This window comes from Limanda limanda, chromosome 17, assembly GCF_963576545.1.
Source record: "Limanda limanda chromosome 17, fLimLim1.1, whole genome shotgun sequence".
NCBI classification, from domain to species: domain Eukaryota; kingdom Metazoa; phylum Chordata; class Actinopteri; order Pleuronectiformes; family Pleuronectidae; genus Limanda; species Limanda limanda.
In genome coordinates, this window is record NC_083652.1 from 17,435,616 (window position 1) to 17,556,989 (window position 121,374).

The window sequence follows — 121,374 nt, forward strand, 5'->3', positions numbered from 1 at the left end:
AGACTCCAGCAGCAGCATCAACAGCAACTTGTAGCTTTGTTGGCATGAGCCTTTTTCCATGTGCCCTTTTTGAAATTTGATCACCTGCACCTCTAAAGGTCAATGGACAGCCCTGTGTGTGTGTGTGTGTGTGTGTGTGTGTGTGTATGTGCGTGTGCGTGTGCGTGTGTGTGTGTGTGTGTGTGCATGTGTGATTTTAAGGTGTGCAAAATTAACCAAAGGCATATAGAGGTGAACAAAGCAGATTTACTTAATCGTAACCAATCATGTGAGGATACATTTGTACACACACTTTTGAGAATTTAATCAAATAGTAAATTGCACTACTTACACATGCTTTTTATTCACTTGATGCACAGAGTTTCAAAGTGCAAAGTTTCTACAGAGAAAATCTACGACTTGGAAATTGCAAACTGAGGAGAATTCTTTAAAAAGAGAAATAACCAACGAGTGTGTGGATTGCAATTGAACTCTGAAGAAACACTGCATCTGATCTGCCTCAAATAAGATTTTTGTACTGACCCTTTACTGGGATACACTGGGATCTAACAACTTTCATTTTCTTTTTCAGCAACCTGAAAAACCTATGTACAGTCTATGCCTGCACCAAGGACATAGCACATCCTGGTGGTGGACACAGGACGATCCAAATATTGTGTTTCAAGGTTATGACAGTTAAGTGATATTGAACCAAAACCAAACAAAAAGTGAATAAGTCTAACAATCATCAACATCATTATTAAAAAGTTGTTATTAAGCATTTTGTATGACTTCAACATCACATCAAGTACTTTCTGCATGTAACGTTGTTGGACTGAAACCTGGAGTCCCAATTCTTTCAATGCTTGACCTTTTAATTTTTACATGTAATTATGTCTCATTTAAAACCAGTTAGCCTTGACAAAAATAAAACTCTTTGAAATTGCACTGAAACATCACAAAGAGAGTTTTGATTTCACCTTGTTTCCTTGCAAATAATCCTCCTAGATTAAAACTAGCACCAGAAAAGAAAGATTTTACCTTTTCTTTTTACCAAAGCAAATGATATGAAAACAATGTAGAAATAACAACAGTTTAAATCTGCAATGCTGCAAACAGCACGGAAGCTAGCTTACAAACCTTTTAAGTCCTTTGTTTAAAAGTTAATCATTTACAGTATACATTACTGGATAGAAATAATTGGCCAAAAATATACATGGCCATTTTTGATTCGTAATATATCAATGTTGTAGAGCAAGTCAAACCACAAATAAGCCACTGCATGAGTGGGTTCTGAGTCCTTCTCTTATTCATAGTCAGGATAGTTTCACATTCACTATAAGTAGATGACTCTGTGGCAGGATGGACAGCGATGCTCCACATCTTTGCAGGAATCAATGCAGAATGGGAAGCAGCAGCACAGAAACATCTATCTTGTATTTAAACACATGCTTTTGCTTTATGTTGGGATCATTTCTGTTGGTACTCCTCACTGCACTGACTCAACAAGACCAGCAGAGGCTGTACAACAACTGTAATTTAAACAGGGGATCGTCGTCTGTATATGGATGAGTGCTCTGTTTTTCCATTAGCTTTACTTTGTGAGGACTCTACTGAGTCATCCAACTGGGCCATATAGTGTTTTATACTGTGATTCAGATTGGGGAAAATAATAATTTGTCATGTGTGGAGTTCATTGGAAACAGACACCCTCCAAATGGGACTGTGCACATACAGAACACTGAAATGGTTTGGTGTTGAGCTACAATTGGACTAATCTTCAGATCAGTTTGGTCGGAAGCCAAGGATTTCACCCTCTGACTTCACCTCACTGGTTTGTTTTGTCATAGATGTGAGTTCACACGTGTCCATGAACCTTTAATACAAGCATATGTGTCATAGTCTGTATGTAAATAGATGAATGTGCATTCACATGTGCTGGGAAATGGACAGGCATCTATACTGTGTTTTACATATGCACGCATCTCCTCACCTGTGTATTCTGCTGGGTCTGCTCGTAGTGAACAGGCCCAGTCAGTCCCTGTGTCTCGTCATCAATTCATCCTAAATCCATTAGAGCCACATGAGCCACATGCATTCTCATTCACCACAGTGTTCGTGCTTCGACATGTTTTGTTTTGACAGTGAGGATGAAAAATACAGTGTCATCAATATCATAAGATATATTCTATAGTACAAATGCTTTTTCTCATAAAAACATCTATATCCAGACATCTGTTCGACAGTGGTCGAATATATAATTTTAACTGGGTGTATGACTATGCCTCCCTCACACAAACTAATAACTTTAACAAATAAGCAACAGCATTTCACATATATAGCTTCAAATGTATTCAGTAAGCTTTACTGTACCTACATGTGACTTTCCACTAACAAGAAGGTCTCTTCTGGAGCTGCCTGGTCCTGACTGATGCAGGAAGAACGAGAGTAAAACTGAGAGTGTTCCAGAAGAAGACATTTATTGAGGACAGTACAGAAAAATAATTAGAGCATGATTGCCGCACTGATTGAAAACTAAGTAGAGAAAAGGATAACTGTTAAGCTGTGTCTTCTCAGTAAATTTTTTTTTTTTGCACAGAGTATATTTTTTATATTTTTGCTTCATTACTTCCCACCACCAGGAACTCACGATACATGATACAAAGCCCACAATAACGATATAATCAATCAACTTATATTGCAAGACAATCATATAACAGTACATCACAATATTGGTCAAACTGAAAAAGAATACAAAGAGTCCCCAGAGAGGTCAAGCACAGGATTGAGATGATTATATTAAACAGAATATATCATATTTGTCTCTTTGTCTCTTAAGCAAAATCATTTGTTTGTCTGATTTTTATGTGTTTTTTTAAGATAAACAAAATGAAGCAGAGCTAAAGCAAGGAATGCAGAATTAATTTGTTAGAGCAGGTGTTGTATTACAGTTTTTCTCCATTGCTTTGGCTCATTTCATGAAACAGAAATGACACTCAGAGCTCTAAGTGCAATTGGCAAAATAGCCTATATGGTTCAGCACAACTACATAGATCACCTTCAAAAGGGCATATCTCACCCAAAACAGTTAACTCAAGCTTCAAAACCAAATAATTTTCTCATATAAATAGTCAGTGCCCCCAAAATGAAAAGTTCCTTTGGCATTGTTTAAACACTACAGGTCAAAATGTTTAGATGTTTTGTCAGTATGGCAGTGGACCATAGAAATATCCTTCATGTGCACATTTCAATCTTGGCTCAGTCCTTTGACACTGAATGGTTACAGTAGATGATTTCTTTCCAGAATACTAAGTGTATCAAACAGAAAAAAGATTAATTCAAGGTTTCACATAAAATACTTTATTACACTCATATTGCCATGGAAATTGTTACAGTAATTGCCATAAATCGTGGTTACAGTAACAGAAAATGTGTACAGCACAATATACTGTCAAACAATAAGCACATCAAAACTAAAATTATGTATAGCCTACACTAACACAAACAGTAAGAAAGTAAAGCAAAGCTGCGCACCACTGCTTTACCTGTACATACTGGTAGCGCAGCTCCTTGGTTCTCTCAGAGTTCCTTTCAAATGGTACGCTGTACAGTTGCTTCATACTCATCTGATGTTTAGACAGGATCCTGTCAATTGTCGAGATGCTGACAGCGTTTACGTTCTGGAAGATGCCAGCCTTGTCCTCTAGGATTGTGGTCCTCTAGGATTGTGTGTTTCTCTCAGTGTGATAGCATTGTTGGACACTACAATATTGCAGATTTCTTGTTCTTTGCTGCAAATTGCTCTTCTGCCACCCGCACCAGGTTGTCGTCCAATCCTAGACATTAGAATTCACAAATAGACACTATTACCATTTGTATTTAGTTGTTTTACTTTGACTTTAGTTCAATAAATTGGAATACTACAGTTAACTCTACCGTTAATAATTCCATAGTTGACTGACCACATACCTGTTTTCCCTGCGGAATGTTTGTATGATAGGACACTGTAGAGCGTGGCACATTACGCTGAACTCCACGACCTGCCTCTGCCGTTGTGAGGCCATGGTTGACCACATGGTCCACAACAAGTGTAACCCAAATTTCATCTGGCACAGCTTGTTGTCTTCGTCCTTCTTCGGCCTCTTCCCCCTTCTCCACCACCACGCACCCTTGCTCCTCTTCCTCTTCTTCTTCCTCCTCGAGCAGGCAGTTGCCCTTGGTCGTTTCCCTGGCCAGGTGCTTCCATGTTCATAAATTGTACTGAGCTTGGTCAAGCTCTAGATATTTGATGGAAGCATTTATACTCCTGGATAGCACCTGTCAGCTAACTAAACTTACTGTGTGATTGGTGATTGGATGTGTGAAACTCCCCCTTGATTAGTAAAGTTCTAGTTGCACCGGAAAATTACACCTATGATCCAAGAGATCCATATTACAGTATATACAATGACCTTTTTCATGGTATTATGTGCCTGGAAGATTTTGATAGTGGAGTGAACTATTGTGCAGGTGATGATGTACACAAGGCAATTATGCCAACATGTTCTGCAGAGAACAACCACTTGACTGAGAAGCAACAGTCAGTTTAGACCAGCAAGATATATTCAATTGGTAATTGGGCTAACTGAAGGCAATTGCACCTAACCGTTTGAAAAGGTGTCCTAAATCATTTGAAATTTGTGCAAGCTGTAGGCAATTGTACTTGTCATGTGCAAGGATGTGCTAATACAATTGCAATCTGATTGTGATGGCCGCACCAGCAACCACACATGCTGAGACTCAGTAGCATGGTGGTAACTTCCTAATTTGCTTAGTTCTTTTTACACACACACCCACCGTTCATTTATTAAATAACTGGACACATTCTGATTTCATACAACATACTTTTATTTATTAAATATTTTCTTTCTGTGATAATTAATTACATTTTCTTTGAGTTACCAGTTCCTGGGGGTTGTGGCTGGAGTCATCTGGCCATTCAGCAAAAGGAGGCCCAGCTGCAGCAGGCAACCTTAAATAGGGTTGCGTACTAATTGGACTGCACCATGTATCGTGTTATCATGGGGAAGGACATCATTTCATTATCTTGATTTGTGTTGTTAAATCCTTGATTATTGTTTGATATTTATATTTAGGTAATTTCCCTTAGTTAATATTATATGGTCTTGTACTGGGGGTTATGTTGTGGCTGTAGTTTGTTTTCAATGTTAGTATGTTTAAGTCTATCCCCCTCTTTGATTTTGAGTGGCTTGACCAGCCACCATATATGTTCCCTCATCTCAGTTGAGTGAGGTCTTTCTTTTTTGTGATGCTGTTAACGCCAGCAGTTACAGGAGGAGGCTAGTGTAAGAAATTGAAGATTTGTGAAATTGATCTTTTTGGCACTTTGTTATGGAAACCAAATTAAAAAAATACTTCTTTTTCAAGAAACCCTCTGGCTCTCTAGTCTTCCTGCTCGGTCCCTGACACTGATTAAAGGAATGAGATATTCCAATCGGTTGTGAACAAGTGCCCAGTTGTTTGGAGGTTTGCACGTGTTTTGAGTGTCATTTCTGTTTCGTGAAACGAGCCAAAGCAATGGAGAAAAACTGTAAATACTGGGAGTCAACAATAAAAATGAAAGCTTTTGAATCACTCCTTTCCCGGCGGCACTTGAAGGCACCATCACAACAGTTGAGTTGTTGACCAAATCATGTGATGACGTCACACCAAGCTAACGACGTAATGACAGAGCATTGTCCTGCTATTGTGCAAAGTCTCAATGAGAGAAATGATATAAAGACAGTAGGACCTAATTTAATACCTGAAAATGTATTGATTAATAGTTAATATGTTCCAACTTCATTGATCAACAAATCCTTTGTGGTTAGGAAGCAGCATTAAGGAATGAAACAATTGATGTTGAGGAACATTGTAACACATTTTCTATGAACAAGATTTTGATGGAAATGAATAAAAATAACCTTAAATGAACTTGGTCATTGTAACAGGAAGTTTATCTTAAGAAAAAAACTGCAGGATTATTTTACCCTTCAAAGCATATATACTGTAACTTCAATTAGATTTTATTTGTCCTTGACCTTAGAAACCCAAAGTTCCCACTGTAGCTGTGTAACTTAACTGTAACTGAACATGTCGTGTATTTTTTCACATGATTATTTATTTCACAAGAAGTTTTTTTATTTATATGTCTGTACTTTCGCATGCAGAGTGTAGTGCGCATTATTTCAACTTTTTATGCAAACCATGGTTAATGCTTCAATCGTCTAATTGCAGTAGAAGATTTGTTAATGTTTACATGGAGGGTGTATATGTGGAATTTTGCCTGCAAGACAATAAAAATTGGCTGAATATTTCCTCATTCCCCTTCAAATCGTCTATTATGTTTTTGCCTCATAAGTTTTCAATTTTCCAGGAAGTCTTCTCCAAAGCAAAGCATCTGTCTCAGTGCACACAGTATCGCAGCGTTCATTCCAGCATTTGACTCAATTTCTTCACAGTGATTCTTCACAAGGAAGATGCAGTCCATTGAAATGCCCAGCAGCTGGTGGAATACTTCAACCTAAGTCACAGTAACGACATTTATGTTGATCAGTAATCGTACAGCGATGAACAAACATGACATATATACTGAACAATGACATTGTACAATAACTCCAAAATGTACCTTTTCCTTCAGGTACTTGCTCTTATAGATATTGGTTGTGTCCTCTTTAACCTCAGGACAGGCTTCATCAACTCTGGTGAGAATAGCCAGTTGGGGAATTCCTGTCGATAAAGAAACCTGATCAATATTTCAAACGTTTGTTTACTGGTATTTTGACTCATACATTCCAATGTGACACTATTAGTCCTAGCAGAGAAACAACTGCTTTGCACTCACCCAGTTCACTGGCTGCAAGTCTGACCTCTCTCATCTTCTTCAGCATCTGATCACCTAACATAGACACTTTGTCCGCAGGAACAACACACCAGAACGTGAACTTTGTCTTCCAAAGTGGGATCGGAGTTGTAGCCCAAATCACCCTCCTTCAATGCACTTTTAGGGTTGAACTAGAAATGAATCAAATACAATCAGATCATGTTTAATGTGACTTAAGTTTTTCGGTTTTTCACCTCATTTGTTTGTCTCGTGCACATGCACACATGCACGCTCATATTGTTAATGTGAGACACATTCCTGACGTTATTCACAACATTTAACTGATATACATGTGGCTGCCATGTGCCCCAAACTAAGCAATTTGTAAAAAAGAAAAGTTAGATTTTTGAAAAAGAAATGTAAAAAAAATTGGCTGTTTTTTGAGACTGGAAATGTGCACATCACATTTGACAAATTTCAATAAACATTTTGATAACTAAGATAAATATAAAACAAAACAAAAAATTGTAAGTTAATATTAGACTTTAATTAATGTCAAAGTTCACACTGTTCACAGTACCTTGTAACCGTCTTTCATGTGTCCTCTCAGGGCCAGTTTGACGTCTTCCACAGAGACTCCACTGTCAGAATCTTGCTCAAAGCCCATGATGTCATTGAAAACAAAAGGGTATTTGGCCCCAGGATATTTGGTAAAATTGAAGGTCTTGTACTGTAAGGCAGAAGGTGCAATTATTTACATCAATGAATCAAAGAAAATATCAGCAGCTGTCTCGGGGCCGATCAGGAATGTGTGGGGAGGCTGGAGAAACTGCCTGAGAACCCAAGGAAACTTGAACTTGGTGAGGACAGGTGATTTGTATCAAGTTCAAGAACTTCTTAAGTTGAAATGGGTGGAAAGCTAAAGTCAAAAACATTAAATACTCAGATGATCAACAGACAGATTTAGAAAGATTTAATGTTTCATTTCATTTGTTTTGTGCGGACTAGAATTTATTGCTCTGAAACATAAAGACAACATTTGTACAAAACATTCAATATAAATCTTCTGTTTTGACATTTTAATATAAGTAGAAGTTTCTCTGTAATTTCATCAGTGAACTACTATTGAAAATTAATTCCTGTGGTTTGTTACCCTGAATGGAGTTTTATCCTTTCCTGTTGTTCATACCTGTTTGGTGTAGCTGCTCCCAGCATAGCTTGCATCTGTCTGAGCTCGATTAGCAGGTCTGCCTTTTAAAACGCTGTCGACAGAGTTGATGAAGCACGACTTTCCGGCACCAACTGGTCCATGAAGCAGAATCCTGAGATGTTTGACATCTTTGTTTTGAGGATGGTAATATTTCATAAAATCAAGATTCTCCTTCCTGTAAATTACAAAAAATTAAAAAACAATCAGAATAAAGTGCTGTATTTATTAATGATTGCACAACGTTGCAATTGTGATTTTTTTTTTGTCACACACAACGAGCTGTTTAAGTAATGTGTTGAGCAGCACAAACACTGAGGGCACAATGGAAACACACTGACTGAATGTTCATACTCACTCTGACACCTTCCTCCATGGCTGCTCTAAGAGTGCTGAAGGAGCTAAAAAGAACCATAAAGTGATTATTTTAGAATGTTTTTTGTTATTGTTCATTGGTTTATTGAAGCTGAAAATGTAACAGGACTTACCTCCTCCCATTGCTGTAAAGTGGACATTCAGACTACATGTTAATGCAGGAATTCAACGCAGAGGAGGAAGATGCATTAATATTGTTTGTTTTTTCAGACTGGACAAACGAAACTCCTTTTGGGTTTGGACCTGTGGTAACTGAAGGCTGCCACAGGTTTTCTTTCATGTTGAAAGGGAAGGTAACAGGTGTTCAGCTGCAACATGCAAGTTCACCAATAGATGTCACTACATTCTACAACCTGAACCTTTAAGCATAACTGCCAATACCACAATACAAATTCTAATTTTATATGAGTAAGAATTCTTCTTGTCAAATTCCTATTGAACTACTTATTACCACCAGCATGTACTGGATTTTGTTATGTGATAAAAATGACCTCATGGGGTTTTGCTGTTTATTGACTTGATGAAGTAAAGAAATTAGCTTTGGCTAGACAGTCACAGTCACAGTAACAATGATATATTTAATCATAACTTGGCACTTCTATAAAAAAGGTTACAAAGTGCTTCACTAAAGTCCATGGCAAAGAATTAATGAACTAAATTAAAAGGTATTCCATTCAGTTCAATAGTTGTAACAAACAGATTGAAGTCCTTACCTTTGCTTGTGTGGCTCTGGACAGAGTGACTCTGGAACAAGGAGGAGAAGATGCTTTGTAAGGTAACACTTTCATTTTCAGGTTCAGTTTGAAGTCAACAATGTGACCTGAAAAAAGTCCCGACCTTTTCTTTGTTCGGACACCCACTCACTCGCTGGCAGGGACCCAGGTCAAACCAAATCAAACCAAACTAATTAACTATAGAGCATCTGAAACTCATAATCATAACTCTTAATCAATAATTTCCAGGATCTGGTACCTCATTTGTCATTATAATATCTTAAATAAATGTAGTGTAATTCTATTCAAAATTGTCTGCCACTGTTTTGCTTTTCTTTGACTTTAGTTTGGCTTATGTTTTAGGACCATGGACAGAAAGGTTACTTAAAGAGGAGGTTGATTAAAAGACAGAACATATGTCATCATCATAAACAAAGTATTATTTATGGGTTCGTTTCAATATATTAATCATTACACTACATTGAAATAACACTTACACTTGAGGTTATAATAGCATGAGGAAAACTTACCCAATAGAAAAAAATAACTTGATCCTTTATGGTAACTTAAATGTTTCCCCTTCAGTCCTTTCCTTTGAGTGTGTGGCTCTGGACACTTCCTTTTATAGGACATGAGTAACTTTCACTTTCGTTCTCTCTCATGGTTTAAAGCACCTGGCATCAGCTACATTATCACTGGCTCACTGGCCTCTGCATGGTGGGTGGGACCTTGTTTTCTGTTTCAATGTTAGGTTGTGTCTAGGTTTATGTTTAATTTTTCATTTTACAGCCTGTAATGAAAGACAAGACATGTACCAATTGTTCACAATGCAGTAAAATTGTTAGACAGCAACAATAATGAATGTATTCTATCATAATTTAAGGAGGGTCTTTTATTGATTATTTGCTAAATTAGATGATTATGGTTTTGATTAATGTTGCGACAGTAAATTGGGACTTGTCCCCACTTGCTTTCTGCAGATGGAAAGCAGCTGGGAAGTTATTGGTCGGATGAGGAGATGGGGAAACAGCAAGGAGAGAATGAGGGAGACATTGTGCCACAGCCCAGAGAGAGAGTGCAGGAGAACTTGTTTAATCAGCGAATATCTCTCCCATGTTTTGTTTTCTTTCTAGAGTCTCAGATCAATACAGCCCTCCAGCAGCAGCATCAACAGCAACTTGTAGCTTTGTTGGCATGAGCCTTTTTCCATGTGCCCTTTTTGAAATTTGATCACCTGCACCTCTAAAGGTCAATGGACAGCCCTGTGTGTGTGTGTGTGTGTGTGTGTATGTGTGCGTGTGCGTGTGCGTGTGTGCGTGTGCGTGTGCGTGTGCGTGTGTGTGTGTGTGTGTGCATGTGTGATTTTAAGGTGTGCAAAATGAACCAAAGGCATATAGAGGTGAACAAAGCAGATTTACTTAATCGTAACCAATCATGTGAGGATACATTTGTACACACACTTTTGAGAATTTAATCAAATAGTAAATTGCACTACTTACACATGCTTTTTATTCACTTGATGCACAGAGTTTCAAAGTGCAAAGCTTCTACAGAGAAAATCTACGACTTGGAAATTGCGAACTGAGGAGAATTCTTTAAAAAGAGAAATAACCAACGAGTGTGTGGATTGCAATTGAACTCTGAAGAAACACTGCATCTGATCTGCCTCAAATAAGATTTTTGTACTGACCCTTTACTGGGATACACTGGGATCTAACAACTTTCATTTTCTTTTTCAGCAACCTGAAAAACATATGTACAGTCTATGCCTGCACCAAGGACATAGCACACCCTGTTGGTGGACACAGGACGATCCAAATATTGTGTTTCAAGGTTATGACAGTTAAGTGATATTGAACCAAAACCAAACAAAAAGTGAATTAGTCTAACAATAACATCATTATTAAAGAGTTGTTATTAAGCATTTTGTAATACTTCAACATCACATCAAGTAGTTTCTGCATGTAACGTTGTTGGACTGAAACCTGGAGTCCCAATTCTTTCAATGCTTGACCTTTTTATTTTCCATGTAATTATGTCTCATTTAAAACCAGTTAGCCTTGACAAAAATAAAACTCTTTGAAATTGCACTGAAACATCACAAAGAGAGTTTTGATTTCACCTTGTTTCCTTGCAAATAATCCTCCTAGATTAAAACTAGCACCAGAAAAGAAAGATTTTACCTTTTCTTTTTACCAAAGCAAATGATATGAAAACAATGTAGAAATAACAACAGTTTAAATCTGCATGCTGCAAACAGCACGGAAGCTAGCTTACAAACTAAGAGTTTTAAGTCCTTTGTTTAAAAGTCAAACATTTACTGTATACATTACTGGATAGAAATAATTGGCCAAATATATACATGGCCATTTTTGATTCGTAATATATCAATGTTGTAGATCAAGTCAAACCAGAAAATAAGCCACTGCATGAGTGGGTTCTGAGTCCTTCTCTTATTCACAGTCAGGATAGTTTCACATTCACTATAAGTAGATGACTCTGTGGCAGGATGGACAGCGATGCTCCACATCTTTGCAGGAATCAATGCAGAATGGGAAGCAGCAGCATAGAAAACATCTATCTTGTTTTTAAACACATGCTTTTGCTTTATGCTGGGATCATTTCTGTTGGTACTCCTCACTGCACTGACTCAACATGACCAGCAGAGGCTGCACAACAACTTTAATTTGATCAGGGGATCGTCGTCTGTATAGTGATGAGTGCTCTGTTTTTCCATTAGCTTTACTTTGTGAGGACTCTACTGAGTCATCCAACTGGGCCATATAGTGCTTTATACTGTGTGATTCAGATTGGGAAAATAATAATTTGTCATGTGTGGAGTTCATTGGAAACAGACACCCTCCAAATGGGACTGTGCACATACAGAACTCTGAACAATGGTTTGTTGTTGAGCTACAATTGGACTAATCTTCAGATCAGTTTGGTCGGAAGCCAAGGATTTCACCCTCTGACTTTGCCTCACTGGTTTGTTTTGTCATAGATGTGAGTTCACACGTGTCCATGAACCTTTAATATAAGCATATGTGTCATAGTCTGCATGTAAATAGATGAATGTGCATTCACATGTGCTGGGAAATGGACAGGCATCTATACTGTGTTTTACATACGCACGCATCTCCTCACCTGTGTATTCTGCTGGGTCTGCTCGTGGTGAGCAGGCCCAGTCAGTCCCTGTGTCTCGTCATCAATCCATCCTAAATCCATTAGAGCCACATGAGCCACATGCATTCTCATTCACCACAGTGTTCGTTCCTCGACATGTTTTGTTCTGACAGTGAGGATGAAAAATACAATGTCATCAATATCATAAGATATATTCTATAGTACAAATGCTTTTTCTCATAAAAACATCTATATCCAGACAACATCTGTTCGACAGTGGTGGAATATATCATTTGAACTGGGTGTATGACTATGCCTCCCTCACACAAACTAATAACTTTAACAAATAAGCAACAGCATTTCACATATATAGCTTCAAATGTATTCAGTAAGCTTTACTGTACCTACATGTGACTTTCCACTAATAAGAAGGTCTCTTCTGGAGCTGCCTGGTCCTGACTGATGCAGAAAGAACGAGAGTAAAACTGAGAGTGTCCCGGAAGAAGACATTTATTGAGGACAGTACAGAAAAATAATTAGAGCATGATTGCCGCACTGATTGAAAACTAAGTACAGAAAGGGATAACTGTTAAGCTGTGTCTTCTCAGTAAAGACTTACATTTTTTTGCACAGAGTATATTTTTTATATTTTTGCTTCATTACTTCCCACCACCAGGAACTCACAATACATGATACAAAGCCCACAATAACAATATAATTAATCAACTTATATTACAAGACAATCATATAACAGTACATCACAATATTGGTCAAACTGAAAAAGAATACAAAGAATCTCCAGAGAGGTCAAGCGCAGGATTGAGATAATTATATTAAACAGAATATATCATATTTGTCTGTTCCTCTCTTAAGCAAAATCATTTGTTTGTCTAATTTTTATGTGTTTTTTTAAGATAAACAAAATGAAGCACAGACCAAGCAAGGAATGTAGAATTAATTTGTTAAAGCAGGTGATGTATTAAATACTGGGAGTCAACATAAAGACGAGAGCTTTTGAATCACTCCTTTCAGGCGGCACGTGAACGCACCATCACAACAGCTGAGTTGTTGACCAGATCACGTGATGACGTCACACCAAGCTAACAACGTAATGACAAAGCATTGTCCTGCTATTGTGCAAAGTCTCAATGAGAGAAAGGATATAAAGACTTTAGGACCTAATTTGAATGCATTTTTATATTCATATAAAATGCATTCAAATTATATCATCATCATAAACATATTATTATTTATGGGTTTGTTTTAACATATTAATCATTACACTACACTGAAATAACACTTACACTTTAGTATATAATAGCATGAGGAGAACTTACCCAATAGAGAAAAATAACTTGATCCTTGATGGACACTTAAATGTTTCCCCTTCAGTCCTTTCTTTTGGGTGTGTGTCTCTAGACACTTCCTTTTATAGGACATGAGTTACTTTCTCTTTCATTCTCTCTCATGGTTTATCAGAAAGCACGTGACTTCAGATACTTTATTACTGGCTCACTGATCTCTGCCTGTTGGGTGGCACTTTGTTTTCTGTTTGGATATTAGTTAACTAGTAAAAACTCAGTGTCTAGTTTTTTGTGTCATTTGAGACTTTCATTACTGCCTGTAATGAAAGACAAGACATGTATGTTCACAATGCAGTAAAATTGTTAGACAGCAACAATAATGAATGTATTCTATCATAATTTAAGGTGGGTTTTTTATTGATTATTTGCTAAATTAGATGATTATGGTTTTGATTAATGTTGCAATAGTAAATTGGGACTTGTTCCCACTTGCTTTCTGCAGATGGAAAGCAGCTGGGAAGTGATGGGTCAGATGAGGAGATGGGGAAACAGCAAGGAGAGAATGAGGGAGATATTGTGCCGCAGCCCATGGAAAGAGCAAGCAGAACTTGTTTAAACAGCGAATATCTCTCCCATGTTTTGTTTAATCTCTAGAGTCTCAAATCAATACAGACTCCAGCAGCAGCATCAAAGAGCAACTTGTAGCTTTGTCGGCATATGAGCCTTTTTTCATGTGCCCTTTTTGAAATTTGAGCACCTGCACCTCTAAAGGTCAATGGACAGCCCTGTGTGTGTGTGTGTATGTGTGTGTGTGTGTGTGTGTGTGTGTGTGTGTGTGTGTGTGTGTGTGTGTGTGTGTGTGTGTGTGTGTGTGTGTGTGTGTGTGTGTGTGTGTGTGTGTGTGTGTGTGTGTGTGTGTGCGTGTGTGTGTGGGTGTGGGTGCGTGTCTGTGTTCGCGTTTGTGCGTGTGTGATTTTAATGTGTGAAAAATGAACCAATGGCAATTTGTAGTGAACAAAGCAGATTAATTTGATCTAAACCAAACATATGACAATACTTTGTACACACACTTTTGAGCATTTAATCAAATAGAAAATTGCACTTCTTAAATATGCTTTTTTATCACTTGATGCAATGGTCGTTATGTCAAAGTAAGAAATCAGCTTTAGCTTGACAGTCACAGCTGTAGTAAGAGACAGATGTAAGTCCTCATAAGCCTTATGAGGGAGAGACTCTGCAAACAATAACAGGAGAAATTGCTTTTATAGGAAACACTTTGCTAAGAAACATCGAGATCTCACCGCTTAAAGCATGAGCTAAGAACATAAAGTAACATGTTTCCTTGTGTTCACTTTCACTTTCTTTTTCTGCAACCGGAAAAACCTATGTAGAGTCTATGCCTGCACCAAGGACCTAGCACACCCTGGTGGTGGACACAGGAAGATCCAAATCGTGTGTTTCATGGTTATGAAAGTTAACTGATGTTGAACCAAAACAAAACAAAAAGTTAATTCACTAACAATAACATAATTATTAAAAAGTTGTTATTAAGCATTTTGTATGACTTCAACATCACCTTGTGTAGTTTCTGCATGTAACATTGTTGGACTGAAACCAGGAGTCCAAATTCTTTCAATGCTTGACTTTTTATTTTCCACGTCATTATGTCTCATTTAAAACCAGTTAGCCTTGACAAAAATAAAACTCTGTGAAATTGCACTGAAACATCACAAAGAGAGTTTTGATTTCACCTTGTTTCCTTGTAAATAATCCTCCTAGATTAAAACCAGCACAAAAAAAGAAAGATTTTACCTTTTCTTTTTACCAAAGCAAATGATATGAAAACAATATAGAAATAACAACAGTTTAAATCTGCAATGCTGCAAACAGCACGGAAGCTAGCTTACCAACTAAGAGTTTTAAGTCCTTTGTTTAAAAGTCAAACATTTACTGTTTATATTACTGGATAGAAATAATTGGCCAAAAATATACATGGCCATTTTTGATTCGCAATATATCAATGTTGTAGAGCAAGTCAAACCACTAATACGCCACTGCATGAGTGGGTTCTGAAACCTTCTCTTATTCACAGTCAGGTTAGTTTCACATTCACTATAAGTAGATGCCTCTGTGGCAGGATGGACAGCGATGCTCCACATCTTTGCAGGAATCTATGCAGAATGGGATGCAGCAGCGTAGAAAACATCTGTCTTGTATTTAAACACATGCTTTTGCTTTATGTTGGGATCATTTCGTTTGGTACTCCTCACTGCTCCTCACTGCACTGACTTAACAAGACCAGCAGAGGCTGCACAACAACTGTAATTTAAACAGGGGATCGTCGCCTGTATGAGTACTCTGGTTTTTCTATCAGCTTACTTTGTGAGGACTCTACTGAGTCATCCAACTCGGCCATATAGTGCTTTATACTGTGTGATTCAGATTGGGAAAATATTAATTTGTCATGTGTGGAGTTCATTGGAAACAGACACCCTCAAAATTGGACTGTGCACATAAAGAACACTGAACAATGGTTTGTTGTTGAGTTACAATTGAACTTATCTTCAGATCAGTTTGGTCGGAAGCTGAGGATTTCACCCTCTGACTTCGCCTCACTGGTCTGTCTTGTTACAGATGTGAGTTCACATGTGTCCATGAACCCTTTAATACAAGCATATGTGTCATAGTCTGTATATAAAGAGATGAATATGCATTAACATGTGCTGGGAAATGGACAGGCATCTATACAGTGTCATACATACGCACGCATCTCCTCACCATGTATTCTGCTGGGTCTGCTCATGGTGAACAGGCCCAGTCAATCCCTGTGTCTCGTCATCAATCCATCCTAAATCCATTAGAGCAACATGAGCCAGCGAGGCTGGAAAATACAACGTCATGAATATCATAAGATATATTCTATAGAGCAAATGCTTTTGACATAAAAACATATATATATCCAGACAACATATGTTCCACAGTACGGGAATACATCATTTGAACTGGGTGTATGACTATGCCTCCCTCACACAAACTAATAACTTTAACAAAATAGCTACAGAATGGAATCGTTATATAGCTTCAAATGTGTTCAAAAAGCTTTACTGTACCTACCTGTGACTTTCCACTAACAAGAAGGTCTCTTCTGGAGCTGCCTGGTCCTGCCTGATGCAGGAAGAACGAGAGTTAAACTGAGAGTGTTCCAGAAGAAGACATTTATTGAGGTCAGTACAGAAACATAATTAGCGCATGATTGCCGCACTGATTGAAAAATAAGTACAGAAAGGGATATCTGTAAAGCTGTGTCTTCTCAGTAAAGATTTTAAAAAATTTGCACAGAGTATATTTTTTATATTTTTGCTTCATTACTTCCCACCACCAGGAACTCACGATACATAATACAAAGCCCACAATAACAATATAATTAATCAACTTATATTGCAAGACAATCATATAATAGTACATAAAAATATTGGTCAAACTGAAAAAGAATACAAAGAGTCCCCAGAGAGGTAAAGCGCAGGATTGAGATGATTATATTAAACAGAATATATCATATTTGTCTGTTCGTCTCTTAAGCAAAATCATTTGTTTGTCTGATTTTTCTGTGTTTTTTTAAGATAAACAACATGCAGCACAGACCAAGCAAAGAATGTAGAATTTATTTGTTAGAGCAGGTGATGTATTAAATACTGGGAGTGAACATAAAGACGAGAGCTTTTGAATCATTGCTTTCCGGTTGCACATGAAGGCACCATCACAACATCTGAATTGTTGACCAGATCACTTGATGATGTCACACCAAGCTAACGACGTAATGACAGAGCATTGTCCTGCTATTGTGCAAAGTCTCAATGAGAGAAATTATATAAAGACTTTAGGACCTAATTTGAATGCATTTTTATTCCATAATTCATGCTTAAAGCTTGCCTGCTTGCAAAGAGCGTAAAAATTGGCTGAATATTTCTTCTTTCCCCTACAAATCACCTACTGTGTTTTTGCCTCAGGGGTATTCATGTTTACTGGTCGTTGAGGTAGTCTTCTCCATACATAACCATCTGTTTCAGTGCACACACTATTGCAGCGCTCACTTCGTCATTTGACTCAATTTCATGACTGTAGTTCTTCAGAAGGAAGATGCAGTTCAGTGGAAGGCCCAGCCGCTGGTGGAATCCTTCAACCTAAGTCAAAGTAAGAACATTTATGTTGATCAGCAATCGTACAGTGATGAACAAACATGACTTGTATGCAGAAAAATTACATTGTGCAAAAACTCCAAAACGTACCTTTTCCTTCAGGTACTTGCTCTTATAGATATCGCAATTGTCCTTTTTAACCTCAGGACAGGCTTCATCAACTTTGGTGATAATAGCCATTTGGGGAATTCCTGTCGATGAAGAAACTTGATCAGTATTTCAAAGATTTGTGTCCTTGTATTTTGATTCATACAATCCAATGTGACACTATCAGTCCACAAAGTGAAACAAGTGTTGTGCACTCACCCAGTTCACTGGCTGCAAGTCTGACCTCTCTTATCTTCTTCACCATCTCATCACTTATCCTGGACACTGCGTCCGCAGGAACAACACCCACCAGAACATGAACTTTGTCTTCCAAAGTGGGATCGGAGTTGTAGCCATAATCACCCTCCATCAGTGCACTTTTAGAGTTGAACTAGAAATTAATCAAATACAATCAGATAATGTTTAATGTACCTTAAAGTTTTTCTGTGTTTGACCTAATTTGTTTGTCTTCTGCACATACACACATGCAAGCTTATGTTGTTAAAGTGACACACATTTCTGACGTTGATCACATTATTTAACTGATATACATGTGGCTGCCATGTGCCCCAAACTCAGCAATTTGCCAATAGAAAATGTTGATATTTGAAAAAAAAAAGTAAGAACATTTCACTATGTTTAATGAGACAGGAAATGTGTACATCACATTTGTCAAATTTCAATAATCATTTTGATAACTAGCATAAATATAAAACAAAGATTTTTTGTGTTCGTTAAAAGGAGACTTGTTGTACCTTGTAACCTTCTCTCACGTGTCCTCTCAGGGCCAGTTTGAGGTCAGTCGCAGAGACTCCATTGTCAGATCCTTCCTCAAGGCCCATGATGTCATTGAAAACAAAAGAGTATTTGGCCCCTGGACTTTTGGTAAAGTCGAAGGTCTTGTACTGTAAGGCAGAAGGTGCAATTATTTACATCAATGAATCCAAGTAAATATCAGCAGTTGTCTGTGGGCCGATCAGGAATGTGTGGGGAGGCTGGAGAAAGGTGATTTGTATGAACATCCACAGTGGCATCAGATTAAAACTCTTGGCCTCTAGTTCACATATTAACCTGAAATTTAAATGGGTCGAAAGCTATAAGAAGTAAAAAACAATAGGTACTCAGATGATCAACAGACAAATTTAGAAAGATTTAATGTTTCATTTTATTTATTTTGTGCTGACTAGAATTTATTGCTCTGAAACATAAAGACAACATTTGTAAAAAAACATTCGATATAAATCTTCTGTTTTGACATTTTAATATTGGTAGAAGTTTCTCTGTTTTTCATCAGTGACCTACTATTGAAAATGAATTCCTGTGGTTTGTTGCCCTCAATGGAGTTTTATCCTTTCCTGTTGTTCATACCTTCAAGGTGTGGCTGCTCCCAGAGATTGCATCTGTCGGAGCTCGACCAGCAAGTCTGCCTCTTAAAACAGTGTCGACAGAGTTGATGAAGCTCGACTTTCCAGCACCAACTGGTCCATGAAGCAGAATCCTGAGATGTTTGACCTGTTCGTTTTCAGGCTGGTAAGATTTCACAAACTCAAGATTGTCCTTGTACTTCCTGTAAATTACAGTAAATAAAAAACAATCAGATTAAAGTGCTGTATTACTTTGATTAATGATTGTACAACATTGCAATTTTTATCTCTTTTTTTGTCACACACACAACAACGGGCTGTTTAAGTCATGTGTTGAGCAGCAGAAGCACAAACACTGAGGACACAATGGACACACTGACTGAATGTTAGATCATATTACTCACTCTGACACCTTCCTCCATGGCTGCTCTAAGAGTGGTGGAGGACGTGTCACCACTCTCCGTGGCTCCTCACAACGTGTTGGAGGAGCTAATAAGAACCAAACTCTGATTATTGAGAATGTTTTTTGTGATTGTTCATTTGTTTATTCGAGTATTAAGATTGTGTTACAAGAATCTGAAAAATGTAACAGGACTTACCTGACACAGTAGTAGCTTTAGACCCACTTGATCCCATTGCTGTAAAGTAGGACATTCAGACTACATGTTAATGCAGGAATTCACCCCAGTGGAGGAAGATGCAATCAGATTGTTTACTTAAAGGTCCAGTGTGTAAAATGATGGTGAAAGGGATCCATTGCCAGAAACTGGTTATAAAATACTCCTATTGAAGTTTTCACTTATGTGTTTAATCTCAATTGAAAGAAATTATTGTGTATTTACCCTTGAGGGGTTCCTGTCAATTTAAATACTTTAAATTTACAAAAGGAGCGGGTCCTCTCTTCGGAGGCAGCCATGTTTTTTACAGTAGCCCAAACTGGACAAACTAAACTCATTTTTAGTTTAAACCTGTGGTAACTGAAGGCTGCCACCGGTCTCCACTCATGTTGAAAGGGGAAGTAAGGGGTGTTCAGCTGCAACATGCAAGGTCACCACTAGATGTCACTACATTCTACACCCTGAACCGTTAAGCATAACTGCTAATACAACAATACAAAATCTAATTTTATATGAGTAAGAATTCTTCTTGTCAAATTCCTATTGGACTTCTTATTACCAGCAGCATATACTGGTTAGAGATAAAAATGACCCCATGGGATTTTGCTGTTTATTGACTTGATGAAGTAAATAAATTAGCTTAAGCTTGACAGTCACAGTAATAACAATAACTTTAATCATAACTTTATTTATTTACCACTTCTATAAACAAGGTTACAAAGGGCTTCACAAAAATTCACGGCAAAAAATGAATGAACTAAAATAAAAGGTATTCCATTCAGTTCAATAGTAGTAACAGACAGATGGAAGTTCTTACCTTTGCTTGTGTGGCGCTGGACAGAGTGACTCTGGAACAAGGAGGAGAAGATGCTTTTATAGGCAACACTTTGACTTTCATTTTCAGGTTCAGTCTGAAGTCAACAATGTGACCTGAACAAAGTCGAGACCTTTTCTTTGTTCAGACACCCACTCACTCGCTGGCAGGGACCCAGGTCAAACCAAATCAAACCAAACTAATTTAAATGATCGTAACCCTATAGAGCGTCTGAAACTCAGAATCATAACTCTTAATCAATCATTTCCAGGTTGGATCTGGTACCTCATTTTTCATTATAATTAGGGCTGGGCAAGTTAACTCGTTTCAATCGAGTTAACTCAAGTGATGAGTTAACTCGATTAATTATTTTATCTCGCATTAACTCAGGTTTGATTATTTATTGTTTTATTGTGAAAGTCAGGCTTTTATTTTGTGAAGGTCTGTAGCTGACTGCTGCAGAACAGGAAAAAAGAAAATAATTGGCGGATAAACAATCGAGTTAACTCATCACTTGAGTTAACTCGATTAAAACGAGTTAACTTGCCCAGCCCTAATTATAATATCTTTAAATAAATGTTGTGTTATTCTTTTCAAAAAGGCTGTTCTTCCACTGTTTTGCTTTTCTTTGACTTTAGTGTGGCTTCTGTTTTATGACCATGGACAGAAAGGTTAATTAAAGAGGAGGTTGATTAAAAGACAGAACATATATCATCATCATAAACATATTATTATTTATGGGTTTGTTTTAACATATTAATCATTACACTACACTGAAATAACACTTACACTTTAGTATATAATAGCATGAGGAGAACTTACCCAATAGAGAAAAATAACTTGATCCTTGATGGACACTTAAATGTTTCCCCTTCAGTCCTTTCCTTTGGGTGTGTGTCTCTAGACACTTCCTTTTATAGGACATGAGTTACTTTCTCTTTCATTCTCTCTCATGGTTTATCAGAAAGCACGTGACTTCAGATACTTTATTACTGGCTCACTGATCTCTGCCTGTTGGGTGGGACTTTGTTTTCTGTTTGGATATTAGTTAACTAGTAAAAACTCAATGTCTAGTTTTTTGTGTCATTTGAGACTTTCATTACTGCCTGTAATGAAAGACAAGACATGTATGTTCACAATGCAGTAAAATTGTTAGACAGCAACAATAATGAATGTATTCTATCATAATTTAAGGTGGGTCTTTTATTGATTATTTGCTAAATTAGATGATTATGGTTTTGATTAATGTTGCAATAGTAAATTGGGACTTGTTCCCACTTGCTTTCTGCAGATGGAAAGCAGCTGGGAAGTGATGGGTCAGATGAGGAGATGGGGAAACAGCAAGGAGAGAATGAGGGAGATATTGTGCCGCAGCCCATGGAAAGAGCAAGCAGAACTTGTTTAAACAGCGAATATCTCTCCCATGTTTTGTTTAATCTCTAGAGTCTCAAATCAATACAGACTCCAGCAGCAGCATCAAAGAGCAACTTGTAGCTTTGTCGGCATATGAGCCTTTTTTCATGTGCCCTTTTTTAAATTTGAGCACCTGCACCTCTAAAGGTCAATGGACAGCCCTGTGTGTGTGTGTGTATGTGTGTGTGTGTGTGTGTGTGTGTGTGTGTGTGTGTGTGTGTGTGTGTGTGTGTGTGTGTGTGTGTGTGTGTGTGTGTGTGTGTGTGTGTGTGTGTGTGTGTGTGTGTGTGTGTGTGTGCGTGGGTGTGCGTGTGTGTGTGGGTGTGGGTGCGTGTCTGTGTTCGCGTTTGTGCGTGTGTGATTTTAATGTGTGAAAAATGAACCAATGGCAATTTGTAGTGAACAAAGCAGATTAATTTGATCTAAACCAAACATATGACAATACTTTGTACACACACTTTTGAGCATTTAATCAAATAGAAAATTGCACTTCTTATATATGCTTTTTTATCACTTGATGCAATGGTCGTTATGTCAAAGTAAGAAATCAGCTTTAGCTTGACAGTCACAGCTGTAGTAAGAGACAGATGTAAGTCCTCATAAGCCTTATGAGGGAGAGACTCTGCAAACAATAACAGGAGAAATTGCTTTTATAGGAAACACTTTGCTAAGAAACATCGAGATCTCACCGCTTAAAGCATGAGCTAAGAACATAAAGTAACATGTTTCCTTGTGTTCACTTTCACTTTCTTTTTCTGCAACCGGAAAAACCTATGTAGAGTCTATGCCTGCACCAAGGACCTAGCACACCCTGGTGGTGGACACAGGAAGATCCAAATCGTGTGTTTCATGGTTATGAAAGTTAACTGATGTTGAACCAAAACAAAACAAAAAGTTAATTCACTAACAATAACATAATTATTAAAAAGTTGTTATTAAGCATTTTGTATGACTTCAACATCACCTTGTGTAGTTTCTGCATGTAACATTGTTGGACTGAAACCAGGAGTCCAAATTCTTTCAATGCTTGACTTTTTATTTTCCACGTCATTATGTCTCATTTAAAACCAGTTAGCCTTGACAAAAATAAAACTCTGTGAAATTGCACTGAAACATCACAAAGAGAGTTTTGATTTCACCTTGTTTCCTTGTAAATAATCCTCCTAGATTAAAACCAGCACAAAAAAAGAAAGATTTTACCTTTTCTTTTTACCAAAGCAAATGATATGAAAACAATATAGAAATAACAACAGTTTAAATCTGCAATGCTGCAAACAGCACGGAAGCTAGCTTACCAACTAAGAGTTTTAAGTCCTTTGTTTAAAAGTCAAACATTTACTGTTTATATTACTGGATAGAAATAATTGGCCAAAAATATACATGGCCATTTTTGATTCGTAATATATCAATGTTGTAGAGCAAGTCAAACCACTAATACGCCACTGCATGAGTGGGTTCTGAAACCTTCTCTTATTCACAGTCAGGTTAGTTTCACATTCACTATAAGTAGATGCCTCTGTGGCAGGATGGACAGCGATGCTCCACATCTTTGCAGGAATCTATGCAGAATGGGATGCAGCAGCGTAGAAAACATCTGTCTTGTATTTAAACACATGCTTTTGCTTTATGTTGGGATCATTTCGTTTGGTACTCCTCACTGCTCCTCACTGCACTGACTTAACAAGACCAGCAGAGGCTGCACAACAACTGTAATTTAAACAGGGGATCGTCGCCTGTATGAGTACTCTGGTTTTTCTATCAGCTTACTTTGTGAGGACTCTACTGAGTCATCCAACTCGGCCATATAGTGCTTTATACTGTGTGATTCAGATTGGGAAAATATTAATTTGTCATGTGTGGAGTTCATTGGAAACAGACACCCTCAAAATTGGACTGTGCACATAAAGAACACTGAACAATGGTTTGTTGTTGAGTTACAATTGAACTTATCTTCAGATCAGTTTGGTCGGAAGCTGAGGATTTCACCCTCTGACTTCGCCTCACTGGTCTGTCTTGTTACAGATGTGAGTTCACATGTGTCCATGAACCCTTTAATACAAGCATATGTGTCATAGTCTGTATATAAAGAGATGAATATGCATTAACATGTGCTGGGAAATGGACAGGCATCTATACAGTGTCATACATACGCACGCATCTCCTCACCATGTATTCTGCTGGGTCTGCTCATGGTGAACAGGCCCAGTCAATCCCTGTGTCTCGTCATCAATCCATCCTAAATCCATTAGAGCAACATGAGCCAGCGAGGCTGGAAAATACAACGTCATGAATATCATAAGATATATTCTATAGAGCAAATGCTTTTGACATAAAAACATATATATATCCAGACAACATATGTTCCACAGTACGGGAATACATCATTTGAACTGGGTGTATGACTATGCCTCCCTCACACAAACTAATAACTTTAACAAAATAGCTACAGAATGGAATCGTTATATAGCTTCAAATGTGTTCAAAAAGCTTTACTGTACCTACCTGTGACTTTCCACTAACAAGAAGGTCTCTTCTGGAGCTGCCTGGTCCTGCCTGATGCAGGAAGAACGAGAGTTAAACTGAGAGTGTTCCAGAAGAAGACATTTATTGAGGTCAGTACAGAAACATAATTAGCGCATGATTGCCGCACTGATTGAAAAATAAGTACAGAAAGGGATATCTGTAAAGCTGTGTCTTCTTAGTAAAGATTTTAAAAAATTTGCACAGAGTATATTTTTTATATTTTTGCTTCATTACTTCCCACCACCAGGAACTCACGATACATAATACAAAGCCCACAATAACAATATAATTAATCAACTTATATTGCAAGACAATCATATAACAGTACATAAAAATATTGGTCAAACTGAAAAAGAATACAAAGAGTCCCGAGAGAGGTAAAGCGCAGGATTGAGATGATTATATTAAACAGAATATATCATATTTGTCTGTTCGTCTCTTAAGCAAAATCATTTGTTTGTCTGATTTTTCTGTGTTTTTTTAAGATAAACAACATGCAGCACAGACCAAGCAAAGAATGTAGAATTTATTTGTTAGAGCAGGTGATGTATTAAATACTGGGAGTGAACATAAAGACGAGAGCTTTTGAATCATTGCTTTCCGGTTGCACATGAAGGCACCATCACAACATCTGAATTGTTGACCAGATCACTTGATGATGTCACACCAAGCTAACGACGTAATGACAGAGCATTGTCCTGCTATTGTGCAAAGTCTCAATGAGAGAAATTATATAAAGACTTTAGGACCTAATTTGAATGCATTTTTATTCCATAATTCATGCTTAAAGCTTGCCTGCTTGCAAAGAGCGTAAAAATTGGCTGAATATTTCTTCTTTCCCCTACAAATCACCTACTGTGTTTTTGCCTCAGGGGTATTCATGTTTACTGGTCGTTGAGGTAGTCTTCTCCATACATAACCATCTGTTTCAGTGCACACACTATTGCAGCGCTCACTTCGTCATTTGACTCAATTTCATGACTGTAGTTCTTCAGAAGGAAGATGCAGTTCAGTGGAAGGCCCAGCCGCTGGTGGAATCCTTCAACCTAAGTCAAAGTAAGAACATTTATGTTGATCAGCAATCGTACAGTGATGAACAAACATGACTTGTATGCAGAAAAATTACATTGTGCAAAAACTCCAAAACGTACCTTTTCCTTCAGGTACTTGCTCTTATAGATATCGCAATTGTCCTTTTTAACCTCAGGACAGGCTTCATCAACTTTGGTGATAATAGCCATTTGGGGAATTCCTGTCGATGAAGAAACTTGATCAGTATTTCAAAGATTTGTGTCCTTGTATTTTGATTCATACAATCCAATGTGACACTATCAGTCCACAAAGTGAAACAAGTGTTGTGCACTCACCCAGTTCACTGGCTGCAAGTCTGACCTCTCTTATCTTCTTCACCATCTCATCACTTATCCTGGACACTGCGTCCGCAGGAACAACACCCACCAGAACATGAACTTTGTCTTCCAAAGTGGGATCGGAGTTGTAGCCATAATCACCCTCCATCAGTGCACTTTTAGAGTTGAACTAGAAATTAATCAAATACAATCAGATAATGTTTAATGTACCTTAAAGTTTTTCTGTGTTTGACCTAATTTGTTTGTCTTCTGCACATACACACATGCAAGCTTATGTTGTTAAAGTGACACACATTTCTGACGTTGATCACATTATTTAACTGATATACATGTGGCTGCCATGTGCCCCAAACTCAGCAATTTGCCAATAGAAAATGTTGATATTTGAAAAAAAAAAGTAAGAACATTTCACTATGTTTAATGAGACAGGAAATGTGTACATCACATTTGTCAAATTTCAATAATCATTTTGATAACTAGCATAAATATAAAACAAAGATTTTTTGTGTTCGTTAAAAGGAGACTTGTTGTACCTTGTAACCTTCTCTCACGTGTCCTCTCAGGGCCAGTTTGAGGTCAGTCGCAGAGACTCCATTGTCAGATCCTTCCTCAAGGCCCATGATGTCATTGAAAACAAAAGAGTATTTGGCCCCTGGACTTTTGGTAAAGTCGAAGGTCTTGTACTGTAAGGCAGAAGGTGCAATTATTTACATCAATGAATCCAAGTAAATATCAGCAGTTGTCTGTGGGCCGATCAGGAATGTGTGGGGAGGCTGGAGAAAGGTGATTTGTATGAACATCCACAGTGGCATCAGATTAAAACTCTTGGCCTCTAGTTCACATATTAACTTGAAATTTAAATGGGTGAAAGCTATAAGAAGTAAAAAACAATAGGTACTCAGATGATCAACAGACAAATTTAGAAAGATTTAATGTTTCATTTCATTTATTTTGTGCTGACTAGAATTTATTGCTCTGAAACATAAAGACAACATTTGTAAAAAAACATTCGATATAAATCTTCTGTTTTGACATTTTAATATTGGTAGAAGTTTCTCTGTTTTTCATCAGTGACCTACTATTGAAAATGAATTCCTGTGGTTTGTTGCCCTCAATGGAGTTTTATCCTTTCCTGTTGTTCATACCTTCAAGGTGTGGCTGCTCCCAGAGATTGCATCTGTCGGAGCTCGACCAGCAAGTCTGCCTCTTAAAACAGTGTCGACAGAGTTGATGAAGCTCGACTTTCCAGCACCAACTGGTCCATGAAGCAGAATCCTGAGATGTTTGACCTGTTCGTTTTCAGGCTGGTAAGATTTCACAAACTCAAGATTGTCCTTGTACTTCCTGTAAATTACAGTAAATAAAAAACAATCAGATTAAAGTGCTGTATTACTTTGATTAATGATTGTACAACATTGCAATTTTTATCTCTTTTTTTGTCACACACACAACAACGGGCTGTTTAAGTCATGTGTTGAGCAGCAGAAGCACAAACACTGAGGACACAATGGACACACTGACTGAATGTTAGATCATATTACTCACTCTGACACCTCCCTCCATGGCTGCTCCAAGAGTGCTGAAGGAGATGTCACCTCTCTCCGTTGCTCCTCAGAACGTGCTGGAGGAGCAAATAAGAACCAAACTCTGATTATTTTTTGTGATTGTTCATTTGTTTATTAAGATTGTATTACAATAATCTGAAAATGTAAAAGGACTTACCTGACACAGTAGTAGCTTTAGACTCACTTGATCCCATTGCTGTAAAGTAGGATATTCAGACTACATGTTAATGCAGGAATTCCCCCCAGTGGAGGAAGATGCAATCAGATTGTTTACTTAAAGGTCCAGTGTATAAGATGATGGCGAAAGGGATCCATTGCCAGTAACTGATTAAAAACTACTCCTATTGATGTTTTCACTTGTGTGCTTCATCTAAATTGAACAAATTATTGTGTATTAACCCTTGAGGGGTTCCTTTCAATTTAAATGCTTTAAATTTACATGAGGAGCGGGTCCTCTCTACGGAGGCAGCCATGTTTTTTACAATAGCCCAGACTGGACAAACTAAACTCATTTTGAGTTTGGACCTGTGGTAACTGAAGGCCGCCACATGTTTTCTTTCATGTTTGGAAGGGGAGGTTAAGGGTGTATAGCTGCAACATGTAAGTTCACCACTAGATGTCACTACATTCTACACCCTTAACCGTTAAGCATAACTGCTAATACAACAATACAAAATCTAATTTTATATGAGAAAGAATTCTTCTTGTCAAATTCCTATTGAACTACTTATTACCAGCAGCATATACTGGTTACGTGATAAAAATGACCCCATGGGGTTTGCTGTTTATTGACTTGATGAAGTAAATAAATTAGCTTTAGCTTGACAGTCACAGTAATAATAATAACTTTAATCATAACTTTATTTGTTCAGCACTTCTATATACAAGGTTACAAGGGGATTCACAAATATCCATGACAAAAAATGAATGAAGTAAAATAAAAGGTCTTCCATTCAGTTCAGTAGTATTTAACAGACAGATTGAAGTTCTTACCTTTGCTTGTGTGGCGCTGGACAGAGTGACTCTGGAACAAGGAGGAGAAGATGCTTTTATAGGCAACACTTTGACTTTCATTTTCAGGTTCAGTCTGAAGTCAACAATGTGACCTGAACAAAGTCCTGACCTTTTCTTTGTTCAGACACCCACTCACTCGCTGGCAGGGACCCAGGTCAAACCAAATCAACCCAAACTAATTAAAATGATCGTAACCCTATAGAGCGTCTGAAACTCAGAATCATAACTCTTAATCAATAATTTCCAGGTTGGATCTGGCACCTCATTTTGTCATTATAATATCTTTAAATAAATGTTGTGTAATTATATTCAAAATTGTCTGTTCTTCCACTGTTTTGATTTTCCTTGACTGTAGTGTGGCTTCTGTTTTAGGACCATGGACAGAAAGGTTAATTAAAGAGGAGGTTGATAAACAGACAGAACATATATCATCATAAACAAAGTATTATTTATGGGTTCGTTTCAACATATTAATCATTACACTAGACTGAAATAACACTTAACGTTATAATAGCATGAGGAGAACTTACCCAATAGAAAAAATGAATTGATTCCTTTATACTAACTTAAATGTTTCCCCTTCAGTCCCTTCCTTTGTGTTTGTGGCTCTGGACAATTCCTTTTATAGGAAATGAGCAACTTTCATTTTCTTTCTCTTACATGGTTTAAAGCACGTGACATCAGATACTTTAATGATGACTCACTGGCCTCTGAATGGTGGGTGGGTCTTTGTTTTCGGTTTGGATATTAGACAACTATTAACAACTCGGTGTCTAGTTTTTTCTCTCATTTGATACTTTCATTACCCCGTAATGAAAGACAAGACATGTACCAGGTTTTCAAAATGCAGTGTGTGTTTGTGTGTGTGTGTGTGTGTGTGTGTGTGTGTGTGTGTGTGTGTGTGTGTGTGTGTGTGTGGGTGTGTGTTTGTGTGTGTGTGTTTCTAAGGTGTGCAAAATGAACCAAAGGCATTTAGAGGTGAACACAGCAGATAAACCTGATCTAATCCAAACATATGAGGATACATTTGTATACACCCTTTTGAGAATTTAATCAAGTAGTAAATTGCACTTACGAGAAAAACACATAACAAAAGGCTGCAGTGAAAAGGGGAGAAGAAAGGGAAGAGAGGGGACTTTCCTTAGAATATAATTACATTTGTTCTATACCAGAGATGAGTTCAGTACAATCTGATGGGATATCTGACTGTCTGAACTGTTGACAGCTTATCCGAATCAAATAATTATTATGTTTGGTTAAAGCCAAGTATTCTTTCCGTTTAAGTGAACATTTTTTTGTATAAATATGAGGGCTGTAAAACAATTAAAATTTTGAATCAAATTAATCAAAGGGTAGCTATGATTAATCGCGATTAATCACCATTTCTAAATGCCCGAAAAAATCCCCATTTTCTATGTATATTGTTATGGGAATAGAAAAATAAATGACAGAAGCCGGAAATATACATTTAACTTAATTTTTTTTATTGATAAGTCCAAATGATAATTATTAAGATTGAAAAATGTAATATAATTAAACTAAAATTTGTTTAAATGTAGCCTCATAAACTCTGGAGAGAATCAAACAAACACTAAGTTACTTCATGTACTCATCAGGTCCTGATAACTAGTGATGAGTGTTTATTAGTTCCAGTGAGAGCAGAGGGAGGAGAAAACAGAAACTCCAGCTCGGTACAAACCAGCTGCAGCTACTGCTCTGATGATGACACAGCTGGTCACTGAGCAGCTGAGACTAGAGAAACTCTGTGTTTGACTTTTCTTCTATAAAGTCACTGACTGGCTGCTTAACGTGAAAACGCTCTGATTTCACTGCATGTGTCGCTATGAGTGACTGAGTGGGGTCGGATATGGGGACAGAGAGCGGGTCATACTTCGTTACTTCCACAAATTAATCATCCCTCGTTAACGTGTAAATTTGACAGCCCTGATGAATATTAAATATTTTATTTAAGTAAGAATTCCTCTGTCAAATTCCTATTGAACAACACCAGCTGCATATACAGTATATATATAAAGTCATCAGTATTAGCTTTAGAGTTTGAGCGAGTATAACTAAGATGATAGAAGGGTCTTGGTCAGTTCTCCTACAACAGGTTGAAGACCCCTCCTCAGCCTACAAGCAAAAGAACGGAGAAAGCAGACACTTCTCAACTTAGAGAAAGTTTCTACAGAGAAATTCTACGACTTGGAAAATGCGCACTGAGGAGAAATTCTATAAAAATGGAGAAATAACCAATGAGAGTGTGGATTGAATTGAGCTCTGAATAAACGCTGCATCCGACCTGCCAACATGGGAAGATTTTTGGACTTTGTACTGACCCTGTACACTGGGATCTAACAACTTTCACTTTCTTTTTCAGGTAACGCAGCCTGAAAAACCTGTACGGAGTCTATGCCTGCACAACCAACCCCTGATAGGTATTCATGTTTCCAGGTTGTTGAGTAAGTACAATGATCAGTGCACACGGTGTTGCAGCGTTCATTCCGTCATTTGCTCTTATAGATATTGCTTGTGTCCTCTGCGACCTTGGCACAAGCTACATCAACTTTGGTAAGAATAGCCATTTGGGGAATTCCTGTCGATAGAGAAAGTTGATCAGTATTTCAAACATTTGTGTACTGGTATTTTGACTCATTCATTCCAATTTGACACTTTTAGTCCACGAAGAGAAACAATTGTTGTGCACTCACCCAGTTCACTGGCTGCCAGTCTGACCTTTCTAATCTTCTTCACTTAACCTAGACACTGTGTCCGCAGGAACAACACCCAACAGAACGTGAACTTTGTCTTCCAAAGTGGGATCGGAGTTGTAGCCATCAACACCCTCCATCAGTTCTTGGTCAGGGTTGAACTAGAAATCAATCAAACACAATCAGATAATGTTTAATATAACGTAAAGTTTCTCTGTGTTTTACCTAATTTGTTTGTCTTGTGCACATTTACACATGCACGCTCATATTGTTAATGTGACACACATTCCTGACGTTCACAAGATTTAACCAAGTTACCTGTGGCTGCCATGTGCCCCAAGCTCAGCAATTTTACAATAAACATGTTTGATATTTGAAAAAAGAAATGTGAGAAAAACTAATGAAGCTTTTGAGACAATAAATATGCACATCACGTTTGTCAAATTTCATTACAAATTTTGATAACTAATGCAAATATATATCAAATATTGTCTTTTTGGTTAAAATTAGACTTTCATTAATGTCAAAGTTCACAGTGTTGTACCTTGTAACCTTCTTTCACGTATCCTTCCTCAAAGCCCATGATGTCATTGAAAACAAAAGAGCGTTTGGCCTCTGGTTTTCTGCAGAATTTGAAGGTCCGGTACTGTAAGGCAGAAGGTGCAATTATTTACATCAATGAATCAAAGTAAATATCAGCAGTTGTCTGTGGGCCGATCAGGAATGTGTGGGGAGGCTGGAGAAACTGCCTGAGAACCCAAGGAAACTTAAACTTAGTGAGGTCCGGTGATTTGTATCAAGTTCTAGAAGTACTTAACCTTAAATCTAAATGGGTGTGTGTCAGTTGACCATGCCACAGTGCTCTCACCACAGAAGCCAGAGACAAACCATTCATGTTTTAACATCTTTTATTTACTCAAACACACTTGAACAAACATAAATAAACTTAGAGCGACGAGCTTTACAGCTCACTCCTGTGGAGTCTCTCGGTCCTGAGTGTCTGAGTTCTCCTCTCCTCCTGACGCCGGGTTCACACCGGACGCGTAAGCGTCGCGTAAGCGCAGCGCCATGCCTTAAATAACAGCTGACTCCCATCCACTCCCATGTTAATCCCTTGTGCCGGCCCCACCGGAGGCTGAAGTGCAGCGCTGCGCCAAAGCTGCCTTGCGTCGTGCAGCGATCGTTTCGGCGTCGTGTCTATTTTTAGCGCTTTACGCGAGCGTATCACTCCGGGAAACACAGTGAAAAATGATTTTAAACGATATTGATGACATATTTGATATGATATAAATGATAAAATATGCATCCCATAGTTTGTATTCCCCTTCTGTTGTCCTGGAGTTTTAATTTTACCAATTTTACCAATCACATTATTAAATGTCCCCCTCTGCCCCCACCACAGCCACACAAGCAGTCATAAAGATATAAAGAGAGAGGGGGGGGGGGGGTCTACGTACTCTCCCCATAGGCTTGAGTGGATAATACGTAATTTACCCTCGACACCCGACATTGAACGGAGCAAACAGCGGAGAAGTTCTTGAAGATGGATGACATTAAATTAATAATTGAAGTGGAGAAGTAGTACAGTGAGCTGTATGATCCTCCGCACATGTTGTATAAAGACAACATTAAAAAGGACAAATGCTGGGACGCCGTTGCAGTTACTGACAAATATCAGCTGTATGTGTGATCACGGAGAGGAATCGCAGGATGACCGCCGTAGAGTTTAAAGAGTGTCCGGACCAGCGCTTACGCGACGCTTACGCGTCCGGTGTGACCAGCCTAGTGCCGGCGCGCTAGGGATTAGCGCTTACGCGTCCGGTGTGAACCCGGCGTGAGGTAGGTCAGACGCTGCCTTTCAAGCATGAGGATCGATCAGCTAACATCTCTCACCTGTGCTGATTGATCATCTGTGGTGCAGGTGAAGGAGCTCTCCCAACCCCCTCACCTCCAAAGTGTGCAAAGCTATAAGGAGTAAGAAACATAAAGTAATAGATGATCATGAGACAGATTTAGAAAGATAAAGACAAGATTTGTACAAAATCATTTAAAGGAAAGCTTCTGTGATAACATTTCAATATAAGTAAAGGTTTCTCTGTATTTTTATCAGTGAACTACTTTTTAAAATGAATTCCTGTGGCTTGTTACGCTCAATGGAGTTTTATCTTTTCCTGTTGTTCATCTTTCTGGTAAATGTGTTCCAATTGTTTGCATTTGTCATGCAGGTCTGCCTTTTAAAACGCTGTTGACAGGGTTGATGAAGCTCAACTTTCCAGCAATCCATGAAGCAGAATCCTGAGAGGATTGACTTAAGTTCACAAACTTAAGATTGTCCTTGTACTTCCTGTAAATTACAGAAAATCAAAAACAATCAGAATAAAGTGCTGCATTACTTCTATTAATAATTGTACAACATTGCAATTGTAATCTATGTTTTGTCGCACACACAACAAAGAGATGCTAAATTCATGTGTTGAGCAGCAGAAGCACTAACACTGAGGGCACAATGGAAACACACTGACTGAATGTACGATCATACTCACTATGACACCTCCCTCCATGGCTGCTCAAAGAGTGCTGAGGGAGCTAAATAAAAAAACAGTAAGACAGACACTTATGGTTATAATAGCATAAGGGGATATTTCCCAATAGACAAAATTAACTTAAAGGCCCCATATTTTATTCCTTTCTGGTATTTAATTTGAGGTATCGGTCCCCGAAGATGATATATCATTGGTTTTATATTGAAAAAAATGCTCAATGTGTATTTCAATGTCCTCTCTTCGGCCTCTTCTCTGGAGCTGCAGACAGAACAGGCTGTTTTTGCTCGCTTCTTGAGGCCTCCTCTGATTGGCTGACTGTACTTTGAGTGAAACACGACCAGGCCTATAACTGGTGTCATTTTGGCACATTTGACGATGTCTGGCTGTAAACACAGCTGAGAGTCACGCTGAACGGTAAGTTACACCGGGCTCATGTTTGTCCAAGTTTTAGCAGGACAGTCTGCCAATGTACGAGTAACGTCCCGAGTTAAAGTACAGAGTTTCACAATGGAGTTTCAACACAGAGTAACGAGTAACATCTAGGTTACTCCGTACTGAGCACAGCGACACGTCATGTCAGCTGAAATAAAGCCTAACTGCTGGTCCCGAACAGTAACAGTAATTCCTAAGAGGGATGTGCATGGACCCATTCTCTTCCTTGCATCCCGCGCTGCAGTGTTTCTTCAGTGTTGTTTGTTGTGGTTAGCCTGTGGTAGCTAACAAGCTGCTAGCTCAGCAATAAGTCTGCTTGGTGTCGAGTTCGGTTGGGAGCGGGGGTGGTGGGGTTGGAGGCTGGACTGGTACTGGCTGGTAGTGGCTGAGAGACGACTGTGATTTGGTATGACTTATACGGGGGAGGAAGTACAAAACGAGACGATTCGATAACATATTTCTTCGAATGGACTGAGTGAAAAAGTCCGCAGAATGACTGTTTTCAAACTTTGAGGGTCTATACTGACCCCCCTCAAGTCATTACAGAGAGTAAAAGCCCTCCAAAAGGCAACGACACGAGAACTTCAGCACAAGAGCTGCATTGTGTGTGTGTGTGTGTGTGTGTGTGTGTGTGTGTGTGTGTGTGTGTGTGTGTCTCTGTGGGTGGGGGTGGTTTTAAGGTGTGCAAAACGAACCAAAGGCATTTAGAGGTGAACAAAGCAGATAAACCTGATCTAAACCAAACATATGAGGATACATTTGTACACACCCTTTTGAGAATTTAATTAAGTAGTAAACTGCACTTACGAGAAAAACACATAACAAAAGGCTGCAGTGAAAAGGGGAGAAAAACTGGAAGAGAGGGGCCTATCCTTGGATTATAATTACATTTGTTTATTGCAAATGTAATTATGTGATTATTAGTGTTTATCAGTCCAGTGAGAGCAGAAGGAGGAGGAAACAGAAACTCCAGCTCGGTACAAACATGCTGCAGCTTTTGCTCTGATCATGATGCAGCTGCTCACTGGGCAGCTGTGACCAGAGAAACTCTGTGTTTCACTGATCTTCTATGAAGTCACTGACCGGCTCCTTAAAACCCCTTGTAGACGATTGTCGCAAATTCGCATCAAACTGCTTCCGGTCTTAATGCCGCCAAAGTGGCGTTTGTATCTCACTAATGCCTGTTGATGCAAAGATTTCACATACCAAGGAAGGTATTGGAGGCACTCTGCTGCCATCTAGTTTTCGGAGTGGAAAATACATCCGGTGGATGTATCCAAATTTGAGGTAGTTGTGCTAAGATACAAGATACATACCAGCTTATTGGTTGCTTCTAATGCTAATATATATCGGATTACTACATGTGATGAAAATTTAAGATGTAATTAGCAGATTTCGGCTTGTAGCGTTTTCGCGACATGAGGCCGTAGTGGCTGCAAATGTATAAAATCTTATTATGTGCAATATCATATAAAATCGAATTCCTGTTCATATACTTCAAATGTTTTGAAGTATATAAGTATAAGTATCCTTATAGGATTGTAAATCTGACGTTTGGTTCATTGAATACATAATATATATATATTAATGTATAATACCCAGGGACTACAGATGAAAATTAGATTATAGCGGACTCTGTTACTGCTAAGGAGCTGTGCATTGTCCCTATCAAATAAAATAAAAACTACGCAGAAATACAGACTATGTACAACTGTATGTGCAGAGTAAGTGTGCAACATTGAATTATGTGCAAAACAGAATAAAAATATAATGCAGGGATATAAATGCAATTTCTGCCCTTTATTGTTTGGCAAAACTAAATGAACGCGTCAACTTTCTACAGGAAGTGGGCTGGTGGACTTCAAACCAGGGTTCCATCAGTCAAAAGTGATGACAGCTGTCTGAGTGAAAATAGCGATTAATTATGCCTAATGTCGCTAATTTGCCTCATACCTATATTTATATCTATTGTAGGTGCTATATTGAAATTAATAATCTTCACTTAATTTGGCATTTGCATGACAGAAAAAAAACACAAATAATGATATTTTTATATAATTGTACATAAATTCAGTCAAATTTTTAAATCAAAAGATTTTTGTACTGACCCTTGACTGGGTCAAGGGTCAGTACCTTTTCTTTTTCCGCAACCTGAAAACCTATACAGTCTCCGCCTGCACCAAGGATATAGCACACCCTGGTGGTGGACACAGGAAGATCCAAATAGTGTGTTTCAAGGTTATGACAGTTAACTGATATTGAACCAAAACAAGACAAAAAGTTAATTAGTCTAACATTATTATTAAAAAGTTGTTATTAAGCATTTTGTATGACTTCAACATCACCTCAAGTACTTTCTACAAGAAACATTGTTGGACTGAAACCAGGAGTCCCAATTCGTTCAATGCTTGACCTTTTATTTTACACGTAATTATGTCTCATTTAAATCCAGTAAGCCTTGACAAAATAAAACTCTTTGAAATTGCACTGAAACATCACAAAGACAGTTTTGATTTCACTTTGTTGCCTTGCAAATCATTCTCTTAAAATAAAACTTGCACCGGAAAAGAAAGATTTTACCTTTTCTTTTTACCAAAGCAAATGATATGAAAACAATATAGAAATAACAAAAGTGTGAATCTGCAATGCGGCAAACAGCACGGAAGACAAACATTTACAGTATCCATTACTGGATAGAAATAATTGGCCAAAAATATACATGGCCATTTTTGATTCTTAATAGATCAACGTTGTAGAGCAAGTCAAACCACTAATAAGCCACTGCATGACTAGATTCTGACTCCTTCTCTTATTCACAGTCAGGATAGTTTCACATTCGCTTGTATAAGTAGATGACTCTGTGGCAGGATGGACAGCGATGCTCCACATCTTTGCAGGAATCAATGCAGAACGGGATGCAGCAGCATAGAAAACATCTATGAAGAAAACAAAGGGAGTTAGGACTTAACGACCATTTTATCCCTACAACAATAACTTCTAAAACAGAATCTTTGGTATCTTCACTTTTTCTCAGCCTGAGTTGACACAATTTTAGATTATATTTGAATACGTCTCCCTTTGTTTTCCATCAGATATCATCCACTTGAAACTATGTGCAGCTAGTTTTAATCAAAACTATCACTTCTACCCAAAGATGGTGAGGACGCCACAGACGGCCCACGTCAGGAGGCCTGCTTGGTGCTCCGTGGTGGTGACCACAGTCTGGTGGCAATTAGGACACAGCATTTGTCCTGGGGCGTCCTGCAGTGCAGGTGTCACGATCACATGAGTGACTGAGGATGAGAAATGCAAAGCACGTTTAAATGAACACAAAAAAATGTACACTGCGTCCCTTTTCAAGACCAACTTCTGAACTGCTGTGTATGATCCAACGCATTACACACAACGCAAACAGTAGAAGTTCTGTTGTGTTTGTGTATTTGTTTTGTTCTTGTATTTAAACACATGCTTTTGCTTTATGCTGGGATCATTTCTGTTGGTACTCCACACTGCACTGACTCAACAAGACCAGCAGAGGCTGCACAACAACTGTAGTTTGAACAGGGGATCGTTGTCTGAATGAGCGCTCTGTTTTTCCATCAGCTTTACTTTGTGAGGACTCTACTGAGTCATCCAACTGGGCCATATAGTGTTTTATACTGTGTGATTCAGATTGGGAAAATATTAGTTCGTCATGTGTGGAGTGCATTGGAAACAGACACCCTCAAAATGGGACTGTGCACATACAGAACACTGAACAATGGTTTGTTGTTGAGCTACAATTAGACTAATCTTCAGATCAGTTTGGCGGAAGCCGAGGATTTCACCCTCTGACTTCGCTGCACTAGTCTTTCTTGTTACAGATGTGAGTTCACACGTGTCCATGAACCTTTAATACAAGCATATGTGTCATAGACTGTATGATCAGGCATCTCCTCACCTGAGGTCATTGGGAGTGGAGCAGAAGGAGCATGTGGTCAGGAAAGAAAGGTTTACAACTGATATTTAGATTAATCCCCGATCAAAACATTATAGCAATTGCATATATCAACTACCATTTAACTTGCTAAACATAATAATAATATATAAAGCAGTATAGTAGTGTATATAAGTTGCTTACACACTATACAAACAGTTGAGGTTTTTTCAAATGTGTGAAATGAAGAAGGAAAAGTAACATCATCTTAAGCAGTGACCTCAGACACAGACCTCCTTGATAAACAACAGGTGGAGGTGCACACGGTGAGAATCCCGGCTGAGGGTACATTTCTTGCGGATGTACCATACCCCCGTAGTTCATGGGTGGTCCAGGGTATGGTGGAGCTGAGACCTGTGGTGGGTATCCTTTCTCCATCCTCAGATTTCCTGACTGGATGAAAGGAAATTGTCAAATTCATTGTTAAATGAACAAGTATGAATTGATTCAATTCAATTCAATATATATTTGATGACGTGTACAGGAAACACATTCTGCCTCAAAGTTCAACGAAATTCTTAATTTGCGAAACCTCTCAGCAACGTCAAACATCACTAAACATTGTTGACACAATAGGTTGTAAATGTACACCAGTAACACTGTTGACAGCAGCAGGGTTAGCTCTGCTGTATCTGAATGTTCAACAATGGTTTTATTGACTATATACTCATTTCATTAGATTGATCTAATATATTGTTGCCAGAACAAATACATACAGGAAAAGGTACTGACGGTATATGCTGTACATAAACTGACACTCACAATCACAGTGCATTTTAAAGTAAACACATTTTGAGTTTGTTTTATAACTGAAGGCTACCACAGGTTCTCTTTTCAGAACCATCAAAATTTCTGAGGGATTTAGACTTTCACATGTCTCTTTTTTTCTTTCTAGTTCACATACTTGTGAGCATTTACAGACAATAATGTATATCATACATTAAAGAGCTGTGGGAGAACCTAGAAAGGTGCAGTATTGAGCTGAGGCGGTGGACTAGTGGCAGAAACTTGGACTATGGGCAGAAAAGGTCTCTGGTTCGTCTCTGGTTCGACTCCACGGAGAAACAACAAAAAGACGAACCTGGACTGATCTGTCCAAAAATCCAAAAGGATTTCTCCCTACCCTGTCTAGTGAGCAAGGCACCTTACTCCCCCAACATCTGCTCCCCGGGCGCCGTACATGGCTGCCCACTGCTCTGTGTGTCCTGCACAGATGGGTTAAAAGCAGAGGTTAAATTTCCCTCCTTGCATGAGTGTGCTTGTGCATGTCTATGCATGTGTTTGGGACAAATAAATGTATCTTAATCTTAATCTTATCTAAATGTATAAAATAGTTTCTGTGGGTATTGTACTTTTTTGTTATATTACATTTTATTTCATTATAACTTTCCTTGAGTAAGCAGCATTTTAGTTGGTCAAGATGAGGCTAATTTAAACAGTTTTATTGTAAGTATTACTTTAATCCAGGGGTTTTCAACCGGGGGTCCGCGGCCCCCTGGTGGTCCGCGACGGTATTGCAGGGGGTTTGCGAAATTCGCTTTGATATTTCAACACATTTCCAGATTACTCTTGAATATCGTGAAAAATATCTAAAATAAGAAAAATACATCTAAAATAATATAAAGGTGATAAGGGGAACCTTGAAACCGGCTTGTGGCTAGAAACTGCCAGTAGTTTGCCCCTGTGCATGCGTTTTAAAGGTAGATGTAGAAGAGCGGTTGAGCTAGGTAGAAAAACTCTCAGGAAGTCTTGGAGAGTGTGTTCGATGAGTATTGTTATTTTCCCAAAAAGAAGGTCCAAAGGGGCAGAATTAATAATGAAAATATTGATTAAAGCAAAAGAGCAAAAAACAAATACTTTGTAATAAGATTGATAGGTTTCCCCTCTATCCAATCACACAAACAGATGTACTACTCACACAGGTGGGATTTGCTGCTGGTGATCATGAGGTTAAACTTAAGTAGGCCTCAATTGTTTGTGTGATATTGTATGATTATCATTTGTGACATATTCTGCATTACTTTGTCATCTTCCCTCTTCAGTTGTAGCCCCAGTTTATGTTGATTGTTATTGATCACTTTAGTAGCTGACTTTTACATGTCAGCTACATTTCTGTACATTTAAGTCATAAACATTATATATTGATGTACAAATGGTTCTGAGATGCACTACAACTAAAAACTGCATTTTTATTTAGTTTTCAATTCTTACACTGAAAATCAACCGTTTTTGTTGTTTTTTACACAAATTGTTCTAGATTGTACCAACATGGAAAACCAAATGTTAAAACTTCTTTCTATCCACATGCACGCACGCACACACACACACACACACACGTAGGCACGCGCGCGCGTTCACATCAGTGGGCCGCGCATTACTTTCTAGTCAGAATGGTGGTCCCTGGGACAAAACCAGTTGAAAACCCCTGCTTTAATCCATGAAGGTATTTTCTAAGCACTGTTTTATTGCTACTTTAAATCTTACTAAAGGTGTCAAATTGATGGAGTGTCGTTAAATGTCATGATGTAGAAATACAAAGTGAACTATATGCACCTATACCTCGACATTGAACTCAAGAACAATAACTTTAACGTTGAAGAAAAGTCGGTCTCCCTCCGGCCGGATGTGAGCGGTTTACAACAGCAAGTGATTTTATGAGTCATTTCCTTTGTGGGCAACAGAGCCCTGAAGCACATTGATGTGACAGTAGAAGCCAAGACCTGCTCAGATACTTCTTCAGTGATACAACCAGTATTATTAGTGTATCGGTGCTTCTTTAGTGTGTATTCTGATCATACAGAAGAATGCAGTGCCACAGTGTATTTTGCTCAGTCTGCTCGTGGTGAACAGGCCCAGTCAGTCCCTGTGTCTCGTCATCAATCCATCCTAAATCCATTAGAGCCACATGAGCCACATGCATTTTCATTCACCACAGTATTTGTACCTCGCCATGTTTTGTTTGAACAGTGAGGCTGGAAAATACAAAGTAATGAATATCATAAGATATATTCTATAGTACAAATGCATTTTTCATAAAAACATATATCCAGACATCTATTCCACAGTGGTGGAATATATCATTCTAACTGGGTGTATGATTATGCCTCCCTCACACAAACTAATAACTTTAACAAAAAGGCCACAGCATGTAATCGTCATATAGCTTCAAATGTATTCAATAAGCTTTACTGTACCTAACTGTGACTTTTCACTAACAAGAAGGTCTCTTCTGGAGCTGCTCGGTCTTGACTGATGTAGGATGATGGAGAGTAAAACTGAAAGAGAACTGGCAGAAGAAATATAAGGACAGTACAGACAAATTGTTAGAGCATGATTGTCACACTGATTGAAAACTAAATAGAGGAAGCGATGTCTGTTTCCTCAAGAGAGTTGTATTATGCCGCCTCCTCTTTTCGCCTCCTATATCCCACGTGACTGAAGCTGGATTGGTCAGAAGAGAATTATCAGCATAGTGTTTGTTGAATTGTTGCTCAAATATTGACCAGTGTTATAATAAGAGCATTAAAGGCAGAACTTAGTGGGAGAGAGATGTGGGTTTTGTTTGCAAAGATCAAAGATTTCTTTGTTTAGCCGACATGATTCCTGTTAACACTGATCGCTGAGTGAGTGTCAGTCAGCAATCCCAGAGAAATCACTGCAACTCACTGGAGAATTCACACACTACGCTACATTCATGATGTACTGGAGTATCACTGAGTACTGCGACTCTAGTTGTCACACATGTCACATATCCACCGAGAAACACGAGGGAACAAATCTAATGACACAGAGTGAAGGGAAAACTGACACTTGAATTCCTTAGTGAGGGTGAGACACAGAATATAATCAGGGCGGAGCAAACAGCTCCCAGATATGAACGTTGCCATCTTGTGCATGTTGAGCTGCAGCAGCATGGTACTGACCGATCTACACACTTGACCAATCGTGAGTCAGTCTGAGCTGTCGATACGAACGTTTTAATCTTTACTTTATGTAAAGTTAAATGACTTCCCTGAACAATGAGCACTTGAACATACATGGATGTGATTAGAACTACCTACAATGCTAGAAACCACCTTTGAGAAAAAATTATTTGACATGCACTTTGACTTTTTAATTTGGTCTACTAACACAGGAGGAGGTGATTTTTACTGCAGCCAACCACTAAGTGGCGCCTTCTGTCCTTCCCTCAGAGTCCGGAGCACCGTCCAATCCCATGCTCAGTTTGTGGTGTAAATTCTTGGTGAGAGAAACAGAAAATAAGAATTCTCAGATCAAACTGTCTTTTTCTGAATTTATTGTAGCAGGAAATACAACAGAGGATATATCAAAGAATAATCAATCAATCAATCAATCAAATTTTATTTGTATAGCCCACATTCACAAATAACAATTCGTCTCATGGGGCTTTAACATTGTGTGACATCCTCTGTCCTTAACCCTCAACAAGAGTAAGGAAAAACTACTAAAAACCCTTTTCACAGGTAAAAATATGTAGAAACCTCAGAGAGAGCCACATGTGAGGGATCCCTCTCTCAGGACGGACAGAAGTGCAATAGATGTCAGGTGTAAGAAAACATCATCAGGATTTCTAGCAGCATCCATGAGGCTAAACATTTTTCAATACTATGTGTCAGGCAGTCCCGCTGCAATCACAGTCTCTGGCCAGCAGCCAGCAAGACCACGATCCAGCATCAGGATGAGATCCACTGTAATCCACAGTCATTGTCCACCGCCGCCAGTTAGAATCCATTATCAGCTGCCGCCTCGGTCATGGTCCCTCATCATCCGATGCCAACGCGACAAAGGATCCTCCATTACATTGACGATCAGCTGGCACGATACAGAATCCACCGAACTGGATCCACCATTGCGACCTCCGACACGCGATCCACAATCATAATCCATGGTGCGGCCACAGCTGTGGCCCTGCATCCGCGGGCGCTAAGGCACAGAAACTCCGGGAAAAGGGGTCAAGTTAGTAACATGTACTGATCAGATAAGAATTATCTTGATGTGATAAATATGGAGAAAAAGGAAGGAAGGAGAAGCAGGAAAGAGAAGCTCCGTGTGTCTTGTGTCATAAATTCCCTGTGCGTCTTAGCATCATCAGGGGTTTTTGCCATTTAATCAAATTTGGAACATCGCACTAATTAGCTCTAACTATAAGCTTTATAAAAAAGGAAGGTTTTGAGTCTACTTTTAAACGAACAGAGCGTGTCTGCTTCCCTAACTGAAAGTGAGAGATTATTCCACAGCAGTGGGGCTTGATGGCTAAAAGCTCTGGCTCCTACTCTACTTTTAGAGACTTTAGGGACAACAAGTAAACCTGAGTTCTGGGATCGGAGTGCTCTAGTAGGTTGATATGGTACTAACATCTCTTTAAGGTAAAGAGGTGCCATATCATTAAGGGCCTTGAAGGTGAGGAGGAGAATTTTAAATTCGATTCTAGATTTAACAGGAAGCCAGTGTAGCGATGCTAATACTGGAGAAATGTGCTCTCTTTTCTTAGTTCTCGTCAGGACACGTGCTGCGGCATTTTGGACCAGCTGCAGAGTCTTTAACGACTTGCTGCTGGAGCCTGATAATAATGAATTACAATAGTCCAGTCTCGATGTAACAAAGGCGTGGACTAGTTTTTCTGCATCTTTTTGCGAAAGGACATGTCTGATTTTTGAGATATTACGCAAGTGGAAAAACGCGGTCCTAGAAATTACTTTTAAGTGACTATTAAAGGACAAATCAGGATCGAAGATCACTCCCAAGTTCCTGACTGTGTCATTGGAAGCAAGGGCAATGTCATCTAGCGCAGCTATATCATTAGATAATGTATCTCTAAGGTGTTTAGGGTCGAGTATTATAACCTCTGTTTTATCTGAGTTTAACAAGAGAAAATTGCGGGTCATCCAGGTTTTTATGTCCTTGAGACATGCTCGAAGTTTAGTTAATTGATTACTTTGATCAGGTTTTATTGACAAATATAACTGGGTGTCATCCGCATAACAGTGAAAATTTACCGAGTGTGTCCTGATAATGTTTCCTAGTGGAAGCATATATAATGAGAATAAAATTGGGCCGAGCACAGACCCCTGTGGGACACCATGGTTAACTTTGGTGCGCACCGATGACTCATCATTGATTTGAACGAATTGGGAGCGATCAGCAAAATAAGATTTAAACCAGTTTAAGGCCGTTCCTTTAATGTTAATTAACTGTTTTAGTCTCTCTAATAAAATTTGATGGTCAATTGTGTCGAATCTTGCACTGAGATCTAACAGAACGAGGACAGACACAAGTCCCTGATCTGAAGCTATTAGAAGGTCATTAGTGACTTTTGCCAGGGCTGTCTCTGTGCTATGATTGGTTCTAAACCCAGACTGAAAGTCTTCATATATATTATTTTCCTGGAGAAACTCACACAGCTGATTGGCTACAACTTTTTCTAAGATTTTAGATAGGAAGGGGAGATTAGATATTGGCCTGTAATTTGCTAAAACCTCTGGGTCTAGGGTGGGTTTTTTGAGTAGGGGTTTGATTACAGCCATTTTAAAAGACTGTGGTACATAACCTGATGATAATGACAGATTGATTGTGTTAAGTAACGAATTATCTATTAGGGGCAGAATTTCTTTAAGTAATTTAGTTGGAATCGGATCTAAAATACAGGTTGTTGGTTTAGAACCTGAGACTATTTTGGTAAACTGATCACGGGTGATCAGAGAGAAGCTGTCTAAATAATGGGAAGGATTCTCAGCCGTTTCTGAGATCTCTATTGTTGGGAGGGTATTAGTGCCAATTGAGGGCAGGAGATGATTGATTTTATTTCTAATAGTTAGAATTTTATCATTAAAAAAGGTCATAAAGATATTGCTATTTAGGGATCGAGGAATACTGGGTTCGGTGGAGGTGTGACTCTCTGTCAGCCTGGCTACAGTGCTGAAGAGAAACCTGGGGTTGTTTTTATTCTCTTCTATTAGTTTTGAATAATAGGCAGCTCTTGCTTTGTGGAGAGCCTTTTTATATTCTGTAACACTACTCTTCCAGTCTAGGAGATTTTCAACACTGTTGCTGGAGCGCCACTTCCTTTCTAGTTTTCTTGATATTTGTTTCAACTCATGTGTCTTGGAATTATACCACGGAGCTAATTTACTATGTTTGACACATTTCTTTTTTAGAGGCGCTATTGAGTCTAATGTTAATCGTAATGAGTCTGCAGAGCAATCTATGAGGTGGTCAATCTCAATAGAGCTCGGGTTTTTAAAGAATTTGTTGTTTATGTCGACGGATAATACGGGTTTAAATGTAATCGGAATTATTTCCTTAAATTTAGCTACAGCACTATCAGGTAGACATCTAGAAAATGAGTTTTTTATTAGGGGCATATATTCAGATAGTGAAAAATCGAAGGTTATTAAATTATGATCTGATAGTACTGGATTGCGCGGAAGTACTGTTAAATGTTCAATTTTGACACCGTATGATAACACAAGGTCAAGTGTGTGGTTACAACAATGAGTAGGTTGAGTAATAACAAAAGAGTATCTCAGAAAATGATCAAGAATCTATCAGAATATATCAGAGTCTATATTCAGCTGGACAGAGTTCCCAACATCACAGTGTGATGCAGGAGTTTGACAAAGAAGAAGTTCCCTCCTTTGGATATGTATAATGTTCTGGTCATATCACTATCGTCAGACAGAGGTAAACCTTGAACACAGCGTTCTCTCTGCCCACGCAATCAGTCCTCCACACTGCCCAATCAGCACTGGATCTGCGCCAGTGCCATCGGTTTGAAAGTACTGAAAGTGTCTCACTGTTCACCCTCACCACACTGTGCCTCTGATCCTTCACTCCCAAACACAAGTGAGTGTGATGCTCCTCCTCTGAGCACATGACTTTGACACGAGAAGGCCCGATGAGTCTTAGGAAAATGAGAGGTCACAGAACGATCACAAGAACATTACCAATTTCATCAGGAATCCAACCGTCACACTGATAAGACAAGCAGACGTGGGAAGATTCTGCCCTGAGCTCAAAAGCAGAGAATGTGATTTTCCCTTTTTCATTCTGTTTTTTTTATTGTGTTTAGTTTTTTGTGAAAAAAATGTCTGACCCTATTTAGCTGTTCACATGACATGCATGAATAAAACAATAGTGATACATGAATCGGAATAAGTATGTTTAAGATTAAGATTAAGATTAAGATTTTAATCTTAATGACTTTATTGTGTTGAACTACTGATTGACACGGTAAATATTTAATTTCCTGCTTGAATATTTGGGTATTTGCATAGAACAAAAATTTCCATGAAGCATGCTGCATGTGGAACAAACATCCATAAATCAACATTACAGTTTTTCTCAATTGGTTTGGCTCATTTCACGAAACAGAAATGACATTCTCATAACTACACGTGCAAACCTCCAAACCAGTGGGCACTTGTTCACAACAGATTGGAATATCTCATTCCTTTAATCAAATTGCAAATGTATTTGCACATCCTTGCACATGTCAAGTACAATTGCCTACAGCTTGCACAAATTTCAAATGATCAATTGGTCGTTGAGTTCAGCCTAATGTGCCACACTCTACATTGTCCTCTATCATCCAAACATTCCGCAGGGAAAACAGGTATGTGGTCAGTCAACTATGGAATTATTGACGGCAAAGCGTACCATTTGAAAGGAACTCTGAGAGAACCAAGGAGCTGCGCTACCAGTATGTACAGGTAAAGCAGTGGTGCACAGCTTTGCTTTACTTTCTTACTGTATGTGTTGTTAGTGTAGGCTATACCTAATTTTAGTTTTGATGTGCTTATTGTTTGACAGTATATTGTGCTGTACACTTTTTGTTACTGTAACCACGATTTATGGCAATTACTGTAACAATTTCCATGGCATTATGAGTGCAATAAAGTATTTTATGTGAAACCTTGAATTAATCTTTTTTCTGTTTGATTCACATAGTATTCTACTGTATCACATAGCATCTACTGTAACCATTCAGTGTCAAAGGACTGAGCCAAGATTGAAATGTGCACATGAGGGATATTTCTATGGTCCACTGCCATACTGACAAAACATCTAAACATTTTGACCTGTAGTGTTTACACAATGCCAAAGGGACTTTTCATTTTGGGGCATTGACTATTTGTATAAGAAAATAGTCTAGTTTTGACAGATGAGTTGTCTGTTTTGGGAGAGATATGACCTTTTGCAGGTGTGCCATGGAGTTTTTCTGAACCATCTAGGTTATTTTGGCAAATGTATTTAAAGCTTTGAGAATGTCCTTTTTTCCCCGAGAGATGAGCCACAGCAATTGAGAAGGAACTTTTCATTTTGGGGGCACTGACTATTTATATGAGAAAATGATTTGGTTTTGAAGCTTGAGTTAACTGTTTTGGGTGAGATATGACCTTTTGAAGATGATCTTTGTAGTTGTACTGAACCATATAGGCAGTGTTGGGAAGGATACTTTCAAAACGTATTCCGTTACAGAATACATGCCCAAAAATGTAATCTGTAACGTATTCCATTACATGAACTAATCTGAGTAACGTATTCTGAATACTTGGAATACTTCCGGTTTGTATTGTATTTTTTAAGTGTATGATTGCGGCGTTGTTATAGTCAGTGGAGCAGCAGCAGTTTAAACTCTCTCTCCGCCAATGCCGCGGGCCAGCTGGATGTCCGGCTCCCATCCACTCCCACCTCTGTGCCGGTCCCACCGGAGGCTGAAGCCCCCCCTGCGCCAAGGCTGCCTCGCGCCGTGCAGCGATCGTTTCGGCGTCGAGTCTATTTTTGTTTGCGCTTGACAGGAGCGTATCGCGCCAGGAAACACACTGAAAAATTATTTTAAACGATATTGATGACATATTTTATACGATATAAATTATGCATCCCATAGTTTGTATTCCCCTTCTGTTGTCCTGGAGTTTTAATTTTACCAATTACATTATTAAATGCCCCCCTCTGCCCATCCATACAGACACACAAGTAGTCAAAAAGATAAAAAAAGAGGGGGGGGGGCTCCCCATTGGCTTGAGTGGAGAATACGTAATTTACCCTCGACACCCGACATTGAACGGAGCAAACAGCGGAGAAGTTCTTGAAGATGGATGACATTAAATTGGGACGCTGTTTCAGTTAATGTTGGAGCAACAAGTGACCATATGCTTTTATACTACTGGGTCAACGGGTGATATTATTAGCGCTGCCCGGCGCTTCAGCGTCGCTTCAGCGTCGCTTCAGCGTCCGGTGTGAACCCGGCGTGCCTCGCTGGCCTCCTGCAGAGCTGTAAAAGCGGAGCTCTGGAAGCGCAGGTCGGTCTTCTCTCACCAGGCGCTGGAAGGGCAGCTTGCGGATCAGCAGCTCCGTAGATTTCTGGTAGCGACGGAACTCTCTCAGAGCCTCGGTCCCGGGCCTGTAACGGTCCCGAGCCGGCAGCGGTGAGGTTTCTTCACGCCGCCGGGGGCCCGGGCGCTCTTACGGCAGCCCTGGTCTCCAGCTGCTTCCTGGGGGCTTTGCCTCCGGTGGATTTACGAGAGTGAATAAACTCGTGAAACAGAGAAGTACCGTCATGTAATCCACTGATTTCAACAATGTAACTGTATTCTGAATACCATCTATTTAATTTGTAACTGTAACGGAATACAGTTACTCATAATTTGTATTCTAAATACGTAACGCCGTTACATGTATTCCGTTACTCCTTTACACTGCATATAGGCTATTTTGCCAATTGCACTTAGAGCTCTGAGAATGTCATTTCTGTTTCGTGAAATGAGCCAAAGCAATGGAGAAAAACTGTAATTCATGTGATTATTTTGCAGGGCGCATTATTTGAACTTTTTATGCAAACCATGATTTATGCTTCAATCGTCTATTTACAGTAGGGGATTTGTTAATTTTTTTACATGTAGGGGTTTATGTGGATTCTTGCCTGAAAGACATTAAAAATTGGCTGAATATTTCCTCATTCCCCTGCAAATCACCTACTGTGTTTTTGCCTCAGGGGTATTCATGTTTCCTGGTCGATGAGGAAGTCTTCTCCATACGTAAGCATCTGTTTCAGTGCACACAGTATCGCAGCGCTCACTCCGTCATTTGACTCAATTTCCTGATTGTTGTTCTTCACAAGGAAGATGCAGTTCAGTGGAAGGCCCAGCAGCTGGTGGAATATTTTAACCTAAGTCAAAGTAACAACATTTATGTTGATCAACGATGAACACTAAAAAATTACATTGTGCAATAACTCCAAAATGTACCTTTTCCTCCAGGTACTTGCTCTTATAGATATTGTTTGTGTCCTTTATAACCTCGGGACAGGCTTCATCCACTTTGGTGATAATAGCCAGTTGGGGAATTCCTGTCGATAAAGAAACTTGATCAGTATTTGAAACATTGGTTTACTAGTATTTTAATTCATACAATCTAATGTGACACTATTAGTCCATGCAGAGAAGCAATTGTTTTGCACTCACCCAGTTCACTGGCTGCAAGTCTGACATCTCTAATCTTCTTCACCATCTCATCACTTAACCTAGACACTAAGTCCACAGGAATAACACACACCAGAATGTGAACTTTGTCTTCCAAAGTTGGATCGGGGTTGTAGCCATCATCACCCTTCATCAGTACTTTTTTAGGGTTGAACTAGAAATGAATCAAATACAATCAGATAATATTTAATGTAACACAACGTTTCTCTGTGTTTGACCTAATTTGTTTGTCTCGTGCAAATACACACATGCAAGCTCATGTTTTTAATGTAACACACATTTCTGACGTTGATCACAAGATTTAACTGATGTACATGTGGCTGCCATGTGCCCCAAACTCGCAATTTGCCAATAGAAACATTTGATATTGGAAAAAGAAATGAAAGAACAATTCACTTTGTTTGATGAGTAAGGAAATGTGCGCATCACATTTGTCAAATTTCAATAATAATTTCTATAACTAAGATAACTATAAAACAAAGATTGTTTTTGTTATTTAAAAGGAGACTTTAAATTATGTCAAAGTTCACAGTGTTTTACCGTGTAACCGTCTTTCACGTGTCCTCTCAGGGCCAGTTTGACGTCTTCCACAAGGACTCCACGGTCAGATCCTTGCTCAAAGCCCATGATGTCATTGAAAACAAAAGAGTAAGTGGCCCCTGGACTTTTGGTTAATTTGAAGGTATTGTACTGTAAGGCAGAAGGTTCAATTATTTACATCATTGAATCAAAGTAAATATAAGCAGTTGTCTGTGGGCCGATCAGGAATGTGTGGGGAGGCTGGAGAAAGGGACTTTGTATTAACATTCACAGCGGCATCAAATTAAAACTCTGGGCCTCTAGTTCACACATTAACCTGAAATTAAAATGTGTGCAAAGCTATAAGATGTAAAACACATTAAGTACTCAGATGATCAAGAAACAGATTTAGAAAGATGTAATGTTTCATTTCATTTATTTTGTGCTGACTAGAATTTATTGCTCTGAAACATAAAGACAACATTTGTCATCAAGGAACTACTATTGAAAATTAATTTCTGTGGTTTGTTACCCTCAATGTAGTTTTACCCTTTCCTGTTGTTCATACCTTTCTGGTGAAGCTGCTCCCAAAGATTGCATCTGCCGCAGCTCGACTGGAAGGTCTGCCTTTTAAAACGGTGTCGACAGAGTTGATGAAGCTCGACTTTCCGGCACCAACTGGTCCATGAAGCAGAATCCTGAGATGTGTGACCTGTTTGTTTTCAGGCTGGTAAGAATTCACAAACACAAGATTGCTCTGGTACTCCCTGTAAATTACAGAAAATAAAAAAAAATCAGATTAAAGTGCTGTATTACTTTTATATACGATTGCACAACATTGCAATTATGATCTTTTTTTTGTCACACACACAACAACGAGATGTTTAAGATCATGTGTTGAGCAGCAGAAGCACAAACATTGAGGGGACAATTGAAACACACTGACTTAATGTTATAACATACTCACTCTGACACCTTTCTCCATGGCTCCTCTAAGAGTGGTGAAGGAGGTGGCACCTCCCTCCATAGCATCTTAAAGAGTACTGAAGGAGTTAAAAAGGACCAAATAGTGATCATTTGAGAATGTATTTTGTTATTGTTCATTTGTTTATTGAAGCTGGAAATGTAACAGCACTCACTTGATCCCATTGCTGTAAAGTAGGACATTCAGACTACATGTTAATGCAGGAATTCACCCCAGAGGAGGAAGATGCAATCAGATTGTAACTTAAAGGTCCAGTGTGTAAGATGATGGTTAGAGGGAGCTATCGGCAGAAACTGATTATAAAATAATCCTAGTGATGTTTTCACTAGTGTGCTTCATCTAAATTTTACAAATTATTGTGTATTTACCCTTGAATGGTTCCTTTCAATTTCAATACTTTAAATTTACATAAGGAGTGGGTCCTCTGTACGGAGGCCGCCATGTTTTTTTACAGTAGCCCAGACTGGACAAACTAAACTAATTTTGAGTTTGAACTTGTGATAATTGAACACTGCCCCAGGTTTTCTTTCATGTTGAAAGGGGAGGTAACAGGTGTTCAGCTGCAACATGCAAGTTCACCACTAGATGTCACTACACCCTGAACCTTTAAGCATAACTGCCAATACAACAATACAAAATATAATTTTATACGAGTAAGACTTCTTCTTGTCAAATTCCTATTGAACTACTTATTACCAGCAGCATGTACTGCATTTTGTTATGTGAGAAATGAACCCATGGGGTTTTGCTGTATATTCACTTGATTGAGTAAAGAATTTAGCTTTAGTTTGACAATCACAGTAATAATAATAATAATAAATGTAATCATAACTTTATTTGTATAGCACTTCTATAAACAAGGTTACAAAGTTCTTTACAAAAATTCATGGCAAAAATGAATGAACTAAAATAAAAGGTATTCCATTCAGTTCAATAGTAGAAACAGACAGATTGAAGTCCATACCTTTGCGTATGTGGCTATGTGGACAGAGTGACTCTGGAACAAGGAGGAGAAGATGATTTTATAGGCAACATTTGCACTCTCATTTTCAGGTTCAGTCTGAAGTCAACAATGTGACCTGAACAAAGTCCCGACCTTTTCTTTGTTCAGACACCCACTCACTCGCTGGCAGGGACCCAGGTCAAACCAAATTAAACCAAACTAAAACAAATGATCGTAACCCTATCGAGCGTCTGAAACTCATAACCATAACCAGTGTTGGGCAAGTTACTGAAAATGAGTACTTAGTTACAGTTACTAGTTACTTATTTTAAAAATTGAATTACGTCACCAGTTACTGTATATCAAAAGTAATTAGTTAATAGGGACAGTAACTTTTAAGTTACTTTGTCACGGACATCCTTTGATGATGACAACGGCGCTACGGAAAAGGTTTATGTTTTTAGCGACCTTCCGAAGAAGCACAATTTCTTACGGTGTCCACGGTTGTTTTAAGGTGTTTCTAAGTTGTTCAAAGTTGTATTAGGTGTACGGTGTTACAAGGACGGCTCAAATAAACGACCAGAACATCAGTTTAAGTCTCAACCATCTTTCGGGGGATCTGCTTCACTTGTCTTCTTCTCTGCAAGTGTTCATTTTTAACAAAAGAGAGTAACGCGAGTAACAAACTCATTTATATTTCAGTAATTGTAACTGCGTTACTTGATTTAAAAAAATACTTTGTTACATGCTTGTTACCGCTAAAAGTAGTGGAATTACAGTAACGCTTTACTTTGTAGCGCGTTACTCCCAACACTGATCATAACCATGAATTAAAAATTTGCAGGTTGGATCTGGCACCTTTTCATTATATCTTTGTGTAACTCCATTCAAAATTGTCTGTTTTGCCACCGTTTTGCTTTTCTTTGACCATCGTGTCGTTTCATTTTAGGACCATGGACAGAAAGGTTACTTAAAGAGGAGGTTGATAAACAGACAGAACATATATCATCATCATTAACAAAGTATTATTTATGGGTTTGTTTCAACATATTAATCATTGCACTACACTGAAATAACACTTAACGTTATAATAGCATGAGGAGAACTTACCCAATAGAAAAAATGAAGTTGATCCTTTATACTTACTGAAATGATTCCCCTTCAGTCCCTTCCTTTGAGTTTGTGGCTGTGGACACTTCCTAAATGAGCAACTTTTACTTTCTTTTTTCTGACATGGTTTAAAGCATGTGACATCAGATACTTTGATGACTCACTGGCCTCTGAATGGTGGGTGGGTCTTTGTTTTCGGTTTGGATATTAGACAACTATTATAAAACTCGGTGTCTAGTTTTTTCTCTCATTTGAGACTTTCATTACTGCCTGTAATGAAAGACAAGACATGTACCAGGTTTTCAAAATGCAGTGTGTGTGTGTAGGTGTGTAGGTTTGTGTGTGTGTGTTTCTAAGGTGTGCAAAATGAAGCAAAGGCATTTAGAGGTGAACAGAGCAGATAAACCTGATCTAAACCAAACATATGAGGATACATTTGTACACACCCTTTTGAGAATTTAATCAAGTAGTAAATTGCACTTACGAGAAACACATAACAAAAGGCTGCAGTGAAAAGGGAATAAGAAGGGGAAGAGAGGGGACTTTCCCTAGAATATAATTACATTTGTTCTTTACCAGAGATGAGTTCAGTACCATCTGATTGGGATATCTGACTGTCTGAACTGTTGACAGCTTATCCGAATCAAATAATTATTATGTTTGGTTAAAGCCAAGTATTCTTTCCGTTTAAGTGAATATTTTTTGGATAAATATGAGGGCTGTAAAACAATTAAAATTTTTAATCAGATTAATCAAAGGGTAGCTGTGATTAATCGCGATTAATCACCATTTCTAAATGCCCAAAAAATCCCCATTTTCTATGTTTATTGTTATGGGGATAGAAAAAATAAATGACAGAAGCCGGAAATATACATTTAACTTAATTTTTTTTATTGATAAGTCCAAATGATAATTATTAAGATTGAAAAATGTAATATAATTAAACTAAAAGATGTTTACATTTAGCCTCATAAACTCTGGAGACAAACAAACACTAAATTACTTCATGTACTCATCAGGTCCTGATAACTAGTGATGAGTTTTTATTAGTTCCAGTGAGAGCAGAGGGAGGAGAAAACAGAAACTCCAGCTCGGTACAAACCAGCTGCAGCTTCTGCTCTGACCATGACACAGCTGGTCACTGAGCAGCTGAGACCAGAGAAACTCTGTGTTTCACTTTTCTTCTATAAAGTCACTGACTGGCTGCTTAACGTGAAAACGCTCTGATTTCACTGCGTGTGTCGCTATGAGTGACTGAGTGGGGTCGGATATGGGGACAGAGAGCGGGTCATACTGCGTTACTTCCACAAATTAATCATCCCTCGTTAACGCGTAAATTTGACAGCCCAGCCATCAGTATTAGCTTTAGAGTTTGAGAGAGTATAACTAAGATGAGAGAAGGGTCTTGGTCAGTTCTCCTACACAACAGGTTGAAGACCCCTCCTCAGCCTACAAGCAAAAGAACGGAGAAAGCAGACACTTCTCAACTAAGAGAAAGTTTCTACAGAGAAAAACTACGACTTGGAAAATGCGCACTGAGGAGAAATTCTATAAAATGGAGAAATAACCAATGAGAGTGTGGATTGAATTGAGCCCTGAAGAAACGCTGCATCCGACCTGCCAACATGGGAAGATTTTTGGACTTTGTACTGACCCTGTACTTTGGGATCTAACAACTTTCACTTTCTTTTTCAGGTAACGCAGCTTGAAAAACCTGTACGGAGTCTATGCCTGCACAACCAACCCCTGAGAGGTATTCATGTTTCCAGGTCGTTGAGTAAGTACAATGAAACAGATTCTTTTGTATGGAGTAGACTCTACTCCAGCATCTGTTTCAGTGCACACAGTATCGCAGCGTTCATTCCGTCATTTGCTCTTACTGTTAGGCTTTCTCAGTATAAGGACCCAATCGCAGACCAAATGCAAAAATACTAGTTTATTTTTTTCAAAAATGGCAAAAACAAGGATCCAAAAAGTCAAAACAGAATTCCAAAAAATGTAAAAACAAAGAGGTTCAAAAATCAGCAATCCAAATAACATACCAGGTAACAGACCTCAAAAAACTGGCATGGCTTCTCACAGGGAACAAACGAGACAAAATGACAGGGGACAACAGAAAGACTGAGCTTATGTAGGAGGAGGAACAAAGGCAAGACACAGGTGAACAAATGAGGCAAACACTCAGGGTGATGATAGGGAACAGGTGAGGAGGACAAAGAGCGGGAAGCAGCAGAGGGCGGAGTCTCCGGACAATAATAGAAAACACATGGCCTGACAACATAAACACAACAAGCACATGACAACATACATAAACAGGGGGAAACACATGGAATAACAAAACACATGCAGGAGGCCCAAAGTAAAAAGTCTTAGATCACCGTGATCTTGAACAGTACCTCCCCCCTAACGAACGCCTCCAGGCGTTTTCTTGGGTGGAATGGGGTGCTGGCGGTGAAAGTCCTTGCGGAGGTTTGGGCATAGGATGAAGCGAGATGGGACCCAGGATCTCTCCTCGATGCAATAGCCCTCCCAGTCAACGAGGTACTGGACTCCCCGGCCACGGCGGCGAACATCCAGCAATCGACGCACCGTGTGCGCCTCTGAACCAACGATGAGACGTGGGGGTGGGGGGGTTTGCAGGGTGCAAGGGGCTACAAATATATGGCTTGATTCGGGAAACGTGGAAGGTGGGGTGGATGCGGCGAAGGGGTCCAGGGCAGTGGCGGCTGGTGACGTGCTCCTCCGGGGACGGTCCCGGAGGAGCACGTCCCCATGCACGTTAACATGTGGTTAAAAATTTCAGCTGATTATTACTGATCGATAAAACTACACACACGACACAGTAAACAACAATGATTCTATCTGTCCACTGTCTGTCCTCTACCTGTCTCACTCAGTGCTCCGGGACCGGAGCTGCACCTCCGTGCAGATTAAAAGTATCTGCTAACTATGCAGCTCCTGTAGATCAGTGATAAGGTCTCTGATTGGACAGTCCTGTCAGCATGATGTATAAGAAACCCTTTCATTGGCTGTAGGCGCAAGTGAAGTGCGCCCATGGCTCGAACTGTCATCCGCCATTGAGAAGCTGTCCTTGCTCAAATGTTCCTGCCCCTTTTGTTGGCTTCCATAGACTTCCACTTGCCCGGCGCCCACAGGGAGGAGTGGTTTCTCTCTCAGTGATAATGAATGGCAAATATATTACAAAATATAATATATTAAGTGGTTTTTGACAGGGGCTTACGGTCTCTGGCACACATTTAACGCTTTAAAACAGTACATTTCTTATTAAATTATTTGATATATAATGTTTTTTGACATGTCATTTTTTTTTTTTTTTTTTTTTTTCCATCTCAAAATTGTAGGGTGGGCGGCGCCCCAGCGCCCTGTATGACGAACCGCCACTGGTCCAGGGAGGTTGAGACGAACAGCAGTGGGACTGATGACTCCGGCGATGGGAAAGGGTCTGATGAAGCGGGGAGAGAGCTTATGGGACTCAGTCTTGAGGGGGAGGTCTTGGGTCGAGAGCCACACCTTCTGCCCCTGGCGATAAGGGGGGGGTTGGGAGCGGTGTTTGTCTGCTTGGACCTTCATCCTGGCAGAGGAGAGCAGGAGTGCCGAGCGTGTGCGTTTCCATGTCCGGCGGCAGCGACGGATGTATGCCTCAGCAGAAGGAACGCCTACCTCCCTCTCCTGGTCTGGGAACAGAGGTGGTTGATAGCCCAGGGAGCACTCGAAGGGGGACCGGCCCGTGGAGGATGTAATATGGGAATTTATGGCATACTCGGCCCAGGGCAGTTGTTGGCTCCAGGAGGTGGGGTTCTGGGATGCCAGGCATCGCAGCACTGTCTCCAACTGCTGGTTCGCCCTCTCTGTTTGGCCGTTGGACTGCGGGTCGTGGACTGGAGCAGGGACTGGAGCAGGCACGGCGAGGACCTCAGACGCCGGAACCAGAGTGGCGTCTGCCGGGACTCTCCGGCGTGGGACTGGGACAGGAGCGAGCACAGGAGCAGGCACCGCGAGGACCTCCGACGCCAGAAGCAGAGTGGCGTCTGCCAGGACCCTCCGGCGCGGGACAGGAGCAGGGACTGGAGGTGGCTGGCGCCCAGTCGAGGCTGGAGACGGCTGGGGCCCAGTTGAAGCTGGAGACGGCTGGGGCCCAGTTGAGGCTGGAGGTGGCTGAGACCCAGTTGAGGCTGGAGACGGTTGGGGCCCAGTTGAGGCTGGAGACGGCTGGAGCCCAGTTGAGGCTGGAGGTGGCTGAGACCCAGTTGAGGCTGGAGACGGCTGGGGCCCAGTTGAGGCTGGAGGTGGCTGGGACCCAGTTGAGGCTGGAGACGGCTGGGGCCCAGTTGAGGCTGGAGACGGCTGGGGCCCAGTTGAGGCTGGAGGTGGCTGGCACCTCTGAGCATGCTGCTGGAGAGAGAGACTTCCACTGTGGATTCCCCCTCTCCAACGTCCACAACCCACCCCAGAAACCCTTCGGAGGCTGCGGGGTCCTCCCCGGGCCAGGCAGGTTCCCCAGTACGGGTTATGAGTGGATGAGGCTGGAGGGTTGAGGTACTTTCTTAGTCGGTCCCGCACCTCCTGGAGGTACGGGACAAAGTGACTTACCCAAGGCCGATCCTTTAGCCATGCTTCCACCACCGAGATCTCCTCCAGGGTCTCTAACCTGCTCTCGGGTCCCGGTGTGACCAGCTGTTCAACCAAAAAATCTAAATAAAAAACTTGATCATGCAAAAAAACAAAAGACCAAATGCAAAAATACTAGTTTATTTTTTTCAAAAATGGCAAAAACAAGGATCCAAAAAGGCAAAACAGAATTCCAAAAAATGGAAAAACAAAGAGGTTCAAAAATCAGCAATCCAAATAACATACCAGGTAACAGACCTTTAAAAAAACTGGCATGGCTTCTCACAGGGAACAAACGAGACAATCCGACAGGGGACAACAGAAAGACTGAGCTTATGTAGGAGGAGGAACAAAGGCAAGACACAGGTGAACAAATGAGGCAAACACTCAGGGTGATGATAGGGAACAGGTGAGGAGGACAAAGAGCGGGAAGCAGCAGAGGGCGGAGTCTCCGGACAATAACAGAAAACACATGGCCTGACAACATAAACACAACAAGCACATGACAACATACATAAACAGGGGGAAACACATGGAATAACAAAACACATGCAGGAGGCACAAAGTAAAAAGTCTTAGATCACCGTGATCTTAACACTTATAGATATTAATTGTGTCCTCTGCGACCTTGGCACAAGCTACATCAACTTTGGTAAGAATAGCCAGTTGGGGAATTCCTGTCAATAAAGAAAGTTGATCAGTATTTCTAACATTTGTGTTCTGGTATTTAGTCAACGCAGAGAAACAATAGTTGTGCAGTCACCCAGTTAACTGGCTGCCAGTCTGACCTTTCTAATCTTCATCACTTAACCTAGACACTGAGTCTGCAGGAACAACACCCACCAGAACATGAACTTTATCTTCCAAAGTGGGATCGGAGTGGTAGCCATCATCACCCTCCATCAGTTCTTGGTCAGGGTTGAACTAGAAATCAATCAAACACAATCAGATAATGTTTAATATAACGTAAAGTTTCTCTGTGTTTTACCTAATTTGTTTGTCTTGTGCACATTTACACATGCACGCTCATATTGTTAATGTGACACACATTCCTGACATTCACAAGATTTAACTGAGTTACCTGTGGCTGCCATGTGCCCCAAACTCAGCAATTTGACAATAAAAATGTTTGATGTTTGAAAAAGAAATGTGAGAAAAATTAATGAAGCTTTTTGAGACAATAAATATGCACATCACGTTTGTCAAATTTCAATAATTTTTTTTAAGACTAATACAAATATATATCAAATATTGTCTTTTTGGTTAAAATTAGACTTTAATTAATGTCAAAGTTCACAGTGTTGTACCTTGTAACCTTCTTTCACGTATCCTTCCTCAAAGCCCATGATGTCATTGAAAACAAAAGAGTATTTGGCCTCTGGTTTTCTGCAGAATTTGAAGGTCCGGTACTGTAAGGCAGAAGGTGCAATTATTTACATCAATGAATCAAAGTAAATGTCAGCAGTTGTCTGTGAGCAGATCAGGAATGTGTGGGGAGGCTGGAGAAACTGCCTGAGAACCCAAGGAAACTTGAACTTGGTGAGGTCCGGTGATTTGTATCAAGTTCTAGAAGTACTTAACCTTAAATCTAAATGGGTTTATTTACTCAAACACACTTGAACAAACATAAATAAACTTAAACTTAAAGTGACGAGCTTTACAGCTCACTCCTGTCTCTCCTCTCCTCCTGAGGCAGCTCAGACGCTGCCTTTCAAGCATGAGGATCAATCAGCTAACAGCTCTCACTTGTGCTGATCGATCCTGTGTGGTCCAGGGGAACGAGCTCTCCCAGCCCCCTCACCTCCAAAGTGTGCAAAGCTATAAGGAGTAACAAACATAAAGTACTAAGATGATCATGAGACAGATTTAGAAAGATTGTGTTTTTAAATGTTTCATTTCATTTAGCTTTTGTTGACTAGAATGTATCGCAAGGAAACATTAAGACAAGATTTGTACAAAATCATTTAAAGGAAAGCTTCTGAGATAACATTTCAAAATTAGTAAAGGTTTCTCTGTATTTTTATCAGTAAACTACTTTTTAAAATTAATTCCTGTGGCTTGTTACACTCAATGGAGTTTTACCTTTTCCTGTTGTTCATCTTTCTGGTGAATGTGTTCCAATTGTTTGCATTTGTCATGCAGGTCTGCCTTTTAAAACGCTGTCGACAGAGTTGATGAAGCTCAACTTTCCAGCACTAACTGGTCCATGAAGCAGAATCCTGAGATGGTTGACTTTGTTTTGAGCTTTCATAAGAATTCACAAACTTAAGATTGTCCTTGTACGTCATCAAAAACAATCAGAATAAAGTGCTTTATAACTTCTATTAATAATTGTACAACATTGCAATTGTGATCTATGTTTTGTTGCACATACAACAAAGAGATGCTAAATTCATGTATTGAGCAGCAGAAACACAAAAAATGAGGGCGCAATGGAAACACACTGACTGAATGTACGATCATACTCACTCTGACACCTCCCTCCACGGCTGCTCAAAGAGTGCTGAAGGAGCTAAATAAAAAAACAGTAAGACAGACACTTATGGTTATAATAGCATAAGGGGATATTTCCCAATAGACAAAATTAACTTAAAGGCCCCATATTTTATTCCTTTCTGGTATTTAATTTGAGGTATCGGTCCCCGAAGATGATATATCATTGGTTTTATATTGAAAAAACTGTTCAATGTGTATTTCAATGTCCTCTCTTCGGCCTCTTCTCTGGAGCTGCAGACAGAACAGGCTGTTTTCGCTCGCTTCTTGGGTCCTCCTCTGATTGGCTGACTGTACTTTGAGTGAAACACAACCAGGCCTATCACTGGTGTCATTTTGGCACATTTGACGATCTCTGGCTGTAAACACAGCTGAGAGTCACGCTGAACGGTAAGTTACACCGGGCTCATGTTTGTCCAAGTTTTAGCAGGACAGTCTGCCAATGTAGGAGTAACGTCCCGAGTTAAAGTACAGAGTTTCACAATGGAGTTTCAACACAGAGTAACGAGTAACATCTAGGTTACTCCCTACTGAGCACAGCGACACGTCATGTCAGCTGAAATAAAGCCTAACTGCTGGTCCCGAACAGTAACAGTAATTCCTAAGAGGGATGTGCATGGACCCATTCTCTTCCTTGCATCCCGCGCTGCAGTGTTTCTTCAGTGTTGTTTGTTGTGGTTAGCCTGTGGTAGCTAACAAGCTGCTAGCTCAGCAATAAGTCTGCTTGGTGTCGAGTTCGGTTGGGAGCAGGGGTGGTGGGGTTGGAGGCTGGACTGGTACTGGCTGGTAGTGGCTGAGAGACGACTGTGATTTGGTATGACTTATACGGGGGAGGAAGTACAAAACGAGACGATTCTATAACATATTTCTTCGAATGGACTGAGTGAAAAAGTCCGCAGAATGACTGTTTTCAAACTTTGAGGGTCTATACTGACCCCCCTCAAGTCATTACAGAGAGTAAAAGCCCTCCAAAAGGCAACGACACGAGAACTTCAGCACAAGAGCTGCATTGTGTGTGTGTGTGTGTGTGTGTGTGTGTGTGTGTGTGTGTGTGTGTGTCTGTGGGTGGGGGTGGTTTTAAGGTGTGCAAAACGAACCAAAGGCATTTAGAGGTGAACAAAGCAGATAAACCTGATCTAAACCAAACATATGAGGATACATTTGTACACACCCTTTTGAGAATTTAATCAAGTAGTAAACTGCACTTACGAGAAAAACACATAACAAAAGGCTGCAGTGAAAAGGGGAGAAGAACTGGAAGAGAGGGGCCTATCCTTGGATTATAATTACATTTGTTTATTGCAAATGTAATTATGTGATTATTAGTGTTTATCAGTCCAGTGAGAGCAGAAGGAGGAGGAAACAGAAACTCCAGCTCGGTACAAACAAGCTGCAGCTTTTGCTCTGATCATGATGCAGCTGCTCACTGGGCAGCTGTGACCAGAGAAACTCTGTGTTTCACTGTTCTTCTATGAAGTCACTGACCGGCTCCTTAAAACCCCTTGTAGACGATTGTCGCGAATTCGCATCAAACTGCTTCCGGTCTTAATGCCGCCAAAGTGGCGTTTGTATCTCACTAATGCCTGTTGATGCAAAGATTTCACATACCAAGGAAGGTATTGGAAGCACTCTGCCGCCATCTAGTTTTCGTAGTGGAAAATACATCCGGTGGATGTATCCAAATTTGAGGTAGTTGTGCTAAGATACAAGATTCATACCAGCTTATTGGTTGCTTCTAATGCTAATATATATCGGAATACTACATGTGATGAAAATTTAAGATGTAATTAGCAGATTTCGGCTTGTAGCGTTTTTGCCGCATGAGGCTGCAAATGCATAAAATCTTATTATGTGCAATATCATATAAAATCGAATTCCTGTGCATATACTTCAAATGTTTTGAAGTATATAACTATAAGTATCCTTATATGATTGTAAATCTGACGTTTGGTTCATTGAATACATAATATATATATATTAATGTATAATACCCAGGTACTACAGATGAAAATTAGATTATAGCGGACTCTGTTACTGCTAAGGAGCTGTGCATTGTCCCTATCAAATAAAATAAAAACTACGCAGAAATACAGACTATGTACAACTGTATGTGCAGAGTAAGTGTGCAACATTGAATTATGTGCAAAACAGAATAAAAATATAATGCAGGGATATAAATGCAATTTCTGCCCTTTATTGTTTGGCAAAACTAAATGAACGCGTCAACTTTCTACAGGAAGTGGGCTGGTGGACTTCAAACCAGGGTTCCATCAGTCAAAAGTGATGACAGCTGTCTGAGTGAAAATAGCGATTAATTATGCCTAATGTCGCTAATTTGCCTCATACCTATATTTATATCTATTGTAGGTGCTATATTGAAATTAATAATCTTCACTTAATTTGGCATTTGCATGACAGAAAAAAAACACAAATAATAATATTTTTATATAATTGTACATAAATTCAGTCAAATTTTTAAATCGAAAGATTTTTGTACTGACCCTTGACTGGGTCAAGGGTCAGTACCTTTTCTTTTTCCGCAACCTGAAAACCTATACAGTCTCCGCCTGCACCAAGGATATAGCACACCCTGGTGGTGGACACAGGAAGATCCAAATAGTGTGTTTCAAGGTTATGACAGTTAACTGATATTGAACCAAAACAAAACAAAAAGTTAATTAGTCTAACATTATTCTTAAAAAGTTGTTATTAAGCATTTTGTATGACTTCAACATCACCTCAAGTACTTTCTACAAGAAACATTGTTGGACTGAAACCAGGAGTCCCAATTCGTTCAATGCTTGACCTTTTATTTTACACGTAATTATGTCTCATTTAAATCCAGTAAGCCTTGACAAAATAAAACTCTTTGAAATTGCACTGAAACATCACAAAGACAGTTTGATTTCACTTTGTTGCCTTGCAAATCATTCTCTTAAAATAAAACTTGCACCGGAAAAGAAAGATTTTACCTTTTCTTTTTACCAAAGCAAATGATATGAAAACAATATAGAAATAACAAAAGTGTGAATCTGCAATGCGGCAAACAGCACGGAAGACAAACATTTACAGTATCCATTACTGGATAGAAATAATTGGCCAAAAATATACATGGCCATTTTTGATTCTTAATAGATCAACATTGTAGAGCAAGTCAAACCACTAATAAGCCACTGCATGACTAGATTCTGACTCCTTCTCTTATTCACAGTCAGGATAGTTTCACATTCGCTTGTATAAGTAGATGACTCTGTGGCAGGATGGACAGCGATGCTCCACATCTTTGCAGGAATCAATGCAGAACGGGATGCAGCAGCATAGAAAACATCTATGAAGAAAACAAAGGGAGTTAGGACTTAACGACCATTTTATCCCTACAACAATAACTTCTAAAACAGAATCTTTGGTATCTTCACTTTTTCTCAGCCTGAGTTGACACAATTTTAGATTATATTTGAATACGTCTCCCTTTTTTTTCCATCAGATATCATCCACTTGAAACTATGTGCAGCTAGTTTTAATCAAAACGATCACTTCTACCCAAAGATGGTGAGGACGCCACAGACGGCCCACGTCAGGAGGCCTGCTTGGTGCTCCGTGGTGGTGACCACAGTCTGGTGGCAATTAGGACACAGCATTTGTCCTGGGGCGTCCTGCAGTGCAGGTGTCATGATCACATGAGTGACTGAGGATGAGAAATGCAGAGCACGTTTAAATGAACACAAAAAAATGTACACTGCGTCCCTTTTCAAGACCAACTTCTGAACTGCTGTGTATGATCCAACGCATTACACACAACGCAAACAGTAGAAGTTCTGTTGTGTTTGTGTATTTGTTTTGTTCTTGTATTTAAACACATGCTTTTGCTTTATGCTGGGATCATTTCTGTTGGTACTCCACACTGCACTGACTCAGCAAGACCAGCAGAGGCTGCACAACAACTGTAGTTTGAACAGGGGATCGTTGTCTGAATGAGCGCTCTGTTTTTCCATCAGCTTTACTTTGTGAGGACTCTACTGAGTCATCCAACTGGGCCATATAGTGTTTTATACTGTGTGATTCAGATTGGGAAAATATTAGTTTGTCATGTGTGGAGTTCATTGGAAACAGACACCCTCAAAATGGGACTGTGCACATACAGAACACTGAACAATGGTTTGTTGTTGAGCTACAATTAGACTAATCTTCAGATCAGTTTGGCGGAAGCCGAGGATTTCACCCTCTGACTTCGCTGCACTAGTCTTTCTTGTTACAGATGTGAGTTCACACGTGTCCATGAACCTTTAATACAAGCATATGTGTCATAGACTGTATGATCAGGCATCTCCTCACCTGAGGTCATTGGGAGTGGAGCAGAAGGAGCATGTGGTCAGGAAAGAAAGGTTTACAACTGATATTTAGATGAATCCCCGATCAAAACATTATAGCAATTGCATATATCAACTACCATTTAACTTGCTAAACATAATAATAATATATAAAGCAGTATAGTAGTGTATATAAGTTGCTTACACACTATACAAACAGTTGAGGTTTTTTCAAATGTGTGAAATGAAGAAGGAAAAGTAACATCATCTTAAGCAGTGACCTCAGACACATACCTCCTTGATAAACAACAGGTGGAGGTGCACACGGTGAGAATCCCGGCTGAGGGTACATTTCTTGCGGATGTACCATACCCCCGTAGTTCATGGGTGGTCCAGGGTATGGTGGAGCTGAGACCTGTGGTGGGTATCCTTTCTCCATCCTCAGATTTCCTGACTGGATGAAAGTAAATTGTCAAATTCATTGTTAAATGAACAAGTATGAATTTATTCAATTCAATTCAATTCAATATATATTTTATGACATGTACAGGAAACACATTCTGCCTCAAAGTTCAAAGAATTTGTTAATTTGCGAAACCTCTCAGCAACGTCAAACATCACTAAACATTGTTGACACAATAGGTTGTAAATGTACACCAGTAACACTGTTGACAGCAGCAGGGTTAGCTCTGCTGTATCTGAATGTTCAACAATGATTTTATTGACTATTTCTATTAGATCAATCTAATGTATAATTGCCAGAACAAATACTTTCAGGAAAAGGTACTGACGGTATATGCTGTACATTAACTGACACTCACAATCACAGTGCATTTTAAAGTAAACACCTTTTGAGTTTGTATTATAACTGAAGGCTACCACAGGTTCTCTTTTCAGAACCATCAACATTTCTGAGGGATGTAAACTTTCACATGTCTCTTTTGTTCTTTCCAATCCACATACTTGTGAGCATTTATAGACAATAATGTATGTCGTACATTAAAGAGCTGTGGGTGATTCTGGATATGTGAAGTATTTAGGTATCTAAATGTATAAAATAGTTTATGTGGGTATTGTACTTTTTTGTTATATCACGTATTAATTCATTATAATAACTTTCCTTGAGTAAGCAGCATTTTGGTTGGTCAAGATGAGGCTCATTGAAACAGTTTTATTGTAAGTATTACTTTAATCCATGAAGGTATTGTCAAAGCACTGTTGTAGTTTTATTGCTACTTTAAGTCTTACTAAGGTTTCAAATTGATGGAGTGTAGTTAAATGTCATTATGTAGAAGTACAAAGTGAACTACATGCACTGATACTTCAACATTGAACTCAAGAACAATAACTTTAATGTTGAAGAAAAGTCGGTCTCGCTCTGCTTCCTTTGTGGGCAACAGAGCCCTGAAAGCACAATGTTCTGTGACAGGCTAACTAACTGGCCCAGTCAGTCCCTGTGTCTCGTCATCAAGCCATCCTAAATCCATTAGAGCAACATGAGCCACATGCATTTTCATTCACCACAGTATTTGTGCCTCGCCATGTTTTGTTTGAACAGTGAGGCTGGAAAATACAACGTCATGAATATCATAAGATATATTCTAAAGTACAAATTCTTTTGACATAAAAACATATATACATATATATATCCAGAACATCAAATAACAGTCCATCACAATATTGGTCAAACTGAAAAAGAATACAAAGAGTCCCCAAAGAGGTAAAGCGCAGGATAGAGATGATTATATTATACATAATATATAATATTAGTCTGTTCGTCTCTTGAGCAAAATCATTTGTTTGTGGGATTTTTTGTGTGTTTTTAATATAAGCAAAATGAAGCACAGACCAAGCAAGGGATGTAGAATTTATTTGTTATAGCAGGTGATGTATTAAATACTGGGAGTCAACATAAAGACGAGAGCTTTTGAATCACTCCTTTCCGGCAGCACGTGAAGGCACCATCACATCAGCTGAGTTGTTGACCAGATCACGTGATGACGTCACACCAAGCTAACGACGTAATGACAGAGCATTGTCTTGCAATTGTGCAAAGTCTCAATGACAGAAATTATAAAAGACTTTAGGACTTAATTTGTATGCATTTTTATTCCATATTTCATGCTTCAAGCTTGCCAAAGACAGAAAACATTGGCTGAATATTTCGTTATTCCCCTACAAATCGCCTACTGTGTTTTTGCCTCAGGAGTATTCATGTTTACTGGTCGTTGAGGTAGTCTTCTCCATACGTAACCATCTGTTTCAGTGCACACACTATCGCAGGGTTAATTTTGTCATTTGACTCAATTTCATCATTGTAGTTCTTCACAAGGAAGATGCAGTTCTTTGGAAGGCCCAGCAGCTGGTGGAATTGTTCAACCTAAGTCAAAGTAACGACATTTATGTTGATCAGTAATCGTACAGCGATGAACAAACATGACATTTATGCTGAAAAATGACATTGTGCAATAACTCCAAAATGTACCTTTTCCTTCAGGTACTTGCTCTTATAGATATTGCTTGTGTCCTTTTTAACCTCGGGACAGGCTTCATCAACTTTGGTGATAATAGCCAGTTGGGGAATTCCTGTCGATAAAGAAACCTGATCAGTATTTCAAACATTTGTGTTTTTGTATTTTGATTCATACAATCCACTAGTGACACTGTCAGTCCTCGCAGAGAAACAATTGTTTTGCACTCACCCAGTTCACTGGCTGCAAGTCTGACGTTTCTAATCTTCTTCACCATCTCATCACTTAACCTGGACACTGCGTCCGCAGGAACAACACCCACCAGAACGTGAACTTTGTCTTCCAAAGTGGGATCGGAGTTGTAGCCATCATCACCCCTCATCAGTACTTGGTCAGGGTTGAACTATATATCAATCAAAAACAATCAGATAATATTTAATGTAACTTAAAGTTTTTCTGTGTTTCACCTCATTTGTTCGTCTCGTGCACATTTACACATGCACGCTCATATTGTTAATGTGACACACATTCCGGACGTTGTTCACATTATTTAACTGATGTACATGTGGCTGCCATGTGCCCCAAACTCAGCAATTTGCCAATAGAAAAGTTTAATATTTGAAAAAGAATTGTAAGAACAATTTACTTTGTTTTATGAGACAGGAAATGTGCACATCACGCTGTCAAATTTCAATAATAATTTTGATAACTAAGATAAATATAAAACAAATAATGTTTTTTGTAAGTTAAAATTAGACTTTAAATAATGTCAAAGTTCATAGTGTTGTACCTTGTAACCGTCTTTCACGTGTCCTCTCAGGGCCAGTTTGAGGTCATTCACATTGATTCCACTGTCAAAATCTTGCTCAAGGCCCATGATGTCATTGAAAGCAAAAGAGTATTTGACCCCTGGACTTTTGGGAAATTTGAAGGTCTTGTACTGTAAGGCAGAAGGTGCAATTATTTACATCAATTAATCAAAGTAAATATCAGCAGTTGTCTGTGGGCCGATCAGGAATGTGTGGGGAGGCTAGAGAAAGGTGATTTGTATGAACATCCACTCGGGCATCAGATTAAAACTCTTGGCCTCTAGTTCACACATTTACCTGAAATGTGAAATGTAAATGTACTCAAATGATCAACATACAGATTTAGAAAGATTTAATGTTTCATTTCATTTATTTTGTGCTGACTAGAATTTATTGCTCTGAAACATAAAGACAACATTTGTACAAAACATTCAATATAAATCTTCCGTTTTGACATTTTAATATTAAGACAAGTTTCTCTGTATTTTCATCAGTGAACTACTATTGAAAATGAATTCCTGTGGTTTGCTACCCTCAATGGAGTTTTTTCCTTTCCTGTTGTTCATACCTGTTTGGTGTAGCTGCTCCCAGAGATTGCATCTGTATGAGCTCGACCAGCAGATCTGCCTCTTAAAACAGTGTCGACAGAGTTGATGAAGCTCGACTTTCCAGCACCAATTGGTCCATGAAGCAGAATCCTGAGATGTTTGACCTGTTCGTTTTCAGGCTGGTAGGATTTAACAAACTCAAGGTTGTCCTTGTACTTCCTGTAAATTACAGAAAATCTTAAACAATCAGAATAAAGTGCTGTAGTACTTTTATTAATGATTGCACAAGATTGCAGATGTGATCTTTTTTTTGTCACACACACAACAACGAGATGTTTAAGTCAAGTGTCGAGCAGCAGAAGCACAAATACTGAGGACACAATGGAAACACACTGACTGAATGTTAACTCATACTCACTCTGACACCTCCCTCCATGGCTGCTCTAAGAGTGGTGAAGGACGTGACACTGGAGGAGCTTTAGACTGACTTGATCCCATTGCTGTAAAGTAGGACATTCAGACTAGATGTTAATGCAGGAATTCACCTGAGTGGAGGAAGATGCATTCAGATCGTTTACTTAAAGGTCCAGTGTGTAAGATGGTGGTGAAAGGGATCTATTGGCAGAAACTGATTATAAAATAATCCTATTGATATTTTCACTTGTGTGCTTCATCTAAATTGTACAAATTATTGTTTTATTACCCTTGAAGGGGCATTTTAAATTTAAATACTTTAAATTGACATAAGGAGCAGGTCCTCTCTACGGAGGTAGCCATGTTTTTTACAATAGCCCAAACTGGACAAACTAAACTCATTACGAGTTTGAACCTGTGGTAACTGAAGGCTGCCACAGGTTTTCTTTCATGTTTGGAAGGGGAGGTAAGGGGTGTTCAGCTACAACATACAACTTCAGCACGAGATGTCACTACATTCTACACCCTGAACCTTTAAGCATCTGTCAATACTACAATACAAAATCAAATTTTATATGAGAAATAATTCTTGTCAAATTCCTATTGAACTACCAATTATCAGCAGCATATACTGGTTACGTGAGAAAAATGACCCAATGGGGTTTTGCTGTATATTCACTTGATGCAGGAAAGAAATTAGCTTTAGCTTGACAATCACAGTAATAGTAATAATAATAACTTGAATCATAACTTTATTTGTATAGCACTTCTATAAACAAGGTTACAAAGGGCTTCACAAAAATCGATGGCAAAATATAAATGAACTCAAATAAAAGGTTTTCCATTTAGTTCAATAGTAGTAACAGACAGTTGAAATCCTTACCTTTGCTTATGTGGCTCTGGACAGAGTGACTCTGGAACAAGGAGGAGAAAATGCTTTTATAGGCAACACTTTCAATTCCTTTTTCAGGTTCAGTCTGAAGTCAACAATGTGACCTGAACCAAATCTCAACCTTTTCTTTGTTCAGACACCCACTCACTCGCTGGCAGGGACCCAGGTCAAACCAAATCAAACCAAACTAATTAAAATGATCGTAACCCTATAGAGCGTCTGAAACTCAGAATCATAACTCTTAATCAATAATTTCCAGGTTGGATCTGGGACCTCATTTTGTCATTATAATATCTTTAAATAAATGTTGTGTAATTATATTCAAAATTGTCTGTTCTTCCACTGTTTTGATTTTCTTTGACTGTAGTGTGGCTTCTGTTTTAGGACCATGGACAGAAAGGTTAATTAAATAGGAGGTTGATAAACAGACAGAACATATATCATCATAAACAAAGTATTATTTATGGGTGTGTTTCAACATATTAGTCATTACACTAGACTGAAATAACACTTACACTTTAGGTTATAATAGCATGAGGAGAACTTACCCAATAGAGAAAAATAACTTGATCCTTGATGGACACTTAAATGTTTCCCCTTCAGTCCTTTCCTTTGAGTGTGTGGCTCTGGGCACTTCCTTTTATAGGACATGAGTTACTTTCTCTTTCATTCTCTCTCATGGTTTATCAGAAAGCACGTGACTTCAGATACTTTATTACTGGCTCACTGATCTCTGCCTGTTGGGTGGGACTTTGTTTTCTGTTTGAATATTTGTTAACTAGTAAAAACTCAGTGTCTAGTTTTTTGTGTTATTTGAGACCGTCATTACTGCCTGTAATGAAACAAAAGACATGTACCAATTGTTCACAATGCAGTAAAATTGTTAGAAAGCAACAATAATGAATGTATTCTATCATAATTTAAGGTGGGTCTTTTATTGATTATTTGCTAAATTAGATGATTATGGTTTTGATTAATGTTGCAATAGTAAATTGGGCCTTGTTCCCACTTGCTTTCTGCAGATGGAAAGCAGCTGGGAAGTGATGGGTCAGATGAGGAGATGGGGAAACAGCAAGGAGAGAATGAGGGAGACATTGTGCCACAGCCCAGGGAAAGAGCAAGCAGAACTTGTTTAAACAGCGAATATCTCTCCCATGTTTTGTTTAATCTCTAGAGTCTCAAATCAATACAGACTCCAGCAGCAGCATCAACAGCAACTTGTAGCTTTGTCGGCATATGAGCCTGTGTGTGTGTGTGTGTGTGGGTGTGTGTGTGTGTGTGCGTGTGTGTGTGGGTGTGTGTGTGATTTTAAGGTGCGCAAAATGAACCAATGGCAATTTGTAGTGAACAAAGCAGATTAATTTGATCTAAACCAAACATATGACAATACATTTGTACACACACTTTTGAGCATTTAATCAAATAGAAAATTGCACTTCTTAAATATGCTTTTTTATCACTTGATGCAATGATCGTTATGTCAAAGTAAGAAATCAGATTTAGCTTGACAGTCACAGCTGTAGTAAGAGACAGATGTAAGTCCTCATAAGCCTTATGAGGGAGAGACTCTGCAAACAATAACAGGAGAAATTGCTTGTATAGGAAACACTTTGTTAAGAAAGATCGAGATCTCACCGCTTAAAGCATGAGCTAAGAACATAAAGTAACATGTTTCCTTGTGTACACTTTCACTTTCTTTTTCCGCAACCGGAAAAACCTATGTACAGTCGATGCCTGCACCAAGGACATAGCACATCCTGGTGGTGGACACAGGAAGATCCAAATAGTGTGTTTCAAAGTTTTGACAGTCAACTGATAATGAACCAAAACAAAACAAAAAGTGAATTAGTCTTACAATAAAGTTATTATTAAAAAGTTGTTATTAAGCATTTTGTATTACTTCAACATCACCTTGTGTAGTTTTTGCATGTAACATTGTTGGACTGAAACCAGGAGTCCAAATTCTTTCAATGCTTGACCTTTTATTTTCCACGTCACTATGTCTCATTTAAAACCAGTTAGCCTTGACAAAAATAAAACTCTGTGAAAATGCACTGAAACATCACAAAGACAATTTTGATTTCATCTTGTTTCCTTGCAAATAATCCTCCTAAAATAACACTAGCACCAGAAAAGAAAGATATTACCTTTTCTTTTTACCAAAGCAAATGATATATAAAAAAAATATTGAAATAACAACAGTCTACATCTGCAATGCTGCAAACAGCACGGAAGCTAGCTTATCAACAAAGAGTTATAAGTCCTTTGTTTAAAAGACAAACATTTACAGTATCAATTACTGGATAGAAATAATTGGCTAAAAATATACATGGCCATTTTTGATTCTTAATAGATCAAAGTTGTATAGCAAGTCAAACGACTAATAAGCCACTGCATGAGTAGATTCTGAGTCCTTCTCTTATTCACAGTCAGGATAGTTTCACATTCGCTTGTATAAGTAGATGACTCTGTGGCAGGATGGACAGCGATGCTCCACATCTTTGCAGGAATCAATGCAGAACGGGATGCAGCAGCATAGGAAACATCTATGAGGAAAACAAAGGGAGTTAGGACTTAACGACCATTTCCTCCATACAACTAAAACTTCTTAAACAGAATCTTTGGTATCTTCAATTTTAGATTATATTTGAATACGTCTCCCTTTGTTTTCCATCAGATATCATCCACTTGAAACTATGTGCAGCTAGTTTTAATCAAAACGATCACTTCTACCCAAAGATGGATAGGACACTACAGACGGCCCACGTCAGGAGGCCTGCTTGGTGCTCCGTGGTGGTGACCACAGTCTGGGGGCAATTAGGAAACAGCATTTGTCCTGGGGCGTCCTGCAGTGCAGGTGTCACAATCACATGAGTGACTGAGGATGAGAAATGCACAGCACGTTGAAATGAACACAAAAAAATGTACACGGCGTCCCTTTTCAAGACCAACATCTGAACTGCTGTGTATGATCCAACTCATTACACACAACGCACACAGTAGAAGTTCTGTTGTGTTTGTGTATTTGTTTTGTTTTTGTATTTAAACACATGCTTTTGCTTTATGCTGGGATCATTTCTGTTGGTACTCCACACTGCACTGACTCAACAAGACCAGCAGAGGCTGCACAACAACTGTAATTTGAACAGGGGATCGTCGTCTGTATTAGCGCTGTTTTTCCATCAGTTTTACTTTGTGAGGACTCTGCTGAGTCATCCAACTCGGCCATATAGTGTTTTATACTGTGTGATTCAGATTTGGAAAATATTAATTTGTCATGTGTGGAGTCCATTGGAAAAAGACACCCTCAAAATGGGACTGTGCACATACAGAACACTGAACATTGGTTTGTTGTTGAGCTACAATTGGACTAATCTTCAGATCAGTTTGGTCGGAAGTCGAGGATTTCACCCTGCTGACTTCGCCTCATTGGTTTGTTTCGTCACAGATGTGAGTTCACACATGTCCATGAACCTTTAATACAAGCATATGTGTCATAGACTGTATGTAAAGAGATGAATGTGCATTCACATGTGCTGGGAAATGGACAGCCATCTGTACTGTGTTTTACATACGCACACATCTCCTCACCTGTGTATTTTGCTCAGTCTGCTCGTGGTGAACAGGCCCAGTCAGTCCCTGTGTCTCGTCATCAATCCATCCTAAATCCATTAGAGCAACATGAGCCACATGTGGTGGAATATATCATTTGAACTGGGTGTATGACTATGCCTCCCTCACACAAACTAATAACTTTAACAAATTAGCAACAGCATGGAAACGTTATATAGCATAAAATGTGTTCAATAAGCTTTTCTGTACCTACCTGTGACTTTCCACTAACAAGAAGGTCTCTTCTGGAGCTGCCTGGTCCAGACTGATGCAGGATGAACGAGAATAAAACTGAGAGAGTCCCGGCAGAAGACATTTATTGAGGACAGTACAGAAAAATAATTAGAGCATGATTGCCGCACTGATTGAAAACTAAGTACAGAAAGGGATATCTGTAAAGCTGTGTCTTCTCAGCAAATATTTACGTTCATTGCACAGAGTATATTCTTTATATTTGTACTTCATTACTTCCCACCACCAGGAACTCAATGATACATAATACAAAGCCCACAATAACATTATTATTAATCAAAGTGTATTGCAAGAACATCAAATAACAGTACATCACATAATTGGTCAAACTGAAAAAGAATACAAAGTGTCCCCAGAGAGGTAAAGCGCAGGATAGAAATGATTATATTATACATAATATTTAATATTTGTCTGTTCGTCTCTTGAGCAAAATCATTTGTTTGTGGGATTTTTTGTTGTGTTGTTGACCAGATCACGTGATGACATCACACCAAGCTAACAACGTAATGACAGAGCATTGTCCTGCTATTGTGCAAAGTCTCAATGAGAAAAATGATACAAAGACAGTAGGACCTCATTTATTACCTGAAAATGCATTGATTTATAGTTAATTTGTTCCAACTTAATTGATCAACAAATCCTTTGTGGTAAGGAGGCAGAATTGGGAATTAAACAGTTGAAGTTGAGTAACTTTGTTACAGATTTTTAATAAACAAGATTTTTATGGAAATTAATAAAAATGACCTTAAATGAATTAAAGATTATCTCAAGACAAAAAACTGCTGGATAATAAACATCTGCAATGTAATGTATATGTATATGTACTATTTCATATACATATACTGTAACTTCAATTTGATTTTATATAGCATCAAATCATAAGTAAGCAATAAAAATCCTTACAATTTCAATAGGGTCTCTCACCATTCGGTGCTCGGGCCCTAATTAAAGATTATGAAGTAAGATCAAGACCTTAGGAACTATAGAGAAACCCAACGTTGCCACTGTAACTGTGTAACTTTAGTGTAACTAAACATGTTGCGTATTTATTCATATGATTATTTCTTTGACTTTTTTTATTTATATGTCTGTACTTTCGCATGCAGAGTGTAGGACGCATTATTTGAACTTTATATGCAAACCATGATTTATGCTTCAATCGTCTAGTTGCAGTAGGGGATTTGTTAATTTTTACATGCAGGGGGTTGATGTTGAATAGTGCATGCAAGACAATAAAAATTTGTTGAATATTTCCTTATTCCCCTATAAATCACCTACTGTGTTTTTGCCTCAGGGGAATTCATGTTCCTGGTCTTTGAGGAAGTCTTCTCCATACCAAAGCATCCGTTTCAGTGCGCAGAGTATTGCAGGGTTAATGTTGTCATTTGACTCCTGATTGTTGTTCTGCACAAGGAAGATGCAGTTCAGTGGAAGGCCCAGCAGCTGGTGGAATCTTTCAACCTAAGTCAAAGTAACAACATTTATGTTGATCAGTAATCGTACAGCGATGAACAAACATGACATTTATGGTGAAAAATGACATTGTGCAATAACTCCAAAATGTACCTGTTCCTTCAGGTACTTGCTCTTATAGATATTGCTTGTGTCCTTTTTAACCTCGGGACAGGCTTCATCAACTTTGGTGATAATAGCCAGCTGGGGAATTCCTGTTGATAAAGAAACTTGATCAGTATCTGAAACATTGGTTTACTAGTATTTTAATTCATACATCCAATGTGACACTATTAGTCCACGCAGAGAAACAATTTTTGTGCACTCACCCAGTTCACTGGCTGCAAGTCTGACCTCTCTTATCTTCTTCACCGTCTCATCACTTAACCTAGACAATGCGTCCGCAGGAACAACACACACCATAACGTGAACTTTGTCCTCCAAAGTAGGATAGGACTTGTAGCCATCATCACCCTCCATTAGTACTTTTTTAGGGTTGAACTAGAAATGAATCAAATAAAATCAGATAATATTTAATGTTACTTAAAGTTTCCCTGTGTTTGACATCATTTGTTTGTCTCTTGCACATTTACACCTGCTGGCTCATATTGTTAATGTGACACACATTCCTGACATTGTTCACAAGATTTAACTGATGTACATGTGGCTGCCATGTGCCTCAAACTCAGCAATTTGCCAATAGAAAATTTTAATATTTGAAAAAGAAATGAAAGAACAATTCACTTTGTTTAATGAGACAGGGAATGTGCGCATCACTTTTGTCAAATTTCAATAATAATTTGATAACTAAGATAAATATAAAACCAAAACTGTTTTTTTTGGTTAAAATTAGACAAAGTTCACAGTGTTGCACCTTGTAACCTTCTTTCACGTGTCCTCTCAGGGCCATTTTGACGTCTTCCACAAGGACTCCACCGTTATCATCTTGCTCAAAGCCCATGATGTCATTGAAAACAAAAGAGTAAGAGGCCCCTGAAATTTTGTGTAATTCGAAGGTCCGGTACTGTAAGGCAGAAGGTGCAATTATTTACATAAATGAATCAAAGTAAATATCAGCAGTTGTCTGTGGTCCGATCAACCTTAAATTTAAAGCTAAAAGGAGTAAAAAACATTAAGGACTCAGATGATCAACAGACAGATTTAGAAAGATTTAATACTTCATTTCATTTAGCTTGTGCTGACTAGAATTTATTGCTATGAAACATAAAAACAACATTTGTACAAAACATTTGATAGAAAGCTGCTGTTTTGACATTTTAATATTAGTAGTAGTTTCTCTGTATTTTCATCAGTGAGCTACTATTGAAAATTAATTCCTGTGGTTTGTTGCCCTCACTGGAGTTTTATCCTTTCCTGTTGTTCATACCTGTTTGGTGTAGCTGGTCCCAGAGGTGGAATCTGTCAGAGCTCGACCGGCAGGTCTGCCTTTTAAAACGCTGTCGACAGAGTTGATGAAGCTCGACTTTCCAGCACCAACTGGTCCATGCAGCAGAATCCTGAGATGTTTGACCTGTTTGTTTACAGGCTGGTAAGAATTCACAAACACAAGATTGCTCTGGTACTCCCTGTATATTACAGAAAATAAAAAACAATCAAAATAAAGTACTGTATTACTTTTATTAATGATTCCACAACATTGCAATTGTGATCTTTTTTTGTAACACACACAACGAAAACACAATGGAAACACACTGACTGAATGTTAGATCATACTCACTCTGACACCTTCCTCCATGGCTGCTCTAAGAGTGGTGAAGGAGGTGACACTGGAGGAGCTTTAGACTGACTTGATCCCATTGCTGTAAAGTAGGACATTCAGACTTCATGTTAATGCAGGAATTCACCAAAGTGGAGGAATATGCAGATTGTAACTTAAAGGCACAGTGTGCAAGATGATAGTGAAAGGGATATATTGGCAGAAACAGATTATAAAATAATCCTATTGATGTTTTCACTTGTGTGCATCATATAAATTGTCCAAATGATTGCTTCTTTACCCTTGAAAGGGCCTTCTATATTTAAATACTTTAAATTTACATAAGGAGTTGGTCTCCTCTACGGAAAAAGCCATGTTTTTTACAATAGCCCAGACTGGACAAACTAAACTCCTTTTGAGTTTGAAACTGTGGTAACTAAAGGCTGCCACAGGTTTTCTTTCATGTCGAAAGAGGAGGTAACGGGTGTTCAGCTGCAAAATGCAAGTTCACCACTAGATGTCACTACATTCTACACCCTGAACCTTTAAGCATAATTGCCAATACAACAACACAAAATCTAATTTTATATGAATAAGAATTCTTCTTGTCAAATTCCTATTGAACTACTTATTTCCAGCAGCATATACTGGTTACGTGATAAAAATGACCCCATGGGGTTTTGCTGTTTATTGACTTGATGAAGTAAATAAATTAGCTTTAGCTTGACAGTCACAGTCACAGTAATAATAATAACTTTAATCATAACTTTAGCACTTACATAAACAAGGTTACAAAGTGTATCACAAAAAATCCATGGCAAAAAATGAATGAACTAAAATAAAAGGTATTCCATTCAGCTCAATAGTAGTAACAGACAGTTGAAGTCCTTACCTTTGCTTATGTGGCTCTGGACAGAGTGACTCTGGAACAAGGAGGAGAAGATTATTTTATAGGCAACACTTTCAATTCCTTTTTCAGGTTCAGTCTGAAGTCAACAATGTGACCTGAACCAAATCTCAACCTTTTCTTTGTTCAGACACCCACTCACTCGCTGGCAGGGACCCAGGTCAAACCAAATCAAACCAAACTAATTAAAATGATCGTAACCCTATAGAGCGTCTGAAACTCAGAATCATAACTCTTAATCAATAATTTCCAGGTTGGATCTGGCACCTCATTTTGTCATTATAATATCTTTAAATAAATGTTGTGTAATTATATTCAAAATTGTCTGTTCTTCCACTGTTTTGATTTTCTTTGACTGTAGTGTGGCTTCTGTTTTAGGACCATGGACAGAAAGGTTAATTAAAGAGGAGGTTGATAAACAGACAGAACATATATCATCATAAACAAAGTATTATTTATGGGTGTGTTTCAACATATTAATCATTACACTAGACTGAAATAACACTTAACGTTATAATAGCATGAGGAGAACTTACCCAATAGAAAAAATGAACTTGATCCTTTATACTAACTTAAATGTTTCCCCTTCAGTCCCTTCCTTTGAGTTTGTGGCTCTGGACAATTCCTTTTATAGGAAATGAGCAACTTTCATTTTCTTTCTCTTACATGGTTTAAAGCACGTGACATCAGATACTTTAATGATGACTCACTGGCCTCTGAATGGTGGGTGGGTCTTTGTTTTTCGGTTTGGATATTAGACAACTATTAAAAACTCGGTGTCTAGTTTTTTCTCTCATTTGAGACTTTCATTACTGCCTGTAATGAAAGACAAGACATGTACCAGGTTTTCAAAATGCAGTGTGTGTGTGTGTGTGTGTGTGTGTGTGTGTGTGTGTGTGTGTGTGTGTGTGTGTGTGTGTGTGTGTGTGTGTGTGTGTGTGTGTGTGTGTGTGTGTGTGTGTGTGTGTGTGTGTGTGTGTGTGTGTGTGTATGAGTGTGTTTGTGTGTGTGTGTTTCTAAGGTGTGCAAAATGAACCAAAGGCATTTAGAGGTGAACAGAGCAGATAAACCTGATCTAAACCAAACATATGAGGATACATTTGTATACACCCTTTTGAGAATTTAATCAAGTAGTAAATTACACTTACGAGAAAAACACATAACAAAAGGCTGCAGTGAAAAGGGGAGAAGAACAGGAAGAGAGGGGACTTTCCTTAGAATATAATTACATTTGTTCTATACCAGAGATGAGTTCAGTACCATCTAATGGGGATATCTGACTGTCTGAACTGTTGACAGCTTATCCGAATCAAATAATTATTATGTTTGGTTAAAGCCAAGTATTCTTTCCGTTTAAGTGAATATTTTTTGTATAAATATGAGGGCTGTACAACAATTAAAATTTTGAATCAGATTAATCAAAGGGTAGCTGTGACTATTCGCGATAAATCACCATTTCTAAATGCCCGAAAAATCCCCATTTTCTATGTATGTTGTTACGGGGATAGAAAAATAAATGACAAAAGCTGGAAATATACATTTAACTTAATTTTTTATTGATAAGTCCAAATGATAATTATTAAGATTGAAAAATGTAATATAATTAAACTAAAAGATGTTTAAATGTAGCCTCATAAACTCTGGAGAGAATCAAACAAACAATAAGTTACTTCATGTACTCATCAGGTCCTGATAACTAGTGATGAGTGTTTATTAGTTCCAGTGAGAGCAGAGGGAGGAGAAAACAGAAACTCCAGCTTGGTACAAACCAGCTGCAGCTTCTGCTCTGATGATGACACAGCTGGTCACTGAGCAGCTGAGACCAGAGAAACTCTGTGTTTGACTTTTCAGAATCAGAATCAGAATCAGAATTCTTTTATTTGCCAGGTATGTTTGCACATATAGGAAATTGACTTGGTGTCGTTGGTGCACTGAACATAAAAACAACAATATAAGAAAAAACAACAATATATAAGAAATAGAATAATATAAAATAAAATAGAATAAAGTAGAATAAAGTATATACATATATACAGTAACAGAGTAAAAGAGTTATGGGCACGTGCTGTGCGAAGGTGCAGAGATTGGTGATAGTGCCAGTAATATATAAGTTATAAATTATAAATTATGTGCAGGGGGGGGGGGGGGCTGGTGGGGTAGAGTCAGTGTGGTGCAGGGGGCTTGTTTGTGAGCCCCACTGCCACGGGGAAAAAACTGTTCAGATGGCGAGACGTTTTGGTCCTGATAGCCCGGAACCTTTTTCCGGAGGGAAGTCTCTGGAACAGGTGGTGACCGGGATGTGAAGGATCAGCAATGATCTTGCCTGCTCTCTTACTGGTCCTGGAGTGGAACAGATGTAGGAGAGCCGGCAGGTCACAGCCGATGACCTTCTCAGCTGACCTTATGATCCGCTGCAGTCTGCCCTTGTCCTTGGCAGTGGAGGCAGCGAACCAGACGGTAATGGATGAGGTGAGGATGGACTCAATGATGGCTGTGTAGAACTCAACCATCACTTTCCGCGGCATGTTGAATTTCCTCAGTTGCCGCAGGAAGAACATCCTCTGCTGGGCCTTTTTGACGATGGAGGTGATGTTCTCCGCCCACCTGAGGTCCTGTGCTATGATGGTCCCCAGGAATCTGAAGGACTCCACTGTTTTAACTGGGGAGTCGCACAGGCTGAGGGGGGCGGTTTCGGCTGGGCTTCTCCTGAAGTCTGCTACCATCTCTACAGTTTTTAAAGCGTTCAGCTCCAGGTGGTTCTGGCTGCACCAGGAAGCCAGGCTGTTAACTTCCTCTCTGTAGGCGGCTTCGTCCCCATTGTTGATTAATCCGATGAGGGTCGTGTCGTCAGCAAACTTCAGGAGTTTGACAGAGGGATGGCTGGAGGTGCAGTTGTTGGTGTAGAGGGAGAAGAGAAGAGGGGAGAGCACACAACCTTGTGGGGCTCCAGTGCTGATGGTCCGGGACTCAGAGACAAGCTTGCCCAGCCTCACGCGCTGCTTCCTGTCAGTCAGGAAGTTAGAGATCCACCTGCAGGTGGGCTCAGGCACGCTCAGCTGTGTCAGCTTGTCACGGAGAAGAGCTGGGGCGATGGTGTTGAATGCGGAGCTGAAGTCCACAAACAGGATCCTGGCGTAGGTGCTGGGGGAGTCGAGGTGCTGGAGGATGAAGTGGAGTCCCATGTTGACTGCGTCGTCTACGGACCTGTTGGCTCTGTAGGCAAACTGCAGTGGGTCGAGGAGGTGGTTGGTTATGGTCTTGAGGTGGGTCAGCACCAGGCGCTCAAAGGTCTTCATTACTACAGAGGTCAGGGCGACAGGTCTGTAGTCATTAAGGCCTGTGATCCTCTGCTTCTTGGGAACAGGGATGATGGTGGATGTTTTGAGGCAGGCGGGTACAACACATTCAGCCAGTGAGGTGTTGAAGATGTCCGTGAACACTGGCGAAAGCTGGTCTGCACAGTGCCTCAGTGTGGAGGGGGAGACAGCGTCGGGTCCAGGTGCCTTGCGGGGGTTCAGTTTCTTTAGAAGCTTGTTTACATCTCTCTCCTGAATTGAGAGAGGTGTGATGGGGGGAGGGGGGTTGAGTCTTTGTCCAGGCTGGGGTGAAGAGGTGTAATAGCTATGTGGGGGGGCTGGGAGACTGGGTTAGAACTGGTCCATTGTCTTTCAAATCTACAGTAAAAGTCATTCAGTTCGTTTGCAAGTTTCAGGTCTTCCACAGAGTGGGGGGATTTGGTTTTGCAGCCGGTGATCACCCGCAGCCCCTTCCAGACTGACGAGGAGTCGTTGGCTGCAAACTGTTGTTCCAGCTTCTATAAAGTCACTGACTGGCTGCTTAACGTGAAAACGCTCTGATTTCACTGCGTGTGTCGCTATGAGTGACTGACCGGGGTCGGATATGGGGACAGAGAGCGGGTCATACTGCGTTACTTCCACAAATTAATCATCCCTCGTTAACGTGTAAATTTGACAGCCCTGATGAATATTAAATATTTTATTTAAGTAAGAATTCCTCTGTCAAATTCCTATTGAACAACACCAGCTGCATATACAGTATATATTTAAAGTCATCAGTATTAGCTTTAGAGTTTGAGCGAGTATGAGAGAAGGGTCTTGGTCAGTTCTTCTACACAACAGGTTGAAGACCCCTCCTCAGCCTACAAGCAAAAGAACGGAGAAAGCAGACACTTCTCAACTAAGAGGAAGTTTCTACAGAGAAATTCTATGACTTGGAAAATGCGCACTGAGGAGAAATTCTATAAAATGGAGAAAAAAACAATGAGAGTGTGGATTGAATTGAGTTCTGAAGAAACGCTGCATCTGGCCTGCCAACATGGGAAGATTTTTGGACTTTGTTCTGACCCTGTACACTGGGATCTACAACTTTCACTTTCTTTTTCAGGTAACGCAGCCTGAAAAACCTGTACGGAGTCTATGCCTGCACAACCAACCCCTGAGAGGTATTCATGTTTCCAGGTCGTTGAGTAAGTACAATGGTCTACTCCATACAAAAGCATCTGTTTCAGTGCACACAGTATCGCAGCGTTCAATTTGCTCTTATAGATATTGCTTGTGTCCTCTGCGACCTTGGCACAATCTACTTCAACTTTGGTAAGAATAGCCAGTTGGGGAATTCCTGTCGATAAAGAAAGTTGATCAGTATTTCAAACATTTGTGTTCTGGTATTTTGACTCATACAATCCAATTTGACACTATCAGTCCACGCAGAGAAACAATTGTTGTGCACTCACCCAGTTCACTGGCTGCCAGTCTGGCCTTTCTAATCTGCTTCACCATCTGATCCCTTAACCTAGACACTGTGTCTGCAGGAACAACACACACCAGAACGTGAACTTTGTCTTCCAAAGTGGGATCGGTGTTGTAGCCATCATCACCCTCCATCTTCTTGGTCAGGGTTGAACTAGAAATCAATCAAACACAATCAGATAATGTTTAATATAACGTAAAGTTTTTCTGTGTTTCACCTCATTTGTTCGTCTCGTGCACATTTACACATGCACGCTCATATTGTTAATGTGACACACATTCCTGACATTGTTCACAAGATTTAACTGAGTTACCTGTGGCTGCCATGTGCCCCAAACTCAGCAATTTGACAATAAAAATGTTTGATATTTGAAAAAGAAATGTGAGAAAAATTAATTTAGCTTTTTGAAACAATAAATATGCACATCACCTTTTTCAAATTTCAATAAAAAATTTGATATCTAATACAAATATATATCAAATATTGTCTTTTTGGTTAAAATTAGACTTTAATTAATGTCAAGGTTCACAGTGTTGTACCTTGTAACATTCTTTCACGTGTCCTCTCAGGGCCAGTTTGACATCTTTCACAGGGACTCCACTGTCAGAATCCTTTTCAAAGCCCATGATGTCATTGAAAACAAAATTAGATGGCCTTTGGGCTTTTGTGAAATTTGAAAGTCCGGTACTGTAGGGCAGAAGGTGCAATTATTTACATCAATGAATCAAAGTAAATATCAGCAGTTGTCTGTGGGCCGATCAGGAATGTGTTGGGATGCTGGAGAAACTGCCTGAGAATCCAAGGAAACTTGAACTTGGTGAGGTCATGTGATTTGTATCAAGTTCAAGAACTAGTTAAGTTGAAATGGGGGCAAAGTTATAAGGAGTAAAAAAAGACTAAGTACTCAGATGATTAACAGACAGTTTTAGAAAGATGTAATGTTTAATTTCATTTATTTTGTGCTGATTAGAATTCATTACTCTGAAACATAAAGACCACATTTGTACAAAACATTTGATAGAAAGCTGCTGTTTTGACATTTTAACATTAGTATAAGTTACTCTGTATTTTCATCAGTGAACTACTGTTGAACTCCTCAGACGAGTTGTATCCTTTCCTGTTGTTCATACCTTTCTGGTGTAGCTGCTCCCAGAGATTGCATCTGTCGCAGCTCGACCGGCAGATCTGCATTTTAAAACGCTGTCTACAGAGTTGATGAAGCTCGACTTTCCAGCACCAACTGGTCCATGAAGCAGAATCCTGAGATGTTTGACCTGTTTGTTTTCAGGTTGGTAAGATTTCACAAACTCAAAATTGCTCTGGTACTCCCTGTAAATTACAGTAAATATAAAACATTCAGAATAAAGTGCTGTACTACTTTTATTAATAATTACCCAACATTGCAATAGTGATCTTTTTTTGTCACACACAACAACAAGCTGTTTAAGTCATGTGTTGAGCAGCAGAAGCACAAACATTGAGGGCACAATGGAAACACACTGACTGAATTTTAGATCATACTCACGCTGACACCTCCCTCCATAAGGTCCCGTGTTTAAGATGATGGTGAAAGGGATCTATTGGCAGAAAAGGAATATAAAACAATCCGATTGATGTTTTCTCGAGTGCATTTCATCTAAATTGTACAAATTATTTGTTCTTTGCCTTTATAAGAATAAGAATAAGAATTCCTTCATTAGTCCCGCAATGGGAACATTTGCAATTCACTGCTTGGTAAAAGAATATAAAGAAGTATATAGAAATAATGTAATGTAATGTGATGTAATTACACTGGTATATACAGTGTAAAGTAATATATTATGTGAGCGAATATGTGCAGTGAATGTATTGCACAGACAAGTGAATATAGTACAGTGAATATTACACAGTTGAGAAGTCTTAAAGTGGCAGTCCATCATGGTGATGCATGTAGTTTACTGGGAACATAACTGGTTGTACAGTCTGACTGCTGCAGGAAGGAACGATCTGTGATACCTCTCCTTCAGACACTTAGGGTGGATCCGTCTTGTGCTGAAGGAGCTGCCCAGTGCTGTGATGGTGTCCTGCAGGGGGTGGGACGTGTTGTTCATGAGAGAAGAAGGCTTCTCCATCATCCTCCTCTGTCCCACCATCTCCACTAGGACAAGTGGGTATCCAAGGACCAAGCTGGCCCTCCTAATCAGTCTATCCAGTCTCTTCCTGAGAGACGGAGGCCGGCCTGTTTGTTACAGTAGCCAAGACACCTTGTGAGTTTTTATGACAACTGATGGCCACCACAGGTTTTCTTTCATGTTTGGAAGGGGAGGGTTGAGTGAGGGATGTTTAGCCGCAACATGCAACTTCAACACTAGATGTCATTACATTCTACACAACTGCCAATACAACAATACAAAATCAAATTTGATTTGAGTAAGAATTCTACTGTCATATTCCTATTGAACTACTTATTAACAGCAGCATATGTTGCATTTTTTTCAATGCAGTATATGCACAAGACATGTACCAATTGTTCACAATACAGTTACATTTTTAGACAACAACAATAATTAATGTATTCTATCATAACTTAAGGTGCGTCTGTTATTGATTTGTTGGAAAAGTAGATGATTATGGTTTTGATTAATGCTGCGATAGTAAATTGGGCCTTGTTCCAACTTGCTGTCTGCACATGGAAAGCAGCTGATAAGTGATGGGTCGGATGAGGAGATGGGGAAACAGCAAGAGAGAATGACGGAGACATTGTACCGCAGCCACAGCAGAAGTAATATATTGTTGACAGTACATAAAAATTGTTAGAGCATGATTCTCACACTGATTGAAAACTAAGAAGAGGAAGCAATATTTGTTTCCTCCAGTACGACACAGAGTTGAATGTTGCCTCTTCCTCTTTTCTCCTTCCATATTGCACGTATTCCACTTAATTCCACTTAATTCCACTTATTCCACTTAAACTGGATGGGTCAGAATAGAATTATAGACATAGCTCAAATATTGACCAGTGCTGTTATAAGAGCAATAAAGGCAGAACTAAGTGGGAGAGAGATGTGGGTTTGGTTTGCAAAGAACAAAGATTTCTTTGTTTAGCCGACAAGATTCCTGTTAACACTGATCGCTGAGTGAGTTTCAGTCAGAAATCCCTGAGAAATCACTGCAAATCACTGGAGAACTCACACACTACGCTACATTCATGAAGTACTGGAGTATCACCGAGTACTGCGACTCTAGTTGTCACACATGTCACAAATCCACCGAGAAACACGAGGGAAAAAAATCCAATGACACAGAGTGAAGGGAAAACTGACACTTGAATTCTTTAGTGAGGGCGAGACACAGACTATAATCAGGGTGGAGCAAACAGCTTCCAGATATGAACGCTGCCATCGTGTGCATGTTGAGCTGCAGCAGCATGGTGCCGAGCGATCTACACGCTCGACCAATCATGAGTCAGTCTGAGCTGTCGATACGAACGTTTTAATCCTTACTTCATGTAAAGTTAAAATAACTTCCCTGAAAAATGAGCACTTGAACATACATGGCTGTGATTAGAACTACCTACAATGCTAGAAACCACCTTTGAGAAAAAATTATTTGACTTGCACTTTGTCTTTTTAACAGCAAGGAGAGAATGAGGGAGACGTTGTGCTACAGCCACAGCCCAGAGAAAGAGTGCAGCTGAACATGTTTAATCAGCGAATATCTTTCCCATGTTTTGTTTTATCGCTAGAGTCTCAGACCAATACAGCCCTCAAGCAGCAGCATCAGCAGTGACAGCAGCTCTGTGTGTGTGTGTGTGTGTGGGGTGTGTGTGTGTGTGTGTGTGTGTGTGTGTGTGTGTGTGTGTGTGTGTGTGTGTGTGTGTGTGTGTGTTTGTGTGTGTGTGTTTCTGCATGTAACATTGTTTGACTGAAACCAGAAGCCCCAATTCTTTCAATGCTTGATCTTTTATTGTCCACGTCATTATGTTTCATTTAAAACCAGTTAGCCTTGACAAAAATAAAACTGTCAAATTGCTCTGAAACAACACAAAGACAGTGATTTCACTTTTTGCCTTACAAATAATGCTCTTAAAATAAAACTAGCACCAGAAAACAAAGATTTTACCTTTTTTTCAAAAGCAAATGATATAAAAACAATATAGAAATAACAACAGTGTAAATCTGCAATTCTGCAATCAGCGCGGAAGCTAGCTTACAAACTAAGGGTTTTAAGTCCTTTGCTTAAAAGACAAACATTTACTGTTTATATTACTGGATAGAAATAATTGGCCAAAAATATACATGGCCATTTTTGATTCGTAATAGATCAACGTTGTAGAGCAAGTCAAACCACAAATAAGCTACTGCATGAGTGGGTTCTGAGTCCTTCTCTTATTCACAGTCAGGATAGTTTCACATTTGCTTGTATAAGTAGATGACTCTGTGGCAGGATGGACAGCGATGCTCCACATCTTTGTAGGAATCAATGCAGAACGGGATGCAGCTGCATAGAATACATCTATGAGGAAAACAAAGGGAGTTAGGACTTAACGACCATTTTCTCTCTACAACTATAACTTCTAAAACAGAATCTTTGGTACCTTCACTTTTTCTTAGCCTGAGTTGACACAATTTTAGTTTATATTTTAATACGTCTCCCTTTGTTTTCCATCAGATATCATCCACTTGAAACTATGTGCAGCTAGTTTAAATCAAAACGATCCCTTTTACCCAAAGAAGGTGAGGACGCAGCAGACGGCCCACGTCAGGTGGCCTGCTTTGTGCTCCGTGGTGGTGACCACACACTGGTAGCAATTAGGACACAGCATTTGTCCTGGGGCGTCCTGCAGTGCAGGTGTCACGTCCACATGAGTGACTGAGGATGAGAAATGCACAGCACGGTGAAATTAATCAAAACATAAAAGAAATTGCATACATCAACTAACATATAACTCGCTAAACATAATAATGTATAAAGCAGTATAGTAGTGTATATAAGTTGCTTCACACTATACAAACAGTTAATGTTTTTTCAAAGGTTTGAAATGAAGAAGAAAAAGCAACATCATCTTAAGCAGTGACCTCAGACACAGACCTCCTTGATAAACAACAGGTGGAGATGCACCCGGTGAGAATCCCGGTTGAGGGTACATTTCTTGCGGATGTACCATACCCACGTAGTTCATGGCTGGTCCAGGGTCTGGTGGAGCTGAGACCTGTCGTGGGTTTCCCTCCTCCATCGCCAGATTTCCTGACTGGATGAAAGGAAATTGTCAAATTCATTGATAAATGAACAAGTATGAATTTATTCAATTCAATATATATTTTATGACATGTACAGGAAACACATTCTGCCTCAAAGTTCAATGAAATTCTTAATTTGCGAAACCTCTCAGCAACGTCAAACATCACTTTACATTGTTGACACAATAGTTTGTAAATGGTTTTTGGGTCATTGTGCACCAGTAACACTGTTGACAGCAGCAGGGTTTGCTCTGCTGTAGCTGAATGTTCAACAATGGTTTTATTGACTATATACTGCATTAATTTCATTAGATCAATCTCATGTATTGTTGCCAGAACAAATACATACAGGAAAAGGTACTGACGGTATAAGCTGTACACAAACTGACACTAACAATCACATTAAATTTTAAAGTAAACACATTTTGAGTTTGTATTATAACTGAAGGCTAACACGCGTTCTCTTTTCAGGCACCATCAACATTTCTGAGGGATTTAAACTTTAAAGGTGACATATTATGAAAATTCCACTTTTGTAGTGCTTCTGCACGTTAATTTGGGTATCTGGCATGTCTACCGTCCCAAAAACTCTGGAAAAAAACAATTCCCGCGATCACCACCGGAGCCAGCGTTAGCTCGAGAGCTAACTCTAGCTCAGTGAGATGATGGTGTGGGGTAACCATCATCTCACCAGTGACCCCCCACCGGTGAGATGTGGGTGATGATGTCGAGTTCCGTGAGCTCCAGGGTGAGCTCTGTCACCCCGGACCGCCGGTCAGCTCCAGGCCGGGCCTGGATACAGAAGGTATAATTTGTGCTTTAGACTGATGTCACTGAGTCTGACTTTGTGATGTGAGACAGAGATGTGCTGAATGGCCTCTGCTCAGAGACCTTAGTTTCCTCTTCTTTAGGGCCACCTTCTGGCCAATGTTCACATTTCTTGTCCCACTAAGTATGCATCAACAATTTAGTTTACTCAAAACAGGTCTTTCTGAGGAGGGCTGCTTTAGACAGGGTAAAAAGGGTGCTGTTTTAAATGATCCTTGTGGTATTTTGACCAAAATATGTTTCAGACATTTTAGTAAGACCCCAATGAACCATATCAACTGCGGTAAAATGGGCATAATATGTCACCTTTAAGTTTAAGAGTAAGCAGCATTTTAGTTGGTCAAGAGCAGGCTCATTGCAACAGTTTTATTGTAAATATTACTTTAATCCATGAAGGTATTTTCAAAGCACTGTTATAGTTTTATTGCTACTTTAAATCTTACTAAAGGTGTCAAATTGATGGAGTGTAGTTAAATGTCATGATGTAGAAATACAAAGTGAACTATATGCACCTAAACCTCATCATTGAACTTAAGAACGATAACTTTAACGTTGAAGAAAAGTAGGTCTCGCTCCGGCCGGATGTGAGCGGTTTACAACAGCAGCTGATTTTATGAGTCATTTCCTTTGTGGGCAACAGAGCCCTGAAAGCACATTGTTCTGACAGTAGAAGCCGAGACCTGCTCAGATACTTCTTCAGTGATACAACCAGTACTATTAGTGTATCAGTGCTTCTTTAGTGTGTATTCTGATCCTACAGAAGAATGCAGTGCCACAGTGTATTCTGCTCAGTCTGTTCCTGGTGAACAGGCCCAGTCAGTCCCTGTGTCTCGTCATCAATCCATCCTAAATCCATTAGAGCCACATGAGCCACATGCATTTTCATTCACCACAGTATTTGTGCCTCGTCATGTTTTGTTTGAACAGTGAGGCTGGAAAATACAAAGTCATGAATATCATAAGCTACATTATATAGTACAAATGCTTTTGACATAAAAACACATACATATCAAGACAAAATCTGTTCCACAGTGGTGGAATATATGATTTGAACTGGGTGTATGACTATGCCTCACTCACACAAACTAATAACTTTAACAAAAAAGCAACAGCATGTCATCGTTATATAGCATCAAATGTGTTCAATAAGCTTTACTGTACCTACCTGTGACTTTCCACTGACAAGAAGGTCTCTTCTGGAGCTGCCTGGTCCTGACTGATGCAAGAAGAACAAGAGTGAAACTGAGAGAGTCCCGGAAGAAGAAATTTATTGAGGACAGTACAGAAAAATAATTAGAGCATGATTGCCGCCCTGATTTAAAACTAAGTAGAGCCAAAGCCAACAATAACAATACTATGAATCAACATGTATTGCAAGAAAATCAAATAACAGTAGATCACAATATTGGTCGAACTGAAAAATAATACAAAGTGTCCCCAGAGAGGTAAAGCGCAGGATTGAGATGATTATATTATACATTATATATAATATTTGTCTGTTTGTCGCTAAATCATTTGTATGCCGTTTTGTTTTTTTTACATAAACAAAATGAAGCAGAGACCAAGCAAGGAATGCACAATTTTATTTGTTAAAGCAGGTGATGTATTAAATACTGGGAGTCAACATAAAGACGAGAGCTTTTGAATCACTCCTTTCCCAGCGACACATGAAGGCACCATCACAACAGCTGAGTTGTTGACCAGATCACGTGATGACATCACACCAAGCTAAAGACGTAATGACAGAGCATTGTCCTGCAATTGTGCAAAGTCTCAATGAGAGAAATGATATAAAGAGTTTAGGACTTCATTTTAATGCATTTTTATTCCATAATTCATGCTTCAAGCTTTCCTGCTTGACAAAGACAGTAAACATTGGCTGAATATTTCCTCATTCCCCTACAAATCGCCTACTGTGTTTTTGCCTCAGGGGAATTCATGTTTCCAGGTCGTTGAGGTAGTCTTCTCCATACAAAAGCATCTGTTTCAGTGCACACACTATCGCAGTGTTAATTTTGTCATTTGACTCAATTTCATGACTGTAGTTCTCCACAAGGAAGATGCAGTTCAGTGGAAGGCCCAGCTGCTGGTGGAATCTTTCAACCTAAGTCAAAGTAACAACATTTATGTTGATTACTAATCGTACAGTGATGAACAAACATGACATACTTGCAGAAAAATGACATTGTGCAATAACTCCAAAATGTACCTGTTCCTTCAGGTACTTGCTCTTATAGATATTGCTTGTGTCCTTTTTAACCTCAGGACAGGCTTCATCCACTTTGGTGAGAATAGCCAGTTGGGGAATTCCTGTCGATAAAGAAACCTGATCAGTATTTCAAAGATTTGTGTCCTGGTATTTTGATTCATACAATCCAATGTGACACTATTAGTCCACGCAGAGAAACAATTGTTGTGCACTCACCCAGTTCACTGGCTGCAAGTCTGACCTCTCTAATCTTCTTCACCATCTCATCACTTAACCTAGACACTACGTCCACAGGAACAACACCCACCAGAACATGAACTTTGTCTTCCAAAGTGGGATCGGAGTTGTATCCATCTACACCCTCCATCAGTACCTTTTTAGGGTAGAACTACAAATCAATCAAATACAATCAGACAATATTTAATGTTACTTAAAGTTTTTCTGTGTTTGACCTCATTTCCTTGTCTCGTGCACATTTACACATGGCAAATGGTTTTGCATTTATATAGCGCTTTTCTAGTCTTGATGACCACTCAAAACGCTTTACAGTACAGTTTTACATTCACCCATTCTCACACACTTTCATACAGTGCATCTATTCGCAGCACTTTTGTTATTCTATGGGGGGCCATTCGGGGTTAAGCATCTTGCCCAAGGACACTGCGGCATGCAGATGGGTCAGACTGGGGATCGAACTACAAACCTTCAGGTTGGAGGACGACCACTCTACCCCTCAGCCACAGCCGCCCACACATGCACGCTCATGTTGTTAATGTGACACACATTCCTGACGTTGTTCAATAGATTAAACTGATATATATGTGGCTGCCATGTGCCCCAAACTCAGCAATTTACCAATAAAAAAGTTTGATATTTGAAAAAGAATTGTAAGAACAATTCACTTTGTTTTATGAGACAAGAAATGTGCATATCACATTTGTCAAATTTCAATAATAATTTTGATAATTGAAAAAAATATATAACAAAAAATTGTTTTTGTTAGTTAAAGTTAGACTCTAATTAATGGCAGAGTATTGTACCTTGTAACCTTCTTTCACGTGTCCTCTCAGGGCCAGCTTGAGGTCTTTCACAAGGACTCCACTGTCAGAATCTTGCTCAAGGCCCATGATGTCATTGAAAACAAAAGAGTAAGTGGCCTCTGGATTTTTGTGTAATTTGAAGGTCTTGTACTGTAAGGCAGAAGGTGCAATTATTTACATCAATGAATCAAAGTATATATCAGCAGTTGTCTGTGGGCCGATCAGGAATGTGTGGGGAGACTGGAGAAAGGTGATTTGTATGAACATCCACAGTGGCATCAGATTAAAACTCTGGGACTCTTGTTCACACATTAACCTTAAAATTAAATGGGTGCAAAGCTATATGAGGTTAACATTAAGTACTCAGATGATCAACAGACAGATTTAGAAAGATTTGATGCTTCATTTCATTTAGCTTGTGCTGACTAGAATGTATTGCTATTTAATATTAAGACAACATTTGTACAAAATATATAATAGAAAGCTGCTGTTTTGACATTTTAATATGAGTAGAAGTTTCTATATTTTCATCAGTGAACTACTATTGAAAATGAATTCCTGTGGTTTGTTACCCTCAATGGAGTTGTATCCTTTCCTGTTGTTCATACCTGTTTGGTGAAGCTGGTCCCAGAGTTTGCATCTGTCTGAGCTCGACCAGCAGCTCTGCCTTTTAAAACGGTGTCGACAGAGTTGATGAAGCTCGACTTTCCAGCACCAACTGGTCCATAAAGCAGAATCCTGAGATGTTTGACCTGTTTGTTTTCAGGTTGGTAAGATTTCACAAACTCAAGATTGTCCTTGTACTTCCTGCAAATTACAGAAAAAAAAAAATCTGAATAAAATGCTGTATTACTTTTATTAATGATTGGACAACATTGCAATTGAGATTTTTTTTGTGACACACACAACAACGAGCTGTTTAAGTCATGTGTTGAGCAGTAGAAGGACAAACACTGAGGACACAATGGAAACACACTGACTGAATGTTAGATCATACTCACTCTGACACCTCCCTCCATGGCTGCTCTAAGAGTGGTATAGGACGTGACACTGGAGGAGCTCTAGACTGACTTGATCCCATTGCTGTAAAGTTGAACATTCAGACTAGATGTTAATGCAGGAATTCACCTGAGTGGAGGAAGATGCATTCAGATTGTTTACTCAAAGGTCCAGTGTGTAAGATGGTGGTGAAAGGGATCTATTGGCAGAAACTGTTATAAAATAATCCTAGCGATGTTTTCACTTGTGTGTTTCTTCTAAATTCTACAAATTGTTCTTTCTTTACCCTTGAATGGTACCTTTATATTTAAATGATTTACATTTACATAAGGAGTGGGTCCTCTCTGCAGAGGTAGCCATGTTTTTTACAGTAGCCCAGACTGGACAAACTAAACTCAATTTGAGTTTGAACCTGTGGTAACTGAAGGCTGCCACAGGTTTCCTTTCATGTTTAAAGGGGAGGTAGCAGGTGTTCAGCTGCAACATGCAAGTTCACCACTTGATGTCACTACATTCTTCACCCTGAACCTTTAAGCATAACTGGCAATATAACAATACAAAATCTAATTTTATATGAGTAAGGATTCTTCTTGTCAAATTCCTATTGAACTACTTATTACCAGCAGCACATACTGGTTACGTGAGAAAAATGTCCCCATGGGGTTTTGCTGTTTATTGACTTGATGAAGTAAATAAATTAGCTTTAGCTTGACATTCACAGTCACAGTAATAATAATAACTTTAATCATAACTTTAGCACTTACATAAACAAGGTTACAAAGTGTATCACAAAAATCCATGGCAAAAAATGAATGAACTAAAATAAAAGGTATTCCATTCAGCTCAATAGTAGTAACAGACAGTTGAAGTCCTTACCTTTGCTTGTGTGGCGCTGGACAGAGTGACTCTGGAACAAGGAGGAGAAGATGATTTTATAGGCAACACTTTCAATTCCTTTTTCAGGTTCAGTCTGAAGTCAACAATGTGACCTGAACAAAGTCCCGACCTTTTCTTTGTTCAGACACCCACTCACTCGCATGGAGGGACCCAGGTCAAACCAAATCAAACCAAACTAATTAAAATGACCGTAACCCAAAAGAGCATCTGAAACTCATAATCATAACCCTTAATTAATAATTGCCAGGTTGGATCTGGCACCTCATTTGTCATTATAATATCTTTAAATAAATGTATGACTGTTTACTTTAGTGTGGCTTCTGTTTTAGGACCATGGACAGAACGTTTACTAAAAAGAGGAGGTTGATAAACAGACAGAACATTTATCATCATATTAAACAAAGTATTATTTAAGTGTTCGTTTCAACATATTAATCATTACACTACACTGAAATTACACTTACACCTAAGGTTATAATAGCAAGAGGAAAACTTACCCACTAGAAAAAAATTACTTGATCCTTTATGGTAACTTAAATGTTTCCCCTTCAGTCCTTTCCTTTGAGTTTGGGGCTCTGGATACTCGCTTTCATAAGACATGAGCAACTTTCAATTTCATTCTCTCATATGGTTTATAGTAAAGCACGTGAAGATACGTTAATGCTGACCGTTCTATTCTGTTTCGATATTAGAAAACTATTAAAAACTCAGTGTCTGGTTTTGTGCTTCATTTGAGACTTTCATTAGTGCCTGTAATGAAAGACAAGACGTGTACCAGTTGTTCACAATACAGTTAAAATATATACGTTTTGAATGTATTCTATCATAATTTAAGGTGGGTCTATTATTGATTAGTTGGAAAACTAGATGGTTATGGTTTTGATTTTTGTTGCGATAGTAAATTGGGCCTTGTTCACGCTTGCTTTCTGCAGATGGAAAGCAGCTGGGAAGTGATGGGTCGGATGAGGAGATGGGGAAACAGCTAGGAGCGAATGAGCGAGACATTGTACCGCAGCCACAGCAGAAGTAATATATTGTTGACAGTACAGAAAAATTGTTAGAGCATGATTCTCACACTGATTGAAAACTAAGAAGAGGAAGCGATATTTGTTTCCTCCAGTACGACAGAGAGTTGTATGATGCCTCTTCCTCTTGTTTCCTTCCATATTGCACGTATTCCACTTAATTCAACTTATTCTACTTAAGCTGGATTGGTCACAATAGAATTATCGGCATAGCTCAAATATTGACCAGTGCTGTAATCAGAGCAATAAAGGCAGAACTTATTGGGAGAGAGATGTGGGTTTTGTTGGCAAAGAACAAAGATTTCTTTGTTTAGATGACATGATTCCTGTTAACACTGATCGCTGAGTGAGTTTCAGTTAGCAATCCCAGAGAAATCACTGCAAATCACTGGAGAACTCACACACAACGCTACATTCATGAAGTACTGGAGTATCACTGAGTACTGCGACTCTAGTTGTCACACATGTCACAAATCCACCGAGAAACATGAGGGAACAAATCTAATGACACAGAGTGAAGGGAAAACTGACACTTGAATTCTTTAGTGAGGGCGAGACACAGAATATAATCAGGGTGGAGCAAACGGCTTCCAGATATGAACGCTACCATCGTGTGCATGTTGAGCTGCAGCAGCATGGTGCCGAGCGATCTACACGCTCGACCAATCGTGAGTCAGTCTGAGCTGTTGATATTAACTTTTTAATCTTTACTTTATGTAAAGTTAAATGACTTCCGTGAACAATGAGCACTTGAAAATACATGGATGTGATTAGAACTACCTACAATGCTAGAAACCACCTTTGAGAAAAAATTATTTGACGTGCACTTTGACTTTTTAATTTGTCTACTAACACAGGAGGAGGTGATTTTTACTGCAGCCAACCACTAAGTGGCGCCTTCTGTCCTTCCCTCAGAGTCCGGAGCACCGTCCAATCCCATGCTCAGTTTGTGGTGTAAATTCTTGGTGAGAGAAACAGAAAATAAGAATTCTCAGATCAAACTGTCTTTTTGTGAATTTATTGTAGCAGGAAATACAACAGAGGATATATCAAAGAATAACAAAAGAGTATATCTCAGAAAATGATCAAGAATCTATCAGAATAAATCAGAGTCTATATTCAGCTGGACAGAGTTCCCAACATCACAGTGTGATGCAGGAGTCTGACCAAGAAGAAGTTCCCTCCTTTGGATATGTATAATGTTATGGTCATATCACTATCGTCAGACAGAGGTAAACCTTGAACACAGCGTTCTCTCTGCCCACGCAATCAGTCCTCCACACTGCCCAATCAGCACTGGATCTGTGCCAGTGCCATCGGTCTGAAAGTACTGAAAGTGTCTCACTGTTCACCCTCACCACACTGTGCCTCTGATCCCCCACTCCCAAACACAAGTGAGTGTGATGCTCCTCCTCTGAGCACATGACTTTGACACATGAAGGCCCGATGAAGAGTCTGAGGAAAATGAGGTCACAGAACGATCACAAGAACATTACCAATTTCATCAGGAATCCAACCGTCACACTGATAAGACAAGCAGACGTGGGAAGATTCTGCCCTAAGCTCAAAAGCAGAGAATGTGATTTTCCCTTTTTCATACTGTTTTTTTTATTGTGTTTAGTTTTTTGTTGTTGTAATTACGTGAAGGACTTTGTGACTTTATGAAAAAAAGGTCTGACCCTAATTAGCTGTTCACATGACATGCATGAATAAAACAATAATGATACATGAATCGGAATAAGTATGACTTTATTGTGTTGAACTACTGATTGACACAGTGAATATTTCATTTCCTGCTTGAACATTTGGGTATTTGCATAGAACAAAAATTTCCATGAAGCATGCTGCATGTGGAACACACATCAATAAATCAACATTAATGCAAACTCGCTGTTGGAGGCTTTTAAAACCCACCTCCACTCCCGGCTAATTGGTTTGGGATAGCACTTAATGTGGTCGACGCTCCCTGAACATCACACAGATGGAGTGGGAGCGGGAAGGGAGAGGTTGTAAGGGGTGGTTTGAGAAAGGGCTTTTATTCTTGACAATGCTTTTTATGTTCCTCGAATGTGAGACCATGGGGAGGAGCAAGAGGGCAGAACAAATCACGTATAAGTTCTGCCAAACAATAAGTGCTCCTCGAATATTACTTTGAAAAAAAATGATTATGAGTGTTTAGAGCATGCCTCTGCAGAAATACATCGTTATTCACTAAATGTGTGAAAATGTAAGACATCAAGCAGCCAACTCAAAACTAAAGCACACACCTTTCTGTTGCTTGCTTTTATTGGCATATTTGTTGATGTAAATGGTTGACATTTATAATAAATCACAGATATTACACATTTTGCTTGACATGTATATATAAATCACCCTAAAGTACCATGCCTTATCACACGTCATTACAATTCACATTAAGAAGTATATATTGTTGCGAAATAAGCATACAATCACAGTAAGTGCATTTCATATTGTACTGTATCCCTCACTATCAAGGGAATGTTGTCAAGCAGCTAAAACCACTGATAAGCTAATGTGTGGGAAAGTGGTGTAAGTTCTTGTCCCACGATCACAGTCAGGACGGTTTTATAATCGTTTGTATAAGTAGATGACTTTGTTGCACGATGGACAGTGATGCTCCACATCTTTGCAGGAATCAATGCAGAACGGGATGCAGCAGCAAAGAAAACATCTAAGAAGAAATACAAAAGTTTTATTCCCAAAGTGATGATGTCAGGATACAACAGGATATTTTCTTACTTTCGATCATCCTTTGTCAGACAAATTGGTCATTCAAGTGTTTAAATGCACTTCAGATTTCTAGTTTAAGGCGTCTCTTTATTTTTTCCATCAGATATCAGTAGCAGAGGAACTTATTGTGCAGCAAATGTTTACCCATAAGATGATTCTTACCCAAAGATGGTGAGGCCGCCGCAGATGGCCCAGGTCATGAGGCCTGGTTTCACTTCTGTGACGGTGACCACAGTCTGGTGACAGTGGGGACACAGCGCTTGTCCTGGGGCGTCCTGCAGTGCAGGTGTCACGACCACGTGAGCGACTGAGGATGAGAAATGCACAACACTTCAAATTGAGAATTTGTCTCTCTAGGTTTCTCGCGTGTGTAAACGCTTTCACACGTTCCAACCAGTATTTAGGAGTCACCGATTTAATGGAAACCAGCATCAGGCGAAACATATTGCACAACGTGACACTGGCTGACTGGCACAGTGACGTGAGATTACCGTGATTGGAGTAAATACTGACCTCTGGTTGATATATGGCGACGCATTCACTGACACAATGGGCCTTTTTCACTGCAGAGGTTTTTGCCATGTAAAATGCGTTACTGGTAACTTTAACATTCACACCCTGTGGCTCGGGTGTTCCATTAAGACACTGTGAGAATATGAAATAACACAAATCCCAGAACCTGAAGCCCCTAAATAGAAATCAACCTCATGAGTTATATGCTGCATGTACACAACTCAAAGGGAAATGTCATGTGACAAGCTATTGGGGTACTAGGTACTGATATAGGTACTGTTTTGTTTATTTGTAACACATGATTAAGTGAGATAGATAGATAGATAGATAGATAGATAGATAGATAGATAGATAGATAGATAGATAGATAGATAGATAGATAGATAGATAGATAGATAGATAGATAGATAGATAGATAGATAGATAGATAGATAGATAGATAGATAGATAGATAGATAGATAGATAGATAGATAGATAGATAGATAGATAGATAGATAGATAGATAGATAGATAGATAGATAGATAGATAGATAGATAGATAGATAGATAGATAGATAGATAGATAGATAGATAGATAGATAGATAGATAGATAGATAGATAGATAGATAGATAGATAGATATAGATAGATAGATAGATAGATAGATAGATAGATAGATAGATAGATAGATAGATAGATAGATAGATAGATAGATAGATAGATAGATAGATAGATAGATAGATAGATAGATAGATAGATAGATAGATAGATAGATAGATAGATAGATAGATAGATAGATAGATAGATAGATAGATAGATAGATAGATAGATAGATACTATTGTGGTCATTTCTGTTGCTACACTGTCCACTGCACTGACTCCTCTGCAGAGTAGCAGAGGCTGCACAACAAATGTAATTTGATAACGGGATAGTGCTCTGGTTTGTAATGAGTGCTCTGTTTTTCCATCAGCTTTTCTATACTGAATGTATTGTGAAGTCACTACTGAGCCATCTAATTGGGTTACTGTGTAATTTCAAATTGAACAACGTTCTTGGGAAAAAGTGACGGGAAAACACGCTGTTTACAAAAAACAGGAAGGGAAGGTTCAGAGTATATATATTTCCTTACATCATCTACCAAAACATTATAGCTTTTTCCATAAATATAATATACATCAAAACCATGCATAATAGTGTAGCATTTACATTTTGTATCCCTTTACCTCTACTCTTCTCTATTAGAACATCTTTTGATGTGATTATGTACAATGGAGTATAAGGGCCACATTGAAGAAAAAAAAACTCAAACATTACAGGAATAAGGTCGAAAAAGAATAAGCATCATCTCAGACACAGACCTGTCTGGTGGGCAGCAAATGGCGGTGCAGGTGAGAATCCCGGCTGAGGATACATTTCTTGCGGAGGTGCTACACCACCGTAGTTCATTGGTGGTCCAGGGTACGGTGGAGAGGATTCCTGTGGTGGGTACGCTTTTTCCATCTTCAGATGTCCTCACTGTAGATGAGAATTTGTATAATGTTCCTTATTAAATACAAGCTATTACGTTAATAAGTGTCATCTCAGCAACAATGTTTTTGGTTTTAGCCGAAAAGATTTGCTGGCACTCCCTTTGACATAGACCTATTAATCAATGGCCACATATCTTTACAATATGTAATCTGCCAATGAACAACAAGGCTTGCTGCTTTTGATGCCTGCATTTGAACAAGTGAACAAGTTATGCATCCATATCCTCACTATGATCTGTGGAAAAGGTAGAGAAATGAAATGGGGACGGATTTATTAATGACTCGGTGAAAGAACGCCTCAGTTCTCAATGCGTTTGTGACCGTCAGACATGGAACAAAAGAGGAGAGGCAAACTCCTCTTCAAACAATGTGAAAGGAGATTATCCCCTTTTTCCAGCATTAAAATAATACATACTTTTCTTTTTTTGAATGAGGTAGTAGGTTACCTTTTCAAAAAATAAAGGAAGAAGATGACAATAAAACCGGAAAAACATTTCACCTGAGCGAAATCAGTTCCAAAATTTAAATTCACTGTTGAGGAACCAAATTTACATTTCCGTTTGAAGTCCACCCTCAAACCTCATATTTCATATCCTCTTTCTAATCTGCACAATCAGGGGCATTCATTAGATTTAAGCTATTGTTAGGGCAGTGTGTTTCCGTGTGGACTTTGCATGTTCTCCCTGTGTCTACGTGCGCTTTCTCCATGTACTCTGGCTTCCTTCCAGGGTGCAAAGACATCCAAACTGCGGTTAGATCACTCAGAGGTTTTAGATTGTCTAGGGTGTGACCCAACCATCGAACAATGTCAGCTGGGATTGGCTCTAGCTCCCCGTGTGGCCCACAAAGGATAAGACGGATAGATAATGGATCGATAAATGAATGGAGGGAAGATGACACTCACTCTAAATAAGGTGCCGGATACACATTGTGGAGTTGAATGCCTCAAAACGTTGGCTATAGACTTCAATATGTATTGCTCAAGCTGGATGTTTGGTGTGTTAATGGCTGATGAATCATTTCCTTATTGGAAGAGATTTTGGGCAACAGAGCTCCGGTTTAAAGCAATTAACTCTGATAGCGGACGGCAATACCCGCCCAGATAATCCACCATGATGAAGCCAGCCTTCATCAGTGCCAACTTGTCAAACACAGTTCAGCATGAGTGTATCAGTGCTTCTTTAGTCTGTATTTCGATCATACAGAAGAATGCAGTGCCACAGTGTATTCTGCTCAGTCTGCTCGTGGTGAATAGGCCCAGTCATCCCTGTGTCTCGTCATCAATCCATACTAAATCAATTAGAGCAACATGAGCCACATGCATCTTCGTTCACCACAGTACTCGTGCCTCGCCCTGTTTTGTTTGGACAGCGAGGCTGGAAAATGCAAAAAGCTATAAGCATCTTAAGAAAAAATGCTTTTGACAGAAAATATATGTTTAGACCACATCTGAATATAAGCTGAATTAAGTATATTGATAATCTGACCTGACACAAACTCAATGGCTTCAAATATGAAGAGTATATTTTATTGTACATACCTGTGACTTTTCAACAAGAAGATCTGTCCTGGAGCTGCCTGGTCCTGAGAGATGCAGGAAGAAGCCGAGTAATAAGACAGTACAGGAAATATGATTGGAGAACTGAACAGTGGAAAGGTTTATGATTCTCACGAAAGAGCTTCACAGCCTCCTCCTGTTTCTCCGCCCATTTTATATGACTGTGACTGGGTGGGTCAGGAAAGAATTTAAAGTGCTTGTTGACCAGTGTTGGAATAAGAGCAATAGAGACAGAGCTCAGAGAGCGAGAGATGTGGGTTTGCCAAGAACAAAGTTTACCTTGTTGAAAGATTGTGGTGAGAGCAGGCTGCATCACTTGAGGGAGTTTTACCTTCAGGAAACTGTTCAGGGAATTTACACGCTTTTAAGTGCAGGTTAGTCACGGGTTGGAGACAAGATCCCCAAAACATAGTGAATTTAACGACAAACAGCCCAACAGCCCCCTCTCGAAAAAACACTTTTGATTCACTAAAGAAAACCCAAGAAGTGCGGCGGAGAGTGCAAACCTCCATCAAGGCTAATGCCTTATCTCGCCCAGTCATAGCAGCATTTCCCATAATCTTCTAGTCTGTGGTCGCCCCACATCTTCTAATATGTGCTGCCACATTTCCATTATGAACCAAAAGAAACGTTGTCACTTCTCATAATAACAACAGATCTCTAACTTGGTGTGGTTCTCCCTTGCTGCATTGTATCGCTGTGTTTAATTGGTCACATGCTCACCTGCACAGTGTGTATCATCCACATAGTCGGCCGCCTCTCTGGAAACAAGCAGAAGTGGTGGGAAAAAAGCAGAAGTGTGTTACAGTAGCCGAAAGGGAAATGAGAAGATAACAGGTTTTGAAAAAGTAGCAAATGTTTGTTACTATTACTAATGTTATTATTTTAATGTGACAGAAGTTGCACAGTCATTCCTTCTCTCCCAAACACGACTCTCAGTTGTAGTTTCTGAATTCGAAATCAAGAGGATGTGGTCGTCGTATTTTACTGCATGGCCACAAGAGGTCAGAATAATGCACATCGCCATGTCTGTCTGCTGTTAGTGTTTCTGTTCTGTAAATGTGATCACTATTTCATACCCATGCAGCCACAGGGTGAGGTGAGGGGTGTTCAGCTGCAACACGCAACTTCACCACTAGATATCACTACATTCTACACACTGAACCTTAAAGTACCTTAAAGCCAAAACCTTTCGGTTAAATCTTGGGGTTTTTTTCTTTTCCATTGTCTCACACCTGCTTTTATTCAGTGAAAGAAAAAAAATCACCTGATCTCTTTTTTGTGTGCCCTCCTTTCGCTTTCCTCTTTTGACTAATTCCTCTTACACCTCTGGTAACACATTAACAGGTTTCAACTGTTGATGGGTGGGCGTGCAGATAAGTAAGCAAACACAATGGATGACTAAGAGGGTGACGCGGGAGACCTGTGTTCTGTGCAATAAGGTGCAGTTTCTGTATAAATATATACATTTGTTGTCCGTGCAACTGATAAGCAAATGGAGGTAAAGTGCGAACAACTGCACCCTTTATACACACTCCATGTAACTCTGTATCACACGTGCATTTATGATATGGTTGGTGGACATTTGAGGAAGAAGGTCTTATAAGGCAGTGACGAGGGAGCGGCCAAAGCAACCTCACTCTCCGTGTCAGTCAAATTCAGGCAGAACTCACAAGATGAGGAGCGAGGGAGGACGGGTTATTCAAAAATTAGAGAAATATTACATCTGCAAAGACACACTAGTTAAGAGGTTAGAGATTTATTTGTTTAACTGAGCACAGGATTACAGGCACCATGGTTATGCTGGACTTCACAACACTGGCGGCGCCCGTGGGCATTGTACGGATATTCGAGGTGATCCTGACCTGCATCTCCTTCAGCCTGGTGGCGTCGATAGGCCACAGCACAGACACCTTCTGGACGTGGTGCATGTTCACCTGGTGCTTCTGCTTCTGTGTCACCATCCTCATAATCATCCTGGAGTTCATCACCCTCAGCGCAAAGCTGCCCATCTCCTGGGACGACTTCACCACTGCTTTTGCCATGTTGGCTACTCTACTGGTGTGTTCCATTTTCCACTGTTGTTTTATTGTCTTTGTCTGTATTTTGTGAAGTAAATTAATCGACTACAGCCAAGGTCACTGGACATCAGTGTCATTGATGATATAGATAAAGCCGGCACTGTAAAAAGAAATGTACTATTTGACATTTTTTTCTAAATTAGGTACAAATGCCTTGAAAATATAATAAATTACTGTTATTAAGAAATATTAACCATAAAATAAATGTTGTAATCGATAAGTCAATATAAAAATAATTGAATTTGTTAATCATTCAATTGCTTAAAATGCTTAAGTGCTGAAAGGTAATGCGATATAGATGTCAAACGTATCCATCTTCCATACTTTATTTGGGACTACTGCACAACTACTACCACTACAACTCTGAAGAATGATTCATTTCACACTGTGTCTGTCAGGTGCTGGCAGCTTCCATCATCTACCCCTCCTTCTTCACTTGCTCGACCTGCGGTAAACAAATCGGCGCCACCGTCACTTCCTGTCTGGCCTTCATCTTGTACGCCATCGAGGTCGGGCTGACCCGGGCCAAACCCGGCGAGATCAGCGGATTTCTATCCACGGTGCCGGGCCTCCTCAAGGTCCTTGAGGCCTTTGTGGCCTGCATCATCTTCATCTGCTTGGACTACAACCAGTTCTCCAGGTTCCCTGGACTCCAGTGGTGCGTTGCCGTCTACTCCATCTGCTTCATTTTTGCCATCCTCATCATCGTGTTCACCATCTGCCGCCTCCTGACGCTCTTCCCTGCGCCGTTTGACAAAGTTCTGACAGCCTGCAATGTGTTAGCGGTGTTGATGTACATGACGGCGGTGGTAGTCTGGCCGCTGTACAGCTTCCAGAACAACCCCAGACCCAACTACTGCTTGAATAATAGATTTTGTCCATGGAATAATTTAGTAGTCATCTCTTTCATGACCTGTGTCAACCTCATTGCTTACATCGTGGATACGGTTTATTCCTTTAGACTTGTGTTCTTCGTCAGCAGAACATAGGCGGCAAATGTTCCTCATTTACAAATATTCTCGGTTGTAGTTGTTTACAAACTTCAATCGAAAACATAGAACATGTTTTTGTATAACATATCTCTTTTCATCAAATCATGATTATTATTCTATTTTAATTAATCTTCCTATTTTGCTACAGAATTTATGCTTTCTCAGTGTGTGTTCTTTTGACTGAATCATTTGAAATATGAATAAAATGTTTTCCAGAAGTATCAGGCTATTGTTAAATGGATGAATAACTTGTTTAATGTTTAAACTGCTCCCTCTCAAAGCATGTTTGTATGGGTGTGTGATGGTTTGCATACCCGGACACACACAGCAGCAGAGCTTTCAATCTCCCAGTTTCCCATAATGGATAACAAGAGAGAGAAAAGGAGGGAGAGAGACACACCTTCCAAAGCAAACTCTCATTGAAAGGTGTGCGCACAGAGCTGAAACGATTTGACTGTCAATCATACTGTCCAAAGAACTTTTTTATAAACAATTATTTACCTCATCTATTTTTCAAGCAAAAAGATTGTAGAAATCTCTTATCACTGCTGGAATATCCTTGGATGTGGAAATGAAACCATTTTAAAGATATCTAATTTAAAGCCTGATTTAAAATGCATTTTGAAACAATTCATACACTTGAAAAACTTGCCAAGAATTCATCAGATGGAAAAAGTAATTCTCAGACTATAATGAAAATCACTTTAAGTTGCAATCATAGCTGAAGTACATTTAGCATGCAGTTTGTTATGATAAATAGTGTTTTTATCACCACAAGCCACATGCACACACTCATTCATACCGCGCTACTTTTCTATTACACACTGCCGGCACAGCAGCAGGGAAGATATGGGAGAAGCCAGGATCGAACTACCAACCATCTGGCTAACGGAGCAGATGTGTGTTTTTTTTTAATAAAATAAAAAAGTGTAATTGGTTCAGGTTCAAAACCGGAATCACTGATATGAATGATATCAGTGATAAACAATAAATATATTACATACAAAAATTACAAACACATCTGTAAGAATAGAAAATACAATAGAAAATCTTAATTTTAACAATTATTATTATTTTATTTGAAGGCATTATTTTTTATTTTTTGGTGTATGAGGATTGTTTGCATTACATCAATTTTTTTTTAAATGTGTTCACTGTTATCACAAAGCTCAGAATCCACCCCACATGGTTTGGGAAGACAGCTTTTAAAAGTGGTCTTTTTTTACAGTTAATAAAGGTTCAACTTTTCTTTGCACCGGAAGTGTCTTTTAATCTAGATAAAGGCTTGAAAGCAATCCCTCCTCCAAACGCTGACATTAGTCCTGCCCAGAAACAATAAATCAAGTGAACTGAGGACAGGATAAGAGCCAGTTTCATGAATATGTGACCTACACACACCTGTTGTTGTAGATTCCTCTGAACTTGGATGAAGATCAGAGTCCAGTGTGTATGTGTCATGAAGTGAACATAACACGAAACAACCATCCAATCAGGGACATGAAACAGGGGTCATAAACTGCGGAGATAAGCCCAGGACACGCCACCACACTGAAGTTTCAGTTTCTAGGAAGAGACCTGCTCAGGGGCGTTTGCCTACATGGATTTCTATGCCAGGATCTGGTCTCGAACCCGACCCTGCTGCCTTGAAGCACTGTGAAGAAATAACTGAATTTAGAAACTAAACGATACTTTTAGCTTTTTATGCGAGGGCGGATCGTCCTGTCCAGCCATGGTGGATTTGCGGTCGCTCACCCAGCCTGTGGGCATCTTGCGAACACTGGCAGCCATCCTCGCCTGTATGTCGTTTATCTTGGCAGCAACGGGGGGAAGTTCCTCATCTTCTTACTGGGCATGGTGCATGTTCACGTGGTGCTTCTGCTTCTTCTTCACCCTTCTCATCCTCATCCTGGAGTTCACCGCTGTAAGCAAGAAGCTACCTTTCGCCTGGGATGACTTCACCGCTGCCTTTGCTATGCTGGCCAGCCTCATGTTCCTGGCCACCTCCATCATTTACCCCACATTTTTCACCTGCACGACCTGCTACCATCAGATCGGTGCGTCTGTGGTGTCCTGGGTCTGTTTCGGGGTGTATGCCGGCGAGGTGGTCCTGACACGTCTTCGCCCGTGCGGAGAGAACATCGGGTTTCTCTCAACGTTGGCCGGTATAATGAAGCTTCTGGAGACCTTCATCGCCTGTCTCATCTACACGTCCCTGGAGACTAAACAGTACGTGAACTCCCCGCCGCTGCAGTGGTGCGTGGCCGTGTTCTCCTTGTGTTTCATCCTTTCCATCATCATAATCCTGCTCACCCTTGGACAAGTGACCTCTTTTTTTCCAATCTCATTTGACAAGCTGGTGGTCGTCTTCAACATTTTGGCAGCAGTGATGTACGCAACAGCGATGGTGATCTGGCCGGTGTACAGCCTCCATAGCAATAAGAGACCTGGCAACTGTGGCCACCTTTGTGACTGGGATAAACTGGTGGTGGTCACCTTCATGGCGATCTTCAACTTCATTGTTTACACCCTGGACACTGCCTACTCCATACGCCTTGTGTTCTTTACTAGCAACGAGTAAAGCTGCTGCTCGTCAAATCAAACATCAACTGAAAACAGAAGCTTTCTGAATCATAGTGAAAAGGCCATTTTGTAAACTTTAATAATGTTCTTGTTCTTTGAGAAATGATGCAAACGCTGACTTCAATGAATATTCTGCAAACCCTGTTCATCAAAAATGCAAACTTACTATATTTAAATGCTGGCTAACCAATATTTGTACAGTGTTAGTTAGTAAATGATTGAACTGCATCACTGTCATAAAAATAAAAAAATATCCTGCTGGAACTTTGGATCCTGATATGCAGCGTGGTGAAATAGTGAAGGTAATAATACTGAGCGCACACTTTGGTTTATGACACTGAGTTAGAGTTTGTGCTTCTCATCTTTTCATTCGTGGCTTTTGCAAGTTTCTGACTGAAGGAATAATTCAATGTTCCTGGAAATATATATTTTTGCTCAATTGCTGAGACATAAAATGCCTCTCATGCGTGTACCAGAAATATGAAGCTGCAGACAGCAGGAGGTCAGCTCAGCACAAGCACAGGGACAGGGGTAAGAGGGAAGTCTGGCTCAGTCCAAAATGAATAAACTAAATCTCTCTAACATTTAACGTTAATCAGCTGACAACATACAAAAATAAGCAAAGCGTTTTCTAAGGCTATTTTATTTGTCGTGAAAAACTGGTGTCCACCCTGTGTTTAAGTCGATCAGTGTTCTGCAGATCATGTGACCACAGTCATTGATTTGTTGGTCAATTTTCGTTTTCATGAATGTCCTCCCAAATGGTTGCATCCTTGCTGACAACAGATAAACAATGGATGTGGGACATAAGCAGTGACAAAGGCAAACAGTGGAGCCAACGAAAGATGAGATAGGAAGAGAAGAGAAGGAACAAGAGAGAGAATAAACAAGGGTGGGGGAAGTTGATGAAAGAGAGACAGACGGAAAGGGAGAGCGAGGATAGAGGCAGCATGAGGTTGCCAGATGTTGGAAGGATGCGTGGGAAAAGTCAAATAATCAAATCAACAAGCGGCTCCTGCATTTGGAGCTGGATTTGTTGCGAGGTGTAACGTTTCGTTTTATCCTATCTGGCTTCTTTTCATGTGTGCAGGGCATCTTTTTCTTTTCTTTTTCGTAATCAATGGGACATTTAAAAGTGCGTCACCCAAGTCTCACCTGTAATCCTGCAGCTATTGTGCCACCCGGTAAACCAATCTGTGTGAGTGAAGAGAGTAAATGAAGCGTAGAACCTTTGCTTTTCTTCTCATGTCAGTGCCGTCAGAGAGACAGAGCACATCAGAAGTCTGTCGCACAAGGCAGCAAAGAGCAGCTGTCAGCGTCTGCTCTGACTTGGATTTGCAGCAGGAACAAAAAATATCTTTCTTCCTATGAAACTGGAATAAAAATGAACGTACATTGAAACTGCACAATGTCAGCAGAGGTGTACAACTGAAATTCTAGTTGACTTTAATTCACTATCTCTTAACAAACATGAATATTTAATAGCTCTATATAACCACTGTCTATTTTTTCTAAAAGCTTTGCTAATTCCCAGTCTGTAAAGAACCTACAATACAAACAATGGGAAGTGCTATGTACGGGAAGAGAAGCTGTATGTTCATCCAATCAATGACAATCATCCAACGTCTGCTCTCTGTGTAATCTGAACAGTGGTGGTGCTGGTTGACAATGACAATCGTTAAATACAATCAGTGGAGAAAATAAACCTTGGTGCTATCACTGATAAATAACCGTAATCAATTAAATGTATTGTTTTCATATATATATATATATATATATATATATATATATATATATATATATATATATATATATATATGTTTCTTCTTTAATTTGTCATCCCTCTGTTGAGCTAATGAAACATTTCCAGTTCCTTTTGTTACATAGGGTATACAGGGCTCATGTGCCACCATTAGAACCCCCCCCACACTTTTAAAACCGTTGCTCCACCCACGGCTGACTGAGCTAAAACCAAGTACTGAGAGGATTGAGGATATTTCCAGCTATTTCAAGTATGCGATAAAAGCAACAAACCTTCCTTCCTTCATTAATACCAATATTCTGATAATGATGGCGGATTTATACAAAGAAGAAACCTGAATAAATTACTCTGTGTTGTCTCATCAACAATAAACATCAGATAGATTTTGTCCTTACAAACCAAAACAGGAAAAAAATCCTCTTACTCATTTTAAGAGTCACCTCAGGTTTCTGCGATGAAGAAAAAAATAAAAAACACTTCATCCTTATTGTCCAAAAATAATGCAGGTTCCCTTTGGGACAATAAGTGACAAGACGCATCGCCTCTCCCGTCCCATTAAATGAGGCTCATGGTGAAGAAACTAAATGTGATCTTTGAATTTAATTCCCACTCAGGCCGACCAGGGTAGAATTATCCGAGCGCAGTGGCAACATGTCAAAGCTGCTGGAGCCTAAGTTGCAATTTAAATTAAATATCTGATCGTCCGGTCTGAAATTAGCCAGTATGATTTTTCTCAATCTTGTAATTCCTTTGTGTGTTTATCCATGCAATTACACATGTTGCCTGTATGTGCATGAAGTAGGGGATGACACGATACATGTCCCTGGAGCCAGAGCAGCTTTTAAACATCCTTGCCTGAGCCACTAATGGGATCCACTGAGGTGAGTCCAGCAGATGACTGTAGCTGTAAAAGGGTAAAGCTGTATGAGTCACTCATGTTCACACCTACTCTGTTTCTTTTTTTGTGGTCATTATCTTCCATTAAACTTCTCCTCTGATTAGTGGCCTTTGACTCAACTGTGCAGCAATCACAGACGCTCAACCCCTTTCTGGACATTGTGAAAATTAATCACCGCCAATTTTTGGGGGCTACTTCAAAAGTGTGACAGGGGGAAAAAATTCACACACTTTGAAAAGCATGTAAAGTCTAATTATAGTGTAGTTTACGGGGGGTTTTAAGAGCTGCATTGATTTGAAAGTGGAACTCTGTATAAGTTGGTGCTGTATTTAATTAACTACAATAATAGAGTTCTAACCTGCTTGTCTGTTTGGCCTGTGGTGAAGCTGGCTGCAGCTTTTTTTCTGAGACTAGTAAAGTGACCTGCAAGTGATCTGAATCAAGCAGAGGAAAGTAAAGACAGGCTGCAGGCCTCTGTCTGCAGAACCCTGACGCATCGCCACCTCTGCTGCACAAAGATCTGTTCACCTGTTCCACTCATACGCAGAACCCCAAACTGGACAATCAGTCAGTGGCTCAAAAAGATAACAATTTTCTTAAGTGTTTTCTATCATGTTGAAAAAAAACTACATAAATGTATACATCAAAAAATACGTTTTATTTAATTAAATCACATGTAATTGAAATACATACACTCAATCATTATTACATTGCTGTCAAACATGGTATCCACAATGTGAACCGTGCTTTAGCGTCTGTTTAACACTAAATGGGACCATGGTTTATAAACTGAACATCATGCCGCATTAAATATAATTACAAACTAGTGATTGAGGCCATAAACTCTGATGTTTATCACGTTATAAAACAAGTTAGAAGTCATTTTCTCACAGACGGAACACAGGCTTCAGGCACTTCCCCTATGGCTCCAATATGGACCCAGCATCGAATTTCATATGCAGTCACTGTTGACTATTAAAACAGCTTCACAACAGACACATTTTGTTTTTTAGAAGTTTATTTCATCCCCTGACCTCAGCCCGTAGTGTGAGCCACAGAATCGCCCCTTTGGACCTCACCTCCATTACCTTCTTCTTTCTTACACCTCCGATCAGCCCCTTAGCTCCTCACTCAAGCATACAAACAACTTTCAGTCTCCACACGACAGCTCCTCTGGGTCACCAAGACTTGCACTTCTGTGCTCGATCAATCCTTGCCAGAATTCTTGACACCGTCTCGACATAATCTCCCTGCACATGCCCACAGAGAGGAAGCTTTATTTGGATAGGCGAGAGCTGCATGAAAACTGCCTGAAGCCAGTGTGACTCATCTGAGCAAGGGAGAGAAAGTTGGGAGAAGGAATCTAGGCTGATTCTCTCAGAGATTTTTGAACATCTTGCAGATACAGATGTGAAATTAAATCAAATTCAAGAAAACAACTCAAGTATGTATCTTATAAATATAAATTACACCTTTTTTGCAATTAACACTATGAACCATGTGACATAATTTAAAGATATAAAGAGCTGAAAACAATAATATTCATTCTTGTTCCACTACTGTGAATGTGTATTGGTGATTTATTTTCATGTGAAAGTGTAAATAGGCTGTCATGCATCATTGATGGCTTGTGCACGCAGTGTGGGAGTACTTAGCTCTATAGATCAGTTCAGATGAGACTAACAATGCAATTAGATCAATGCTGTATAATGTAATAAAAATGAGCTGCTGTATCTGGAAATTTAAAAAGGCAGTTTGGAGACTTTACTAATTATAAGACAACCTATTTTCCCCTGTTATTTTTCTGTTGAGAACTTGTATAGATTTATTTGGACTTGGTGGAGGTATGGGGACTGAGTGCTATTCAAATTTTGACCTTTTAAATGCAGAGTTTTTAAATTACCCCCACCAAGGCTGTTATATGTTCATCTGCCTGTCTGTCTGTCAGCCTGTCACTAAGATTGAGCAACACTACACGACAGATGACAATCGAATTTCGGATACAGTGTGGGTCAGGAAAGAACACGTTACATTTTGGTGTGGATCAATTTTTTCACTTTCATGAACATTTGTCTTTTGTAACACTTTCATGGATCTTGATGAAAAAGAATCAGGCATGTTTAGGGGACTGATATTCACCGGTGTTTGACATTTGCTGCAGATTATTTGACTTCACTTGACCTTTAATTTCAATGATGTCAACTGACTTTGTTGACTTTTTCAGTTACAAAAAGATTTACAATTATTGATAAATTTCTGTCATATTACAGACATTTTATTGTGTGTGCCACCTTGAAAGTGAGGCCTGGTATTAAACGCTGTGTAAATTAACCACTTCATTATCTTGGCCTTGTGGTGTTTTCACTCACCAGTCTCATAAATATGACCAGTTGTTCTTGTTGGAACCAGTTAAACAGGACCCACATAGTGTAAGACGTCATCAACCTCCCACTGCCCCTTATCAACCCCTTTGATGCAGGAATATAGTATGTACTGTTGTGTATACAAACACACACACAGGGCCGGCCCTGGCAATGTTGGTGCCCTAGGCGAGATTTCAGATTGGCACAAATCTCTTTTACCTGTATAACAGATTGGTTTGAAACACATATAACTAAAGCATTTGTGTGTGACTGCCTGTTGTTAACATGGCACTGACCTGGATGGCAACAACTTGGAGCTAATTGCTTGAAAGTCGTCAGCTTTCCCAGACAATTACCATAAAATCCCTCAATCTCATCCTCTCACCAACATTTTTCCCAGTACATCCTAAACCCTCTCTCCCGCTGACTCAGGTGTCCCCCCAGACCCCCACTAAGGTGGTTCATTCCCAAGGTTGGATATGGGCATGGCTCTATTTCTCCTCTGTCTATCCTCTTTGTCTCTCACACACAGCAAGGAAAGTTAAAGTCAGTATCTTTTTCATGATTGACTGGAAGACTTCAGCTTAAGTCTCTGCTGCACAGGAACAGAAGAGAAAGGGAAAGATGGCTGTAGTGTGAGCTTTTACACAGTACAGTGGTTTGGGCTGTGAGGTGAATGGGAGGGACATTCAGAGGCTGCTTCGGTTCCCCATATAAATACTGGCAGTGCGTGGAGGCACATAAAGACCCTCAGGTTGACTTGGAAGGAGCTGAGGACGGTGTTTCACCATGCAGAGAGGATTCCCTTCAGAATTGAACTGTGAGGGATAAATCCTGGAGAATCTGACACACCGTGCCATACAGGCGCCGCTGGTGATGGAGATTTAATCCTGCTGTCATCAAGAAAATGCGTCAACATGAAAAGTCAAGTGTGAGCTGGATTCTGAGGGGACCGGAGCGACGCAGCTGGATTTCAACCTCACGCAACGTATGAATTCTTCAGAAGACGCGCATCACAGCAGCGCATAGTGGACAGGAAAAGACGCACGGGAGCGCACAGGTAGGTGGCATCGCGTCCAAGAATCTCACAGCATTCACGAAGAAAGAAATGTGTTTATCGAATAATATCAAATCTCCTGATGTGTTGGATAAAGATGTGGGCGTGAAATATTTTAAATGTATTTGTCATCATATTTGTTTTTGTGGTTTATTCCCCAACAGAGGATGCGTGGGTCTACGCTTACAGTTATATGTATTAACCTCACATTTAATGACCCGGGCATTATTTAATTGGTTCCCACGATTAAGGGCAATAGCTGTTATCGTGTTGTTAGAGAAAAATGTCAAGCCCGATGCCGTTTGAAGGGGACTCGGAGTGTTTGTTTTCCCAACAACACGCTGCGGGCTGCGCGTCACTCCCGTGTTTTGGAGCGCGGTTCAGTGAATCTGCGCGTCACACCGTTTATTTGTGCAACACGTTTGATGAGCCTCGGGTTGCAATGTCTGACACCTGACAGTTATATGATGGTCATGACTATTTCAGGTCAACCACAAGGTGAGGACGTGTGCTGCCCCCCCCCCCCCCCCCTCCTTCTCAAAAAAAGTTTGACTGGAAACGTATGTCTTTTTTCATTTTAGCTTGAACTGCAGAAAGTAATTACACTTCAATGAAAAGATCAAATCCCATCCTCAAACTAGTTTCAAAACCTGCAGGCCATCAAATACACGAGTGAATGCTAATCTTTGTTTATATTACAATAAACAGGTAAGGAAATGATTTGGAAAAATCTAAATGGGGCAGAAGGACACAGATCCGGGCGGACGAAAGTCACCTCGACTAAAGTTGACAATTGAAAACTTCATCTTTTAACAGAAGCTTCTCTGTAGAACTCTGCTCTCAGTCTCCACCACACATGGACCCGACTTGGAAACAAATAATAATAGTAATTCACAAAATTTGAACCCCAGTAAAGAATTTGTCTCCACTTGTATACAGACGGGATTTACAAAGTTATTAACCTTTACTAAATACGTTTTGACCCCATGTACATTTGCCTGCGTTGCACTCCAGCACTCCGAGGGTTTTTGTTCCCTCCGTTTGGGAAATCTCAATGACAGAGTACATATTTGAGACCTGCTCAACTAATGTCTTCTTCTAAAGTGCTACTTCCCATTCAGAGATATTAATGTTGACCCCTTGCCCAGACAGTTCAATGGAACAGTTTTCTTCTCTTCTGGTAAAAATGGCCATCGTGCCAAGATTGGGCCATGTGTCAGTGGGTATGGTAAAATTCAGTTATTGGTTGTTGTAATGTATCCCACATAATAATTGCAGCTTGTGTCTGTCTTTTCTCTTGTAAGCTACTTCCTACTGTGATCAGCAATCCCTCCTTCAACATGGATGGTTTCAACTGGACGTCGATATCTGAGAACGTCACAAGGACCTCCTCCAAGCTCTACCACAACAACACCAATAACAATTCTTCAGAGGCACATGCGCCAATGCCCTTCGGCGTGGTCACCGCTGTCATCTACACCATCGTCTTCGTCGTGGGTTTTCTGGGTAACACGCTGGTCATCTATGTGGTGGTCCGCTACGCCAAGATGAAAACTGTAACGAACATATACATCCTCAATTTAGCCTTAGCGGACGAACTCTACATCTTGGGAATTCCCTTCCTTGGCACTAATAGTTCACTTTCCTATTGGCCATACGGGGATTTCTTCTGCAAGGTGTGCATGACTGCGGACGCCATGAGCCAGTTTAGCTCCACCTTTTGCCTAACAGTAATGAGCATTGATCGCTACCTGGCCGTGGTTTATCCTCTCCGCAGCTCCAAATGGCGGAAGCCACAGGTGGCCAAGGTATTTAATGGCATGGTGTGGGTTGTGTCCTTCCTCATCGTGCTGCCAGTCACTATTTACTCGCGTGTACAAGAGAATTTTGACACCTGCAATGTGACCTGGCCTGATCCAAGTGATTTGTGGTCCATTGTCTTCATCCTCTACACATCCACCCTGGGCTTCTTTGGTCCGCTCCTTGTCATCAGCCTCTGCTACCTGATCATTGTCATCAAGGTAATTGGTCAGATAAACCAGGACTCCTGCTTTTGATTGTGTCAATTGAAAATGGTATATGTTTCCAGCGAGGTTCTGCTCTCATGGTCTCACAAAGCCTTTCCAATCCACCATGTGTGTTTCAGGTGAGGTCTGCAGGTGTGCGTGCAGGCCTGACTAAGCGGCGGAAGTCGGAGCGCAAGGTGACGCGTATGGTGGTGGTCATCGTGTTGGTGTTTGTTCTTTGCTGGTTGCCCTTCTTTACTGCCAATCTTGTCAACCTGGTTTATATCATCCCTGAGACCAATTCCTACGCCACAGTCTACTTCTTCCTGGTCATCCTCACCTATGTCAACTCCTGCGCCAATCCAATCCTCTACGGCTTCCTCTCCGACAACTTCAAGCAGAGCTTCCAGAAAGTGCTCTGCTTCTACAAACCCAATAACGTCAGCACCACGGACCAGATGAGAGGCAGACAGACCGCAACCAAGGTAAACCACAATGTTTCTTTGATCAAATAAAATCAATAAAAATGTAGAAAATGGAAAAATTTGAAAATTAATAAATTGCAAAGTTTTAACTTTTATATTTCTATACACTGATAGAGGTATCTGAGCATCCAGCTCAACTTATTTCTGATGTGCAGGCGGATGCCTCTGCATCCAATACTGAACTCTAGGTTGTTCATACAGTAGCTCAACTAACATGTGCCCAACCCCCCACCATTTTCATATGATCCAGTATGTCATCAAAATTCAAAGATTAGAGATGAAGTCCCAATAAGGATTTGGGAAACAGAAGTATTTCTCTGGATCTTCTTCCTCTCCGGTGAACCATCTGATTTACCTGATGGCCCAGTAAACCCGGAAAATAAATTAGATTTTCTGATGATCACCTTACTTTTCTTTTATAATTAATTTAATAATAATGAAGTGATAAGTGTTACACAGATCATTAGTGATAAGGTTTCTCCTTCTGTCTTTGTAATGTCCAACAATGTCTGTGTGTGTTTCCTCAGTCTGTCCAGATGGAGGTCGTTAACAGCCTTGACACGGAGCCTTTCACCTCAAAACCCGTAGTGAATGGTCAGTGAACGCTGCGACCCGCCATGTACCGGTGTGGTAGCTACCACATGGAGCTCAGACAGTTTACCCCTGGATATTTAATTATTCTGTTTCCAGTCTTTAACGCTAACACTTACCTTAACCCTTCCTCTCTGACTGGGACATTTCTAAAAAAAGACCAGAGGAGAAACCACGAAGAGAAAACTTCTTACAGCGTTCATCACTAAGGATTTTTGTTTGTACTCTATGGGCCTGATCTACTAAGATCCCGAATAAAAAGTGCTAAATTGCATGTGAATTATAATAGATTTCCCGTTTGGTTGATGGCTGTTTTGCGGGTGATCTACTAACAATAATTGCGTAACTGATAACAGGTACAAACATGGTAGAGGCAGAAATATTTTAATAAGTGTTTTGCGTGTGTTTCTGGTTTCCGCCATGGACTTTTAAGGAGAGCAGAGTGACCGCAAGCACAAAGCGAAATTTAATGCCATGGAATTGGAGGTGTTAGTTGAAGAGGCAAACAAACATGTTGTTGAGCTACAGCAAAGAAATATTAATAACGCTGTGCTGATTAGCACCTACCTTTCAAATGTACTATATATAGACTCAGTCACATACCCTGCAGTTATTTTCAGGCTTTGTAAATCACATTGTTTGGGATAAATTAAACTATTTGCATCTACTCCTCCCAATATTTTGTGCACTCGGGTTGAAACGCCCGTTATTGCATATTCATTAAGATAAACGTATTAAATGGACAGCGCGTGTTATTCTGCACCGTTAGTAGATCAGCTTGCATGTTTTTTTGCGGGTGAAATCAAGGTTTGCACGCGTTTTCGCACGTGCAAACTTTTAGTAGATCAGGCCCTATGTGTTTGTACTGTTACTATATTGACTGCATTGTAGGCCTCAAAGTTTCTGTATTGATGTGTGATCTCAAAAGTCATGAAATCTTGTACATTCTCAAAAAGCTTTAGGTATAACGAGACTTATATTGTGAAACAGGCATTCATTCATTTGTGTATTTGATCATATTTTAGTGAAAGTTATTGTTGTCTGATCTGCTTTGATTTGAGAATGTACAGTATTTCATTTGACCTGCTACAACCAGAGAGATCACTGTTCTGCAGGTTATTGTAAAGCTGGTTGAAATGTGTTGATTGTCATATCAAATGTTTTTTTGCTGGTTGTGTCGGTTGGTAATATCTCCTGCTCTCTCATATTGCTGACCACTGACATTGGTGGAGTGATCGTTTTCCATCCTCTGCAACATGTCGTGTCCTCACTCACTGTTTATCTGGGCCTGACTGGACAGTTAAGGCTGACATTTGATACCCACATCATTGGGCGGTGCTGGACAACACTGTTGCGTCTCCATAGTTGTAACTTGATCCAAGAAAAGACCAAATTTGAGGTCATTCGAAAAGCTTGAAATAGAGATACGAGGTATTTCTATTTGAAACACTGTGTATTTTAAATTTGATCATTTTGAACAAATTTGATTGCTGATTCATGATGCTCTAACATAGTTATACAATTATAAATAATAAACATCTGCTCATGTTGCTTTAATCCAACGCAGAACAATCTCCGGCTGCTGACATGAAACACAGATCATTTATTGTGCATTCATCTCACATTGTTGATGTGATTTATGAACATTATATCAGGTTTATGTTTCAGATTGAGCCACTTTATCAATATTTCAAATTGAAACAGAACGTTGGCAGCTTTACACTTTAATGTCGTTGTCTCTGTCTTTTTTTCAGATTTTTGCGAATGTCTTTGTTTGATTTTGCAGTAAATGTTTTATGCAACATTTATCAGACATTGGAAGAAGATGAAGAAGTGTATTTTTTTTCCCAATGAGCAGGCAACTGGTAAAAAAATTGGATTCACTTTGTGTTATGACTTTAGGACTTAGACTTACCACCGAAATAAAACATTTACAATCAGAAAATCTGTTGCAAGCACAGAATAGAGAGACGGTTTCCAGTTTCCAGTTTCCATGTGAGCTAACTTTTATTTGTTGTTGGTGTTGGGGATTTGTTTGTTTTTCCCCGGCATAATGATCTAGCAATGTTAATAAATGTAACAGTGTCATTAAACAGTTTATATTGTGCATATTGTCCAAAGTATAGTAAATATACGTACACACCTTGTTTTAAATCGGTTCCCATCTTTAAGTTTGCTGTTCAGACAGATTTGGAATTTAAATATTAAAATAACAATTTTAAATATAACAAATGTATTGTTTATTTTAATTGGAAATGTAAAACCTCTTTATCAAAGTTGCTTATCCATATAATGTATAAAATGTAAATAGAAATGAACAGCTACCACAGTAAATACATTTTATAAGTAGTGGATGGGTATAATAATCAGGTCGAATCAAATCTTTGGGTACTGGATATTTTTATAGGAGAAAATCAATCCACATTTTTTCGGCATCAACAAAGCTTTAGATATTCTTTTAACTTGTTAAAATGCCTTAAAATGGGATAAATATTTGTCCATAGACCTTCCACCATTGCTGGCTCTTGTTTCCATTTCTCACATTCTGATCATATCACATTTAAATGAAACAGCTATGCAAATCTATTCATAATATGCTCCTCCTAATACTTTATCACTATCTGGACGTCTAACAGCCGAGGGCCAAAAAAAAAAAAAAAATGCATTCTAAAGGGAATTCTGGGAGAGATTCAAGGAAACAAGGGGTTTTGCAAAACAACTTATTGTGTGAAAACCTGAAGCCTCCAAATAAACTTAATTTTTACTTAAGTCTTTCAAAAGAACCGTCTGTTCAAGTGCAGAAAGCAGACGGATGTAACAGCCAGTGTGAGAGGCTGCATAGAGATCAGCATCCTCAGCTAATGTAACCTTTGTCATAAAGGGTCAAGGAACATGTATAACCACAGTATTTATAAATTGGTCACACATAACACCGTGTTGTCATCACATGGAGAGGTAAGAAATGTCCACATGACCGGAAGCCAGCACTAATTTCAGACAGGCTTTTTATTTTTAAAGGTTCCCTGTGGCCAAAGTGTCTGAAGCAGCCATAATGAATTTAGGTCAAATGCACATTTTGAGACATATTGTGCAGTTATGTGCTGGAGTCAGTAAACCGGCAAGAGGACCATTCCATTGTTGTTTAGCTGGAAATATGTTATGTCACATAGATAATTGACTGGATGGGATTTAATAAATCTAAGGTTGTAACTGAGGTGTTTACTTTTCTGCTGCTCTAATCTCTCTGTTCCTCCAGTGTGTCTTCTCCTTGTTCTCCCTCCATAGCCCAGTCTGTGTTTTCCCTCAGCCCTTATTCCACGTGTATTTACAGACAACCTGTTTCCATGGCAGGCTGTGGGGGTAGAAACACACTCTGGGTCTTCTGTGGCCTCTGGTTACCACTGTGTTAGTGGTCATTCTTCTTTTGCTCCATGTGTTTCAATGTCAAGTGAAAGAACTGGGATTTTAAATCAACTCATGCAATGCACTGGCTGTGTTCTGGCCTCAGTATCACCTCCAGGAAATCACTCCAACTTGTTTGAAGTGGAAGATAATATTGAGTGTAAGAGAGACAGGAGACATAATGATAAATATTAATAACACCCGATGTAAACAAGGTTACAAAGTGCTTTACAAAATAAATGGGAATAAAACAAAAGAGAGAAAAACAACACAAAACAAAAAATAAGAAACATGACTAAAAGACAAAATAATAATAATATTATGAAGAAGAAGAAGAAGAAGCAGAAGCAGAAGAAGAAGAAGAAGAAGAAGAAGAAGAAGAAGAAGAAGAAGAAGAAGAAGAAGAAGAAGAAGAAGAAGAAGAAGAAGAAGAAGAAGAAGAAGACTTACAATGTGCTTTACAAAAGTAGAAAACAATAAAGACAAAAACAAAGATAAGAAACATGTCTAAGAGAAAATATTAAAAACAAACTGCATCCCTTAAAACAGTTAAAAATCTGGTATTAAAAGGATTTCATAAAATTAAGCAATGATGTTACAGCAGGTAAATAGTTCTAGAGCCGCAGGTTATAGTCACTTAAATTTATAAGTGAGAGACAAGAAAAGTGTTAACACCTGTTATCAGTTATTCTGCATTTTCCCAAAGTGTCCCTGGGAAAGATACTAAACTCTAAATTGTTACTGAAAGCTGTGCTGGCATTGGTTATTGATGTGTGATAGAGAAAGTGCTGCACACAAACAAGCTGTATGAATGTTTGTGTGAATGGCTTGAGTGGTGAAATTGTTCTTTGAGTGGCGAGACTAGAAAAGCGCGACATAAATGCAAACCATTTACATCAACTGAGAAAATGGGTTTATCCCAAAATATACAACTGGTGGGGTGTGTGACCCCCAAGTTGTGTTTGTTGACACTGGGAGGTCAGTGAGATCGAGGTGAGGTCAGCAAGACACACATAATAATCTCACCAAACAAACCACGTGTCATTTAGCGAGGTGGTGAAGAAAGGAATTCGAGCATTTATTTTGGTGAAGTTAAACTGACCTGAAGAGCATTGTCTACGATTTGTCATCAGCCTGCTGCTGACGCTGTGTGTGTCCTGTGTGTTTGCTGACTTATGGAACTGTTCAGCTGAAGCTTTGACAGCTTCGACAAAGTCTAAACTTTGATTTTCTCCTGGGGATTCCACCCCCCTTAATGGCAGCCGCCGTCTTCTAAAATATAAACACAGAGCAACTGAGACCAACACCTTCGCTGTTAATCAAGCAGTGTCAGTGGGAGGCAGAGCAACAGGCTGACAAACGACTGACAAACCCCCCGCATCACTTTCCCAAAGCAGCAAAAGGTCATAGTTTCATCAACATCTCGGGTTAAAGCGTTGTCTTTATTCAGAGGCAGCAGTTTATCTACCCTGCTGAATACATTCAGCAGGGTAGATAAATGATCCTTCCTGTCTCCACCTGCCTGAAAACTGAAGAACGAAATGGAACAGTGATCAAGATGAGACCATTTATCAGCGAGTGGGTGAAAATAAATCACGACACCAGAGCAGACAAACACTGATCTGCTTGTGTGTGTGTGTTCCCCAGAGGAGCTAATAGAGGAAATGATGCTCTAGACCAGTGGAGCCAGTGACTGTGGACAGGAAGCTCTGTGGGATGCCACAATGATAATAAATTATATCAAATAATAAAGACATGCTGCTGGATCTAACTGGATTTGCATTTGCCTTTTTGGTAAGATGGACATAACATGTAAGCTGCATCTATTGGGGGGCAAATTTTGACTGTATCCATGAAAACACACAGTACATTTTAACAGCTCCCGTCAAATATATAAAGAAATAATTTGTTCGGGGATGTTTGGGCTAATTTTCAAGTTAGCAGCTGTAAGCTCACATCCATTCTGTGCATGCCACAAGACGGCTGGGAGTGCAGCATCATTGCCTGAAGTGGCTCACATCCGTGAAACATCCTGATTCTTTCTCAGTGGGTAATAATCATATTACATCACTTCACATCTTGTTCCCCC

At 39.4% G+C, this 121,374-nt stretch overlaps 10 protein-coding genes and 1 pseudogene across 12 annotated transcripts; 3 read left to right on the plus strand and 8 right to left on the minus strand.

Moving 5' to 3' along the window:
- Window positions 1–6,134: 6,134 nt before the first annotated feature.
- On the minus strand, window positions 6,135–8,503 carry LOC133022665 (interferon-induced protein 44-like; annotated as a pseudogene).
- An 8,260-nt stretch (window positions 8,504–16,763) lies between these two features.
- LOC133022667 (interferon-induced protein 44-like) lies at window positions 16,764–21,548 on the minus strand. The gene is made up of 9 exons (XM_061089524.1): window positions 21,464–21,548; window positions 20,645–20,675; window positions 19,810–19,848; window positions 19,615–19,699; window positions 19,215–19,413; window positions 18,602–18,751; window positions 18,066–18,237; window positions 17,850–17,950; window positions 16,764–17,744 (listed from the first exon to the last, which is right to left on the minus strand). The coding sequence occupies exons 3-9, from the start codon at window positions 19,844–19,846 to the stop codon at window positions 17,583–17,585; spliced, it is 906 nt and encodes a 301-aa protein (XP_060945507.1). The 5' UTR covers window positions 19,847–19,848; window positions 20,645–20,675; window positions 21,464–21,548; the 3' UTR covers window positions 16,764–17,582.
- A 3,094-nt stretch (window positions 21,549–24,642) lies between these two features.
- LOC133022669 (interferon-induced protein 44-like) lies at window positions 24,643–70,441 on the minus strand. 3 transcript variants are annotated; one of them, XM_061089525.1, is made up of 9 exons: window positions 70,358–70,439; window positions 28,506–28,536; window positions 27,670–27,708; window positions 27,493–27,568; window positions 27,093–27,291; window positions 26,481–26,630; window positions 25,945–26,116; window positions 25,729–25,829; window positions 24,643–25,623 (listed from the first exon to the last, which is right to left on the minus strand). In XM_061089525.1, exons 3-9 carry the CDS (start codon window positions 27,704–27,706, stop codon window positions 25,462–25,464), a joined length of 897 nt encoding a protein of 298 aa, XP_060945508.1. In that variant the 5' UTR covers window positions 27,707–27,708; window positions 28,506–28,536; window positions 70,358–70,439; the 3' UTR covers window positions 24,643–25,461. The 3 variants fall into 3 exon arrangements, with proteins under 3 accessions (XP_060945508.1, XP_060945509.1, XP_060945510.1); XM_061089526.1 differs by lacking the exon at window positions 70,358–70,439 and adding an exon at window positions 29,057–29,108; XM_061089527.1 differs by lacking the exons at window positions 24,643–25,623; window positions 25,729–25,829; window positions 25,945–26,116; ... (3 more) ...; window positions 27,670–27,708; window positions 28,506–28,536 and adding exons at window positions 66,529–67,055; window positions 67,161–67,261; window positions 67,378–67,549; ... (2 more) ...; window positions 68,922–69,003; window positions 69,801–69,831 and having other exon boundaries at window positions 70,358–70,441.
- Window positions 37,007–41,423, minus strand: LOC133022671 (LITAF domain-containing protein-like). Its single transcript, XM_061089530.1, has 4 exons — window positions 41,383–41,423; window positions 38,422–38,581; window positions 37,361–37,505; window positions 37,007–37,148 (listed from the first exon to the last, which is right to left on the minus strand). The coding sequence occupies exons 2-4, from the start codon at window positions 38,564–38,566 to the stop codon at window positions 37,043–37,045; spliced, it is 396 nt and encodes a 131-aa protein (XP_060945513.1). The 5' UTR covers window positions 38,567–38,581; window positions 41,383–41,423; the 3' UTR covers window positions 37,007–37,042.
- LOC133022802 (interferon-induced protein 44-like) lies at window positions 49,209–51,357 on the minus strand. Its single transcript, XM_061089705.1, has 7 exons — window positions 51,348–51,357; window positions 51,176–51,251; window positions 50,777–50,975; window positions 50,230–50,379; window positions 49,672–49,843; window positions 49,456–49,556; window positions 49,209–49,376 (listed from the first exon to the last, which is right to left on the minus strand). The coding sequence occupies exons 1-7, from the start codon at window positions 51,355–51,357 to the stop codon at window positions 49,209–49,211; spliced, it is 876 nt and encodes a 291-aa protein (XP_060945688.1).
- On the minus strand, window positions 63,555–65,114 carry LOC133022670 (cell death-inducing p53-target protein 1 homolog). The gene is made up of 4 exons (XM_061089528.1): window positions 64,967–65,114; window positions 64,701–64,739; window positions 63,909–64,053; window positions 63,555–63,696 (listed from the first exon to the last, which is right to left on the minus strand). Exons 1-4 carry the CDS (start codon window positions 65,112–65,114, stop codon window positions 63,591–63,593), a joined length of 438 nt encoding a protein of 145 aa, XP_060945511.1. The 3' UTR covers window positions 63,555–63,590.
- Window positions 70,442–74,788: 4,347 nt separating the features above from the next.
- Window positions 74,789–84,651, minus strand: LOC133023691 (interferon-induced protein 44-like). Its single transcript, XM_061090762.1, has 12 exons — window positions 84,515–84,651; window positions 83,059–83,206; window positions 82,647–82,672; window positions 82,503–82,536; window positions 80,012–80,023; window positions 77,735–77,765; window positions 76,864–76,945; window positions 76,513–76,711; window positions 76,000–76,149; window positions 75,455–75,626; window positions 75,240–75,340; window positions 74,789–75,134 (listed from the first exon to the last, which is right to left on the minus strand). The coding sequence occupies exons 1-12, from the start codon at window positions 84,649–84,651 to the stop codon at window positions 74,964–74,966; spliced, it is 1,263 nt and encodes a 420-aa protein (XP_060946745.1). The 3' UTR covers window positions 74,789–74,963.
- Window positions 84,652–97,322: 12,671 nt separating this feature from the next.
- LOC133023785 (LITAF domain-containing protein-like) lies at window positions 97,323–101,102 on the minus strand. Its single transcript, XM_061090857.1, has 4 exons — window positions 101,051–101,102; window positions 99,340–99,496; window positions 97,650–97,794; window positions 97,323–97,428 (listed from the first exon to the last, which is right to left on the minus strand). Exons 2-4 carry the CDS (start codon window positions 99,479–99,481, stop codon window positions 97,323–97,325), a joined length of 393 nt encoding a protein of 130 aa, XP_060946840.1. The 5' UTR covers window positions 99,482–99,496; window positions 101,051–101,102.
- Window positions 101,103–102,862: 1,760 nt separating this feature from the next.
- Window positions 102,863–104,138, plus strand: LOC133023802 (myeloid-associated differentiation marker homolog). The gene is made up of 2 exons (XM_061090872.1): window positions 102,863–103,129; window positions 103,548–104,138. The coding sequence occupies exons 1-2, from the start codon at window positions 102,863–102,865 to the stop codon at window positions 104,136–104,138; spliced, it is 858 nt and encodes a 285-aa protein (XP_060946855.1).
- Window positions 104,139–105,706: 1,568 nt separating this feature from the next.
- Window positions 105,707–106,990, plus strand: LOC133023612 (myeloid-associated differentiation marker homolog). Its single transcript, XM_061090681.1, has one exon. The coding sequence runs from the start codon at window positions 105,871–105,873 to the stop codon at window positions 106,717–106,719; it is 849 nt and encodes a 282-aa protein (XP_060946664.1). The 5' UTR covers window positions 105,707–105,870; the 3' UTR covers window positions 106,720–106,990.
- A 7,151-nt stretch (window positions 106,991–114,141) lies between these two features.
- On the plus strand, window positions 114,142–115,894 carry LOC133023306 (somatostatin receptor type 5-like). Its single transcript, XM_061090305.1, has 3 exons — window positions 114,142–114,822; window positions 114,948–115,292; window positions 115,820–115,894. The coding sequence occupies exons 1-3, from the start codon at window positions 114,142–114,144 to the stop codon at window positions 115,892–115,894; spliced, it is 1,101 nt and encodes a 366-aa protein (XP_060946288.1).
- Window positions 115,895–121,374: the final 5,480 nt, after the last annotated feature.

Coding starts and splice junctions, on each gene's coding strand:
- LOC133022667 (XM_061089524.1), bottom strand. CDS start 19,846: ATGGGATCAAGTGGGTCTAAAGCTACTACTGTGTCAG. Junction 17,951..18,065: donor ACTTGCAGCCAGTGAACTGG/GTGAGTGCACAA, acceptor CTTCATCGACAG/GAATTCCCCAAATGGCTATT. Junction 17,745..17,849: donor GCAAGTACCTGAAGGAAAAG/GTACGTTTTGGA, acceptor ACTTTGACTTAG/GTTGAAGGATTCCACCAGCG.
- LOC133022669 (XM_061089525.1), bottom strand. CDS start 27,706: ATGGGATCAAGTGAGTCTAAAGCTACTACTGTGTCAG. Junction 27,569..27,669: donor TAAAGCTACTACTGTGTCAG/GTAAGTCCTTTT, acceptor TTGCTCCTCCAG/CACGTTCTGAGGAGCAACGG. Junction 25,830..25,944: donor ACTTGCAGCCAGTGAACTGG/GTGAGTGCACAA, acceptor CTTCATCGACAG/GAATTCCCCAAATGGCTATT.
- LOC133022671 (XM_061089530.1), bottom strand. CDS start 38,566: ATGGAGAAAGGATACCCACCACAGGTCTCAGCTCCACCATACCCTGGA. Junction 37,506..38,421: donor ACCTGTTGTTTATCAAGGAG/GTCTGTGTCTGA, acceptor TCTCATCCTCAG/TCACTCATGTGATCGTGACA. Junction 37,149..37,360: donor GGCGTCCTCACCATCTTTGG/GTAGAAGTGATA, acceptor TTTTCTTCATAG/ATGTTTTCTATGCTGCTGCA.
- LOC133022802 (XM_061089705.1), bottom strand. Junction 50,976..51,175: donor CCATGGAGAAAGGTGTCAGA/GTGAGTATGTTA, acceptor TGTAATTTACAG/GGAGTACCAGAGCAATCTTG. Junction 50,380..50,776: donor GGAGCAGCTTCACCAGAAAG/GTATGAACAACA, acceptor TCTGCCTTACAG/TACAATACCTTCAAATTAAC.
- LOC133022670 (XM_061089528.1), bottom strand. CDS start 65,114: ATGGAGAAAGGATACCCACCACAGGTCTCAGCTCCACCATACCCTGGA. Junction 64,054..64,700: donor TCCACTCCCAATGACCTCAG/GTGAGGAGATGC, acceptor TCTCATCCTCAG/TCACTCATGTGATCATGACA. Junction 63,697..63,908: donor GGCGTCCTCACCATCTTTGG/GTAGAAGTGATC, acceptor TTTTCTTCATAG/ATGTTTTCTATGCTGCTGCA.
- LOC133023691 (XM_061090762.1), bottom strand. CDS start 84,651: ATGGTGGGACAGAGGAGGATGATGGAGAAGCCTTCTTCTCTCATGAAC. Junction 75,627..75,999: donor ACGTGAAAGAAGGTTACAAG/GTGCAACACTGT, acceptor ATTCATTTCTAG/TTCAACCCTAAAAAAGTACT. Junction 75,135..75,239: donor GCAAGTACCTGAAGGAACAG/GTACATTTTGGA, acceptor ACTTTGACTTAG/GTTGAAAGATTCCACCAGCT.
- LOC133023785 (XM_061090857.1), bottom strand. CDS start 99,481: ATGGAAAAAGCGTACCCACCACAGGAATCCTCTCCACCGTACCCTGGA. Junction 97,795..99,339: donor ATTTGCTGCCCACCAGACAG/GTCTGTGTCTGA, acceptor TCTCATCCTCAG/TCGCTCACGTGGTCGTGACA. Junction 97,429..97,649: donor GGCGGCCTCACCATCTTTGG/GTAAGAATCATC, acceptor ATTTCTTCTTAG/ATGTTTTCTTTGCTGCTGCA.
- LOC133023802 (XM_061090872.1), top strand. CDS start 102,863: ATGGTTATGCTGGACTTCACAACACTGGCGGCGCCCGTGGGCATTGTA. Junction 103,130..103,547: donor CCATGTTGGCTACTCTACTG/GTGTGTTCCATT, acceptor TGTGTCTGTCAG/GTGCTGGCAGCTTCCATCAT.
- LOC133023612 (XM_061090681.1), top strand. CDS start 105,871: ATGGTGGATTTGCGGTCGCTCACCCAGCCTGTGGGCATCTTGCGAACA.
- LOC133023306 (XM_061090305.1), top strand. CDS start 114,142: ATGGATGGTTTCAACTGGACGTCGATATCTGAGAACGTCACAAGGACC. Junction 114,823..114,947: donor ACCTGATCATTGTCATCAAG/GTAATTGGTCAG, acceptor TGTGTGTTTCAG/GTGAGGTCTGCAGGTGTGCG. Junction 115,293..115,819: donor GCAGACAGACCGCAACCAAG/GTAAACCACAAT, acceptor GTGTTTCCTCAG/TCTGTCCAGATGGAGGTCGT.